This window comes from Rhineura floridana, chromosome 6 (assembly GCF_030035675.1).
Source record: "Rhineura floridana isolate rRhiFlo1 chromosome 6, rRhiFlo1.hap2, whole genome shotgun sequence".
Lineage (NCBI taxonomy): Eukaryota > Metazoa > Chordata > Lepidosauria > Squamata > Rhineuridae > Rhineura > Rhineura floridana.
In genome coordinates, this window is record NC_084485.1 from 97,437,263 (window position 1) to 97,558,117 (window position 120,855).

A 120,855-nucleotide genomic window follows, 5' to 3' on the forward strand; every position below is an offset into this window, starting at 1 on the left:
TTATCCCAAGGTGAATCTTCCCTCTCCCTTGGACAGGAGGACCAGTAATTGGCACTGTAGGGCTAGGTAAGGAGCAAGCAAGATCAAGGTGGGAATACCTAGATGAGCACCTCTGCTTCAAATTGTTTCCCGATCCTACTTGGTGTGAAATTATTTATATATATTTTAATACTCTACAAAAATATTTGAGTGTTTTTTGTCTTCACCACTGGCTGAGTGCTAAGTATAAGGGGTCAAATCAGCTGAAGGAATCTAAGTCTGAATTGGAAATAAAGACTACACACATGTCCTAATCCCAGTCCCTCTTCTCTTATCCTCTATCAATACCGTCTGATTAACTTGCATTGTTCATATTCATCCATGTCCATAACGTGACCCTAGTTAGCATTCACATCTGACTGTTTTATTATTTTAATTCATAATTTCTCTTTCACATCATGCAATAATACTCTCCAGGCAGCTCATTTGAAAGTGATTACTGTACTCTATGGACTATAAAACCCACCTGGCCTTATTACACAACTGAAGGAATGCTGGGTTGGCAATTGCCCATAAATGCAATGCCCTATTGTGTCTAAACTCTTAATTATATTTTCTGTTTTAATGCTGTGGCTCAGGTAGCACAGAAAAACCATTCTCCCCAGGAACAGAATCTGAATTATTCCCCCCCCTCCCCACTTTTTGGCAAGTGCTTCTTTTCTAGCTTGTCAGCCAAATGTTCACTGACTTACTTGAAGAAAGGAAATTGCTAGATGCCACAGTGTAGGGCTAGTAGATATGTTCTTGTTTTGGTAGGAGACTTTTTGTCACTGTGCCAGTTTTTTTAAATGTTTGATCTGTACTACACAATTGCCAATATTTCATTTTATTTCAGTTCATAGCACCTGCAAAGCCGCAATATCAGGGTGAAGGGATCATTTCATATCACTGGATGAGGTGGAAAAATTTTGTAGCCTCAAATAAGTTGTAAAAGTTTAGCAAAACTGCACTAATTTAGGTTGCCTAGGAAAAAAATCAGGCTGCAAAAACTCCCTGATTTGGGAGCACAGTTGTTACATTCAATTCTGATGTATCGAAAGGTGAGATTGCTGCATGAAATCTAGATACTTGTCTGGCTCCATCACCACTGTGAAGTTACATACTGATACACACATGCATGTATTTTAATTGATGGTTGACAGCTGAATATGTAAACTACTTCCATTGATGGGGAAAGCATTAGTAGATCTGAATGCTCTGTCTGTGGAGTTTGGCCTGTGATACCTGTGTCGTTCATGTGGGTTACAACATGATGGTGCAGTCATCAAGTGATGAACACACATGTAAGATCCCATCTTAAGTTTTGCATCCTTACAATCATATCAGTATTCAACTAATTGTATTCAACTAAGTCCTACTCAAAGTAGATTCACTGAAATTAATGAACCAAAGTTAGTCATGTCCATTAACTTCAATGGGTCTACTCTGAGTAGGACTAGTCTTGGCTAATGTTGTCTTCTTTTTAATGATAATTTTGCCACTTCAGTAATGAAGATAAAGGTCATTAATCATTTAGTTTGTATCTTTAAAAAAATAGTAGCATTTTAATTACTAAAGTATTGATAGGTAACACAGGTTCACTTTATCATGCTTGTATCACACGACAGCCTGTGACACAATTCATCATTGTTTCCTTTGATAGATATGATACGCTACCAGATCATGCTCCAGTATCTCATTTTTTCATTTTTATCAAGAGCATTGAGACCCAGGACCAATATGCTACATCTGACTATATCCATTGATCGGTAGTTTGAATAGCAAAGAAATCGTGTCCAGTAGTTTGAACAGCAAAGAAATTGTGTCCACACAAGCTTTCACCACCCTTTAATTTCAGTCAAGCTTGCTGATAACAAAAGCCAGTCTCAGTACTGGTGGAAAACACTGACACACACAAAAACTGTACTTGAATCTAGTTCTAATACGTCCTCTGTTTGTGCCTTTGAGCAACCCACTGCAACCTTAATCTTCATCAAATTTATACATCAACTTGTACATCCAGTCTTCATGTGTAAAATGAGAAAACCAGCAACTTGCCTAATATGAAGGCAAACAAAGTGGGCTCAATATATCAATTCTATATCCATTTATCTGAGAGTAACCCTTGTTGAATTCAGTAGAACTTACATTTGAGTAGATACATATAGGCCTGTAAAGTCCTGCTGAAATCAATGGGACCTAAATTGATTATGACCCATTGGTCACAATGTCCCATTGATTTAATGGGAATTCAGCTTGACATTCTCTAGACTTCATTAATTAAGTTGGTTTATAAAACAAGCAACAAATGTCTTGCCAGAATGAAAGCACTATCCCCTACCTGGTCCTTTCGACGGTACTGCTAGTGGATAGGCAGGAGAGCAAAGGGTTAACAAATCTATACTTTGTTTTCTTTGGTCCATTTGTCATCCCAGTGTCAGCTTATACTCTGGTGTCTGTTTTCAAGCAAATGTAATTACAAAAGGAAAATAGGCTTGCCCATGTGAAGAATGGCACAACAAAGAAACAAATTAAGTTCCAGTAATTGTACTACATGATGATTTCAATGTGTTCATTCAGAAGCTAAATACCATAACTATAAAGCTGTATTTTTCATCTTCCCATGGCCATCAAAGATGATTTCTTCTTTAATGCCATTATTGTCTCTCTACCAAGCAGCTCCTTGGCACATGGTCATTACTTATTTATCTATATATCACCTTGTGCCACGTCAACACTCCATCAATATTCATAAGAATTATCCCAGGCTCCTTTTCTCTTCCCTTTGTTTGCAGATCTTCCTTGGGACAGAGATCCTATAATCTATATCTCCTCTGGTAGCTTTTCCACCATTGCCTGCATAATTGAAAAGTCAATAACACACAATTTAGAAACCCATTTCACTTAATCTACTAGAGGTTGGTGCTGGCAGATTGTGAATGTCACACACTAATGGTGAGAAAAGGATTTTGCATAATTGTGAGCTCCAAACTAAGCAACATATTCCAAGCTTCCAAGACCTAATATGTGGCATTTCTATGGTGCTTAAAACATCATTAATATATCCCTACCATTGCTAACTTCTTTCAAGACTCCTTATACAATTGAGCATCACCCTAACTGTTAGTAGTAACTAAGCTATAGCTTTTCTGGTACATAGGAGAGCAACACTATAATGAGTGGTATTGACACACAGTAGTGTATCAATAGAAGAGGACCTCTCTATACTCAACCAAAAAGGCATAAATTACCCCTAGTGATGCATTAGTGGTAACAGATGATGGCTTAATATTTCCATTGTTACCTTTATTGCCATTTATAAAGGTAAAAATTAACTACCCTACAAATTTTTCACAGCCAACAAGACACACTACCCATGTCTTTCCACACCAGTGTTTGGTCATAAACACAGTACTTTTATAAGAGCAAAGTATGTAAACATAGACAGGTATATTCTGGGCAAGCTGAAGAAGCAGATTAAAGCCTCAAGCCTAAATTTTGAGGAGTATCCAACTAGGGTAGGGAGAAAATTCAGTTTGGTTTGTGTTTAAATGAGAGCCTACCTTATTCGCTTTTTCCAAAATCACACATGAATCAAAGCACAGCTATCTTTCAAAATACATATTCTTTGAATTTCATAATGCAGTTCTCCATCCAAAATAAAATTCATATTCTGGGGTAAAGTGTGCATACAAATATATGTATTAGTGAAAATAACACAAAATACATTGCATTAGGGGACATTGCTTGTAGAAATGTGTATATTGGGCAAAAATGAATATATCAAGAGAAATATGCACTAAAATGCTGATAAATTTTTGTGAACACTTTTTAAAAAAATAATGCAAACTGATGCAGAAGTACACCAAATTGAACTTAAGATAGGAAAATGAGGAACTGAGAGAATTACAGATTCTTCCATCACTGTGTCCATTGACTATGTCAGCTGGGGCTAATGGGAGATGTAGGCTGGCTACCCCTGCTTTAAGACAATTCACTGCTTAATCCTGCTATAGTCAATGAGGTTGTGTCCATTGGTTTAAATCTGCTAAAGTTACAAGGATGATCTTGTGTGTAGGGAATGGAATCTACTATTCTAAGATAGGAATCCATTTGTAGTAGGGCCCCTGCCACACTCAGGTAATCCTGCTGGATCACATCCTATGGCTGAAATCGATTATGACTGCATGAATTCCAGAATTGTCTCAGAGACGTGAGATGCCCTTTTTCATTATGTGCCTTGACTCCTTAACAAGAGAAAATAACTTCAGTTGCCTTCCTCAGTGGAGTGCTTTCTTTCCCTGTATATGCATTATTTAATATGTAGTTGACCACTTCATAATTTCCTAGTCATATCTCAGATCAGCACTAAGAGAAGCATTAATGGTCACACACTTGCTGCTACTTTATCCCCCAAAGTTCTGGGTACTTACATTTTATAATCCAATTAATTATTTTAGTTTAGAGTAACTCCAATATTGCCCACGATGCTTCACCAGAAGAACAGGACAAATAAAATTCCCAATTACCCAGGACAATATAGCCCCTCTGTTTATATATCATTATATAATATAAATGCTAGATTTTCATTAACTAAAAGCCCATTTGTTCTTAATGAGCTGTTAAAGACCAAGAGCAACATTCTGTTTTGACTGGTACCAGCATCTTATTATCTAAGTGCCTGCAAAAATTACAGAAGAGCAAGAGATGAGAGCAGTACCAGCTCTCAAAGTTAGCACTTGTGTAGAGGTAGGATTGCCAGGTCCAGACCTTGTGTCCCTGTGCTCTTGGAAAACATAGAAGTTCTCACGGGATGTGTGCCTGGGAAGTACAAAAATGCTAAACACAGTATAAAAATGTAGCATCATTGTTAGTGCATGCATTGGTTTACACACCTTGCTGAGGTTAATACCACTGGCATCATAGTGTTGTTTCTTATCATTAAATTAAACCATTTTGTTGTGAACTTAAAGGAACATAGGAGACTATCTTACACTTGATCAGAGTATTTATGCATCAACAGCCTAGTATTGTTTAGTGCTGTGCCAAAAAGTACTTTTGTTTTTAACCATGCTGCTTCAATTAATGAGAAAATAAATTGCTTTGCAATTATCAAAGAAGACAGAAAAAATTAGTGAAATTCTCATTAGTGGGTCATGTTTTTGTTTTGATTTTTGCTATCAGAAATCACGGTGGCCAAGAGGTGATTGAGAGCATCCTTTCTTTTATTCCACAAATCATCAGTCTAGTAGCCTGCACTGCAGCTTTTCCAGGATGGCCACACTTTAAAAAACTATGACATCCTAGACTGGGCTTTCCTGTAAGTACAGGAAGGCTGCCTTCTGTGTGTCAGACAACTGTTCATTATTTTTTAAAAATGTTATTTTTAAAGAAAAAAATTCCAAAAATTTTATAGAATGGTAAAAAGAAGGATTTCCCATAAAAACAAGATCAGTGAGTACATTGATCTCAGGTGCTCAGCAGCCACCCTCCTTGGCTTCCCACACTTCATTTAAAACCATATTGAGCTCCCATGGTTTGTTTTCTGATTAGGAAGTACAAGCAGCCGGGGAGCCTGTCAGGAATTGTAGAAATGTTTAATGGAAGGAGGGGAAACACAGACAGTCACACACACAGCCACCTCACAACAATAAAGGGTGCCCAGTTCCATCCTCACTGAAATTCTAAAGCACCCTGCAAGAAGGTAAAAAATGGAATCCTCTTTTGCAGGTTAACTTCTGAGAAACTGGAGGACAGATTTTGGTACAGTGCTAGGTCTCATGGAGAGTTGGGAAGGTAGGGATAACATTTGAGAAAATGCCGACAATGTGTAAGTTCAACCTTTTGTTACACCTCAGGGCTCCAGTGTCTTCTTGCCATCTTTCCTCTTCCTTCCTTCCTGAATGGACAATTGGGGTAGTTTTATCCCTCCAATATCCTGCTGAAGATTAGCCATTGTGTCACTTTCACAAACAAAGCTAAACTCAGTCCTGCACTGAAGGTCTTCAGTTGGAGATAGCTGGTAAGGCTCCATGAAGTCCATGCTGTTCATCTGCCAGGACCATAGAAAGAGAGACTGCTGATTCCAGATTCAGCACATAAGAGAAGTTAATTCCCTATGTCCATGGTAGGACAACTTCATACGTTAGAACAAACTTTTCTGCAGTTAACTGCAATGCCATGTAGCAGCAGAGGGCTTAATGGAGCTGTGCTGCTCCCTTGACCTCCATTCAGCTGAGTCACTGCAGCATATCGAGACAGAGAGGGGGAGGGGTGTGGCGGCAGCGAGGTCGGTATGGTGCAAATACCCCCACAGAGTCAAGGCAGCACTTTTGCACCACAGCAACCTCATCACCGCCTCACCTCTCCCACTCTCCGTCCCAGTATGCTGCAGTGACTCTGCCAGATGTCTGGAGGTCAAATGAGCAGTGCAGCCCCACTGTGCCATCAAGCCGCTGACAGCAAGTTCTGCATCTTTGGTTATTCTGTCAAATTAGTGAAACTACAGCTGGCATGGTTTGATCCATGGGGATCATATTTCACTCCACATCTCCTTCTTTGGCCAAGTTACAACAGAGTCCTCTTATTCTATATTCAGTAGGTGGTGAAAGTTAACCATTCGCTGGGCTATTCTATTGTAGGCTTAATTCTTGTGACAAAGGTAGGGTGCATAGATGCTAGGTTAGATTTGTCCTTCTTATGACCTCTCCCCTCCAGAGTCCAAGGTACACAGAAGGCTAAGGATTCTCTTCAGGACCCAGGATACATCATAATTGTCCACCCTGACTAACAGTGGCTCTCTGGCTTGGCAAGAACAGGTCTTTCTTTGGAATATGGGAAGCTGCAAAGCTGCCTTATACTCCTATTGGTCTATCTAGCTCATTTTGTCTGCACTGACAGGCAGTGGTTCTCCCGCATTTTAGGCAGGAGGTCTTTTCAGCTGTACCTCGAGACACCAGAAATTGGACCTGGGACCTTTTGCAGGCAAAGCATGTGTTCCACTGCTGATCTACAGACCTTTCCAGTCACCTGTCACCTGGTTGATTTATCTGGAGACTGTTATCTCAGCCATAGAGCTGCACTCGGAAGGTCCTAAGGTCTGTCTCCAGAGTTTCTGCTTAAAAGGTTCAAGTAACAGGTGATGGGAAAGGCATTTGGCAAAGATCCTGGAGATCGCTGCCAGAGTTCCTATTGGGCTAGGCTGATAGGAAGACTTTGACCTGCTCTAAAGCTATGTTCCCTTGTCCAGGCCAAAAGTTCCACAGCATCAAGAACTTCTTTGCTCGGTTAATATTATTTGAAACCATACTTAGGTTCACTAATGTATTATTCTGCTCCTCAGGCCTATAGCTGAAGTTCAATCTCAAATGAGACCTCTAAAAGGATCGAGTGAGAATGTGTTGTGTGAGGGTGTGCATGTACACTGTTTGTATCCGGGGTAACTAACGTGATGCCTGTCAGATGTGGAATACATCTGCCATCAGCCCTAGCCAGTGGGACCAATGGGAAGAGACAATGGGATTTGTAATCCACAACATCTGGAGGGCACCATGTTGGCTACCTCTGGTTTATAGATATATTTCTATAGTTTATCATACCAAAAGCAATGCAGTAATATTAATAATACAGGAAGACCTTTCTAGAAGAAAGATGCAGACGGGAAACTAAGAAAGAATGTGTGTGCCCTACCCCCATTCATCTCTCCTATAACAACAAATCTAGGTGGCATCTGCTTTCCCTATTATTGTTCATGTTTGCCATCCTGACATGAAAAATAACAGAGTACATGCAAGGTTAGACACACATGTTATACTTCAGAAAATGTACCAGTAACCTTCTCTGCGCAGTAATTAGCTTTTTGTAACCTTTAACATTAGACAAAAATGCACATGTCTGGAGGGAAGGATAATCAAAGACACAGGACCCAAAGCAAAAAAGAATGAAGGCAGGCAGGCGAGTTTGTCTTAACACTCTTCAATCCTGATTCACACAGTAACAATTAATAATGATAATAAAATGTATCCAAGCAGAGCTTGTCAAATAATTCCACAGGGGACTTAAGCTATCAGATCCTGTTAAAAGCAGCATTAAACACTCACCTTTTCCAACACTGACTTAACAATTAAAGCTCCACAGTATGTATGTAACATGTAAGGCAATGCAAATAAACCAAGATACTTGCAAGTAGCCAAATATAAATAAATGGAGAGAGTAACCGGTTTAGTGGTGAATTGGAAAGCAGTCCAATCTGTCAATATATCTAGGATCAAAAGTTTCAGTTTAAGAGAAGAGTTAAAGCTCTCACTCTCAAAAAAGCACAGATATGGATATTCAAAACGGAAACAAAAACAGGCATATTTACTTCTCTCTGAGGAAGAAATTCAATTCAGCTCACATTTAAAGGCAAACCAAATTAATTTGTACTTTCCAAAACAATACACAAATCAGTGCAACTCTCCATCCCAATAATGTGTACATAAATGCATACTTTGGTGTGCATAAAAATGCATATATTAATGAAAATAACATACAAAATTGTTTTATATTAAGGGAAATGATTTGCAAAATAGTGTGTGCTAATCAAAACTGCATAGAAAATTGAATGCATTAGGAGAAATTTGCATTAAAATGCTGAAGAATTTGCATGAGAATTTTAAAAAAACCCTGCAAACTGATGCAAAAATGTGGGGAATAGAACTTAAGACTAGAAAAATGAGAAGCTGAGAGCAACTGAAGTTGACAGATTCACCCATCCTTACTTCACTTTGTCTATGCTACAATTCAATTTTCATCCCATTTTTTTGAAATTGGGACAGCTTGCAGACTTCACCTAAGAGATCTTCCACTCCAAATTTCATGTTAAGCGTGTGTGTTGGGAATGGGGAAGATCTAAGGTTTAGAAGCAAAATATTGCTTAACAGTCAAGGGATGAAAGACTGGTCCTCTTATCGATCAACAACTGCTTAAAGAACAGGAGGCAAAGATGTCAGAAGAGGAGTTCCCAAAGGATTGGTATTGGGACCTGTGCTTTTTAACTTGTTCATAAATGACCAGGATTTAGAGATAAACACTGAAGTGGTCATTTAGCAATGACACCAAATTATGTGCCATCACAAATGGTGGTAAAAACAAAGAGTTTGAAAAGAATCTCTACATATTGGGTGAATGGGCACTAAAATCACAATTAATGAGCTTTCACTAGAACTTAGGACCATTCAATGAAGCTGAATGGTGGAAGATTCAAGAAAGGCAAAAGAAAGTACTTCTTTACACAGCACATAGTACAGCTAGATACAGTAATTTGCTACTGTCCATTACAGCTCCACTGTTAGAGGTAGCATACCTCTGAATAGCAGTTACTGGAAATCACAGGTGGGAAAGAGCAGGGGTGTAGTAGTGCAGGGTCTCACAGGGTCTTAGACCCTTTAGTTTTTGGGGAACAGGGTCCCTTTGTCTCCAGTGTCCTACCAGGCAATCTGCATGAAAGGGGTGTGTGCTAGGCACTGAGAAGAGCCTTCTAACATGCTTCCTTGTCCTTTCCTGCTGGTTGGAGCCAACACTGTGAAAGGAGGTGAGTCAACCACTGAGAAGACTCTTCTCAGTAGCTAACAGTCTCCCCTTTCATGCTGATTGGCTCCTTGGGACATCTGTTATTGTGGGAGAAGGCAGTAACAAGGATCTCATTCTCAACCCAGCAGCAGAAAAAAAAGTGTGCCTGTAACTATCATGAAGGGGCCCTGCACTTCTGAATTTACCACTATACTGATGGGTAAGAGTGCTGTTGCACTCAGGTCCTGCAACCAGGCTTCCCATAGGAATCTATGAAAATAGGATGCTGGCCTTTGGCCTACTCCAGCAGGGTTCTTATGTTTTAAGAAAGAATGCCTTGTGCCTTCATTATATAGCTGTTCTTACATGGCTGGTTATTAAACTTATTTATTTGTTTGATTTATATCCCACCGTTCCTCCCAGTAGGAGCCCAGAACTAACTTAGGGTGCAGACCTATATTCCCCAATGTGTAACTTTCAAAAATGGGATATATATTTTTATTTATTAAACTTGTATACCGCCCCATAGCCGAAGCTCTCTGGGCGGTTTACAATAACTAAAAACAAATACAATTTAAAATAATTCTTTTAAAAAACAATTTAAAACACAATTTAAAAATTTAAAACAATATAACTGCCAATATCCTTGTCCCAGTTTGGCAGTCTTCTAAAATATAGTTATAATGCTCTGAATTTGACCTTAGGTGCTACGGTGTCACAGTAGTGTGTAGCTCATAGGAGAAACAATGAGCAAAAAAGTCTGTCCATCCATTTGCCACAGCAGAGAGAGCAAAACCATCTGAATTCAGTAAGAGCTTACCATGTTTAAACAAGCAAACTATATCAGTATGAAAAAAAATACTTTAGTTGGAGTGGTCGTGTGTTCTCTTTTGTTCTATAGTTGTCTATGTGTTCTGTAGTCCTCTCTTTGAAGGCATTCTCTATTGAAAGGGCTGTCCCGTCCACTTCTGGTTGAAAGATAATGACCTATAAATAAGAGAGAGCAGGGGCTTGAAGTTGTCCATCGGTAGTTAGCACCTGGACCACAGACTGAGCTGGCACGCAGGTCACCTGGTCAATGTCTTCCCCACTATGGGAAGATGTACTGTATTTATATTATCATAATTATTTCTAAAATTGTATCTATACATATAAGTTAGCATATACCATTTTTGGGGTTTTTTGCTGATTCATGAAGCAGCCATCCTAACTTTACTGCTTTGTGGGAAAACTTTTAAATCCTAACAGGAAGATCACATGAAGCACACACACAAAACCGAAAGCAAAAACCTGCTGTATTTATTTACATGGGGTTGTCTCAAGTCGCCACTGGCCTGACGCATAGGGCAGGGCACACCCTCGACTTGATTTTTGCTTCCGATGGAGGAAGGGGTGGTCTGGAGATGGGGGGATAGATGTCACCCCATTGTGACTTCCTGGTGAAGTTTAGACTTATGGCTCCGACCCTTCCCTGCAGGGGTAGTGGACAGATTAAGATGGTCTGCCCCTGAAGCCTAAGGGAATCCACTGGACTCCTGAATGCCCTGGGGGAGTTCCCAGTAGATAGAGCCAGGGCTGTGGAGTCGGTATGCCAGAACTTCGACTCCAACTCTGACTCCGACTCCTCTATTTTTCTACTGTCCGACTCCGACTCCTTCATAATTGGCAAATGTGTATTAACTAGTAATAACAAATTTCCTGTAGTAAAATGGCAGCACAAGGCATTTCATCACCACCACATGAATCCAGAGCTTGGAAAAGTTACTTTTTTGAACTACAACTCCCACGAGCCCAATCCCTGAGCCCAATCAGAGTCGGAATCGGAGTCAGAGTCAGTACATTTCTACCGACTCCGACTCCACCCAAAATTGCTCCTGACTCCGACTCCACGACTCGTACTCCATAGCCCTGGATAGAGCAGGTGACCCTGTTGATGCCCTTGTCACGCTGTGGAACACTGAGGTGCGTCGGGCTCTTGACACAGTTGCCCCTGAGCGCCTGTCCAGCATTGTGGAGCCCGGTCTGCACCTTGGTACACCAGTGAGCTAAGGGCAATGAAACAGGCTGGACGACAGCTACAGCGCAAGTGGAGAAAGATGTGTTGTGAGGCTGATCGGGCACGAGTAAAACATCATAACCGTGCCTACTGTGTTGCGGTGAGGGCAGCGAAGAAGGCTCACTTCTCTGCCTCCATCGCATCCTCAAGTAGCCGTCCGGTGGAGCTCTTCCATATTGTCAGGAGTCTGTTGACATCAGCTCCAGGAAATGGAGTCTTACACCCTTCAGAGGCCCACTGTGAATTGTTTGCAAGGCACTTTGAGGGTAAAGTTGCTCGCCTCCATAGCAGTCTTGATGCCCCCTCTACATCTACTGTAGTCCCCAATGAGGTGTCCAGTGCAACGTCTGCTGCAACTTCTTGGGAATGGTTTCAGTTGATGCAGCCTGATGACGTAGACAAGGTGCTTGTGATTATGCGGCCAGCAACATGTCCTCTCGACCCTTCCCCTTCTTGGCTTATTAAAGCTTGCTGAGGGGGTTTGACTGAGTGGATCCAGAGTGTGGTCAACGCATCATTGCAGGAGAGAGTGGTTCAAGGTGCCTTGAAAAAGGCAATGATCCGACTACTCCTGCAAAAGCCCACTCTGGACCTACTGGTTTGTGACAATTACTGCCCAGTCACAAATACCCCCTTTTTAGGGACGGTGATTGAGAGGGATGTGGTGCAGCAATTGCAAGTACTCTTGGATGAAACAGATTATCTTGACCCATCCCAGTCTGGGTTCAGGCCTGGTTATGGGACTGAATCCGCCTTGGTTGCCCTGATGGATGACCTTTATTGGGAGAAGGACATGGGGAGTGCAACCCTATTATTCTTACTTGATATCTCTGTGGCTTTTGATACCATTGACCATGGTATCCTTCTGGGCCAACTTGGTGAGATGGGTATTGGAGGAACTGTTTTACAGTGGTTCCGATCCTATCTCCAAGGTCGCTCTCAGAGAATAGCATTGGGTGACTGTCTTTCGGCCCCCTGGCAGTTGTGCTGTGGGGTACCGCAGGGTACCATCTTGTTTAACATCTATATGAAACCCTTGGGAGCTTCATCAGGAGCTGTTTAACATCTATATGAAGCCCTTGAGAGCAGTTGTCAGGAGATTTGGGGTCAGATGTCAGCAATATGCTGACGATGCCCAGCTCTGTTTCTCCATAACATCTGAATCAGGAGAGGCTGTGCAAGCCCTGGACTGCTGCCCGGACTTGGTGGCGGGCTGGATGAGGGCCAATAAACTGAGTCTGAATCCTAGCAAGATGGAGGCGCCGTGGGTTGGTGGTTCCCGAGTTTGGATAATTGGTCACTTGCCTGCTTTGGATGGAGTCGTACTCCCTCTGAAAGAGCAGATCCGTGGTCTGGGAGTGCTCCTGGATCCATCTTTGTCGCTAGAGGCCCAAGTGACCTCCATGGCTAGGAGTACCTTTTACCAGCTTCAGCTGATAACACAGCTGCGGCCGTTTCTGGACTGGGATAGCCTGACCACTGTTGTCCATGCACTGGTAACCTCCAGGCTGGATTACTGTAATGCGCTCTATGTGGGGCTGCCCTTGAGGTTGGTCCGGAAGCTGCAGCTGGTGCAAAATCCGGCAGCGAGACTGCTCCCTGGGGCAGGGTATCGCCAAAATGTTTTTTAATCATGTTTTTAACCCTTTTTTAAAGTTGTTTTTTCTTTTTTAAAAAAAGTTTTAATGCTGTTTTGTTTTAATGTATTTTAAGATCTGTTTTTATGATGTTTTAAAGTGTTTTAGTGCTTTGTTTGCCACCCTGGGCTCCTGCTGGGAGGAAGGGCAGGATACAAATTCATTAATTAAATAAATAAATGTCACCCCGCTGCTGAAAGAATTCCACTGGCTGCCCATTTGCTACCGGGCCAAGTTCAAGGTTCTAGTCTTGGTGTACAAAGCCCTATACAGCTCGGGACCAAGATACCTGAAAGACCGTCTTACCTCTTATATACCCAGTCAATCACTGCGCTCTGCAGTTGAGCGCCTCCTGCAGATACCATCTTATCAGGAGGTTCATTCTGCACAATATAGGAAACGGACCTTTAGTGTGGCGGCACCTACCCTGTGGAATTCCCTCCCTTTAAATACTAGGCAGGCGCCATCTCTGCTATCTTTTCAGCGCCTTTTGAAGACTTTCCTCTTTCAACAAGCCTTTTAAGTTGAGACCTATCCGAGTCTGCATCTGTGTTAGAATTGCTTTTAATATGTTTTCTTTAAAAATATGTTTTTAAAGCTTTTTTAAAGAATGTTTTTGAAGTTGTTTTGTTTTAATGTATTTTAAAGTATTTTTATGATGTTTTAAAGTGTTTTTAGCATTTCTGTTTGCCACCCTGGGCTCCTGCTGGGAGGAAGGGCGGGATATAAATCAAATAATAAATAAAATAAATAAATTTAGAAATTTACGTCACATCAATACCATACATTTAAGGGACATTTAAAGCACATGACTTCCCCCAAACAATCCTGGGAACTGTAGTTTTTAAGGGTGCTAAAAATAGTTGTTCTGTGAGAGGCAAATTATAGTTCCCATGATTCTTTGAGGGAAGCCATGTGTTTTAAATGTGTGGTATGGATGTGACCTTACATCCTTTGCCCCTGATTCTCAAGGCAGCTTACAAGAAATGAGGAGTCACCCCCCCATTTATTTTACCATTATCCTTCCAACTTGGCTGAAAAGCAAACACCAGAGATGACAAAGCTTTCAAATCACTTCATAGCTTCTATCCACACAGGATTCTAGCACAGTTACTTAACAAATGTTAAGAATAACCATTCAGGGCCCTATTATAGACAAGCAAGAGATTTATTTTATAAGAGGGAAATTCAAGTATCTAGCTTTAATTTATCTTGAGTTAGCACCCTACATTCACAGTACTCAATATTATTTCCTTTGACAAATACATATAAACTCGACATCCCTGGGGTGGGTTTAAAAAATCCTACTATTCTTGCATTATCCTGGAATTGCTCAGAAATATCTCTACATGAAAGTGGATTTATACATTTATGATGTGTGTTCTAATATTCTTCTCTGAAGCTTTTATCAGGCTGAAATGGAGACTCCATCTTACAGAATTTCATTTGCTTGCAGATGTGAAGCTGGACAATTGGAGACTATTTTTATCATTCAAATTATTATCAAAAGATCACAGAAGATCTTCTGTGCACTACATACAATCTGATCAAGACAGGCATTCCGAAGATCGTGCCTTTATTAAAGGTTCAATTCATTCTTATAAGAATGCTCATTAGAATATTAACAACACACTGCAAGACACAGTTGCAGGATCTTTTAATATTCGTTCAGTATATAATTATGAGAAATCCAATCCCTCTTTAGTCTGTATCAACTGTGCTGGAGAGTTTTAAAAATCACCATTGCACACTGAAAGCATAGCTATTCCCCTTAAACATAGTTTGGATGTGGGTGGAGAGATCCTTTTATCAGCACTTGAATAGCAAGAACAGATGTGTGATTACTACTGGATTAATGTAAGGTAAGCTGAATGGACATGCATACCTTTACATATTTATTATTCCATGCATTTACTTTTCAGGCCCTGAATCTCCTAGCTTACCTGGGATCTGAATTTGTGGCATAGCACTGATTATGATGGTGGTGGTGAGAAGAGGAACCCGTCTCTTCAGCCCTGTAGCCAGCCTTCATATTAGGTGGAGCAATCACATTTCTGGGTGGACCATTTGGGGAAGGAGAGGTGCATAGCACCAGCAAATCCCCCCTCCTCCACACTGGTGGAGAGGATGTGGGGGCCAGGCAAGGGGAAAGGAAAGGCAATGACAACATACATGCATGATGTTTAATCTGTTGAATTGTCTTACCCTTTTTTGACAGATGCCCAGGAATACCAGACTCTTTGAGATTCTTTACAATAAAGTGGTATATAAATGTTGTAATTAAAATACATAAATAAATTTTAGAGTCACGGTGGCCTTTGGGTCCCTTTCCATTTTTAGGAACAAAGGAATCTGCCTTATACCGACTCAGGCCATTTGGTGCCATCTAGCTGAGGACTGAGTCTTTTCTAGAAATTGAATTTTGGACCTTTGCATACAAAGCACATGCCCTACCACTGAGCTACAACCCTTCCCGTTTAAAACTGTTCTTTTCAATTCACTAATGAATGTACATCATACCAAGTGCAGATCCACATCATTCATTTAAAGCACATTCAACACATATTTGAAGAACATAAATCACACCACAGACTGTCTAAAGTGAAATAAAGGTCAGGTGTGCATGTGGTCCCCTGATTAGCCAAGCCCAGCAGCTGTGACTCTGGCTTTTAGAACACTGACAGTTGGTTCTTACTGAGCATGCCCGACATTATCATAGGATTCCAGCCAAAATTTCTTAAATTAATTAAAAACCAGCCAGCCATTTTTTAAACTCTTAAACTGCAGAAGATGAAGGTCAGAGTATGGGGCAACGTCAGTAACAGGATTACAGGTACTCTGTGAACATGGCTGATTTTTAATGAATTTCAACAGATTATGAGAACTCAGAGAAAAAAGTCCAAAAGGCATCTGAGTTTTCTCTCTCTCTCTCTCTTTAGACTTTGAACTTTCAATTCTTTCTGACTGTTTTGTGTATCGCCATGAAAATTGAGAGGGTTGTTAAGCAAGCGTTTCTGAGTTCAGGACTATACTTTTTTAAGGTTTTGTTTTGAAATGAGCTTATGGGATGCATCAGAATGGCATGGGGGTATTTTCAATTTAACATTGTGGAATGTGAAAAATCCATGCTGCCTATAATATACAGCCACTCTTGTGCCTGTATAATCACTGTTACTATTGACATTAGTATTTGACATTAAATAGGGTTCATGGCATGTCACAATTGCATTCCTCATGTCAATCACTATAGCAATGAAAACAAGTAGCTCATATTTTCCACCAAATACAAATGTAGCACATGCTACCGTGGGAAAATGTGATCTTTTTGCAGTTGAAGTGCAACCTGAATGGACTCTGCCTAACAACTGTATATTTAATACATTAGAAACTGATCATTTGGAAAGGCCCCCAATTTTCTGCAAAGCAGCACAAAGTGGCATGTTCAGCCAACAAACTATCCCAATAACACAGCATTTTCAGATTTCAATTATGACTTGTGACATCGCTAAATTTTCAGGATAGTCAAGACTGTGCCGCTACTGAGATGTCACTGTATCAAAAGGAAATGAGACTATTTAAATGCAAGACTGTAGACACACTGGTAAAATCTGAAAATGAAACTAAGTCTATGCATCTCCACAGGGAACACCGTATGATGTGCAAGAGAAATAAAACAATGTAAATGTATGCTACACTGGACTTAAACAGCCCACCAAATCTGGTGTCTGAAGCCAAATTTGTGAGAGGTATAACATATACCCTTGAGGTACTGCATTTATTTCTACTTGATAGCTGTTAACTACAATTAGTACACACAAATTAGGGTTTCCAGGTCTCCGGTTTTTGGGGGTCCTCTCCGAGTCTCCGGATGAGTCACCTTAATCTCTAGACTCTTAGTTTTCATTTAAAATTAAAAGTTTATAAATGGTCTGGTTCAAAAGATATAAACCAAAATGTCAGGGGCCTCCCCTGCAACTTCTGTTGGTACTAGCTGCTCCAATCCCTCCCTTTCAGGTTTTTAGCCAATAAGTGAAGTCAGGGTTGTGATTGACAAGATTTGTTCACCCCTAGGCAATAGCTCATCCCCATTTCAAGTTCTAAAAACAGTTTCCTCTTCCTGCTTGTCTCACATCAGGAATTCAGTAAATGTATAGCTTTCAGCAGCAAAAAGAGTACTTCCTCTATGCAGGACTGTGACTTGCTTCTGAGCAAACATGCATAGGATTGCACTACAACAGAAGATCACAGCAAGATATTGGTAGGCATAAATAGTAAACAATTTTTGTTATAATTATAATAAAAGTGTGCATGCAGGAGTTTTTTAATTTCTTGCAAAAAATGGCATATTATCCATTTATCTTTCAAATAATTTTTGAACAGTGGCTTGCCTCCACTTTCAAAAACTGTATCAAATGTATCCCCACACTATTCAAATGTATGTATACCCAGCTCAAGTTGTGAGATAATAGTACACGAAAATTCTGAGTTAGACTGACAAACTCTTTTCCTACCACCTAAAACCCTGACTCTGCCCTCTATTAAAGAAACCAACTTTAACTTAACCTCAGAGGGCGAGTTCCCCCTTTATGAGAGGGAAATAAATGGGATTAAGAAATTTAATCAACTTAAAATTGTTTCTTGGAATGTTGCTGGCTGGGTATCCAAACTAAGTTGCCCAGAATGTGTAGAATTTCTGAGATAGCTAGACGTAATATGCATCCAAGAAACTTGGTGCTTAAACAACATAGCCCTGCATAGCTTTGAGACTGTAGAATTATCGGCTAAACCAGCACTAACCAGAGGTAGACCTAAGGCTGGATTAGCAATCTTGATCTCTTCTAAATTATATGTTAAAATTACAAAATTAAACTCCCGCGATGATTTCGCAATAGCGGCCCTATTAGAGACAAATACCCTATCGATCGTAATAATAAATATATACATTCCACCCTCCACTCTTAAGAACACCACAACCTCTATTTGGAACTATTTGGAAAACTATATCATAAATTTAGAACAAAAACATCCAAAGGCCCATTTATTAATCATGGGAGATCTGAATGCAAGAATAGGTCCAAACAATGATATTCTGGCCTTATCCCCCTTATGGGGCGACATTGACAATGATGATCTAAAGCCACAATATAACAGAAGTTCCAAGGATCAGAAGATTAATTATGCTGGGATATGTCTAACTGGCAGCGCGACTAAACCTTGAGATACTTAACGGACGTGAGGGGGTAGATAATTTTGCAGAATATACTTTTATTTCCGGATGCGGAAGTAGTGTGGTCGATTACATGCTGACACCTCCTACTTTATTACCATACATTAACAACTTTTCAGCGGGGGATAGGCTAGAAAGTGATCACCTCCCCCTATTACTCAATCTTTCTTTAACTGACAAGCATAATCTCCTTGCAAAATCTCCTAGAGAAAATCTAGCTTCTCCAATATATTATAGGAGAGCATATTGGAATCCCAGTACTAGCAATAAAATTGAGAGATTCCTAGTCTCCTCACAAGCTTCTACACTAAGGAACCGTATAATGGAATCAAATACAATCTCAGAAAGTTTAAGAGATTATTCTTCATTATCCTTAGCCCTAGAAAATCTTTTGAAGGTGTCTAATCAACTGCGCCAACCAATCTCTGTAAAATACCCCAGTTGGTTTGATAAAGAGTGTAAAGATGCCAAGCAGATTTTAAGAGGAATATATTACATCTACAGAGAGGCAGATGGTAAGACACTCCCTCCTGAATACTACTCCGCAAAAAGAAATTATAAAAGGGTAATCGCTCTTAAAAAGAGACTGGCACAACAGGATAATTGGAAGGCGCTAATAAATGCGTTGTTAAATAATGACTCTAAGCTGTTTTGGGCCCTAGTCACCAATGCCCTAGGGTCAAATGTGCCCTCACAATGTAATATTTCTCCTGAATTATGGGAGCACCACTTTTCTACACAGTTTTCAAATTATAAAAACAAGTCCCACAGTTCTACTTTCATAGTGGACATTTGAACTTTACCAGATTGGCCTCCGGTCGAACAAGATGAAATAGTCCTTTTGATCAATAATCTTAAAAAAGGAAAAGCCCCGGGAATTGATGCAATCCTCCCAGAAATGTTAATAAAAAATATTCAATGGTGGGCCCCATTACTCACATCCCTTTTTACACAAATAAATTCGACAGGAAAAATTCCATCAAATTGGCTTGAAGCAGTGATTATACCAATATACAAAAAAGGGGACAGGGATGATCCTGCGAATTATAGACCCATTAGTCTCCTTTCTGTTGTGGGCAAGGTATATGCCAGCCTTTTAAATGTAAGACTCCAATCCTGGTTAGAGGAGGAACACATTTTAGGCAGAGAACAAGCAGGTTTTTGCAAAAATAGATCTACCATTGACCACTGCCTAATCTTAAGCTTTTTGGCAGAAAAATACATGCATGGCACAAATAGGGGCCTAAATGTTGCTTACATGGACCTTAGGATGGCCTTTGACTCAGTCCCAAGAGATCTACTTTGGGCAAAACTAAATGTGACCTCAATGGATAAAAGACTGCTACTCCTGATAAGACAACTATATAATTGTACTTCATTAAGGGTGAGATATGGAATAAACGGAAATCTAACTAAATCTATTCCTGTAAACATAGGGGTTCGCCAAGGCTGTGTTTTGGCTCCCTCTTTATTCAATCTCTTCTTCAATGATTTAAGTAATGAATGCCATAATGAAAACCTGCATTCTCCTAAAATAGCAGGAGTGAGTTGCCCCATGCTTTTCTATGCAGACAACATGGTACTGATGTCTTTTTCCGAAATCGGTCTCAAGCGCCTCCTCCGAATTTTTATAAATTATTGTGAAAAAAATTATCTCTCTATTAACTTTAACAAATCTAAGGTAATGGTTTTCTCCAAAAAGAGAGCGAATACACAATGGAAAATAAAGGACAAAATGTTTGAACAGGTCAAAAAGTATAAATACCTTGGAATTATATTTTGCTCTACACTTTCCTGGACCTCCCATATCCGGGCTGCAATACAAGCTGCTTATAACACCATTAGAGTTACAATCAGATTTTTTCATACCAAAGGTGGCCGTTTTATTCCCGCTGCACTAACAATTTTTAAAACCAAAATCCTCTCACAATTGTTATATGGTATCCCAATTTGGATTTTAAATTTCCACAATAAAATAGAAACATTACTCTCAAGCTTCCTCCGTTCTATTTTTGGACTTCCAAAATGTGCCTCTCCTGCTGGCCTTCGCCTAGAGGCCGGAATCTCCTCAATAGAATGTACAGCCTGGATACAGGCCTATAGGTTTTGGCTTAAAATAGCTTATTCTGAGCCCCATTTAGGGCTCTTGCACCTAATTTGGAAAGATCCCTTCGAAAGTACATGGACCAAAACCTTTAGTGGGAAGCTAAAATACCTAGGCCTGTCTCTTGAACTATTATCATCTTGGAACCTAGCGAAGGCTAAGTCTACCATCATCCAACGATTAAAGGATATTGACCAACAATATCTAATCTCAAAGGCGCACACATCGTGCTCCCCAGTGCACTTTAATTTAAGTTTCCGTTTTCCGTCTTCAGCAATATATCTGGAAGAGTTAACCTCCTCACACTATAGATTTCTGTTCTCTCGTGCCAGATTCAACTGTCTACCATCAGCTCTCTTAACGGGTCGTTATCAAGGTATCCCGCTAGAAAGACGCTACTGTATTTGTAATCAGAATTTACCTGAAACCCTGGAACATGTCCTACTTAACTGTGAGATATACAATGTGCCAAGAGTTAAATTAATTCTACCATCCATTTCTACCTTTTCTGATAGAACACCAGAATGGATTGTTCACTTTCTTTTGTCCGATAAAGACAAAACTCTAACAAAACTAGTTGCCAAATTTCTCTATGTATCACAATCCATACGTAAAAACCAGGTTCGAATTATGCACTCTTGATTTAATGACTTATTTTAATTCTCTGTTCTTGACAAATTGCTAGATGAAGAATTTTGCCTATTAGCTTAAAACTGAACTTTGGCTTATTTCTATCTTGTTTTACTTTTAATTCTATTACTGTTAAATGTACTTACCTGTATATTTAAATTGTATATAACCAGCTCGGGTCTATGACCGTAATAAATAAATAAATAAAAATGTTTTTTGAACAGAAATTTTAAAAAGTATACATGCTGCACTGTTATACTTTTCTAATTAAGGAGTCAAACAAATTTAAATTTTACTGGACTGTTGTAGGGGGCAGTTTGTCTTATTCATACCCTGTTTCAAAAACCTTCCCAGTCTGACGCTTTTCTGGGAGTAAAGCTGAGCGCTAATTCCACATACCTGGGAGCTAACCCCATTGAATTCAGTAGAACTTTTGAGTAGACATGGTTAGGATTGTGCTGAAAATCAATGGGACTTTTAAGTGAACATAGAAAAGGATTGTGTTGTAAATCTTTCTCTCCCCCTTTGATCCTTTTTTTAAGCAGTTAGGCAGGGCTTATTTGGTGTCACTGCTTTTATTTAGCAGGAAACTAATACTTCTAAAAAGTGTTCTGCAATGGCCAGCTTGTTTTGAACATAAACTATTATATGGGGTATATGTATTTTTAAATCTCCAGTGAGTGTCTATGTGCAACATTTCCAACAACCCTGTAAGGTAGGGTTGGAAACCAAGACAGCCAACAACAAGAAATAAAGCCATTTAAAATCCAGTAACCATAAAACAAATACAAAAGTTGCAAAACAGCTTAAAGCGGCATGTGTCTGAATTTTGAGTTAGGTGAGTGACGTTCCTTACTATTTAAGGTTGCAGTCCTGTGCTCGTGTCCATGTTTGAGTAAGCCCCACATTGGGACTTGCTTCTGAGTAAATATGCATGGGATTGCACTGCAAATATCTCTACATGTTGTGTAAATAATAAACATCTTTGATATGCATGCTTATATAAACATTTCTTCATACTATGTCCCTATAAGTATCTGATTTCAGACTATGGTTTGACATTATTATTTCCTCTACATTTTAAGTGTACCCTTCATCCTTGGGGTGGTCATGGTCCTCTTCTGTTGTTTTCACCCTGAGGGGAAGATTAGGCTGAGAGATGGTGAGCAACCCATGGTCACCCAGTGAACTTTGTCGCTGATTTCCATTTTAAAAACTTAATTAAAATGATTTACATGTAGGCAAAATGTATGAAGTAGATCCACACAATACATTTAAAGCACATCCAGTTCTCACATTTAAAGCACATGACTTCCCCCAAACAATCCTGGGAAGTGTAGTTTCCCCCTCACAGTTATAGTTCCCACCACCCTTAACAAACTACAGTTCCTATGATTCTGTGGTGGGATATATGTTCTTCAAATGTGTGCTGAATGTGGTTTAAATGAATGGTGTGGATCTGCCCTAGGTATGCTGTATATTCATTAGTGAATTGAAAAGAAAACATTTCAAAGAGACTTTTTTAAACGGGGAAGGGCTGTAGCTCAATGGTAGGGCACATGATTTACATGCAAAAGTCCAAAAGTCCATCTCTGTAAGAGACTATTGCCTGGAATCCTGGAATGCCAATGCTAGTCCATGTCATCAGTACTAAGCTAGTACTAGAACAAGTACTATGCGGTACCCGTACCATGGACAGCACACCTTCAACTTTGTCTGGTAGCAAATCAGCAACCAGTGCAGATTTCAGCGCAGAGGTATTACGTGCTGACAGGGTCTCACTCATGTCAGTGATTGTGCTGCAGCATTCTGCACTAACTGCAGCCCCCAGGTCAGGTTGTGCAGTATGGGGATTTCTGTAACTTGGCTGACTGGCTGCCAGGATTCTTTTAGTTTTGGTTACGAAGCCTGACCTGTTGTGGGATGCTGCATTTTCTGTCTTACTCACAGGTCTCTTGTGGTTGGTATGGTATTGCATTTAGGAAATCATCACTGTCTTTTGTTTTTTTTTCTATTTGCATTTCATTTACCTCTGACCTTACACTCTTACATCCATAGAAGCAACAACAGTGGTTCCATGTGGTCAGCTCAACTCCCTTCAACCCACTGATGATGCACTTTGTTGGCTGCATGATGGTTTGTTTCTTGCCAATAACGGTAAAAGAGAATTCACATACTGGGAAGTGTGGCTTCAATCACTGTTGCTCCCAAGCTGCTTCCTCTGAAGATAGACCAAACCATGCATGTTTTCTCTCTGTCAGTTATTATTTACTAGAATTGGGTTGGCTGTCAAAGTGAGTTAATAGCAGCCCACAGAGTAGGCAGGAAAGGGTAGAGAATCTTTCTAACTCTTACTCATTTCTCAAACCTCCCTCTGCAGTGAAGGGTCAAGTCTGCAAAGAAGTTTGGAGCAGCCACATTAAAAAGAAGGCAGGGGGTTGCCAACCCTGCTTTCATATAGATATCGTTGCAGATGATCCCTAGTCAAGCCTTACCAACAGCACAATCCTAACAATATCTACTCAGAAGTAAGTCCTTTTGAGTTCTGTGGGGCTTAGTAATTGTGTTTAGAATTGCAGCTTTCAGGGCCATCACCTTTACTCCTGAGTGCTCCCATCTAACACCTCCACAACACTAGGCTCCCTTCTTCCTACAATGGCCTTCTAGTGATTGGCCTGGCCTGAGGGCATTTAAATCCTTCTTGCTAGAAGCAAGTAAAATAGATTAAATGTTCCCTACCCAGGCTCCCTAAGCAAGTGAGAAGGAATGATCCCGTAATTTTAGCTGGACCTGGAAATACCCTCATTTACCTAAGATGTCTCTTAATTTTCGATCAGAGAATTTTTTTTTCTTTGAGTGGTATGCTCCAAGCAACTGTGGTTGATGCTTAATTTATCATGCTTAATGACATCACTACCATGAAAACCCTATTCATAGGGTCGCCATAAGTTGGGATCGACTTGAAGGCAGTCCATCTCCATTTTTAATTACATCACTAGGGCCCGCCCCATGCCATCACTAGGGCACACCCCAATGACATCAGTAGGGCCTGCCCCTGAAATCTCAGGGTTCGAGATGCTTCTGATCTGGCAACCCTAACACAAATGTATGTTAGTGGATCATTTAGAATTTGAAAAAGGCAAGGTATTCAGGGTTGATGCAGATAGACTGTTACCAATACTGGAACACAGGAAGCTGACCCTAGTATGAAACCAAGAAGTGCTGCTGCCAGTAAGAGTAAACAATACTGAGCTAGATGGACTAGTAGTCTGACTTTGTATGTCTACACTGACTGGTAGCAACTCTCCTTGGTTTCAGACTAGGATGTTTTGCAGTCCTTCTTGGTGATGCCAGTTACTGTACCTGGGATCTTCTGCATGAAAAGCAGATACTCTATCACTGTGCTATAGCCCTTGCCTATATGGATTTATAATCCATACATTTTGGTTTATGCATTCTGGAGGTTCCATTGTTTGGGATATAGTCTTCATGTCCCTCTCTCCTGGACTTCACCTTAATTTTGGGAATTGGTGCTGTCCAGCAGACAGATGTTCAGGCTATTGCATGTACATATGATAAACTGCATTTAACAAAGAATGATGGGAGCAGAGGCTCTTTTGCCTCAGAAACACGTTTCTGCTGTCACAGAAAGATGTTAGAAGTGGACTGGGAATTCAGACAAGAACAGAAGCAGAACTATTAATGAGCCGAAAGGGTTGACATGAGGGAAGATAACAAGTGGCGCTGGAGTGCGTGATAACCACCTCTCATGTGCTAGAGGGGCACCAGGGAAGAGCTGGTTTGTTTAAGAAGAATCTAATTAGGAGCACTAAGATGAAAACGGAAGAGTATAATTAGCCATTTTGTGGGGGGAAACATAGGAACAGCTTTATATTTATCAAACTGTGATATGGTTGCAAAGCAGGGGATATATAGTCTTTGTGAAATGCTTCAAGCTAGGTTAGTAAAATCCTGCATAGATGTCAGGCAGCAATATTGGATTAGAGTGGTGTTTATACTGGATAATGCTGCTTAATTATTTACCTAGGAGCCCAATAAAAGACAGCAACATTGTAATTTGCTGAATAAAGCTAGACCTTTGGTTTAACTCATTTGTCAGATTTTTTTCACCAACTCCCACCCCCACAGAGATCTTCTCCTTGGAGACTGAAATCAGCCTAACTAGACATGGCATTCACACATGAATGCATATAACAGGTTCAGCTTTTTCCTTCTAAGTAACAGCCGGGAGGGGGGGGAGAGAGAGAGAGAGATTAGACTCGGAGCACTAGAGTGTGGGGGAGGGATTTAACCCTTTCCCATTGTACTATGCTCCCTTGAGCTGCTTTTAGCCTCCGGTTGGAGTCTCTAGAGTCACCAATTGAAGCTTTTCTCTTTGGCTAATAACAGATTCAAGGGGAGATTTCCATTGGGACTTTAGCATAGGGGAAAACAGTGTACTTTTCCCCCATGCACCATAGTCCTGATCTCCCACCATCCACCACTCCTGCCACCTTACTGCTGTTATTCAGAAGAAAAAACTGTATGTGTTAAATTCAATCATACACTTTACATGATGTTCAGTTATAATATCATGTCAAGTGTCAAATATCAGAAAGTTTGCATCTATTTGTCAATGAATACCATGGGTGGATAACCTGTGGCCCTCCAGATGTTGTTGGACTCCAGGTCCCATCAGCCTCAGCCAGCACAGCCAGTCGTCAGGAATGATGGGGAACTGTAGCCAAAAAACATCTGGAGGATCACAGCATTAGCCACCTTGGTCATGTAAGTCTCAAGTTTGAACAGCAGTTCAACATCCATACTCAACTTCGTGGGTGGGTGGGAGACAGGACTTGTCCTTACAGAAGTCATGCTGATTCAGCAAGACTATTTCTTCTACATGCTTGGTAATTCTGTTAACAATGCTTTCCACTAGTTTTCCTGAAACAGATGTTAAGCTAACTGGCCTATAGTTTCCAGAAATATCCCCCCCCCACATTACTTTTTTAAAAATTGGTGTTATATTGGCCACTTGCCAGTACTCAGGGATGGAAGCTGATCTTGGGGACAAGTTACATATTTGTGTTAGAAGATCATCATTTTCAGATTTGAGTTATCTGAGAATTCTCGGGTGGATACCATCTGAATCCAGAGATTTGTCAGGTTTTATTTGTTCAGTAAGGCCAAGAACTTCATCTCTTGTCACCATTATTTGCCTCAGTTCCCCAGATTCCCTTCCTGTGAAAGTTAGTTCAGGTGCAGGGATCTGCCCTATATCTTCTGCTGTGAAGACAGATACACAAAAATTATTCAGCTTTTCTGCAATCTCCTCATCCTCTTTTAAGACACTTCTGACTCCCTCAGCATGCAAAGTCCAACTGCCTTCCTAGCCAGTCTCCTGCTCCTAATGTATTTTCTTTACATTTTGTTTTTCAGCTTTATGTTGTTAGCAAAGGGCTCCTAAAATTCTTTTTAGCATCCTTTACTGCCTGCATCTCTCTTGCCAAAGTTTGTGCTTCTGGTTTAGGAAATACTGATGGTTAAGGGACATGCATTGGTAAGAATTGCCTTTCTGGGATCAGGTCTGTTGCTCAGTTTCATTGCTTTTGTATGTTTAAGATGTAGGTTATAACATTCATTGCTATTGCTTTTCAAATGGGCGGTTACACCTGTACTTCTATAATTATATTCCATGGTTTTATTATTATGTTGTACATTGCTCTGAGTATATTTAGAGTAAGAACAAGGACAGAAATATATTATTTATTATTATTCCAGTCCTGTATACTTTTCTAACAGTAGCCAGTCAGATGCTGTAGGAACCCATCAGCTGGGCATAAAAGTAAAAACCCTTCCTGTGTAGTTTGGTTCTAGGGGAAGGGACATAGCTCAGTGATAGAGTATCTGCTTTGCATGTAAAAGGTTCCAAATTCAGCCCCTAGAATCTCCAGGTAGGGTTGGGAGAGAACCCTGTCTGAAATCCTGGAGAGCCACTACCAATCAGTGTAGACGGTACTGAGATAGATGGACCAATGGTCTGACTCAGTATGAGGTAGCTTCCTGTGTTCCTATAGTAGCATCTACCTTTGCATATGGAGGTTTCCTACAGCCATCCTTGATCATGCAAATACTATGTGAATGCATCCTTAAAAACAGCACATATATAGCATGTGCTAACCCCAGCCAATTGGCCCACACAATCAGGTTACCGGGTCTCCAGGTGTGTCACCTCAATCTCCAGACTCTCAGCTTTCACTGAAAAAGGAAAAATTAAGTTTCTAGGTGGTCTGGTTCAAGAGATATACACCAAATTGTCAGCTGGCCCCCGCACAACTTCTGTTAAATAAGCTTGTAGCTGGCTGCTCTAACCCCACCCTTTCAGGTTTATAGCCAATAAGTGAAGTCAGGGTTGTGAATGACAAGGCAATAGCTAGAACCCATTGCAAGGCCAGAAAACTGCTGTATTTTCCTGCTTGCCTGAAAATCTCATAAACTGAGCAAGCTAAAGTTTTTTCCCCTCTCTTGTGTGCAGGAGATCTCAATGCCATTACAATGTGTTGTGCTTTTCTAATTATGAGCAGTCAAACAAGCTTAAGTTTTCCTGGGCTGTTGAAGAGGGCAGTTCATTTGTCTAAATCATAAACCTGTTTTGAAAAACTTCCAAATACAAAGCTTTAATCCTGTATTCACTTTTGTGGTAGTAACAATATAATGCTAATCCCACATACCGGGAGTAAACCCCATTGAATTCAATAAGATTTACATTTGAGTAGATATGGTTAGGACTGTGCTATAAACTGACTTCCCGGAAGGAGTGCTGGCTGGTGGTTGTCTCTGAGGGAGCTCTGCCTCAGAGGAAGCTTTTTTCAGGTTAAAAGCCAGCCAAGAGGAATCTTGGACTGGCTTAAATGTTCTCCAAGGTATAGGAGAACCGATCAGATTTTCCACAAGACTTCGTTGAGCTGTCGGCGGCTGGAATTGATCAGGAAATCCCTGAGATAAGAAGGCATGCTGATCGGCTGAAGACGGAGTCAGGATTTCCACGCAAGCTGTACTGGAAAAAAGCGAAGCGTTCTTTTTTTCTTCTTAAAAAAAAACGTTCTTAACCAGCGAGCCTACTTCTGTCTAAATCTTATCATTTGCCTTAAATTACTACAATAAAAGGGATTTGTTTACGAATCAGCAACTGAGAAACCTGGGTGAGTCATACTTTTTCTCTTTTAAATATAATTAAGGAAGAAAGAAAATGTAAACAACTTATATACTTTTTTTACGACAAAAAGCTGGCCTGAATTTGGAGTTTTAAAGTTTAAAAACGGATGAGAGGTAATTATTATATTTTGGACTATTTTTCTCTTTGGACTATTTCTTTTTGGACGAATCTGCTGCTCGTATATGTTACTAATTGTTTGGTGTTGGGAACCAGAATTGTTTTACATTCTTGGATGTAGATAAGAACTGTGCTGTGCTGGCTGGACTTCAATAACAGGCCTGGAATATTAACTCTTTTGTTGGTGGAGGGGAAAAAAAAGAAATAGACTGCCTCTAGGTTTTGGAACAGTGATTGATATCAGAAATTAAAGGCTTTTCTTGAAAATGACAACTAAAAAAGCAACTAAGACCCAGGAGAGAAGAAGAAGTTCTACTGATCCACAGGAAGGGATTATACCCCCAGATATGTTTCAAAAAATAATGGAAGGGATTAATGATATAAAACAGGAAATGAAAACTGAATTGACAGATATAAAAGACTATATTAAAACACAAGTGGATGAGATTAAAGGGACAATTGGGCAAATAAAGGAGGATGCAAAAAACACTAAAGAAAAGGTACAAATCTTGGAGAATAGAACAGATATATTAAATCTGGAATTAGAAAAAAACTTGGACTATATGGCTGTGACTGAAATGAGAAATAAAGAACATTGTTTGAGATTCCGTGCAATTCCTGAGGAAACAGGTGAAGACATCAGAGATAAAATTGTTAATGCTCTAGTAAAATTTCTGGATTTGAATGAAGATCGGATGGAATTTGAAATAGACAAAGTGTATAGAATTAATTCCAGATATGCAACAATGAATAAAATTCCAAGAGATGTGCTTGTTCATTTTATAAAGAAGACGACCAGAGATATGGTATTACAGCAACACTTTAAAAATACCTTTAAAATTGATGGTAAGGAAATACTGGTGATGAAAGAAATTCCTATTAGACTTTTACCTAAGAGAAAAGAATATGCTTTCCTTACAGAGAAACTTAAGCAACGCAAAATTCAATTTAGATGGGATGTTCCAGAAGGAGTGATCTTTACATTCAGACAACAGAAATATAGATTGAATACTGTTCAAAAAGCAAGGGATTTCTTGAGAAAAGCTTCAAAAGATATGGATGAAGATAAACTCAAAGATATGGATATAATTCCTGGGGAACAAAGTCAACAAAGATATGCAGAGGAAGGAAAGGAAGATGATGGATTAAAAGGAGCATCAGGCACATTTTAAAATACACGCTTAAAGATGGATTACAAATATCTAACTTGGAATATAAATGGAGCTAATACGGCACAGAAGAGAAAGAAAGTGTTTCACTATTTGAAAAAATTAAAATTGGATATAATTTGTTTACAAGAAACTCATATTAAGAAGAAAGATTCCAAATATTTGATTTGTAAAAATTTGGGTGAAGAATTTATTTCGGCTGGACCAAAAAAAAAAAATGGAGTTGTTCTCTACATTAACCCACAATTGCTTCCTAAATTGGTATTACTGGATGATAGTGGTAGATTTGTGGGGGTTGAAATTACTCTACAGGGTACAAACATTTTGATAGTGGGTATCTATGCCCCCAATGAAGATAAAACAAGGTTTTACACAGGACTTATGGAAAAATTGTCAGAGTTTTCATATGACCATTGGTGCGTTATGGGTGATTGGAATGGGGTAATCTCACCAAAAATTGATAGGCTTTCTGAAAAAAATATCAAAGAGACACAGGGTAAATTACCGAAGATTTGCTTTGAACTGATGGAACATTTAGAATTGGTGGATACCTGGAGATATATAAATGATAATGCAAAGGAATTTACTTATTTTTCAGAAAGACACAAAACATTCTCGAGGATTGATATGATCTGGATGTCTAAAATTTTAGCGAAGGACACTTCTAAAATGGATATATTACCAAAAACTTTTTCGGATCATAACCGTGATATTAACTTTAAAAAAGAAAAATCTTGGATTTAGATGGAGACTAAATGAATCTTTATTACAGAATGACAAAGTAGTACAAGAATGTAAGAAGAAATTAAAAGAGTTTTTTGAACATAATTTACATAAAGGAACAAGTGAAAATATCGTTTGGGATACAAGTAAGGCATTTATGAGGGGATATCTTATTAAATGTAACTCTGAATTAAAAAAAAAGAAACAACAGAAAATGCAATTAATTTTGGAAGAAATAAAACAAAAAGAGGAAGAATTGAAAAAGAATCCAGCTAAAGTTTCTATTGTAAATCAAATCAAAATGTTACAGAAGCAAGTATCAATGCTGACAGTTAGAGAAATTGAAAGAAAACTAAATTTTGCTAAACAAAGGACTTTTGAATTTGCAAATAAACCTGGGAAATGGTTAGCATATAAATTAAGAAAAGAACGTCAAAAAAATATCATTTTAAAGATACAAGAAGGAGATGCGACGTTGACAGATAATGTAAAAATTAAAAAGATTTTTCATCAATATTATTCAACATTATACAAATGTCAGGAAATTCCATCTGAAAAAATAGAAGAGTATATATCTAAACAGAATTTGCCTAAAATTACAGACTTTCAGAGACAAGCTATTAATGGCCCTATTACGTTAAGAGAGATATCTGAAGCTATAAACAAAATTAAATTAGGAAAGGCACCAGGACCAGATGGGTTATCTGCAATGTATTATAAATGTTTGGAGGAAGAACTCTTACTACCTTTACAGTCTACAATGAATCTTATTCTGCAAGAGGGAAAGATACCGGATAGTTGGAAAAATGCTAATATAACATTAATACCTAAAGAGGAGCAAGATTTAACTAAAACAAAAAATTATCGACCAATATCTCTATTGAATAATGACTATAAAATTTTTACAATGATCTTGGCAGAAAGATTAAAAATAATATTGCAACAATTTATTCAGGAAGATCAATCAGGGTTTTTACCTAAAAGACAATTACGTGACAACGTCAGGAATGTCTTGAATGTCTTGGAATATTTAGAACAACGAAATGATAAACAAGCAGCTTTGATTTTTTTAGATGCTGAAAAAGCATTTGATAATTTGAATTGGAAATTTATGTTTCAGGTTTTGGAGCAAATGGATTTTGGAGACAATTTTATAAAATGGATTAGATCGATTTATACATCTCAGAAGGCTCAGATAATTGTTAACGGAGATTTAACGGATTCATGTGAAATACAAAAGGGTACAAGACAGGGATGTCCTTTATCTCCTCTTTTATTTATTCTGGTCTTAGAAGTGCTGCTTAGAAATATAAGGCAAGATAAAAGAATTTCGGGATTAAAGATAAAAAAAGAAGAATATAAATTGAGAGCATTTGCTGATGATTTGATAATTGTACTAGAAAATCCTTTGGAAGGAATTAATGTATTGATGGACAAATTAAAAGAATTTGGACCGTTAGCAGGATTTAAGATCAACAATCAAAAAACAAAGATGTTGGTGAAAAATTTAACTTTAAGGGAACAGAAAGAGTTAATGGACAAGACAGATTTTACAATAGAGAAAAAGTTGAAATATTTAGGTATCATTATGACAAATAAAAATTCAAAGTTGTTTCATAATAATTATGAAAAATTATGGACAGAGATTAAGAAAGACTTGCTAAGATGGGATAAACTACAACTGTCATTAATGGGTAGAATATCTGTGATAAAAATGAATGTATTACCGAGAATGATGTTTTTGTTTCAAACAATACCTGTAATATCCTCTGATTTACCTTTTAAACAATGGCAAAAAGATATCTCTAAATTTGTATGGCAAGGAAAAAAACCAAGAGTCAAATTTAAATTACTACAAGATGCCAAAGAAAGAGGAGGACTGGGATTACCAAATCTGAGACTTTATTTTGCTGCCTGCTGTCTAGTCTGGATAAAGGAATGGATCTTATGGAGGAATAAAAGACTATTGGATTTGGAGGGCCATAATTTGAAGTGGGGATGGCATGGATATCTATGGTATGACAAAGTAAAAGTAAATGTAGACTTTAACAATCATTTTATAAGACGTCCTCTGTTGAAAATATGGAATAGATATAAACCAAGGTTTTATTCGAAAATACCATTATGTGTCTCAAGTCAAGAAGCGTTTTATAGAAGAGAAATGGCTGGAAAAGAGAAATGGTTAACTTATCAAGAACTATTAGAAAATGTACATGGAGAATATACAATGAAAGAGAGAGAACAACTGACAAAGGAAGGATATAGTTTTCAATGGTTTGCCTATTTACAATTGTTAGAAAGATATAAAATGGACAAGAAAATGTATGGGTTTGAAATAAGTAAATCTGATTTTGAAATAGGACTGTGTACAAATGATGAAAATATAATTGCGAAAATGTATAAACTCTTATTGAAAATGGATATGGAGGAAGAACAAGTAAAAGAGTGTATGGTAGTGGGCAAAAAATTTTGGTTATAATATACAAATGGATCAATGGGAAAATATGTGGAAAAAAGGTTTGAAATTTACACTATGCTATAATCTTAAAGAAATTTTTTATAAAATGATGTACCGTTGGTACATGACTCCAGAAAAGTTGTCAAAAATGTATAGTAATGTTTCTACTGGTTGTTGGAAATGTGAACAACAAGAAGGATCATTTTATCATATGTGGTGGTTATGTAAAAAGGCAAAATCATTTTGGGCACAGATAGGTAGGAAGATGCAAAAAATTCTAAAGATAAATATTCAGTCAAAACCAGAATTTTTTTTATTGGGTTTTATGGATAAACAAATAGAAAAGAAATATGGAAGAATAATATTATATATGATTACGGCAGCAAGATTATTATATGCACAAAAGTGGAAAATGGAATCAACACCAACAATGGAAGAATGGCTATTGAAATTAATGGACTTAGTAGAAATGGATAAATTGACATGTTTACTTAGAGAAAAATCGACAGATACATTTCTTAAGGAATGGAAGCCTCTCTTAGACTTTTTGTTGAAAGATCAAAATAAAATGATGATACTGGGATTTGACGATTAATTAAGACAGCCCATGGAGAAAAGGGATTCTGTATGTATATATTAAGGGACAGGTTTGATGTATATTATATACTTATAGCTGATCTGTGACAAATCGGAAGTCAACTATTTTATTTTCATTTTTTGTTGTTGTATTGTTATGTTTTTTTGACTTTGTTTTGTTTGTTTTTGGAAAAATTTGAATAAAAATTATAAAATAAAAAAAAGGACTGTGCTATAAACTAATGGGGCTTTTGAATGAACATAGCAAAGGATTGCATTTGTATTGTAAGTCTTTCTCCTCCCATCCCAATCCTATTTTTAAAGCAATTAGAGAGGGCTTACCTAGGTGTCACTGCTTTTATTTGGTAGGAAACTAATACTGATTTTATTTTAAAAAAAAAGTTCAGCAGTGACCAACTGGTTTTGACAACAAATTATATGGAGGTGTATGTATTTTACATCTCCAGTGTGTGTGTATATATATGGAGTCTTTCTAACATCTCTGTGTGATAGGGTTGCCAATTAGAAACCAAGGCAGGTCACAACAAGAAATAAATCCCTTTAAAATCCAGTAACCATAAAAACAACTATAAAACAGTTGCAAAACAGCTTAAAGTGGCATGATTCTGAATTTTGGGTTGGATGAGTGAAATTATTTATCACTTGATATTGCAGTCCTGTGCACACTTCCCTGTTTGAATAGGCCCCATTGAATACATTGGGACTTGCTTCTGAGTAAATATGCATAGGATTGCACTATAAATATCTTTACAGGTTGTGTAAATAATAAACTTCTTGGCAGTCATGCTTATATAAATTTTTGTTCATACTATGTCCCTATGAGTATCTGATTTCAAACAATGGTTGTACATTATTATTTCCTCTACATTTTAAGTGTGCCCTTCTTCCTTGGGGTGGTCATGGTCCCCTTCTGTTGCTTTCACCCTGAGGGGAAGATTAGGCTGAGAGATGGTGAGTAGCCCATGGTCACCCAGGAAACTTTGTCACAGATTTCCATTTTAAAAACTTAAATAAAATGATCTACTTGTAGGCAAAGTTTATGAAGTAGATCCACACAATACATTTAAAGCACATCAAACTCATATTTAATGCACAAGACCTCCCATTAAGAATCCTGGGAAGTGTAGTTTTCCCCTCAGTTATAGTGCCCACCACCCTTAACAAACTACAGTTCCTATGATTCTGTGGGAAAGACTATTGCCTAGAAGCCTAGAGAGCCATTGCTAGTCCATGTCATCAGTACTGAGCTAGATGGTACCAAATGGCCTGCGTCACTATAAGGCAAATTCCCCTGCACCTAAAAGTAGAAACAGACTCAAGGGCCACAGCAACTCTGAAACTTATTTATGTGTTTTTACAACATTTATATACCACTTTATTGTAAAAAAACTCAAAATGAATAACAGAAGGAATTAAAACAATAAAGCTATTGGCAAAAACAGACAGGTATTTTTAAAAATTCAAAAAAATACAACCAACAATGAGTTAAAAACAGATAAAAACCATACTAGAGTCTACGTGCCTGGGTAGACTTACCTAAAGAAAAATGTTTTTAGCAGGTGCTGAGAAGAGTACAATGAAGGAGTCTGCCTAATGTTAATAGGCAGGGATTTCCAAAGTGTAGGTGCCGCTATACTTAAGGATTCATTTCTTACAAGAGCAGAACAAGTACTATGTGGCCCCTTTAACACGGAAACCATGCCTTGAACTTGGTCTAGTAGCAAATCGGCATACAGTACAGATTTCAAAACAGAAATATTATGTGCTGACAGGGTCTCACTCATGTCAACAATTGTGCTGCAGCATTCTGCACTAACTATAGCCCCCAGGTCGGGTTGTGCTGCATGGGGATTTCTGTAACTTGGCTGACTGGCTGCCAGGATTTTTTTTAGTTTTGGTTACGAAGCTGACTGGTTGTGGGATGCTGAGTTTTCTACCTTAGTCATAGGAATCTTGTTGTGGTTGATATGGTGTTGCACTTTGGAAATAATCACTATCTTTTTTCTTTTTCTATTTGCATTTCATTTACCTCTGACCTCACTCCCTTGCATCCATAGAAGCAACAACAGTGGTTCCATGTGGTCAGCTCAACTCCCTTCAACCCACTGATGATGTACCTTGTAGGTTGCATGATGGTTTGTTTCTTGCCCAATAGCGGTAGAAGAGAATTCACATACTGGGAAGTGTGGCTTCAATCGCTGTTGTTCCCAAGCTGCTTCCTCTGAAGGTAGACCAAACCATGCATGTTTTCTCTGTCAATTATTATTCACTAGAATTGGGTTGGCTGTCAAAGTGAGTTAATAGCAGCCCACAGAGTAGGCAGGAAAGGACAGAGAATCTTCCTAACTCTTACTCATTTCTCAAACCTCTCTCTGCAGTGCAGGGTCAAGTTTGTAAAGATGTTTGGAGAAGCCACATTAAAAGGCAGGCAGGGCATTCTAGGCAGGGGGTTGCCAACTCTGCTTGGATATCAATATCGTTGCAGAGGATCCCTAGTCAAGCCTTACCAACAGCACAATCCTAACAATATCTACTCTGAAGTAAGCCCTGTTGAGCTCTATGGTACATAGTCCTTTAGTAAGTGTGTTTAGAATTGCAGCCTTCAGGGGCATCCATCTTTACTCCTGAGTGCTCCTATCTCCACAACACTAGGCTCCCTTTTTCCTACAATGGCCTTCTAGTGATTGGCCTGGCCTGAGGGCATTTAAATCCTTCTTGCTAGAAGCAAGTAAGCTAGATTAAATGTTCCCTACCCAGGCTCCCTAAGCAAGCAAGAAGGAATGATCCCGTAATTTTAGCTGGACCTGGAAATACCCTCATTTACCTAAGATGTCTATCTTAATTTTCGATCAGAGAATTTTTTTTTCTTTGAGTGGTATGCTCCAAGCAACTGTGGTTAATGCTTAATGTATCATGCTGAATGACATAACTAGGACCCCACCCCGTGACATCACTGGGGCCCACTTCTGAAATCTCAGGGTTTGGGATGCTTCCAACCTGGCAACACTACCGCACAGGGTTCCAAACGAATAGGATAACATCTGAGTGTCTCGTGTGGCAGAAGGCACAGAATTGAATACTGGCGCCTAATGGAGACATTGCTTTTCCTATAGGATGAATATAATGCATCATTGCATTGATGGGATGCAGGGACTCCAAAAGGAATATTCCCAGCATTAGTGATCTCTTAAGGTATATTGATAAATTCAAGCAACTATCAATGTATGCTTAAAGAGCTCTCCATCTGCATAACCAGCCTAAATAGAAAATCCCCAATAGTTTGGGAGTGCATTGGCCTCTTGCTGGGTGAACACTCTTCAATAAGCAGAGTTGGTCAGTTCTCCTTCCCCATGCAGAAATCTTTTAGAAAGAGAAAATAAAGCTCAAAAAGGTAAGTGAAGTGGTTTAGGTGTGCCTCAGAGCACATTACCCTGGAACATCAAGAAAGCGTATTTCAAGCAAGGGTGATGGTCTGAGAAGTCTGGTAATCAAAGATGATTTGCCAATCATTAGTTCACTGCATGGGAGAGGGGGGGAAACCAGGCAAGTGCAGGCTACACTATTTGAACAATCCAAACTCTGATGTCAGGTTATCCTGAACCACATTTGCACTTTTCTAAATATCTTCAGTTCAAATGTTCCTATTTATCTGATGACAGAGGAAGGTTGCAAGGGAAGCAAAATGCTTTCCTATCTCTTTTTTCTGTTACGCAGGGGGACTTCAGTGATAATTATGTGTTTCAACACCTCTTTACTTGAGGTGCATATGTTTCCACACAAACCTCTTTTCAAATCAAAAAGGAATGCCATGTGGTCATAAGGAGAAGTACATAGTCAGCTGCTTTATATAGTATATACAGAGAGAGGGGGGCACTTTAAAAACAAAATAGAGGATTGTCTCTTCAGCAGAGAGAACGGCTACACTGAAAACCACAAACAAAACTTCTAAGATTTTAGCTGGCCTAGATGTCCCTAACTCTGTGTTGGATTGTAACCTTTTGCAAATGAACTGTTTTCTGCACATATGAAGTTCCACATAATTGACCACATCCACAAAAGCAGGAAAAAATAATCTTTCACAAAACCTAAACAAACCACCTGGGGAAAGACGGCAGTGATGAAAACAGTCAAGAACAGATAGGCAAATCATTGTTGAAGTTAAGACTATAACATAGCATCTTAGAAAAGCAATAATTAAAATGTAATGTTCAAAGTCACTAGAAAAGACAATAATGCTGGGAAAAACAGAAGGAAGTAGAAAAAGAGGAAGGCCAAACAAGCGATGGATTGATTCCATAAAGGAAACCACAGACCTGAACTTACAAGATCTGAACAGGGTGGCTCATGACACATGCTCTTGGAGATCACTGATTCATAGGGTCGCCATAAGTCATAATCGACTTGAAGGCACATAACAACAACAATGTTCAAAGAGAATATATTTGAAACCATGGCTGCTAAAAATCACAGATACTCAAACAACTGAATACTGACTACTATAATGCACTATATGTGGTGCTTACCCTTGGACAGTTTGGAAACTTGAACTTGACCAAAATACAGCACCTCAAATTCTATTTAGAGCTAGTTCTTGAGTACACACAACACGAATTCCTTGTGAACTTCACTGGCAGCCAGTTTGTTTCTGGGCCATGTTCAAGTTTCTGGTTCAGGGCTTTTCTATCAAGCTTTTTGTGACTCTGGAGTTCACCAATTTTAATACATTGCTACTGTTTAAGAATTGTATTAGATTTCTTTCTAATGTGACCTTGTCTTATTCTGCAATAAATCACTTTGGGGCACATATGGTATATAGAGATCTGCATGATTAAATCAATATATAAATTAGAATTTCAATCTAGAATTCTAGCAAAACTTGAAATGCACTTCTAACAATGGATATCCAAAAAAATGAAGATACACATATTAGTGTCATGAAATTGTAACATTGTTCAAAATGCTTCATTGTAACATGGCTCAGATGCAGATAATTGTGGGGATTTCATCTTGGGAGGAGATGGGCCTCTGTGTGAGTGGAAAACTTAAGTTTCGTTTCTCAGCTGCCACTAATTAAGAGCTGGAGAAGCAGCACCTGGTTATCTCTGTTATCTCTTGAAAGCCTGGTACTCAAGGTCAAGGGGGCCTGAGAAGAGTTGAGATCAGGAAGGGAGGGGGGCCTGCTAAGGCGCAAAAAGTTAAGAAGTTTGGGGAAAATTGCTTCATTAGAGAGCCCCCTGATTGGCTGAATCACTGTGAACCGTTGCTGGGGGGGGTTCTTAAGTATAGGGGGTGAGACCCATAGTCTTTGTTCCCCTGGGTTCCATCTAGATGGGTGGTTACCTGAGTGGGGTTCCACTGCCTTCACTACCCTACTTATGTCTCTCTGAGGAGAGATGAGATTTACAACTACCACCTCTTAAAGTAAGTAGAATAGGTCAGTTAGTTTTGTTAAGTTTTGGTTGTGTCTGAACTCTCTTGTATGTCTTACCTAAATCCCTAGTTGGATGTGGGTTTTGAGGAATTGTTTTGCTGCTATTAACTGTGCACTTATATTTTATTAATAAAGCTACTTCTATTTACCTTTGTGTGTTCATTGAGTGAGAACAATTTGGTTCTGTATCCAGCACCTTGACCACTGCCCACAAACTACCAAGAGTGTGTTTTCCCTTTACCAGAGGCTTCTGGACAAGGAGTGCCTGTTTGGCTCTTGTTCTTAGGAATCCTTGGTTTATCTATGTCTGGGCTCTGGGTTTCTCCTAGCTCAGAGTGTGAACCAGTAGAAGGGGTGGCGGCAGCCTATCTTCTACCTTGTAGGGTTGGTGTTGGTTGCACAGCCTTGGCAAGGGGAAAAATTGGGTTCCGGATCAATTACCGAGGGTGGGGAATTGGGTCCGAAGCATGCACCTGGCACCCGTGGGGTTTAGGGCATGACAATTAGTACTAACAAAGGGGCAGTTCAAAGAGTTACATTTTCCTCCAAATGATGCATCCCAATTATCTCAAGGAACATATTCATAAGGTAAGCCAACAAACTGCATGACCCCTCCATAGATCCAGACATAGCCTCCCAGAAGCAACTTTCATTTCAGCCACTGTGATTACAGGTCATTCAATCACAGAAGTCTAATTCTGGGAGTCAAAACCTGTATCTATTGAAATGTTAGCAATACGTTAGGTTTTCCATTTAAAGGAATTTCCAGAACCAGCCAGGATGCATTATGCAGAGTGAGTTTTAAATGACAGAATAAGTTGCAAAACTAAAATCAAATCAAGCGTATCCAGCCCTGTTTCTGGCCTGAATCCTGCAGGCTTTCAGGCCGTGCACTTCCTATTCTCATGCACAAGGTTTCCCCAGCCATTCTATTTCCAAGCCATCAAAGGATAAGAGCTCTAGGAAGATTCTGTTCTCTGGGTATCTGACAGTAATAAATGATATGCGTAGCTTCTATGACAGGCTGCTCGCTTGATAACTGATGAGCTGGGGTCATGGGAGAGCTGAGCCCATGTATTTAGCAAATGACAAACCAGCTATGGTGATCGAATCTGTATGGATAAAAAGGGAAGCATGTATAGGTTTTTACACTAAATGCGTATGATGGATAGATTCATCTTACTGTGTGCTACTCAAACATGCATTCATTCAGAATACTTTTATAATTTGAGGGGTTTTCCTCGGAGATTGTTCCTTAAAATAGTCAGTCAGATATCATCCCCCCTTTGCAGAAAAAAACGGGGATTGTAACTCGGTGAGGGGAACAGCGTGCCTCCTCTCAGCACCCTTCACAAACTACACTTCCCAGGATTCTTTGGGAGAAGCCATGACTGTTTAAAGTGGGAGAAAGGCACATCCACACGAGACATTTATTTCAACATTACTCCCTTCACTATAATTCCCAGAATTCTCTGGGAAGAGGGGCTGATTGTTAAGCCACTCTGGCCACTGGAGCTCTGTCAAAGGAATAAGAGTCTCCTAATAACATTTGGCACCCTCAACATACTACACTTTCCAGGATTCTTTTGGGGAAGCCATGACTGTGTAACTTGGAATAAATGTCTAGCATGGGTTTGGCTTAAATGTCTGGCATGAATGTGACCAGGGACAGCTTTGGTTTAAATGTGGGGGGGACTACATGTGACTACTGTAGAATAAAAAGGTGGGCAGACTCCCCCCCCAAATAATGATACTGTTAAAAATGTTTTCCTTTTGAAAAGGGACTTCCTCTGCCCAGTGCCCACCCATTCACCTAATCTCCTCTCCTCCCCCCCCCTTTCCCTTCCCTGCTCCTTCCCCAGGTCAGTTTCACCCATATTAAGCATGGTTGCAAGGAGTAAATCCCACTGAACTCAATAAGCATGCAAATGATCAAATCTGCCCTCTCCTTCCTCCTCCCCTGTGGTCAGTTTCACCTATCCTATTCTGCATGCCAAAAAGTGCTCTGACATTCGTTAATGTCCCACTACTTAAGAGAATAGGAGTCCATAACTATGGAGCAACCATCAAGAATGTCTCTGTGCCCTTTAGCGTTTAACATGGTATACACTTTGTGAAAATATCCACACCAAAAAGAGCAGATCTTAAACATCCCCAGTACATGGCATGGTTTTGTAGGCCCTACATCATATAAGGCAGGGACAGGAATCCTGTGGACCTCCAGATGTTGTTGGACCATTAATTCCCATCATCCATGACCATTGGCTGTGCTGGCTAGGGCCGATGGGAGATTTATTTATTTATTACATTTATACCCCACCTTTCTTTCCCTGATTGAAACCCAAGGAGGCTTACATATGGTTCCCAAGCTGTCTCCCATCCAGGCAATGACCAGACCTGACCCTGCTTTGCTTCAGCAGGGAGCTGGCCTTGTGCCTTCAGACCACAGCCTGGGAACTGAGATGAGTCCAACAGTATTTGAAGGTCACAGGTTGCCTGGGCCTGACATAGCATATGTCACATAAGGCTTCATTGGCTTATGCAAGCATCCTTGAGCATGCCTAGAAAGTCTCTGTATATTGTATAGATTTAGAATTTGAAAGTTGTCAAAAGCCAGGCTCTTCTACAATTCTCGCTATAGCATCTTTGGCCCCTAATTTCTCATTCTTTTTGTGCAACTCCACAAAATTCTGCGCACCCAGATCATCTTCAGGAATTTCACAGTTGACAAAAGATTATCTGAAAGGTTCCTAGAAATATAGAAGCCATCAAAAAGATACTATATCCCAAACAATACATCCCCAAGAAGCCCTCTGTTTGAACATGGGAGTCTTAATGCCAGAAGCCAAGTCTCACTTTTAAAACCATTTAAAAGCCCCAAAGGAAGATGTTCATGACCACTTACCAAAGCCAAACTAGAAACTAAAGCTGCTTCAACGCATCAGTTAAAAGAGTCTAGCCAAGACAGTCAAACTGCCATGTCATGGTTAACAAATCTTTCTGCTATGACTTCAGTACATTACTCCTTCTTCATTTATTTCATGCACGTAGGGAATAAATCTGAGGGCAAGATATTCCAGGCAGGAATAAAGAGCTTTTGATTCTCTGGAGCCTAAATATCCAATATAGATCAATGTTGCTAGAGGGAAAAAGAGAAATTTAATTACCTCAAGCTTTAAACTGAATGCAGAAGACAGTGAGAGGGGAAGTGTTTGAGCAAGGCTAAAGGCCACCTAAGTGCTACATTGTTCGCTGCAACTATCTGATAATGGGGTAAACAGGCTACAATGCAACATGAGTAGGAAAGAATTATTTGGAGGGGGGGACTCGCAGAAGGACCATACTGGAAGTCAGAAAGCTGAATGGAATCTGACAAGAGATGTCCCAGAAATTAAGTAATCAAGGGCACAAATACTATGTGACCAACTTTCATTTGATATTTGGGATGGAAATCATGACTTTCTGTGGGCTTCTGTGGCTGCCTCTTGACATTTTAAAAACACAAGGCTAAAAGATACACCAGGCTGCCTCCTGAAATGGATGCCTGTTGGAGATCTTTCAGGTTTGTCAAGCACACAGCACATTTAACAATTGCCAGTTGCTCTTGCTGCTATCATATGGTGCTTGAATCTTTGCTTCTCATTGTGTCCTCACCTTGCAGAAAACTGGTGTTTCTCATGGGATTGTAGAGGGAAAGTGATACATATGGCTGTTTTGGGAAAACAGGACACAGATAAAATCCTCACTCTGTGTAAGTCACTATGCTGTTTGGATCCAAACCTTTATCTATACTTGAGCCTTTCCTCATCTTACATGAGCTCCCCCCACTCCTGTGCTCTTGCTCCCTACACATTCCCATTATAACCTACAGCTGATTGCGTGATCAGCTGTAGCGTGGGGAGCTCCAGCCACCGTGCTCCAGCTGACAGCGATCAGCGGTAGTCCGCGATCAGCGGTGACACAGATCAGCTGGAGCATGTGATTAGCTGTAGTGCGGGGAGCCCACACACTCCAGCTGATCCCTGTCAGCTGTGGCATGTAATCAGCTGGAGCACAGGGAGCTCACATGCTCCCGCTGGTAACTGTCAGCTGGAGCATGGTGGCTGGAGCTCCCCACACTACAGCTGATCACCCCGCTGGCACCGCCATATTAGCAGAACACCAACAAGTGGGACGCCAACAAGCAGGGCCCTACTGTGTCAGATTGTTGGCAAAGACTGGTAAATTACAGCACATTATTCTGGCACTGTTCATGGGTTACCTGTTTTCAAAGCTCCCTTGCTAAGGTTCTGGTTCTTACCTTTAAAACTGTAAATAGTTTGGGGCCCAGGCACCTTAAGGATTGCCTCCTCTTCTGTAAGTACCTCCCCACACAATTATTTTCAACAACTGAGTTTCTGATCCTTATGTCCCCCACTAAATGAGGTTTGGCAGGTCCCACAGTAGGAACAGGGCATTCTTGGTAGTGCCACCAACTCACTGGGATGTTGAGTGCCTTTAAAAAACAAGTAAAAATGTTGCCCTTTTAGGAAAGCCTTTGGGTTCAGTTGCCTTTTGTGCTTGACAGCCATTTACTTGTAACATGAAGTCTGCCCTCAGTGATATATAAGTTGTACAATCTGGGGGAAGGGGAAACTATCACAGTGTATCCTATTTACTTTGTGTGACAGTGTCCAAGTAACATTTCTGAGCTTTACTGCTTAAAAACAAACACCGCCTGTCACTACCCATAAAAATAATAAAGTGACAGGAAATTGTAAAGGTGAGCTTTTATCCGTTGCCAGTGGTTTGCATACTGATCTATAAATAGCTTGGGAATTATATGCACAGAATCAGATCTAGCAATCAGAAGCAGAGCTAACCTTGAAAATACCTCCTCCAAATAAAGATAAGATAGGCACTATTCAGTAGGTTCACGTTCTTCAACTGAAGTCAGACAAACTGCAACTTAAAAACTTGTTAGTTCACTCTGTCCACAGTCAATACCGGATGCCTTCTTTCAGTGAAATCAAAACAAAGAGGCAGTTTAAAAGTGAAAATATGGGGCTGGTCTGTTTCACAAGACAAGATAGTTCTGCCCTTAAACAAGGGGATTGCTTCAGTTTCCATCTCTATTTTATGCCTAACAAAATGCTGCAGTCTTTTTGGTTCTGTGATTAGAGGCATCATGAATTATCATTTTGATTATTTTAAATTTTATTTCCTAGATTAGTATATGAAAGATCCATAGCTGCCAGTTCTGAATTTTACTTTTGAGCTCTAGACTTAGAAAACTGGAAGGTTTGCATTAATTAAAAGAATTAACTCTTTCAGTTTGTTTCTTGAGTATGGGTTGAACCCAACGTAACAAGCTTGCAATCCTGTGTTTACTCAGAAGTCAGGGCTATTGAATTCTGTAGGGCTTACTTCCAGGACTGTGGATTTAGTTCTGTTCATTGATTTCAGCAGACAGAACTAAGGATGCAATCCTAGTCCAGTGTACACTGAATTCAACAGGACTTACACATCTGAGTAGACATAATTAGGATTCTGCTGTTACTTAAGTCCATTGATTTCAATGGGTCTATGAAACTGAGGTTATCATACTTTGGACACATAACGAGAAGACATGATTCACTAGAAAAGACAATCATGCTGGGAAAAACAGAAGGGAGTAGAAAAAGAAGGCGGCTAAACGAGAGATGGATTGAAGTCACAGACTTGAACTTACAAGTTCTGAACAGGCTGTTTCATGACAGATGCTATTGGAGGTCACTGATTCATAGGGTCGCCTATTGTTGTAATTGACTTGAAGGCACATAACAACAAACTGTATGACTTAGTTGTGTGCGTACATGTGTGTACTTTCAAGTATTCATCATTTCTTGGTTTACTTCATGTAGGAGATGATAGAATTTGAGTTAAGTGAGGAGTCAAGACTAACGTGTGGAAGACTCCTAGCTTGGCAAAGAAACTGAAGATCTTTTGTATTCCGCAACTTTTGAAAATATTTTTCCAATATCAAGTTCTTGTCTAATAATCCAGCCACGCACAGTAGCAATGTTATCATTGCTTAAAATTAGTGTCTTTGAATCTTGGGAATTTTGTAGCAGTGTAATTAGTTATAGTAACATTATCTTTGAAACACTACTTTAAAAAAGTATTTCAATCATTCTTAAAGAGTGAATATTGTGCAAGAAGGGTTTTTCCCCCCACTGGGCTCCTACTGGGAGGAAGGGAGAGAGATAAATCAAATAAATATTTCCCCAGGTTGTGATATCTTTAGTAAGGATACACAATATTAGCAGTCTGCACTCAATAGAAAGGTCAGGACAGAATGAAGTATGCCAGCGTTTAGGAAACAGCATAATGCCCTCTGGCAACCAAGACAGACTCGGGCTGCAGACATATTCATTCAGAAGAACATGTACATGTGGTAAAAATCAGAAACTCTACAAGGGCAACAAGGGGCAACGGAATATTAGGCTCCAGTAAGAGACACTGATAAACTAATACCTTAAAGCATGTACTTTAGACTCCAGAGCAACATCACTGTATATGGACTATGTGGTTTGAGTGGCACAGCCCATGCCTTGCTGCTTTTTAAATGGCTAGTGGGCACCTCACAGCACATCATCCAACTCCAGCAAGTTTCCTTGAGCATCAATCACTGGGTTTTCAAGCACTGATCTAGCCAGAACACAGTCTACTGTAACTAATTTAACCTTTCAAGTGGTATCTTATTTACTTAAGAGACACTGGCAAACAATTTATCACACTCCTTAGTGCTATATGTCAGATGTTATCCAGCAAAATTTCGCCTTGAGCCATACAAATATTGTTACATTGAAAGGTTAACTGCACAGTCCTTTGGGATTGTTTTAAAGTGAAGTGTTAATTCAATCTGTCTTTTAAGAAGTACAAAGAAGTGAATCCCAAGAGCAGGTCAAGCTATTAGGTGACATTCTGATTAGCCTATTGGTCACTTTATTGCATCTTGCTTCTTGTAAAAGGCAGTGAATTATCATTATTTTCTAAATAAAGTTGAACAGAGCTAACTGAACTTATAGCAGACTCAAACTGATAACACAGGTAAGGGAGACTATTTCATTCTCTGCAAAGAAGAGACGGATCTACATCCAGCATGAGCCTAGGAATACAACTGAAAACCACACTGCAAGAACTGCCCATATATAGAAAATTAAACAGAAGCAATGTTTTAATCTCTCTCTCTCCCCCCCTCCCCTCTCCCTCTCTCCCTCCCCCCCCCCTCTCTCTCTCACACACACACCCAATAATACTTAACTGGAAGTCCCTCTGGAAACAAAGGCAGAGATTATAACATGATTGGGAAAAGACACATTTGTTGCTGGATCAATTCTGACAATCAGACCATCATGTCTGCATACAAGAGGATTTGCTGTCACAGCCTGTCTATACATGCAGTGTGTATGAGGCATCGCCGAACATCCCATGCAGACAACAGTTTGCTTTTCTCTTCCAGGAAGGCAACTGTTCCTCATATGCAGGTGTGTTTCCCATTGTGTATATGAAGCATTCTTCTGCAAGTCCATTCAGGAGTTGAGTTCCGGATGGGCATCATTGACACAAGATTGTGGTCATGGTTAATAGCCATCTATCAGTTCAGCCATTTCAAAATTCCTAAATAGGTTTCAGAAAATCATAGCACCATGTAATGGACATTTGAGTAAAATTAATTCAAGGGGTATTTCTGCCTTCACCTGGACAGTTCTTTTTCAACTACAGTGTGTACAGGCATCTTCTCCTTTTTAATGAAAGGAAGATTCACCTTTGCTTTGTGAATACCATTATGAGTGACATTTGGTCCTTCATCATCTTTGGACGCTTGTAGAAAATGCTGCACGCTCAGTTTGAAAATAAGGCGTGGATCCTTTCCAGGCAAAGCTGGGCAATTGCAATGCTCCCTAATTTTAATTGCCTGTAACAAAAAGAAAGAAAGAGTTGTTATATGGGGGATTGGGCAGACAAAACAATCTTCCAAAACTGAATACATTTCTTCCCAGGAGTATTGCAATACAAATGTTTAATGAAATAAAGTATTTTAATGAGAAGTCAGGGCTTGTGAACTTTGGAGCTCACTGGATCATTTTGGCTACATAAAATTTAATACTGGATCCTAAAACATGCTGCCTCTGTTAGATTTTGGGGGAGCTCTCCTTCCTGCCCACCCACCCAATTCAGCAGGATCCCTAACCCTCAGGGGAGGTTTTCTGGAGAGCTAGGGTGCTTCTGGGGAAAAGAGGGAGCAGCAAGGTCAACTAACATCTCCTTATTCCACACAGAAACAGAGGCCTTGTAGGAATAGAATTAAGTCATTAATATAATTATCACATTATGGACTGAAAACACTTTTCTTAACTAGAATACCTGTCCAATGCTAGGTAAGTGTCAAAAATGTAGATAGCTTTAATAATTCATATTTATCTAATTTAAGAAATATAAAATGTGCACATACATATATAGTAGAATATTGTAAGGTGTGTGACAAGCCCCTGTCACTCAATATGAACAAGCCCCAGCCCTGTTCCTGGGCACAGAGTTCAAGTAATTATTTTTCTTACACATCAAATCATATTGAAAAACATATTGAAAGTATATTTTTAAAAGAAAAATGAAAAGAAGTTGATTCTATGAAATTCGAGATGGTCATGAAACCCATACCACAAAATTTCATTTTGTTCTAAGTAGAATTCACATGATGGATAGATTGGACATATTCAAAGTGGCATGCTGTGAGCCAAGTACATCTGTGTAGAGTTCAAAATAAGTTCATGGAGCAATACTTTTCATCATGTGCTCAAGCATCAAACCATATTTGTATCACTGCAATGTTACTCAAAATAGATTCAGTAATGGTGGTGCAAAAGTGGTTTGAATGAAAACACGCTAATTTATTTTAAACATTATTTTACCCATTTTCAGCCATTTCAGGGTAGGTTACAACTAAAACAGTTTAAAATTCATAATTCAATTACTAAAAACAAGGCAACTAAAAACCATTAACATTGGCATCAGATTCGACTGAAAGCCTAAGCGAATAACCAGATTTTCAGCTGGCATCGAAGTAGGCACCAGCTATATTACAGAGAAGAGGAAATTCCAAAACTGGGGTGCCTATATCAAATAGATGCCATGAAGATCAACTCACACCACCGTCTCATTAGGCCACTTCATGGTCAGTTGGCTCATACACAGCTTCCACTGGCATTTCACAGAAACCCTTACTATAGGTTTAGGCATTACCTATTTATGAAAGCAAATCATGCTTTTAATTAAAAATGCCACAACTTTATCTCCAGCTAGCTTGGCTGGTGGGTCAAAGCAATTTTTTTTTAGTTTAAATTTGAATTCTTTTCATGTGTTTTTCCACCTGATACAGAAAAAAGCTTCTTTCACACAGCGGGGGGGGGAGGGGGCAGGAGAAACAACCCTTACAACCTAAATTCAAAGAATTTTGAAGCCGCATTTCTCCAAAACAAATGTACAAAAATAATACTATTTCCTAGAACTAGGCTAGAAACAAGCCATTTCCAGCTTCTGGAACAAATTCCAGCCAAACATCAAAAAAAAATTCATCTGCACAATGCAATTGCAGATACAAAATATATGACTCATCACTGAAGCCACTCTGAGTTAAGGTCCTCACACACCCCTCTGATGCAATTTATTTATTTTTATTATGCTTCCATTTTTTTTTCCTGCTACCAGTACATTTTTTTATTTTGTAGATGGTCATTTCAATATTGGTTCAAAGAAATTCACAGCCATTTCCACTTCAGTAACCAATCAATTCCTTAGCAGATATTTATGACAGTTTTCTCCTGTTCTCCTTGCTAAACATAAGCCACTGCAAGACTGCATTAACGTCAAACAGCATTATTCAAGCCAAGTAGAAATATAAAGATTTAGGTTGTATCTTGAAAAGGGCAATGTAATCTGCTTTTAAACTAATTTAGCATTTTTAAATCTCCAGGCTTTAAATAAAAACCTATATAGTGCCTATCTTTCCTTTCTCTTCTGTGACTTATCTAAAATACTGGTGCATAAAAAAAAGAAAAAACTCAAGAGCCATAAGACAATTCAAATGAAAACATTCTTACCCTGTGAGGGTTTTTTGCTTTTTTATTCCGTATCAAGCAGTTTGAGGGGTCAAAGGTAGCTGATTAAACACATGCCACCCTGATTTGTATGCCATTAAACACAAGATGAAGACTACAAGCATAGCAGAGGGAGGGGTTGTGCGCAGCATGGCCAGTCAAAGTGATCTTCGCAGCAATTTCCCCCGTTATGGAAGTTACTCTCACTTAAGAGTGCCCTCCTTCTCCAGTTTATTGCTGTTTTATTTGACCAGTAATAGTCTTTCACCTGGTTCTAAAACACAACTTCCAAAAGGTGCCTACCTGGTTAATTGCCCAACTTTTTTTCTGATACCAAATATAAACCACTTCTCTAGTAGTTAAGAAGTTCTGACAAGTGTAGCATTTGAACAGGAGGTTTGTACAACACTGACAACAGAATTTAGGCATATGGTATCTATCCAGGCACTGACCAGACCCAGATGTGCCTTTAGACCATACCCTGGGACAAAATGTGTTTGGTTTTTGAATGTAATTCTTTAGTGAGATACACCAGCCAGGGGAGCTCAGAGTTAGGGTTTATTCATGCAGCTTGATTTACTACTATGTGATGGTGAACTTTTCCTCTAACTCATGTAAAATGACATCTTTTCTCCTCAGGCAAAGGTGGATGTTATTTACAAAATATAACTGGATGAGTTATGCACGGCAATATATTTAGGATTCATGGGAAATCATCTGAGTATTTGCTCTATCATATGTCATATTCACAGAGAGAAAGCACCTGAGGGAAGGAAACCCACAAAACCCTGCGCAAAATGTGAATTTTGTCCTCAAAGTAATATACTCTGCCAGATTTTTTTTAAAAAAAGAAAAAACTGCATAAACAGAAGGTGCTTTAAAATTCTGCAGACTGAGATAGTTGAGATATTTTAGAAGTAGAAATAAAAGTGACCTCATTCTCTTCTAGCATGCTTCCTGAAGATATTCTCACAAATGCATTATTATATTTGTTTTATTGTTTTTTATTTTATTTTATCTATTTGTTAGTAGACAGAAGTACAAATGTTCCCTCCCCCCCGTTCTGAAAAATGTTAGGTTTTCTAGCCTTATGTAGCTTCAAGGCTAATTCAACCATACCAGCTAGTAAAATATTTACCTTGTGTTTCTCTGTGTCGCAAGCAACATGAAATCTAGACTGAAAATGAGTCACGTTTGTATAGAGCTAGCAGCTTCTCCATATATCTAAAACCTGAAGAATACTTTATAGCCAATGCTGTGCTTCAGAACACTGGACAATTATACTGTTTTGTTTTGTTTTAAGATTACTTTTAAATACTACTTTTAGTCAAACAGGAATAGTCTATTTACATTGCTGGCCCCAAAAAGTACATGAGAAGTGCCTTTGCATTTAATGTGCAGGTTTCTTTCAAAAGCAAATAGCATTGGGCTGTGTGTGGGGGGGGGACTGATAATTTCAAGGATCACACAGATATATAGAAGGCATTTAACCCTTGCCTCCCATGCTGTGGTCCAGAGCAAGGATAACCACAACTGAGGGAGGGTGCGTGGGTGGGTAAGTCAACAATACCAAGTGCATCTCTACACCCCAGGGTGGCTTCCAGAGATTGAGCATGGGTACGGAGAGAGAAAGTCTTCTCCTGCAGGCTGCATCCCCAGGAGAAGCTAGCTTGTGCTGCCCATTAGCTCCTGGGATCCCAGGGTGGCCTGAGATATGGCACATAAACACAGGCGAGAGCCAGCAGAGAGCCCCCCAATACACACACACACAGCTTGCTGAGAGGTGGCGATCTGGTCCTTCATACCACTCAGCTTCATTGGATGACCCTGGGTTCTAGTATTATGAAAGAGAAAAAACTTCTCTATACACTTTCCCCCAAATCGTGCATAATTTTAAAACCACTATCATATACCCCCCCCATCTATTTTCCTAAACTAAAAAGCCCCAAGGTGGAAATCTTTCCTGGTACAGGGATTGTTCCAGTCCCCTGACCATTTGGGCTATATTTTTCTGCCCCAACAATTAACATTTGTGCTCTGAACATCCTGTCCAATAGCATGTGATATTGTGTAGCATGACCCTCATAACTTGCAGAGATATTGAAGAACTATTTTGTTTGTTTTGAACCTGCTATATGTTGAATTACCCACTGGGTAATTTCTTGTTCCATGACAACTACATAGACCCTATTCAGTCACAGCTCCCTCCTATTTGTGTCTTTCAGTTTCTTATATGCAAGGCATTTCATAACACTGATCTTTTTTATTGTATTTCTATACAGCTTCTCCAGTGTTATTATAGCCTTTTCAAGGTGGGATGGTAAGAATTGCATAAAGGTGAGATCATGGCAGTGATTTAATTCAAACATTAGAGTACCTTCTGCATTACTTTACACATACAATTTCCCCAGCCATTTTGGTGCCTAATATGTACATACTAAAGAGACTTCTGTAGCTATTCAAGGTCTACTTGGCTTTAAGTCTCTTTACATTTGGTATAACCTGCAAATTCTTTACCTTTTAATTTACATCCTTTGTTGTTAAGGATCTTGAGAACTCTCATCTTCAGATTCACACTATTTGTATTGTTCGTACACATACTTCTGCTCACTGATTTATCATAATGCAAAATAAGTTGCTGAGCAGGATTTTGTTCCATGTGGAATCTGGGGCAGCATTCCTATGTGAGATGTTTGTAATACAGGATTTCCCACCTGGGGCCTACTGGGCTTGGAACACCTGTGTTAAAAAAGGCAGACAAAAGATAAAGATACCATGGTGGGAAAAGCTGCCCTAGTTGAACTTCTTCCAATCCTGGCACTGTCCAAGGAGCCATGCCAGAAAAAGTGTCAGCCTAGAAAAGAACAATTCAGAGGACAGCAACAGGTCCCTTGACACAAGATAGAGAAGCCATAGCCATGTTCCCAGTGGCAGAATAATCAACAAGTAGCTTGGAAATTAGATCAGGCTGTACTGTTTGACAGAACACACAATATTGTTTGTGACACAGAGGATTTAAGGGGAAAGACGTGACTAGACTGAGGCAGGCTCTGTATGTCTTCGTTTCTGCCTCTGTAACAAAACCACAATATGGTTCAGCGCAGAACCTTCTTGACCTTTAATCTGGCTGGACATGCAAAGGGACACAGGAATGCAATTTACCTGAAATGCCTAGAACTATCCTGAAACAAGGGTTAGCAATTACTGGGCAGATCAGTGTTTTGTTATGGGCCAGACAGCAATTTCTTTCCCACTGGTATGATCCCTCCCCCCCCCCCAGAGCACAGTTCTGAGCAATAGGAGCTCTGGCATTTGAGAGAACTCCTAAAAAACAAATGCAAGACCTATCATGTAAATCATGACTAAGGAAAGTTCAGCTGTCTAGTATCTAATGGCACAGCCCCTCAGAATCGGTATATTATATGACCCCCCACCCCAATGCAGATGCCACAACTGGATTAATTAGGCATATAGAAAAAAAGTCCCCACCTCTACTTTGGGATTTGGTAACCAGAAAGTACAATTATCTTTTAAAAGGCCAGCTTGTGAATGAAACCCAAGGGACAAGTTTTCCTAGGCAACTACAATGCTTGCCATAGCAACATTCAGTGGCATGTAAATGACACTTTGTTTTTGAAAATCTTTCCCCAAACATTGAACATTTAATTTAAAATGGAATACAGTAAGTGACATCAAAAGAACAAGAACAGTAAATAACACAGTATTTCCTGGGTTTCAGTATTAACTCCAACAGCTTTCAACTTTCCACTCATCATAATATACTATAATCCATGGTTTGGAGAACCTACATATTACCACTGAGACATACAAAATTGTTTATGATCTTCATACAGAGGGAGGGGTGTGTGTGTATGTGTGTGCGCCTGTCCCCCCTCTCCCTCCCTCCCCCCCACACACAAACACACACACAAATGTGACAGCACCCATGGCCTAAACAGTATCCTAGGTTCAGGGATGGGATCCATTAACTTGACAGAATGCTTTTAAAGCAGCACCAGCTAACAGGCAGTATCAATTTTCAAGTTCATTCTCTGTCCGCTATCAACTGCTTTTACCAGACCAATTTTCCCCTCTCCCAAAATATTGATATTAATATTGATATCTTCTTTCAAAGGTATTTTGAAAGGAAATTTTAATAAATGAAAGAAAATAGCAATATTTTGAAATAAAATATTGATAAAGGAAAGCAGTTTCACTGCCTCCACCTCCTTTGCTGTGACTGAGTGTCAGGCCCAGGATGCGACTCAGGAACCAGACCAGAGGTTGTAGTTAATTCGTGTTTTATTAGAGTAATGTCCAACAAAGACTGCGCTTTCTCGTGAAGCAATACAGGGATACAGGTCCTGCGACATTGGGAGAAAGTTGACAGAGCAAGGGGCTGCTTCCCGCCTGTTCTTTAAGAAGGGGCTAAACGGGCGCGCAACCTTTCGCTCCTCCTTAACTCCCCCTCAGGTACTGCCCGCCTTCCCCCCCTTCTCTCCTGTCTTTTCAGTTGTCTGCGTGTGCGCGGTGAGGGGGGAAGCATCACCCCCTCCTCTTCTGAAGTGTCCGATTCCCCTATGGGTGATAAAGGAGGAGCTGAGGGTAAACCATCTCTCCGCCTTTCTGCTGTGATCAGCCCTCCCTCTTGCTCTGAGCTGCGGAGAAGGGAGGGCCTGGGAATGTCTGGGGGGGATTCTAAAACTTCAAGGCTCTCAGGCTCCCCGTTGCTAGGCGACCCTATCTCTGGCATGTCCTCTGTTTCGGCTTCGCTCCACAGAGGGTAAGTTCCTCCCTCCTCCCTCTGCCAGCCATTTGAATCCTCTTCTGACAACCCCCCAGGAGCCCAGCTCATCCTCCCGACACCATCCCCCTTCTCAAGCTGTGCCCCCCTCCCCCTGTCTGGCTTGGGGTGGTGAGGAAAACGTTGATGGAAAAGTTTTCCTAACTCTGGAGCATGCACATCATCTGCATTTTCCCATGATCTGTCAGCCACTCCATAGCCCTTCCACTGAATCAAATACTGCAGCTTGTGGCGTCTGATCCTGGAATCCAAGATTTCCTCAACTTCAAACTCAAGCTGCTCATTTATCAGGAGTGGGGACCCAGGAGGCTCCTCCGGCCGCAACTCACTGGGAGGAGCAGCTTTCGTCAAGAGGGATCAATGAAACACAGGATGTATTTTAAACGTGTCAGGTAGCTTCAGCCGGTACGCCACGGGATTAATTTGAGTTTCTATTTCAAAAGGACCCACCCTTTTGTCTTGTCATTTTCTACATTTGCCCGGCATCTGGAGGAAACGGGTGGACAGCCATACCTGGTCTCCTGGTTGAAGGGGGGGGCCCTCCTTCCTGTGCAGGTCAGCAACTCGCTTGTACTCTGTTTTGGCTTCGTTTAACTGCTGTTTCAGTGTTTGTTGCGCCGCTTGCAATTCCTTAAGGAAGTCCTCAGCTGCCGGTATCAGCATTCCTTCTGAGCTGCTTGGAAAGACTTTAGGATGGAATCCATAATTCGCAAAGAATGGGGTTTGTTGAGTGCTGGAGTGTAGAGAATTGTTGTAGGCGAACTCTGCAAAATGCAAATATGATACCCAGTCAGTCTGTTGATAGGACACATAACTTCTTAAATATCTTTCCAAAACGGCGTTCAAGCGTTCCGTTTGCCCATCTGTCTGGGGGTGATGGGCGGAGGAGAGTTTTAATTCCGTCTGCAACCATTTCCTCATTGCTCTCCAAAATTTGGCTGTGAACTGAGTTCCTCGGTCTGAGACTACACTGTTTGGCAACCCATGCAGTCGGTAGACTTCTTTGATGAATAACTTGGCCGTTTCCTTAGCCTCTAAGGCCCCTGCACAAGGGAGGAAATGCGCCATTTTGGTGAGTAGATCTACCACGACTAAAACGGCTGTCATTCCTTGGGATTTGGGTAGATCAGTTATAAAATCCATGGAGAGATCCTTCCAGGGTTCATGTGGGACAGGTAGCGGTTGTAACAGTCCTGCTGGTGTCCCTGTTTGTGTTTTTGTCCGCAGACAGACAGAACAGGACTTTACATAGCTTTCAATATCCCTACGCATTTTAGGCCACCAGAAGTCCTTGGCCACGTTCTGAATGGTCTTGTAAATCCCAAAGTGTCCCGCTGTGATGGAATCATGGCACTGGCGTAGGATTCTGAGCCTTAATTCTCCTTCTGGCACATATCTGGCTGTTTTGAACCATAATAGTCCATTCCTCCAGTGAAAGGTTACTTCTGAGTCTTGACTTTGTCCCGTCTCCTGCCCATATTTTAGTACGTCTGCATCTTCTTGTTGTGCCTTTTTGAGTTCCTCTTCCCACGAAGACTGGCATGATCCCAACATTAATTTCTCTGGCGGGATCACGTACTGAGGCTGGTCCTCGGATTCACTTTCTTTGTACTGTGGCTGTCTGGATAAGGCATCAGCTCTCTGGTTTTTGGCTTGGGCTTCGTAAGTGATCTTGAAGTTAAACCTGGTGAAGAACTGGGACCATCTTATTTGTCTCTGGTTCAGCTTTCTGGTAGTTTGGAGGCTTTCCAGGTTCTTGTGGTCGGAGCGCACTTCGATCTGATGACGGGCCCCCTCTAGGTATTGTCTCCAGTTTTCAAAAGAGTCCTTGATGGCCAGCAGCTCCTTCTCCCAAACTGTGTAATTCTTCTCTGCAGGCTTTAACTTCCGAGAGAAGTACACACAGGGGTGCAGCTCCTTTCCTTCTTGGTCTAATTGCAGAAGGACCCCCCCCCCCGATAGCAAAATCTGAAGCATCTGCTTCCACGATGAAAGGGCGGGTCGGGTCAGCAAAGTGCAGAATGGGCTCGGAAGCGAACCTTCTCTTCAGCTCCTCAAAGGCCTGGGTGGCATTCTCTGTCCATTGAAACTTCTTCTTTCCCCTTAAACAGTCAGTCAGAGGAGCTGTCAATTTGGAAAACCCTGGAATGAACTTTCTGTAATAATTGGCAAACCCCAAAAACCGTTGTACATCCTTTTTGGTGACAGGTTGGCCCCAGTCCAATATACAGCTTACTTTCCCTGGGTCCATCTCCACGCCTTCCGCTGAGATTCGATATCCAAAGAAGTCTAGAGACTTGAGGTCAAATCCACATTTCTCTAATTTAGCATACAGGTGATTTTCTCTCAGTCTCTGCAACACCGTCTTCACATGCTGGTCGTGGTCTTCCTGGTTCTTTGAGAACACCAGGATATCATCTAAGTAACAGATTATGTATGTGTCCAACAAGTCTCTAAACACGTCGTTCATGAATTTTTGAAAAATTCCTGGACTTCCACAAAGTCCGAACGGCATGACCAGGTATTCATACTGTCCGTAAGCGGTCAAGAACCCTGTTTTCCATTCATCTCCCTGCTTCATCCTGATCAGATTGTACGCTCCTCTCAAATCCAACTTCGTGAAGATTTTGCAGAGCGCAGTCGGTCCAACAACTCTGAGATCAGGGGCAGCGGGTAGCTGTTGGGGATGGTGATCTGGTTCAATGCGCGATAGTCGTTACAGGGTCTGAGTTCCCCCCCTTCTTTTTCACAAACAATAGTGGCGCTCCAGCAGGGGATTGTGAGGGGCGTATGAATCCTCGTCTCAGGTTTTTATCCAGGAATTCCTTCAGGGCCTCCCTCTCAATCTCTGTGAGAGAGTAGATTCTCCCTGATGGGATGCTGGCTCCTGGCACTAGATCAATCGCACAGTCGTAAGGGCGGTGGGGGGATAAAGTCTCTGCCTCCTTTTCATCAAACACATCTTTGAATTCTTCATACTTTGGCGGCAGGGTCACTTGCTCGATCTCTTGCACTGCCCCCGCTAAGGTGTTCTTGATTCCTTCAGGTTGACAGTTCTCCTGGCAATACTGTGAGGTGAACCACACCACCGCCTCCTTCCAACTTATTGTGGGTTCATGCTTTGCTAGCCAGGCATTCCCAGAATCACCTCAAAGTTCGAGAGATCTGACACGTATAGCGAAATGAACTCTTCGTGCCCAGGGATTTGAAGTTTCACTTCCTCCGTGGCTTGTGTCACCCCTCCTGACTTCAGGGGTCTCCCATCGATAGTCTCCACAGCTAGGGGAGCGTTCAGTTTCCACCGGGAAATTCCATGACACTTGACTAACTTTGCATCAATAAAATTTGTGGAGGCTCCACTGTCAATTAAGGCAGTGGAATTAAACACCACTCCTCTGGAAGTTGTAATCCGAATAGGCAAGACCAACACCCCCTTTGAGGAAGGTTGGATCGTTGGGGGGCCTTTATACAACGCTGCCCCCAGTCCACCGGCCTGCACGTGGACTGAGTGTTCTAGTTTCCCGACGGCTCAGCTTTCCCCCCTTTTAGTCCACAGTCTCTGGCCACGTGGCCCGGCTTTGAACAATAAAAGCATAAACGTTCTCGGCGGCGTCTTTCCTTTTCTTCTTCCGACAGTCTTGGCCTAGCCCCTCCCTGTCCCTCAGCTGCATTACCTGCCATTCCTGCAGAGGGAAGGGTCTTGCTGCGAGATGCCGAGGCTGAGTATCTCGGGACCTCCTGCTTCCTTTCCAGGCGCCTTCCTTCCATCCGGTGATCTATCTGTAGGCATAGCCGGATGAGCCCTGGTAGGTCAGCGGGGGGGGAGGTCCTGGCCAACTCATCCAGGATTTCAGCATTTAATCCACTCCGGTACATAAACATCAGGGCGGCGTCATTGTAACCAGTTTCCTGGGACAGAATTTTAAAAGCGTTAGTGTACTCGGAAACAGTCCCTTTAGCTTGCTTCAGAGCGCCTAGTTGCCGCGCTACTGTTTCAGCTCTTTGCGGGTCTTGGAACATCTCGGTCATCTCCTGTATAAATCCTCTGTACCTTCTTAAGACAGTATCTTTTCTCACGAGATACGGAGTCACCCATTTTGCAGCTTCTCCCTCCAGGAGGCTAATCACGAAGGCCACTTTAGCCCCATCATCTGGAAACTCCATGTGCCTGACATCCAGATATAACTCACATTGAGCCACGAAAGTTGCCAACTGATCACTTTGTCCCGCGTATTTTGGGGGCAATCCAATGGGAACCTTTACTGCGGCAGCTGGAGGGGCTGTTTGCATCTGGTCTATCGTGGCCTTCAAGGTTTGATTATCCGTCTTCAGCGCCTTGACTGCTGCTAGCAGGGCTTGGACATCCGTCTGCAATTCAGCTACCTTAGTCCTCAAGAGTTTCACTTCTTCCGTCTCAGAAGTGGGGTTCGTCCCCCCCGCTGCTCCCTTTGACATCTTGTCCCAGTCAAGTAAAGAGAGCGTTGAGGGTGATTTAGGTGGCTCTGTCAAGCTGTCAGGCCCAGGATGCGACTCAGGAACCAGACCAGAGGTTGTAGTTAATTCGTGTTTTATTAGAGTAATGTCCAACAAAGACTGCGCTTTCTCATGAAGCAATACAGGGATACAGGTCCTGCGACATTGGGAGAAAGTTGACAGAGCAAGGGGCTGCTTCCCGCCTGTTCTTTAAGAAGGGGCTAAACGGGCGCGCAACCTTTCGCTCCTCCTTAACTCCCCCTCAGGTACTGCCCACCTTCCCCCCCTTCTCTCCTGTCTTTTCAACCGTCTGCGTGTGCGTGGTGAGGGGGGAGGCATCACCTCCTCCTCTTCTGAAGTGTCCGATTCCCCTATGGGTGATAAAGGAGGAGCTGAGGGTAAACCATCTCTCTGCCTTTCTGCTGTGATCAGCCCTCCCTCTTGCTCTGAGCTACGGAGAAGGGAGGGCCTGGGAATGTCTGGGGGGGATTCTAAAACTTCAAGGCTCTCAGGCTCCCCGTTGCTAGGCGACCCTATCTCTGGCATGTCCTCTGTTTCGGCTTCGCTCCACAGAGGGTAAGTTCCTCCCTCCTCCCTCTGCCAGCCATTTGAATCCTCTTCTGACAACCCCCCAGGAGCCCAGCTCATCCTCCCGACACTGAGGCTAGTCAGTTTTTACATTAGCAAGCAGAAACTGGCTGTTTCCCTTTTGGAAAGGAAAAGAGGATAGCAACTTCCAGTGCCCTGCCCCACACCCTCCTCGGCAAGCCTAGAGTCCACTTGGATGAGACTTGCCTTGCTTCCTTCCACTTGGAGATTGGATTATTTGGGGGGCAGCAGAGAGAGAAAAAGAGAGACAGACACCTGTACTGCTGTGTGGAGTAAAATGATAAAAGAACAATATATTCAAGAGAATATTAAAGGGGAAAACATGGTGTGGGGAAAAGCCACTGAAATAAGGAGCAAACAGGATCACTCTGCAAACATGGAGAATACGAGGACTAATGAAAAATCTGGTGCTGAATCTGAATTCAGCAGAGTTCTCACCTATCCCTACCTAGGTTATATATGCCCAGAATACACCTCCTGAATTTACAATTTTTAAAATGACATCATCCGTTTAAATCTCTCATTGCTAACTCTAATGAGGAAATGGACACACACAAAATACACACACATAAGGTTTGCCTCAAAGCAGTAGTGATATGAACTATGTGATATACAACATTTGGACAAATATGAAGTTAATGCAATAAATGACTGATAAATATTTTAATAGGAAAAAAAACCCAATGCCATTAATGTTAACTCCTTAACCTGGCCTTTTTACTCATGGGTATGATGCCAACCCAAGGTCATACAAAAAAGACATTAAAATTATTGGTTCTCTGCATTTTCTACCTTTGATTATCCATGTGTTAAATTTCCCATGTGACTTTCTTCTTATCCTAAATCTCTAAAACCTTACCTTACATTTTAAATACCTCCCCAACCATCCTAAAAACAGATGTCCCTTCTTTCTTATGCCAAATTTAAAATCTCTTTCCACTTCCTTGCTTCAAAACTCACAGTAGGCCAGCAGTGACTTTTCTCTACATAAATGTATTGGTGCTTTAAAAAACTACCATGTGGCAGTGTTGCAGGATTAGAAACAGGAAGAATGAATTGTATGGCTTTTCATTCTTCCTGTTTCTAATCCTGCAACACTTTTCGGACTTCCGGGAAGGGTGACTTCACTTGTGCCTGCTTTTGGGACGGGCTCCCGCCTCAAAAGAAGCTTATTCAGATATAAATCAGTCAGAACATTTTTTTTTTTGACTGATGAAATTTCTCCCGGGCAGGGAGAAACGTAGAGATCAACCTCAAAAGCCTGTTTTTGTTGGGAGGACTGGATTTCATTAATTTATGAGATAAGGTCCAGCCAACAATGCCGGACGGACTTCCGAACAAGCTCTATCTGTTTAAGCGATACGTTTATCTTTTCTTTAAAGAGAGAACGGACTAACAGGCAAGCACCCTTCTTTCTATTATTTTTTTTATTTGGTTTAAATTGTTGCAGCAAAAGGAGATTTGTCAGATTGATCGGCTTTGGACAACTTCTGGGTGAGCTATAACTCTTCTCTGTTATTCACGAAATTAACAGCTTATCTCTGTTTCTGTCGCAAAAAGCTGTCCTGGAAGTGCATCCTAAAGATATAAACAGAAGAGGGATTTCTATTCCTGATTTCTATTCCGAGGAATATTATATTGTCTGGGACTATTCTCTTTTTGGTCTATTTTATTTTGACGAATCTGCTTCTCCACGACGCCACTAACTGTTTTGATGCTGGGAACTAAATTTGTTTTGCATTCTTGAACATAGAGAGATAAGGCAGGCTGCTCTGTTTATACTGTGATGTCATCAAGCCTGGAATATTAACCCAATTGTTGCTGAAATAAGAAGTGGTTCTTCTTTATTTTTGTTTTGCTTTGTTTTCGTGGTTTTAAAAATGGCAATCAAGAAAGTGGCTGAGAATCTGGAAGTAACTATGTTTCAGAAAATAATGGATGAGATTGAGATAACGAAACAAACCCTGCGACAGGGTAGTAAGGAGCTGAAAATTGAACTGAGCAAAATGACGCAGGAGCTTAAAGAAATAGGGGATCCTGTGAGAGAGGAGAATGAGATCAGAGATGAGAAAAGAAAAAATAAAGGGAAGATACAAGCCCTGGAGATTGGAACAAATGTGGAATTGGAAAAAGATCTGGAGTTTATGGATTTTAGAAATAAAATCTACAGTTTGGAATTTAACGTTATCTCTGAAGAAATTAATGAAGATATTAGAGATAAAGTTATCAATTGCTTGGATAATCTTTTGGACTGGAATGACGTGATGGAGTTTGATATAGAGAAAATCTATGGAATTAACTGCAGCCATGTGACAATGGAAAAACTCTCAAGAGATGAGCCAGTGCATTTTGTAAAAAAGAAGAACACAGATATGACTTTACAACAGTATTTCAGCAACTTATTCAGAATGGATGGCAAGAAAATATTTGGGATAGAGGAAATTCCCATCAGACTCTTATTATATGACTATGGCTACGACAGCAAGATTATTATGGAATACTGATAATGGAAGATTGGACACTGAAATTACTGGACTTAACAGGACTATTGAAGATGGAAGATGGAACTAATAGGGATAATGGAATAATGGCTATTGAAATTATTGAACCTAACAGATTTTGATGAGATGGATTAATCGAAATGTTTATTTGGACTATGGTTATGACAATAAGATTATTATAATTATTAACGAGATGGATTAATCGACATGTTTATTTGGAGAAAAATTGATAGATATATTTCTTAAAGAATTGAAACCTCTCTTTGACTTTTTGTGGAAAGAATAAAGTAATGTTTATGAGATTTGATGATTAATTAAGATAACTACTGGAGGAAAGTGATTTTATAATATGATTTAAGAGACAGGATTGTTATATATTGTAGACCTATAACTGATTTGATCTGTGACAAATGGGAAGTCAATATTTTATTTTTTTTGTTTAATTATTTTTGTTTTGTTTTGTTTTTTGTCTTTGAATGTTTTATGATTTTGTTTTGTATGTTTTATGAAAATTTGAATAAAAATTATTGTAAAAAAAAAAAGAATTGTATGGCTTTTCAATAAGAGTCACCACTCGCTTTTAATCCTGGAAGGCTCCAATACCACAGGCTTCAAAACAGCTGGGAGTTTTTCCTCAGATACAGAGGGAAAAAACATATTTTAGGACTTTTTTTTTTAGGGAATTCAATATTTTTTCTTCTTCCCATGCCATATAGTTAGATTAGTAGATTTGTAAAAAGAAGGCACCATATTTTGGTGATGAAGGTATCACATGCATTGTGGTAACAAAACAAGGAGATGCATAATATAAGTTACAATATGGTGGCACTCACACATCAGGGAAAATGGGTTACCTTGAACATTTTTTATTTATTTTTATTTATTTTATTACATTTTTAGACCGCCCTATAGCAATAAGCTCCCAGGGCGGTGTACAGCATAATAAAACAGGTTAAAATACAAGTAAATATATTAAATACAATGTAAATACAATACACAATAAAACATAATTAAAAATTTTCAATTTTAAATTCAAATTTTAAAAATTTTAAAATGCCTGGGCGAAGAGGTAGGTCTTTACCTGGCGCCGAAAAGATAACAAAGAAGGCGCCAGGCGTATCTCATCAGGGAGGGCGTTCCATAGTTCGGGGGCCACCACTGAGAAGGCCCTAGCTCTAGTTATCGTTCTCCGTGCCTCCCTATGCGTTGGGACACGGAGAAGGGCCTTCGACGTCGAGCGCAGCGACCGGGTAGGTACATAGCGGGAGAGGCGTTCCGCCAGGTATTGCGGTCCGATGCCGTTAAGGGCTTTATAGGTAAGAACCAACATGCATAGGTAAGAACCAACATGCAGATCACTCCTGCTTTAAACCTCTTTGCTTGTATGTGGGAGCAACAAACCAAAAACTTCAGTTTGGTCGTAATACAAAGCCAAGGATGGTGGTTTGTTTCTTCCATTTGCTAGCAGGGAGGGATGAAGCAACAGCAATTTGCATGTTCACGGGAAACCATTAACCATGGCTCACCATAATGTGCATATGCAGCAACTGTGGTCCTATAATAAATATATATGCTTTTATATTTTATATTTATTTATTTATTATTTGGTTTATATCCTGCCCTTCCTCGCAGCAGGAGCCCGGGGCGGCAAACAGAAGCACTTTAAAATACAGTATCATAAAAACAGACCTTAAAATACATTAAAACAAAACTACTTTAAAAACACTTTTTTAAAAAAGCTTTAAAAACTTCTTAAATAAAAAGGGTTAAAAAACATTGTTTAGGGGGAAAAGGTTTTTAAAAATATATTAAAAAGCAATTCCAACACATACTAGATATTTCATATTCCTTTCTTCCTCCCCCTTCACACACCCCACAGTCCTCACACTTAACATAAAATAATGACTGTGGCCTAAAATTAAAACAAGAGTTGCTGTTTTTAAAAAAAATCACTTAGAAAACAATATCAAAGAGAGGACGATTAGCAACCATTTAAAGCCTGGCAGAATAAAAAAGTTTTTGCTTGGTTAAAAACCATCAAAGGCAGGACTAGTTGAACAACCAGGAGAGAGTCTCACAACCAGGGTATCGAAAAAGGCCTGTCTTGTGTCACCGACAAGTGCGCCTCCCTTTGCAACAGAGTACAGAGCACGGTATTTGATGACAACCGCAACTGATTGGCAAGTTCATGTGGGAAAAGGAGGTACTTCAGGTATCCTAGCCCCAAGCCATTTAGGGCTTTATGGGCAATAACCAACATTTTGCATTGGCCCCAGAAACAAACAGGAAGCTAGTGCAGATGGAACAGAACAGCCTCCTTGGCATTAAATGCCAGACTTAACACTCAGTATACTACAGTAGAAACATAACAGATGTGCAAGCAATGCATATATCCACCGTCACTTGTCATAACTCGTGAAGAGCTTTATTTGCTGAACAAAGCATAATTAAAGCAAGTCATGACTTAGCATCACAAGCACACACAGCCTATGTACATCTATATGTATACAAGCAACTTTTTAGAACAAAACAAAGCAATTTACAGAGTACAACCTCCAGTTTAACTAACTTTTCAGTTTAACTAACTTTTCAATAAAAAGCACAACATATCCTTCAGTTCCCAAAGAGAATATGCAAACTTCAACTCTTCCTAGATCCAACTGCAGTGGTTGAGTAATATGAACTTTCAAGACACCAATGGACAGGGGGGTGAGCAGATTAAGAAGAGCCTTGATTTACACATGTAGTGATCCACATTCCTCTCACAGAAACATTTGACTGGAGAGAAGACTAGAAGGTAACTAATATAAATTATCTTCTTGCCCTCTAAGATTATGTCTGTTCTGGCCAATTGGTGCACACATTTGCTTAATCATATATGACTATTTTGCAGATCCTGCATCTAAAATGTATATTTGCAATTTGCACTCTAGTTTCATATTTGGTGATGGTTCTCATTAACAAAAGAAAAACACAAAGCATGAAGACTGATGCCTTGCAAAACAGCATACTGAACATAAAAAGGAGTACACAACTTGCTCTGTATAAATTGGTTTTTATCCCATCCCTAAACAGTAAACCAAATGGTGATGGGGAAAACCCCTATTACAGAACAAACAGGATTCATGAAACACATGCTGCAAGGGAATGAGGACCAAAGCATTAAGAAAAAGTATGTATGCAATACAGGTGCACTGGTATGGACTTAACCCAAGAGGACCACAAAAACAAAATATGAAGAGAAGCTATTACTCCTAAATAGCAGGATCTCTCTAATGTTATTACAAAGAAAACTATTACTGGAAATCAACAGTTCTTCTGGGAAACAGAGCCCATCTTCTACATTGAGCTGGTTCACACACAACATTAAACCATAGCTTTGTGTTTGTTTTTTTAAAAAAGCTATTATTTAATGCAAATGTGCTGGCACATGCAGCTAATACAGTGCTTGCTTTACTCCTCCCCCACCTCTGCTGCACTAACCCATGTTATGCCTGGACCCAGGCTCCTTTCAAGCCTCCTTGGAGCCTGGGTCCAGGCATAACATGGCTAGAGCCTGACTCTAGCTTGTTTCCTAGCAGCACAGCAGCAGTAGAAACAGAGGAGTGAAGCAAGCACTGCAGTAGCTGTGTACACCAGCATGCTCTGCATAAAACCATAGTTTGTTTTAAACTAAGGTTTAGTGTATGTGACCCAGTTATTAGCTAGTGCTTGTGGCCCAAGAGACAGGCAGTTGCACTCGAGTTCAAATCCCATGAAGCGGTAGATTTGATAGCGGGAAAACTGAAGCCTAGGAAAACAGTTTGCTCAGAATCACACTTGGACTAGCATCCACTGCTACAGGTCCAAAAGAATTGTGACTAAGGCCACATTAAAACTTACAGACTTGCATATCTAGGTAAATTACATATGACAAAGAAAGCAATCTGTTACAATAAACAGTTAGCCTGGATTTAAGAGGTCTGGCTTCAAACATCTCTGCCACAGGATCATTTGAGGGCAAAGATTACAGACCAGTTTTGCAAGTGTATAAATTATAAAGAGTAAATAGGAACAGTACAGGAGTTATTGAAGAGGGTCGCACACTTGTTCCCATGAGACAGCTGAAGGTTTGCAGCCCAAGGGACAAAGATGGATTTCATTAAATTGAAGCAATAGGCAGGAAGTACTTATAAAGGTATCTTTGCCTAAGGAAATTACCAGCTAAGAAATCAGCCCATATTGAGCACCGCATTGGGGGTGGGGGGAATGAAATCAATCCTATGTATACTGCCCTGAGCAACTTAAGGATGGGATAAACTTTGAAAAATGATACCCTGTTTAAACACACCAAAATTCTCAAATATCCTCACCTCTGGAATAAGTCTGTCCAAATGCTCAGCTCGATTCTCATGGGAAGGGTGTGTAGAAAGCCATTCTGGTAATCTTGGTTGTCCCTTAATAGTTTCAGCTAGTTCCATTTGCTGCCAGAATACAGAACTTGCTCTTATATCCATACAAGCCTAGAAGCAAAGAGAAGGAGATATGCAAGACATTGCTGAATAATGTGTTAGAAACATACAGCAGGGTAAGCTTAGGACTCTTGTAAATATCACTGGTTGTTTCCTTCAAGTAGAGAAAAAGCAGGTACAAAGTAAGGTTCTATATATCTTCAGTGTTCTGGAAATCATGAAAGCTACAAGTATAGCTTTATGAAATAAAACCAAACTGTTAAATTCAGGACTCAGCAAAAATGCTTCACTGATGCAACTTAAACAACAGTCTTGTTATTACAATGAGCCTACCCTCCCTCTCTGCTTCCATACTCCTCCTTTCCTCAGCTCAGTCATAAGGAGGTGTTTGAAAACTTTCAATTCTATATATGATTACTGTTATGACATCCAAACTGCAGCTAATGTTAAGTGTGGCTAGAAGAAACAAGCCAACTGCAAACCATAAAGATGGCTCGTTTCTGCAAACTATAGTCAGGGTTTGGATTACGGTTAAACTAAAATGGAAGTGGAAAATTTCAATCTTCTCTTTGTGTCCATGACGGAGGAGGAGAGTGGGGAGTACACAAGCTCAGGAGAAGGTAGGTTCATTCTTGTAATTGTAAAAAAACGTTTACCATTAGGCCCAAACACGTAAAGGAATCTGTACTATGTCAGGTCCCTTTACAAGCTGGTCCTTTACAAGCTTTACAAGATAGTAAGCACAAGTTAACAGTTATCAAGTTACATTAGAGATGCCTTGAGATTCAAGCCCTCTTTTGATATTGCAAAGTAGTGTTCTGAAAACACCTGAGGGGGCAGCAGGTAGAAACATGCTCGCTAAGTTCCCTCCAGGTCATTTCAGTCGGCTTCAATTTGTGGAAGGTGACCTTAGAAAACAGGAAGCTCCTATATCTGTGGACACTCCTCATTGTTATAGAACCCTGGAATAATCAAAGTTTTAAAATGTGTGAAGAGCCTCCACGAATACAGGAGGCTTCCTGCTTCATACATTCTCCCTTCAGGAGAAGAGGGTGACTGAGATGACCTGGCAAGGGGCCCAACTAGCGTACTTGTACCTGCTGCCTCCCTCACAAGCTTTCAAAACACTGCTTGTTAACACATGAAGAGCACTACAACTAAAGCCAGTCAACACAACTCAGAGCAGTAGGGCAATAAGGGAACTTTGGATACAAGATATTTAATATGGAGACAGAAAAAAGAATGAGGATTTAACCATGCATTGAAAAGGTAGGAAAAACTACATTGTTAATGTAGCACATATCTCTCTCGGTCCTTTTATGTTCAAAGCTTTTGACACCCGGACTTATCCTGGAGAGTTGGGGACCTCAGAACATCCCATCCTAGAAGGCAAGTTACTTGGACACCAAGTCAAAGCAAGGAGTCCTGAATTGCAGCTGCAATGGGGTAGTCCAGGGATGGAGAAACTGTGGCCCTGCCGGTGTTGTTGGCTCCAGCTCCCATTAGCCACAGTCAGCAGCCCCCGTGGTCAAGGATGATAGGAAACAATAGTTCAACAACATCTGGTCCCATCTCTGGGTCAGACGATTCCTGGAATATCAGCTTGGGACATTATTTTGGCAGAAGCTGAGACTTTCCCAGTGGTGGCTTGTGCCCATTGGGAACAGTATGGCAGAAGGTAGGGAGACCAACAGTGGGTGCAGACAATGCTAATGATAGACTGTGCTACCTAATTCTAGCTCTGCCTCCATCCTCCACCCTGCTGAGTTCTGCAAGGGCAACACTGAGATGCAGGAGAAGGCATCTCACAGGAAGTACTGCCCCCTAGAATGGTTGTAACTAAGAAGGCAGGCACGTGGGGATTGGGTGAGGGTAGACCAAGGTTGCTGCAGCAGCACCCCATTTGCCCTAATACAGCAGCTTCCACTGAACTTTCCTTTCCACCTCTTCTTCTCTGTTGTCTTAAACTCATCCATACAAGTAGAATTCAGCCATAAACCAAGGCTTATGAGAAAGTTGTTCGGCCCTTTGCTGCTACGCCACTTCATACCTTCTGTCTGAATCTTGGCAGTGCTTGGAGGAAGCTATCTTATTGACTAGCTGGGATGGAGACAGACTATACCATGTAGCCTGATGTTTATCAGAAAAAGGGTGAGGCACTTGTTCATTAGGTAGTTAGTACATTCTGCCCAAATCTGGAGTTCCAGCCTGCAGTGCAGCATAATTTACATTCTGCCACACATCTCTGGTGGGGAGGGAAAACAGCTAGGCAACTGCCTTGGGCCTCTGTGGTGTCACTTATGGATATAGTCGTGACAGGAAAGCCATATCACTTCTATAAAGTACACTTGAATCAGCTCTATTGGTAATGAGGAAAACAAGATGTTCACTTCTAGAAGAAGCAGTGTCACTCAGGTTTTATTTTCCAAAACCTATTGTTCTTCCCATGATTTATGACAACCAACCCAACTCCAGAAATTAAAATACTCTCCAGTATCAATAATCAAAGACAAGCTGCTTTACTCCTATGGTTACAAAGATAACCATGGGAGAAAGTAAAAATAAATGAGCATTTTCATCAAATGAAGGGCTGAAGCTTGCTAATGGTAATTGCCGAGCCGGCATATACTAAAACTGTAGAACTACCAGGTTCTAATTTCTTGAATAATACGCTTGAAGGAAGGAACTGTTTAGCATTAGCAAATTAACACTGGGAAAGTGTGCTTTTAAAAAATCTATATTGATTTTTTAAATAAAACTTTATGAGACAGGAACTGAAGTCATGAGAAAACCACACTATGCCTGCAAATGCAAACAACTCTCAGAATGGAGCAGGTGGCATTTGTGTCCATATGCCAAAGTAAGAGGAGGAGATACCAATTATGCTAATAGAAGCAAAACCATCTGGGTTAAGATCTTGACCTTTACAAGCAAAGAAGGAACTGCTGTAGCAACGTGGAAGAAATGGAAACAGACTTGTAAAGTGTGCTAGACAAATAAACACGCCACTGAAGAAAGGAGGGAAAGATCTTAAATACATAAAAACATCTTCATTTGGCTTAAAACTCAATAGTTCTCTGAACTAAAGCATACACACAAATAGCTTTAAAGCAAGACTCTCAGTTAACAAGCAAAGCATTTGTAGCACACTGATTCTACAGATTTAGGTCCAATTCACATGTCATCTATGGTAAAAAGCTTCTTGATAATAAAAAATGTATGAAGAACATTCATTACATAGTTGCAGCAATTTTTGGCATGCAACTGTAAAGTCCTGAAAAAGAGGGTTTGCAAGAAAGCAGTAAAGGAATGACTGCAACCACATGTGGAGCTGCTTCACACAAATCTCTTGGAGTGTGGAGTGACCTCCACGTTTTGAGTTTCATATGGCTAACACATTGCATATATGAAGAGTAGAGAGAGCACATGATTTTATTTTAAAATACTGGCTACACTTGCATATAACGCTAAGACAAACATGCTAACTCCTGGAGAGGATATTACAGCCACTTTGATCCTCCCTCATCATTTTGCATAGCGTGTTGTCTAAACTCAGGATCATGGTTAAACTCTCTTGTGTGCGAATTATTTATTATTATTATTATTTATTACATTTGTATACCGCCCCATAGCTGAAGCTCTCTGGGCGGTTTACAACTATTAAAAACATTAAAAACAAATATACAGATATACAAATTTAAAAACACTTTTTAAAAAAAACAATTTAAAAACACATGCTAAAATGCCTGGGAGAAGAGGAAAGTCTTGACCTGGCGCCGAAAAGATAACAGTGTTGGTGCCAGGCGCACCTCGTCAGGCAGATCATTTGGGGGCTACCACTGAGAAAGCCCTCTCCCTTGTTGCCAGCCTCTGAGCTTCCCTCGGAGTAGGCACCCGGAGAAGGTTCGTGTCGGGAGTGGCGTTCCATCAAGTATTGTGGTCCCAAGCCATGTAAGACTTTATAGGTTAAAACCAACACTTTGAATCGAGCTCGGAAACATACAGGCAGCCAATGCAAGCGGGCCAGAATCAGTTTTACATGTTTAAACCGTCTGGTCCCTGTTACCAATCTGGCCGCTGTATTTTGCACAAGCTGAGCTTCCGAAATGTCTTCAAAGGCAGCCCCACATAGAGTGCATTGCAGTAATCTAACTTGGAGGTTACCACAGAATGGACAACTGAAGCCAGGTTATCCCTGTCCAGATAGGGGCACAGCTGGGCCACCAACCAAAGTTGGTAGAAGGCACTCTGTGCCACCAAGCCTACCTGAGCCTCAAGTGACAGAGATGGTTCTAGGAGAACCCTCAAGCTACGAACCTGCTCCTTCAAGGGGGAGTGCAACCCCGTCCAGGACAGGTTGGACATCCACCATCCGGTCAGAAGAACCACCCACTAGCAGCATCTCAGTCTTGTCTGGATTGAGACTCAGTTTATTAGCCCTCATCCAGTCCACTGGTTCAGACACTGGTTCAGCACATTGACAGCCTCACCTGAAGAAAATGAAAAGGAGAAATAGAGCTGCGTGTCATCAGCATACTGATGGCAGCACACTCCAGAGCTCCAGATGACCACACCCAACGGTTTCATGTAGATGTTGAACAGCATGGGGGACAGACCTGGCCCCTGAGGAACCCCATACTGGAGAGTCCAGGGTGCCGAGCAATGCTCCCCAAGCACCACCTTCTGGAGGCGACCCGCCAAGTAGGAGCAGAACCACCGCCAAGCATTGCCTTCTGCTCCCAGATCAGCGAATCTCCCCAGAAGGATACCATGGTCGACGGTATCAAAAGCTGCTGAGAGATCAAGGAGAATCAGCAGAGTCACACTCCCCCTGTCTCTCTCCTGACAGAGGTCATCATATAGGGCGACCAAGGCTATTTCCGTGCCAAAACCAGGCCTGAAACCCAACTGAAATGTGAAGCAGGCTATTCTGTTTAGTGGATATTGTTACAGGTTTAAACCAATAGCTACATAACAGGCCCCAAAGCTTTTACCTCCTTTCCCTTTCAAACAAATATTATGGCTACAAGGCATCAACAGAATGATTTCTCAAAGAATTCACTTCAAGTTACATTTCTTCTCAAATATTTTTACCAACAGTATCACTTCTCCATCTCTCTTGCATTGGCTTAATGCCCAAGCAGCTTGCTTTCTAGGCTGTGATCTGAAGCCCCCAACTCTCCAGGGCAATGCCAGGTCTCCAAAGCATTGAACACAGAAGGACTAAGAGGTATGCATGCCATATTAAAGGCGTTTCTGTTTGTCCAGGCGATTGGTTCAGAAATTCTTGTGTGCCAGGTGTGTGGTTCTTTAGTTAATTATGCTGATGCTCTGCTGTATGTATTGTAATAAAGTAATTTTTCTATTTTTGTTTTATGCTTTATTGAAGATGGTTGTTTTAATGATTTATTATCTGAAGCTGCCCTGTGTTCCCAAATGAAAGTGGGATATAAAAAACAAGCAAATATTAACAAGGCAGTTTTCCCCCATGCAACCACCCTTTCAGTGCATGTTTAATTGTAATTCTCTCCTTCTGTCTTTCTTTTCACATAAACACTACCTATTTTTCTGTATCCTAAAAGGTAGAACATAAATAATCGTAACAAACAATGAAAGCCCTGGAAAGAAATCTGAAGATTTTTTTACCCAAAGAAATAAAAGTTAGTTATTGTGAATGGTACTGTTTATAAAATCTCTAAAATGCCTATGAATGTAAGCCACCAGTTAAGCTAGTCCCTCTCTGCGTGTTCTAATAATAACTTCTAATAAAAATGCACAACTTTCTTATATTAACACTAGGTGGCAGTGGTGCACAACTCTTGCAAAAATGAAACCGAATACATTTTTGGTATTTTGATGAGCCTTGTACTAAAATTCCAAATTGAAAGGCATTACAACTATGAATAGAGAACTATTTGTGAGGAAAAAAACACTCCACTTAAAATGAAGCAAAAGGAACCTTTGCTATCCTATTGCCAAAAACTGGTATTACCTTAGCAGCAAACTGAAGTCCAACTTTGTCAGCTTCTGCTTCTAATGTCCTGCTGTATGGCCTATCGAACAGCAACTAGAAGGACAGGGGAAGAAAAAAAACCAAAACTTTACTCTGAAATTAAAGTTAAGCATTTACAACTTACATGCAAAAACCAAGTTATAGTTGAAGGTTCCTTCTACCAACTCTTCTGCTAAGAATTTAGAGAAGAAACTGTAGTGGCTGTGCATTTCCTAGGGATTAAAACAGTTTCAACAGCAACTGCCTTAGCAGCATGACTCAGCAGCTAAACTCTGTGGTGCTCTATAGCTTGGTTCTAACTGCTACTGTGCTTCCCTAATTCTGAAAAAAAGGTTAATAGGTTTTGGGATTGTGGGGCAGAAGTAATTATCTAAAAAGCTGTTAAGTACTAGCAATACTTTGCATCTCTCTGGTCTACAACAGGCAGAATTATGGGATCTGCTCCAGCATTTTATATGTTAAAATAGGGACACTGTTGTGTATTAGTCGGTGGAGTTAAGAGAGGAGCTCTTCAGCATGGCCTGGCAAACAATGACATGGCCAGTACCAGCCACAAGTGAAAGAGGAAAATTCATGCAATCAGATGGGGTTAGAAGGCCACAGACTACAAATGCACATAAAGATACATCTGTGTACTATATAGCATTTGTACCATTTAGATGTCATTGGTCCCATTTCGCAGATGAGGAACACTGAGGCACAGCAATTCATGCCTACCTCAAGATGTCAGTGAATCCATGACAGAAAATTCTTAAGCAGAAATAATAAGAGTACCTCTGAGCATATGCAGAATGCTTTCCCCCTTGCATGTTAAAATTTTGTAATGCACAATGCAATACAAATATCAACAAATTATATCATCATGTAAAATAAAGTTTTCTTTATAACAGTGGAGCATGGGGATTAGAGTCAAGAGGGCAGTCAGGAGGGCAGAGAATAACTATAAAAACAAATGATTGTGAAAGAGAGATGCTCTCTTACCCCAAACACTAAAAGTCCTGCCCAACTGTAATCCACCTGCCACCCAGTTCCCAAAACATCATGAGAAACTGCCCACACATTTAGGCTTTGTACTACAATTTGAAAGATTGAAAAAAGTGGATAATAGGTTTTCTGTGCAGTTGCCCAATCAAAAGGAAGTTGTGGAAATGAAAGATACACACACACACACCTGGTTACTCCCTTCCATTGTACCCAAGTCTATTCAGTTTCCACCTTTCTCCTTTTTTCTTTTTACAAATTTGATCTTTCTCTTTGCTTCTTAACAATACTACCAAGGGGTTTTTTTTAACCCTACAGGGGTGGGGAACCTGTGACCCTCCATATTTTCTTGGGAACAACTCCCATCAGCCTCGTTGTGGCACCAGAAAAAAATTCAGGGGGGCACAGAAGGGGCAAAGTATATTTCTAGGTGGGTGAAATAGCGAGCTCCTTGTTGGGGGGGCCTTGTTCCACTGGCGTCCACACTGCATCAGCCCCAGTCTTAATGATCAGTGGTCAAGAATGATGGGTGCTGTAGTCCAACAACATCTGGAGGGCCACAGGATCCCCCATCCCTGATTTAGTTCTATAACTGAGCAAAGCCCTTTTGAATCAATTTCATATTTCCAATGGTATTTGAAGTTCATCATATTTTGCATGATTTCATAAACTTGTTCCCCTTTCTGTTTCAATGACACTGACAATAGTGACATTTGGACATTTTTAATCAACTCCTTTCACAATGTATTAATCTTGCAACAACACCTTCTTACCTGTTCATTAAAAACTTACATGTCACATGGCTATTCCCATGCACCAATGATCTTTTACTGTTATTTTATTGCACTAGTTTTATTTTGTAAAGCACCTTGTTATTTTTCACAATGAAAGGTGGTCTATAAATAATTTTAAATAAAATAAAAAATAAATTTGAGAACAATCTTTTGAGAGAGCTTCTGCAAATGGTCCGGCTCAGTAACTGTGGGTCATCAGAGATCACATTTAGTTATGTGGCTCCTTTAATTTTGAGTGTCACACTGGTAATAAAGACTAATGAAAGTCAATAATATGTTCTCCAAAATGTGAGAATGGAGTCACACAGTTAAATTTGTTTGGAACCACAGAGTAGTCATACAGACTTACAGCCTTTGCTTGAGAGGTTGCTAAGGAATATTTATTTAGTACAAATGACTTGCTAAAAGGAACAGCATCATACCCAGCCCAGGCAGCTGAAGAAACCAGGAAACAGCAATGGTAAGATCACTAGGTTTCTGCAACCCCAGAGGTTTTCCTGGTACGTCCCTTTTAAAGAAGAAAAGAAAAAGTGCTGCCACAGATATTTTCTGATTCTGAAACATGAATGAAAAGAAACTGCCAAATGTGACAAGCAGCAAAGAACTGGGTTTGGCAACTTGTGTACTATAAAGGAAGCCTGGTGCTGAAGTATCATTGATCATCCTGACAGTTCTCTCAGACATTTTAGGTTAGGTTACTGAACTGCCTTTTCCTACATCTCTGATTTTATTCCTGACTGGCAGGAAGTTCAAGAATAATAAGAAACTTCACAGGAAGAGCAGGACCATTTATTTTCTTCTCTGTTTCTGGTTAATGAGCCTTGTAGCACAGAGCCAAAAAAATAGCCACGTGGAAGGATCTCAGGGCATTCAAGATTTGGGATTGTTTGGGGAGATCTGTGGGTTTTGGAATGTTAAAATAGCACAATACTGGCTGCATAGATGTACAAAGAACAATACTGCATTTTAAACTGTTTTCTGGGTGATCAAGTGAACCTTCAAAAATTTGAAAGCAAAAAAGGAGAAGAAAGTTCTATAGCAAAATGCACACCATCCTCTAGAGAGTAAACATTGCAGGTGATGAATGCTACAGCAGAATTTAAATTATTGATTCTAGGTAAGTATGCTCCACTCAGTAGTATGCCTAGGGCCAGGAGAATGAGTTTATAAGGAAAATGTTTACTGGCTCATAGCAGCAGCTAGGGAAATAACATAGTACTCAATTTCCTAACATTCACTCCCAGCTTGCAACAGGCTGAAGTTTAGAAGCTAGCAGACAATATTTGTATCCTTCATGAATCAGTCCAATAGAGTTTTTTTAAGCTACTGGCCAATGCCTTATCTATGGCAGTATACATAACACACCCACACACTGACCTACCTCTGTTGTAACTTTGTCTTATTTTTAAACAAAGAGATCAAAATCTTCTTAATCACTCCCCATGGGGGAAAAGGCATGCCAAGGCTTGTAATTAGCTACTCATCCAGGCTGAACCACAGTTTCTTTCAGCATGTTAGATCCAGCGCTCAAGCTGACTTAAGGCAAGTATTCTGCCAGATAAGGTCCAGAGTCTATTAAATGCAGCATCCCATTTCTTACAGTGACCAGCATGCTTTGACACACAAAGACGCCTCACCCCCACCACAAAAGAAATCCCTTGATGCTGGAACTAGAATAAAATGCTCTGCAGGACTTGATTATCTTACCTCCTGAAACCTGGCCTGGATCCACTGGCCTATAATTGCTAGACTGTCTCTAGGACAGACAGCCCAAATCATTATGAGAAGAATGAGCGCCAGAAAATCCAAGAAATGTGCCAAGCTTGCCTTTTCTGCCTTAAAACAAGAAAAATGATATTTTTAAAACTATGTATTTATGTCCTAATCTCACATAAAGATATATAAGGTTTTCTATATTCAAAACAATCAGTTAATAACTTAACAAGACTCTTGCTGGGTCAGAGAAAAGGCCCATCTAGTCCAGGATCCTGTTCTTACAGTGACCTACCAGTTGCCAATGGGAAGCTATAAGCATTCTCCCCACTTACCGTTCCCAGCAACTGGTATTCAGAGGCATACTGCTTCCAACACCAGAGGTACAACACAGCCATCATTACTAGCAGCCACTGACAGCCTTATCCTCCATGAATTTGTCTAATCCTCTTTTAAAGACATCCAAGTTGATAACTACCATCATTACATCTTGTGGGAACAAATTCCATAGCTTAGCTATGCACTGTGTGAAGTAGCACTTTTTTCTGTCTGTCCTGAATCTTCCAACATTTAGCTTCATTGGATGACCCCAAGTTCTAGTTTTATGAGGGAGAAAAACTTGACTATCCACTTTCTCCACACCATGCATCATTTTACACACCTCTAACATATTTCCTCTAAGATGTTCTAAATGTTGCAATTTTTCCTTACAGAGATATTGCTCCAACCCCTTGATTATTTTGGTTGCCCTTTTCCGACCTTTACCAGCACCACAATATCCTTTGGGAGGCAAGGTGACCAGAACTGCACACAGCATTCCAAGTGTGGTGCATCATAGATTTATGAAACTGCATTATCATATTGGCAGTTCTATTTTCAATCTTTTTCCTAATGATCTTTTTCACAACCCCAAGGTTTCAATCCTGGTCAATCACTGGCAGTTCAGACCCCATTAGCATATATGCAAAATTAGAATTTTTTACACCATTGTGCATCACTTTTACACTTGCTTACACTGAATTACAACTGCCATTTTACTGCCCATTTACCCAGTCTGGAGAGAGCCTTTTGAAAATCCCCACAATCCTTTTTTGTTTTAAACACTCTGAACAATTTGGTACCAACAGCAAACCTGGCTACCTCACTGCTCATACCTATTCCAGATCTGCAGTTCAACTGCTAAAAGCATTCTTTGCCTCATATGCAAGCTACTGCATTTTTTGCAAATAAAGGACATACTGTCCAGTTCAAAACATTAGATTTATCTAGCCTTGTGAAAACAAATGGACTAAGGGAGCATATACAAACCCCTTTGTACCTAGTGTATGATCATGATATTATCATTACCAAAGGTAGTACACAAGTGCTGGCTACTGGCCCATTTTACAATAAGAGAAAACACAGAAAGTTATTACTGTAGCCACAAAACTGCTCCACCTTGTGATCTCATACAGTATTTGCAGCAATAGCAGTAGAGGCCAACTGGATCTTTCTGACAGCGAATCTTGGAGCGATTTAACAGAAGCATTTGCTGTCACAGCATTGGCAACAAAAGTAGCCTATGAACTTTGCTGAATAACTGCACTCAAATGTGGTGGTCTCCATGATGTTTGACTGTGACCGTAAACAAAAATTTAACTTCACAAGGGAAAACAAGAGTCAGTATTTAAAATGGAGAATACTTACAGCATGACCCAGCACAGCATGAGCAATTTCATGTCCCAAAATGAAAGACAGCTGATTGATATCTGACACTGCAGTTAGCATACCAGTGAAAACAAACACGTGTCCATTCTGCAGGAAAAAAAGGAAAAATATACCACAAATAAGCTGTTTCATGGAGTAATTCGAAGGTGACACCTGAACCCAAGGCAAGCTATTTGCTTACTGTTGCTATGTGCCTTCAAGTCGATTACAACTTATGGCAACCCTATGAATCAGTGACCTCCAAGAGCATCTGTCATGAACCACCCTGTTCAGATCCTGTAAGTTCAGGTCTGTGGCTCCCTTTATGGAATCAATTCATCTCTTGCTTGGTCTTCCTCTTTTTCTACTCCCTTCTGTTTTTCCCAGCATTATTGTCTTTTCTAGTGAATCAGGTCTTCTCATGATGTATCCAAAATATGATAACCTCAGTTTCATCATTTTAGCTTCTAGTGACAGTTCTGGTTTAATTTGTTCTAACACCCAATTATTTGCCTTTTTTGCAGTCCATGGTATGCACAAAGCTCTCCTCCAACACCATATTTCAAATGAGTTGATTTTTCTCTTATCCGCTTTTTTCACTGTCCAACTTTCACATCCATACACAGAGGTTGGGAATACCATGGTCTGAATGATCCTGACCACGTGTTCAGTGACACAGTGAACCCAAGGGAAGGGGGCTGCCAAATCCAAAGTTTCATCAGGCCAGCATTGGCAGAACAAGAGTGGGGGGGGCAGGAGAACAAAAAGAAAGGAAGCGTTTCTCCTTTTTTCCTCCATTTCTTCAGTACACTTTTTTGGGTGGCAGGGGAGGATTTTTCTTTCTGTTGATCCCCATGGGAGAGCAAATCAGTATGCCGACTTAAGGCTGGCATATTTTTTCCATGAATCCAGGTGTGCGTTGCATCCACTGGATCCAAAGCCTCCCCCAATCTTTTTGCTCTCTCAACTGCAACAGAAGAAATGGTGGAGAAAGGACAGTCACAGAGATTTCTGCAACAAGAGGGCCTCCATGGGCAGACCTTTTTCTCTACCCCAGAGAGGGAGATCCACAAAATTCTACGCCCCTGGGACACCATCTCCAGGGGCCATAGGATTGCGCTCTCAATAGCTTCTTTCCAAGTTATTATATCTTATATTTTGTTTTCATTTTTTACTTACTGGAAACACAAAAGCATTAATGTCTGGTCCTTCCACCACATGGATAGTCCATTTGAACTCAGAGACTTCTGGAACATCCTTGTTGCTGTCTGCTAGGTGAATAACAGCTTTTTTGACCACCTGGTAACGGGGGTCTCTTTCAGGTAACATTCTACTTTTAAATTCTTCTACCCACTGGAAGAAAAAGGGGAAGAAAAAGAGGACATAGCATACTGACTTCCTCAACACAATTAAAATTGCAATTAGATACAATATCCATGAATATCCATTGGAGAGAGGTTTTTGATACTATGAGGCAGTCTAATTCGGAGATGGAGGAGAAGATACACACGATGCTATATCTTGCTCAAGACAACGAATATTCTGTGGAATACAAATGTAAACATCTGCTTAAACAAAATGTTTAGCTTGTGAAAGGTGAACTAATTACAAGGAATACGTCAGTATTTTTTTATTTACTAACAAGCAATATTCATCTTTTTTGCGTAACAGGCATAAATCAAAGATTGAGCAGATAATCTCACACTAGTAACACTCTTTAAATACCCTTAAGAAAACTATCCTTAAATCTCAACTAGATGAGAAGGCCAAGTAAAACTGAACTTTTGCTTTGTATAAATCCCCATCTTCAATTACCAGCATCTTGAGTTAATAAGGGTCTGAAGTAACAAAGCTGAAGACAGTGAACTGTTACTACAAGTCAGATCAGATACTGCTGAGCAGGGGAGGAGAATTGTGTTTTTGTTTGCTTGTTTCAACAGCTACCTACCATGTTATACTCGATCTGGGACAATTCAGCAAACTGTTCTTTCCCAAACACCAGAAGTCGAGCACGTCCAGTGATTGGTGTCTCCTCCAAATGAGTAAAATAAAACAGGATAAATATAACTCCTAAACTACACAGACCCAGGGCTATCTTCCATTTATTTCTTCTTGTAGCTTCTTTAAATAGCTCCTTCTTGTCTGGAGGAAGTGCCTTCCACCATTTTCTTATGCTCCTGTAAGGCACAAATATTACAATGTTCAAGCAAGCCACAGCAAATAGCATCTGCCCTCTACTAGTGCACCCTCATCAGTGCTACCAGCATGGTGCTATCAAATGTAACAGCACAAGCAAAAATGCCCATAACAGGTAGGCTTGCCTATACAGCCACAGTACCAGCCCCCTGGCTGTGAAACAGGAGAGTACAAAACCACTGCATTTGAAATCATACTTGCCAAACTGAAGCTGTAAGATGCATTCTGGACAGGCTAAAGTACTATGTAAAAGCACCTTGGCCCAGTTCATACATCACATTAAACCACAGTTATAAACAAAGTACAGATTAATGTGAATGAGCAGTGTGTTAAAGGACAATATTCAAGCATTCTTACTCCTGATGTGCCACCGGGAAACAAGCCACAGTCCAAACATGGGCTTGTGGTTTGTTTCTTCCAAATAAACCATAAGCAGCAAGCAAAGAACAAACGTTGGTTACCACTTAAGGTTTGTTTGGAGAGAAACAAATCATGAGCCTGGGTCTGGACGTAATGACAAGTCAGACTGGCTTGTCTTCCAACAGCACAGCAACAGCAGGAACAGGGGAGGAGCAGAGTGACAACTTTTCAGCAGCATGCACTAGTATGTTGGATGTTCACATTAAACTATAATTTGTCCTTAATTATGATTTAATGGGACATGTGAACCAGGCCATTACTACAACAAGCATTGAGACTGCAGCAATGTATATTTTGACAAATCACTCCCTAAAATAGTGAAACAGATATGCTGCATGCTCTTGCACTACCTATAAGCATGGGAGAAATGGGGAATTAGGGAGACACTGTAGGTTTGCTGAAAAACCTTGGTTGGGTTGGGGAACCCTCATGTCTCAATAAAGCCTTCCCAAAATAGGAAAGTTGATTAGTTATGCATTACAAGGACTCAGAAATTAGGAATGGCAGCTGAGGGCTGTGCATAAATACAACAAGAAATAGAGCAGATGTAGGAAAGGGGTAGGCTGAATGGAAAATGAGAAAAGTAATCTGTTGAACCAGAATATAAGGAAGGTGTGGTAAGCAACGAGGATGAAACCACAGTCACTGTCCATAGCAAATACATGACCAGCTTAATGTTTGATATCTACAATGCTCTGCACATATCCACAACTGGATAGGAAACCGTAAAACCAGGTGAACAGGATACATTTGTGCAAGCAGCTGCCCACTGAGCTAGGGGTTTGCAGAGTCTTTCTTCGGAACATAATAAACCCATAGCTGGATCAGTGGGCTTTTAAGGTGTTCAGCTTAGCAAAACAGCTATTAATGCAATACAATCAAGTAAAAAAAATTAAAAGACAAACTATATGATTATTTTGCTAAACAGGGAGACGGACAGAACCTATGTAGCACACACATTTGTACAGAAAGAACTTCCATTTCAAATGAAGAAAAAGCAAAACAGAGGTACTGTATCAATGGCTGCTGGTTGCTTCAGCACCTTGGACAACTCTTTGAAAGTTTGGACTAAAACCCAGAGTGGATTCCAATGCCTCACTGACATGGAGCCACCACTGATTATAGTGACAGGCAAGGGACAACTTGACAAAACGTGGGGAGGGCTGCTAAACTGAAATTTTAGAAACCAAAGGGTAGGTTAAATAATCAAAAGCTACTCTCCTTTTTAACTTTTTGTTTAAGTTAACTTTTACAGATTTAAAACCTGGCTTCAATAAAACTTATTTGAGAATAGAAAAGGAGAGCAAAAAGGAAAGTCAAAACAAAAATTGAATACATATTAAAAGGTTGAGAAAACGTTAACTGTTACAGTTCATAAAAAGCATGTTCTGCTCTTGAGAATAAGAAAAACCACAAGTTTTACAGCACTGAAAATTATTTACAATAAAAAATGTATATTTTATAACCAAGAAAAAGGTTACAAATGGGGTGGGATTTACCACAGACACCATTTTCCATGGGGCCTAATTGGTATATACGATTTAAATCCAATAGATGGCTCCTCAAGCAGCAATAAAAAACCATATGGTAAAAGTACCAACATTGCACCATTTGTTGTTTGGCCTGCATAGTGAATATATAAAGCTTGTAGTCAGAATCCAGAGCTGTAAAACTAGTTCCAGGCACCAAGAGGACCTTATATCTGTTTTTCTCAAACAGCAGCTCTTTCTCTACGCCACAAGGCAAACTATTTTCAAAACTGGGAAAGAGTTCTAAAAGCAATTTGTTACATGGAACGGGGGAGAAAGGGAGTCAGCTTTTCAAGGTAAAAACAATCCACTGGGCTAGTGCAAGCCGCAACTTTCTAGATCGTGATCTATATTTACTAGAAAACTGTATTCATACTTGGTGATCAACATATTCTTCTTAAGACCATTTACGCAATCTCCAATCCAGAAAAACTGCTTAGAAGGTGAAGCAGCAGATGCACGCCCTTACCACTACTTGTAAAATGAAATGCAATGCAGCCATATATTTATGCCCTAGATTCTGAAATCCTTCTACTTCTTTCAAGAGATGGAAGATCTCAGGAACTGTGCAAAGGTGTGGCTTCATGGTTGTGCCACATGAGAATACATGCATAAGGGGGTGCTGCTGCCTGCCTATGAGCACATTGTATCTAAACTGGAGATTAACAGCCAAATTTAAAAGAAAAATGACTGGAGATATCATGTGTTCCTAATATTACAGTACAATACCAAAATTCAGTTTTTAACCAGTTGATTTCACAGAAGGGAAGGTCTGCAAAGCAAGCTCTATGAGCTAGGAAGGAAACTCAATGCATTGAGCCACTGTTAAAAACTTGAGAGAGGCAATTACTTCATTAGTGAAAATTACATAACAAGGTGTGTCTCAACAACAGAGTTAAATAAATTGTAAGTTTTATCTTATTATAAATAGGATACATATTTAAAAGACAATGTGTCTTACTACTGATATGTTTAAGAGAAAGATGCACTGTTCTGACAGTACACAACTAAAACCACAGGAAGAGCACTCTACATCAAAGCCACAAACTGGGTTGCCATTTCAGGCTAATCATATTTAGAGTACATTTATTTCTTCTGTGTTTCTCTCCACTGCCCTCCCCGAAAAGTGACTAATAATGTAATGTCCATTGAGAACTTCATAAATTTCAAACTGAGGAAGCGGCTGGCCCTTCAAGTAATCCAAACTTGATTAAGGTGTATGAAAATCCATTAAAAATGGCCAAAAAGCAGGGTCTGGTTTCAAGTTTTACAGACCTGGAACACACTTTTTTCCTGGGCCAAGAGGTGTCTGATCCCAGGCACTAGATGAATGGGCAGCATTCACTCTCTCCTGCTGCCCATCCTCTTTCAAGGAATAACAAGCCGTACTATCAGCCTAGTGTCAGTCTGCCTCTTCAGCCAGGAGATATTGCCCTTCAGGACCAGGGGCAGGGAAGGAGAAAGTACTACAATGCTATCCTTTGCTGGAGGAGACAGGTGAGATATTAATGTAGTGCTTTTTCCGCATAGGAAATGTACTTTAACATTTTTAATTGAAGCCAAGGAGAGCACCACATGCTATCCCAAGCTATCTCACCAGGCTTTAAAATAGTTGGGAGAAGCAACAGAGCTGAGACAGAAAAGAAATGGTCATTCTGACAAGCAGTCATTCTGACAGTCAGTTTTCACTGACTATCTGCAAGCCTCTTTAGCAATGTCATAAGTATGCCACAAACTTTACAGTATCATATAAAGCTTGTAAGATATCCTGTTATGCTTATATGTAAATCCCTACAACACTGCCTTGTACATTATAGCCTGTTTGCCCAGAACAATAACAATATTTACCTCCCAAGTATGATAGCAAGAAGTTTCTGAGCTGGCTTCAAGATTATCCACAAAATTGGAGCTGGAGCAGCCTTCAGTGCTGAAGATCCATGAAAAGGCCTGGAGATCTGGACCTCTGGAACAGTTCCAAATACCTCCTCTCCTCTTGCCCTTTGCTGAGAAAGAATGCAAAGCCTCCTAGAATAGCTGTGCGTGACTTTGCAAATTTCTGCATTCTTAGGATTCAAAAACCACCCTGGACTTTTATTGATGAAGTTTCTGTAAACATTGGAACTTTCAGTCATTAAGTACTGTCTTTTACTTTTCTTCCATGATGGGCACTTAACCATTTGATGCTGGTGTCCATTCAAGGCTTCACTGGAAAACTTGTAAGGATTAATGCACTTTCTCCAACTAGCCAAAGATGTCAGTCGAATTAACACACATTTCCTTGAGCCACCAAGTGAAGCCATCTCTCTCTCATGTGCTCAACTTGGGTATCTAAAGATTATCAGAATACATACAAAATTATTGCAATAGTAAATGATAGATACATGCAACAATGCTCTTTTTTAAAAAAATAAAAAAACAGAAACCAATACTGAGGAGAAAGTACTGGAAACACTTCAGCATGGGTCTACAAAGGTGCCAGGAGCAGTTGTTGAGGACAATGGTCCAGTTCAAACAATCATAGTTTATTAAACTGGGACCAAGCATCAGGGCCATGTACCTCGATTCTACAGTGTTGCTTCATTTCTGTCTTATATTAAGCCACTGTTCCCTGCTATGTCCCAAATTGGATAAATCTGTCAATGACAGTTAACAAGTCAGGATCATACCTGACAATAAGCCAGAGTTCTCCAGTTCAGACATAACGGGGAACTCAGACTTAATGAAATGCCAGAAATGAAGTGCCAAACAAACGTGGTAGAGGAGCAGAAGGTTAAAGGAGGTAGTGGTTTCCCTTCCCCCAATGCTAGTTCCCAACTGCATAAACCATTAAGAAACATTTCCTCCATTTTGGACAAAACCATGGCTTATGGAGACCAAAACCATAATCCAAACCAGGCCAATGTGTTGCACAGGACCTTTACATCAATGTGCTGCTTCACTCATACTCAGTTAGTGTACATTGTAGTGTGTCAGAGTGAGCCCTGCACTCTTTCTCCCAACAGGGCATGCCGATATGGGTCGGTTCTACTTATACAATACACTCACCCCATTTTTTAGGTGAAAGAATTGCATGTAAACCTGTTTCACATGTAGTGGGAGAGAAAATGTATAACCTACACATCTGGCCTCTGTGGGACATCAAGGATTGGAACCAAAATATGCACCCTAATGAAAGCCATTAGCATTTATTTTCTACATGAGATGGCTCGACTTCCTTAACCAAAACTGAGAATGGACACAGTGAAGTGATTACAGAGATGAAAAATTAATCTGAGTGTTATATGCCACTGCAGCTAATGCAGATCACAGTTCTAATTTTTAGCTGAATATTTTTCTGGTTGGGTAGTTCAAATCACTATATGAAATTCAGCACACACACATCCAACTTCCTTAGCATCCCTAGTCCATGGCCCTCTGCCTACCCCATCTACCTTGTTGCCTGTTCAGTGCCAGCAGCAGACTCCTTTCCTTAGGCCATGTTTCAACCACTTTTTACTTAACTCTCTACTTTGACTTCCCTGCCGAAGCGTTCAAATATCACCTCTGTCATTAAATCACTAGGTGTCTTCAGCCAACCCACAATCTCTCATCTTCATCCCCCATTCTCCATCTGCATGACGGCAACAATAATATTGATCTACCTGGCAGAGTTGTTGAAAGGACTATTTAGATAACCTAAGTGAAATGCTCCGAGGACTTGAAAGTGCTATATAAGCAGTAAGCATACCGATAGCCATTAAAAAAATTCCTCCTGCTTTGTTTACCATTTAAACCAGCCTTCCTCAACCTGGTGCCCTCCAGAAGTTTTGGGCTGCAATGCCTATCAGCTGCAGCCAGCCCAATTGTGCTAGCTGAGGCAGGTAGGTGTTGTAGTACAAATCTGGAGGGCACCAGGCTGTTCTAGCCCAGTGAAATAGTTATGGAGAACTCAAAAGCTTGCACATTATTCTGTAATATTTTGGATGGCCTCTTAAAAAAATGTTGCTCAGTACAGATTAACAATAACCAATACACTCATGTTCGATGAAAAACATGAAAACTGATGAAATGTACTGACTGTACTACCTTGCACACCAGGAGCCTACTTCCTAGGAGGGAAAGTGACGTTCAGGCTGATGTCAGAGACAGCTGCATAGAAAAAATGACACAAATAGGTGTGTTTTTAATTAAGACTGCCAGATCCAAACATTAAAAAGGGACAGTACAGAGGAGCAGGCAGTTGTACAATTGTACTTTTTCCCCCAGAAGTTAAAAAGAGCTATTGCTGTTTTACTCATATAACAGATTTTCTTCACCTGAATTCCATGCTGAATTTCCATTGCTAATTAAAATTAGCGAAAAAGTATTAAAACTACAATCATGATTATTCACATTAATTCCCGCCCCCTTTTCAATGCTCAAGAACGGTTGAATTAGAGATGCCAAACCAGTGACGCGAATGCAGATTCGCCCATTAAATGAAGTGTAACCAAAGGCGGCACCGCCCCCTTCCCCGTATATTTCACCTAGAAATATATTTTGTCCTTTCTGTGCCCCTCTCCAAATGTTTTTGTGGTGCCGCTACTGACAGTAACCCCCATGGTTTAGTCCCACGAGGCGGACTCACAGAAAGCAGGCCCTAGAAAGCCCGAGAGACAAATTGTTATATTGGTCAGTCTGTCTAATCGTGGTTTCAGCGAAATAAGCTTTGGACACTTTATTAAGTTCTAAAATGTAGAACTATACAAGTTTTATTTCAACTAATCTCGCGAGACTCTCACAGGCTGAAGTTACAGAAGCTTCCACCTACACTTGTCTACCCAGGCCGTCAGAGTCCAGGCTCCGCCCTCTCCTCCATCGCGAGCTATACGAGCAGGACCCAAGTTTCCCTTCAGCCGGCGCGTTATCAGAGAAGCAAGCGCAGAGAGCGTGCGGACGCGTCACATCCCTGCGGGTCCCACAACGCGCGAAGCTATCCGTACCTTCGGCGCCTACTCCTCAAACGTCAAAGGAATCCCAAAGTATAATAAAAGAGAGAACGGCACGTTCGACAGAATCTGTGCGGAAGACAGGAGGTGTGAGGGGAACACCTTACAACTAATACACATCTGGCAATATGCTCCAGTTTGCAGCGGGACACACACAAGCAGAGGAACCGGGAGAGGGCTTGAGCCGCGCCCGCAAGGTTGGGCTCCCCCCCCCGCCATCTTATTGCTTCTCCTACCAGGAACGACAGAACTATGCCAACTATGAAGTTGCAAGCTAAAGGCAGAGAGGAGTTGGGGAAAGTAGCAGATTTCTTTGCCCCTCGAATCCTGTGAGAGGCCTTCTGCTCTGGCTCCCTCTAGCCAGTGGGAAAGGGCAGGAGTTTAGAAAGGCCTGAGCAGAGGAGAACGCTACTCTCTTACCACCCGCCTAACCCTGGAGAGAAGAGGCTTCCGCATAAGTCGCTGTGCGTAAAGACGCAAAAGCCACCTCGGGGACCCTCTTAGTACGAGGAGGCGGGCTTTCAGCCCCCTTTCTGTTTATTCCAGGCCTTTGAAAGCTACCTCTTTTTCCTGCGCTGGACGGCCGAAACGGCCGCGCCCCTTTCCTTCTCTTCCGGGGTGAGGATGAAGTCAATCAATGACGGAGTTTCCCTCTTTCGTAGCCGAAAGAAAAACTCGTCTCCTACGCTCACCCCTCGCGGCGCCGGCGGCACGTAATTGTTGGTTGGGCAAAGCAGTTGCTCCCCTGAGGCGGGCGAGGAGCAAAAACTCGTTTACCGTGTGAGCTTTCCCTATACACGTGCACAACAGTGAGGCGGTAAAATGGGCTGTATCATTTCAAGGTGTAGGCGAGAGATTTTTCCCGTGCATTTGTTGTTCAAAACCTGCCTGCATTTTTTAAAACTATCTCAAAAGGGTGAAATACATTTTTAAAAATAAAACAAATATTCCAGACTGGCATCCCGCACCTACATTCGTTTGCCTGCTGTGCATATTTTTCAGTTGCATCAAGTTTTTGAGGATAGTAGAGCATTCAAAAATGTGGTTCCCTTCTTCCTGTCCGAAGTGATGAGGTCTACCGCATTAGTAGAATCAGGTTTACTTGCTGCATGCAGGGCCACGTGTAGCTCTATTTGCATGATAGCGTTATTAACACACCAGCACTTTATGGTCCTGGCAGGTGTACTGCTGGTGCAATGCTGGTTGCAGTATGCGCAAATAGGCACCAGTGCACGTGGCATATGTATTTAAATGTGACCGGGGGAGGATGGAAAATGACCATGTGTAACAGCTTTCCCATGCCCCTGTACAGTATAAATCAGGCAGCCCTTTCAAAGAACCTGTCTTTGTAGGTCTGTTCTAAGTTTGTGGAGTCCAAAGACTCTGAAGACAAGTCCTACAGAACAATGGAACGGAAGACGTCTTTGGTTTGAACTCAGACTCATAAACAACCTATTTCTTGTTGCAAGAGAGGACAGACTTTTCTTGGCCTGGATATCAGGATTCTGAAATGAGGGGAAAGACAAATATGTGTTTTTAGGGTGACTAGGGTATGACCAAACTGCACCCCAATGGGCCATAGTGAAGAAAGTACAAAGTTGGGTACTTTTAGTGGCTGTGGTGTCCAGAGTATACCCTGATTAGCAGCATGACAGTTATCCCAAGACAAAGAAAAGTTGATATAATGAACTTTCTGCTGCTTGGTCTGTCATCTACCAATATAGAACCCAATTTTAGTTATGAGCAAAGAAGGAATTGCAGGAACCAACCAGCTGGAAAAGGTGTTTTGGAGCAGAGAAGCGCTAGACTCTCATCTCTTAGCTCAAGGGTGGGGTACTTCAGCCCCCAGGCCTCATTTGGCCCAGCATGGATCATGGTTTCACCTGTGAGGCCATTTTCTGCAGACGACACCCTCCTGCCTCACATCTGACATCACATGTGACATCATGTGGGGCAGGTGAAGATGCAGCTGCCATTGCACAATCAGGAACCTTACAGTAGACTCCCAATTGTGCATTGGCAAGGGATACTTGCTGTCACTGCCAATCAGCTGATTGGTATTGAGAGCAAGCCTGCTGGGAGCGACTGAGTTCCCCATGGAGATTTCAGTAGCACAGCCAACCCCTGGCTAAAGTGGGGCATGAGGACTTCAGCAGGCTTGAAGCTAATATCTGATCATTGTTAAGCCATGGCAAGGGTTATTGGGTTCCATTGGCCAATCTTAATGACCTTACAGGGCAACAGAGGGGAAGTTGATATTTCAGGTAACCTGGTCTAGACTTGTTTAGGACACCATATGTAAATAACAAGATCTTAAAGCTGGCCCTGTACCTAATAGGAAGCCAGTGCAGATCCCTGAACACTGATGTGACATGTGCCCAATAAGAAGTACCACCCATTATCCAGGCTCCAACATTCTGCACCAGCTGCAACCTATGGACTAACTGTCAGGTAAAGGTCACATAGTGTGCATTAAAGTAGTTTAGATGTGAGGTTACTAGCACATGGATAGTAACCTCATAAACTGAGTCTGAATCCTAGCAAGACAGAGGCACTGGGTTGGTGGTTCCCGAGTTTGGATAATTGGTCAGTTGCCTACTTTGAATGGGGTCATATTATTTATTTTATTTATTTTTATTATTTCGATTTATATACCACCCTTAGCAAAAGTAGCTCTCAGGGCGGTGAACAAAGAGCAGGTTCATAGTCTGGAGGTGGTCCTGGATCCATCTTTGTCGTTAGAAGCCCAGGTGACCTCAGTGGCTAGGAGTACCTTTTACCAGCTTCAGCTGGTAAGACAGCTGCGGCCGTTTCTGGACTGGGATAGCTTGACCACTGTTGTCCATGTACTGGTAACCTCCAGGCTGGATTACTGCAATGCGCTCTATGTGGGGCTGCCCTTGAGGTTGGTCCGGAAGCTGTAGCTGATGCAAAATGCAGTGGCGAGACTGTTCACTGGGGCAGGGTATCTCCAACATGTCATCCCGCTGCTGAAAGAATTGCACTGGCTGCCCATTTGCTACCAGGCCAAGTTCAAGGTTCTAGTCTTGATGTACAAAGCCCTATACAGCTTGGGACCAGGATACCTGAAAGATCATCTTACCCCTTATATACCCAGTCGATCACTGCACTCTGCAGGTGAGGGCCTCCTGCAGATACCATCTTATCAGGAGGTCCGTTCTACACAACATAGGAAACGGACCTTAATGTGGTGGCACCTACCCTGTGGAATTCCCTTCAATATTAGACAGGCACCATCTCTGTTATCTTTTTGGCACCTACTGAAGACTTTTCTCTTTCAACAAACCTTTTAAGTTGAGACCTATCCCAGTCTGCATCTGTGTTGGAATTGCTTTTTAGTATGTTCTTAAACTTTCTTTTTTAACATGTTTTTAATCTTAGAAGATGTTTTGATTGCTTTTTTAAAGTAACATTTTTGAAGATGTTTTGTTTTAATGTGTATTAAAGTTTGTTTTTATGATGTTTTAATGTTTTTAGTGCTTTTGTTGGCCGCCCTGGGCTCCTGCTGGGAGGAATATAAATCTAATAATAGTAATAATAATGTACCACAGTGGTCAAATGATCACTTTCCAGGAAAGGGCACAGTTGGCACACTAGCCAAAGCTGGTGATAGGCGCTCCTTGCCACAGGGACCACCAGGGCCTCCATGGATAAAGATGGTTCCAAGAGCACCCCAAACTGTATTCCTATAACTTCAGGGACAATCCATATAGAATTTGAAAATCCCTCCATTCTCAGACCTGAGAACCACACATCCATAGCATCTCTGTCTTAGCAGGATTCATCTTCAGTTTATTGGCCCTCATCCAGGCCACCCCTGTATCCAGGAACTGGTTCAGCTGGTGCACAACCTTTTCTGACTCAGATATAACAGAGAAATAGAGTTGAGTTTCATACTGATTAACACTGTGCCCTAGATCTCCTGATGACTGCTCTCAGTGGCTTCATATAGATCTTAAATAGATCAGAGACAAAATAGCGCCCAGTAGCACCCCACACCTACATTACTGGGCTGTTTACAGATGGTCTCTTAATGTTCTTCTCTGAGACAGACCCTACAGCTAGGAGTGGAATCACTGAAAAACAGTGCCTCGCACACCCACCCAACTCACACCTCTACACCTATTACTCTCCCACTGCAGTGTGATCTGTATCACAGAGTTTATGAAGGGCATGGCCAGATTATAATGGTGCAATTGGAGCAACTGGGCTGCTTCTGGGAGGAATGGAAGGATATAACATTCATTCATGCATGCATTAATAACAACAACAACTGCACCAGGGCCCATATCTGCAAAGGAGCCCAGCCTCTGAGCTTTCATTTAAAAAAAGCTTTCATTTTTTTAAAAAAGTCTCTAGAAAGAAAGTTATAAAACAAAATATAAAGGCAACTTTCTAAGCAATTTCTGTGGGGTAAGCTAACCTGGCAGCTCCCACCATTCAGTGTTTTTGCCCATCAGTGAAGTCAGAGTTCTGACCAATGAGTATGTTGTCCTAAACAGCAGATGTTTTCCCCTCCCCTTTAGCGCACTTTCCTTCCATACTTCTGCCTCATTTTCTAGTCCTTGGAATAGTTTGCCTTTTCTTCCTTTTTAGCAACCAAGATTTACCTTTTCTGTGGTGTGTTAATCTGAAATCAGGTACTCCCTACAAGTTATTTTGTGCAACTACTACTACACAATAAATGCAGGGGGGTATTAAAGAAACCCCACACACATATACATAAACACAATCCCATGGCAAATGCAAAATGTAAACACTTTGCAAAGAGGCCTAGGCATGTCTTCTGCTATGTAGGAGCTGAAGTCCAGGCACTCATTAAGAATTCATTGTATAGTTAATTTACAGTTGCAACGGTATACAGGTCTCCTCAGAATGAAGTCTGTTTGTGTTCAATTGTGTTCAGTGGGGCTTAATCCCAGGTAAGTGGGTACAGGACTGCAAAATCAAATAAAAACTTGAAAAGTACTTAAAAGATCACTCCTTATATATGCAGTTGATCACTGGTCTGCAGGTGAGGGCCTCCTGCAGATACTACCTTATCATGAAGTCCATTCCACACAACACTGGAAATGGATCTTTAGTGTTGTGGTACCTACCCTTTGGAATCCCCTCCTTAAATATTAGACAAGTGCCATCTCTTGTTATCTTTTTGGCACCTATTGAAGACTTTACTCTTTCAACAAGACTTTTAAGTAGAGACCTTATCCCAGTTTGAGTCTGTTTCGGAATTGTTTTTTAAGATTTTTTTTAAAGACGCTTTTATAATTTTTTTTAAAAGATATTTTGTTTTTAGATGTTTTGAAATGTTTTTAGCAGTTATCTCTTGTTTGCCACCCTGGGCTTTTTCCGGAAGGAAGGGCGGGATAGAAATTTAATTAACAACAACAATATATTTTTTGTAGTCTACAAAAGTTTATGCCATAATAAATTTGTTAGTCTTGAAGATGCCACAAGACTTATTTTGTGATACTTTAATATGTTCTTTTGGGGGGCAAAGGGGGGGCCTGTTTTGGCAACTGCACCATGGTGCCCAAGTTCATTAATCCAGCTGTGATGAAGAGACAGTTGAAGAGGGTGGGTGGAATTCTCCTGTGCCTTATTGTCATTCAGAAATAGGGAGCAGTAATAGTTACTCTAGATTACCTAGAGTAAAACAGCAAACACTGTGTCTGGCATCAAGTCTTGCTTGCATCCTTTCAGCCCTTCAACCAGAAGAATGGCATAACCTTACAAGTCATTAGTTCTTCTATTTAAAAAATGCTTATCTTTTATTATGTATTCATAAAATAATAAGAATGTTAAACCATTGTGAAATATAGAACAGTAAGGAACAGGTTTACTCTACAGATTTGTAGTTGAGATTTTGACTATTTAGAGATATTTTTATGCATCGCTTTGAAGACATTTGCAAACAAGAAAGGGGGCATTGCCCATGATCCTGAAATAAGTGGCTCTAGGATATGAGTTTTTAAAAAACAATTGTGGTATGAAATTATGAGGCTTGCAATAAAATATCAGCTATAGCTATCCAGCTGCAGTCCTGCCACTAAAGCTTCCTGGTTCATTTAGCATCCATGATTTAGCCTATAATCCTATACAAGCTTATCTGGCAAAAAGTCCCATTAAATTCAGTGGGATTTATTTTTGAGTAAACATGTACAGGATTGCACTGCACATCTTCACATTTGCAGAGTCATGACTGACTCTGGGCCAGGTCAGATAAGGAGTTCTCAAACTTTCTAATCCCTGGGCCCACTTGAGACTAGGGTTGGGGAGAACATTCACAATTTTCGGACTTGTTTCTAAAAATTGACACAATCTGCAAGTTTGTGGGGGTTTTGTACCAGCTCTGACTCCTTGTGATTGTTAGTGGCTTTAAGCAGCATGACCTTCAAAAAAAAAATTGGCAGCTATTCTTACTTTATTGGCTTTGTCATCAGCTTTCACACAGGAGCTTAACTTCAAATACGCACCTTTTGCCATCGTGATAGCTTTGGAAGGTTTACTCTCCCCAGCTTCCAATATGTTTTTTTTTACTTTCAATTCACATGGCGTTCCTCTGGAAAGGGTTACTGCCGCTGTTTCCTTGTGGCCCCGCCCCCAAATCTGCATGTTTACTCCCTCTGGAGTATTGCCAATAGAGAAGGGAGGGGTTTTTTTGTTTCTTGACAATTGGACACTGAAGTGGGAAGAGCGTGGGGGGGAACCACCCGTTTTCAAAGTATTTATGAAATTTTTAGTGGAAGTGTGTGTGTGCGTGCACAAGTGGGTGTGTGCCTTCTACAGCCTCAAGCAACTACCAAGTCCTTACTCAGAAGTAAGCCTCAACAGTGCTTATCCTTCTCTCTCGATTTTACTATTGAAGAAGGGAAGGGTTTTTTTTGTCAGTTTCATTGTTTCTTGTTAATTACATGAGTCTCTGCAGCCTGGGGGAATTGACATGAAAACTGGGAGGAGGGAGTGAAAGCAAAGTAGGGAAGTTTTTGCAGGCGGCAGAGAGACAGGGAGCCTTCTCCTTTCATTCCTGCTTCTGATAGTGAACTGGGGTATTCCTCTCACATCTGGGTCTTTTTTAAAATCTACTATTTTGCTATCAAACATAAAATCAAATGTTAAATGAATAATATTTCCACAACTGCAATTTTCCAATATTACACAAAGAAAGTTTAGAGGAGGTTTTTAACTGAGCTTCCTTGGGCTGAAAAGCCTCTTTTCCTGCCCAACAGCTGATGGGGATGGGAGGGGGAGCTAAAAATCTAGGAAGGTAAGGAAGGGGAAATCAGATTCTCTCTCTCTCTCTCTCTCTCTCTCTAGAGAGAGAGAGGCTAGAGCAGCAGAAGTGGCCAGCTAAGCAGACGGAAATGAAATTGAGTTGATGGGGAGTTTAGTGGGGGGAGAAGGGAGTATCTGCAAGCTACAATCCACCCCCCCTAGCAGGAAACATCGGAATAAGGGATGCAACAAAGCAGAGGTGGTTTTTTCCTTACTATTCAGATTTTCAGCAGATTGGTTTGATTTGCATTTAAAGGGAAATGCAGCTGCTTGCCTTCCCTTTCCAAAAAATGTCATGCGATCGCTGCAAATTAAAAGGGAATGCAGCCAGCCTCGGTGTCATATTAAATTGCCATGTGAATCAAGGAAGAATTAACAGCAGCCATTTACATCTATTGTTTCCTGCCTGCCTCCCTTTTTTTCTTGTTCACTGTTAGGCTAAATGGAGAATGATTGTCTATGCCCCCTTGCCCTTGTCCCCAGTTTATTCTTAAAAAGTTGTCTTCTCCCTCCTTGTAGCCTTCCAGTGGTCAGACTGTAAATATTTAAGATCTCAGATCTGTCTGCACCCATCAATAAATAGGGGATCTTAATGTAAATCTCATTTTGAGCATATAAAGAATGCCTGTTCCTCACTACTGGGTAAGCGCTGCCATCTTATTTGGAGGTTTAGGGCAAAGGCAGCTAGTGTCATTTCCAGGCAGATTTGAACATCCCAACCACAACCCCACTCCTTAATAAAGGGAGGCTGAAGTTCTAAGCAGATGTCTACTGAATCCATAGGATTTCCTTCTGAATAAATATGATTAGGATTGTACTGTAAGGATCATGCATGCAAAAATCTCACTAACCTTGGAAGGATATGAACTAACCACTGCTATCCATGTCTACTGAGAAGTTCAACAGCACTCCTAGGTAAGTGTGCAGAGGATTGCAGTCTAATTCTTTTTTTAAAAAATTGAGGGGGAATATAAGGAAAGCTATCATCTCCCTCCTTGTCACCCTTCACGGCTTATTTTCGGGGGGGGGAGGTAAAGGAGCCCATGTATAGTGAACTTGAAGGGCTGAATTGCCTTGGCTTCTTTGAATTTCAATAAATAGCTGTACTTCCAGACAAAGAATGATAACAGCAGCAGGAATAATGGAGACAATTATTTAATTATTTTAAATGATTAAAAAAGAGGGAGGATTGGAATTGGTAAAAAAAATTAAAAGAGGGGAAATTAATGTGGGGAGGATCTGACTGCCTCCCTCGCGGAATTGTAAGTGGGGAGGACGAAGGAGCAAACTGCATACCTACTTGAGACAGCTGAAAGTTACTGAGCCCCACCAAAAGAATGCTGTTGCACTTAGGTAGTGCTTTAGGCATCTGCAGGGCTGGCCCCAGACATGCTGGGGCCTTTGGGCACCAGCCTGCCCCAGGCCCTGGTGCTCCTGTTATTGCGGATTGCACACCCCGCCATTCCCTTGCTTAACCTACCTTTCTCAGCTATTCTGTGTTTGCACATGCAGCACTGCCCTTAACAAAGATGGCGACCGAGGTTACCCTAAGGGGCTGAAGCCTCTGCTGCCATCTTGGTTCATGGCAGGGATGTGCACACACAGCATGCATGCATGCCATCACCCAAGATGGCAGCAGAGGCTTCAGCCCCTTAGGGAAACCTTGGCTGCCATCTTTGTTAAGGACAGCGTTATGTGCTCAACCGCAGAACAAGGTAGGTTAAGCAAGGGAATAGTGGAGCCCCAAAGCTCTCGCCGTGTGATCCACAGCAGCGATCCTGCCGTGAATCGCGGAAGGGGAGCAGAGGGGCTACAGGGGCCCTCGGGCCAGTGTCCCACCTGGCCACCCTTTGGAACCGGCCCTGGGCATCTGACTGGCCACTGTGAGAATAGGATCCTGGACTTGATGTGCCATTGGCCTGATCCAGCAGATTCATCTTATGTTCTTAAAATGGTGCAGGAGCAGAGTCAGTCACAAAATGATGGCAGTTGGAAGCAGAGTTTGGCATAATCACCTGGCGATTACTAATATCATTTTGTATTGATATGTAATCCATCTTTGGAAATTGCTAAATTCTTTGCCACAGTGCATTCCTTATGGCAAGGAATTCTGCAGCTCAGCATTGGTGCAGACATTGGTTCTGCAGGCATTGTGACTAAGGCTGTAATCCAATTCACCAATAGGCAAAAAACCTTGTAGTTTAAGATTGTACCTATAGCCAACAGATATTTCTATCAAACTTTAAAAAGAGATACTGTCGCGCCCAGGCTGGGACTCAATGACCAGACTCGATGGTGTAAGAAATTCTTTCTTTATTAAGGAGATATCAACGTTATATTTGCTGCGCTTCATACAAACCTCTATTCTAAATCACTAACTTCCCTAACTACCTGATCCTGCAGCACTGAAAGAAAGTTGACAGAGCAAGGTTTTCCCGTCTCTACGACCCTTATGAAGGAGGGAGGCAGGCGCATAACCTCGCGCTTCTCCTGAGAGTTCCCCCTCCTTCCCCCCTTTTCTGCTCATCCCGCCTTTGCCTACGCCGGGCTCGAGGAGACGGGGGATCCTTGGGCCCCTCCCCTTCCGAAGTGCTGACTTCCCTATCCAGCACGTGGGGGGCAGGGGATGGAGAGCTGGGCTGCGGCTTCTTCCCAGGACTGCTGGGTTGAGGTGGGGTTAGGAATCCTCCTTCCTCCGACTCCTCCTCCCACCCCCCTCCCTGCGGCGTGAAGGGAGGCGTGAGAACTGGCAGGGATGAATCTTCAGCCGTTGGAATTCCAAGGTCTCTAACTGTCGGCATCTCTTTCCCGTCCCCTTCCTCTTCGCTCCCCATCTGCAATTCCTGGAATCCCAAATCCCCCTCCCCACTCTCTCCTACTGCACTTTCAGGATTCCAATCTGAAATCCCAACAGATACCTCTCTGAGATGTTCTTCCAAGCTACACAGGAAGTGGATTGGACTGTGAAAGACCAACCCAAATTGTGTTTGCATTTTGACAAATTTGTAGGGCAGCACTATATCTCAGAGAGAAGGTCTCCTGCTCCCCTGGTGCATTCACTATAGCTGCCAATCTCCCTGCTTTTTAAAGTTTGATAGAAATAGCTGTTGGCTATAGGTATGTTCTTACACTGCAAAAAAATTTGCCTATTAGTGAATTTCTCTGCTTTTTAATCCAGTAAGAAATGGGATCCTGTGCAAGTTTGCTGAGCATGGATTGATCATCTGCATGTTTATTGAGTTCAGTGGGATTTACTCTCCTGCAATCATGGTTAGGATAGGTGAAACTGACCACAAGGGATGGGGAGGGGATGAGGGGGAGGGGAGCAGGCAGGAAAGGGAGGAGGAGGTCAGGTTTGAGGCCTGGAGTGGGCAGCGGAGGAGGAAGAAGGAAGAGGGGAGGAGAAGAAGAACGGAAGGAGGGGAAAGGGAGGTCTGCATGCTTATTGAGTGGGATTTACTCCTGTGCAATCATGGCTAGGATAGGTAAAACTGACCATGGGGGAGGAGGAGGGGAGGTGAGAATAGAGTGAAGGAGGAAGGGGGAGAAAGGAGCAGAAAGAGGGAATTGGAAGGGTAGGGGGTGAAGGAACAGGGAGGGAAGGGGCAAAAGGTAGGTGATGGGAGGGAAGACAAGGGGAGGGGAGGTTTGATCATTTGATCATGGCTAGGATAGATAAAACTGACCATGGGGAGGAGGAGGGGGAGGGGAAAGAAGAGGAAGGGGGAGAAGGGAACAGAAGGGGGAATGAGGGGGTTAGAAGGGGGTGAGGAATGAAGGAATGGGGAGAGAAGGGACAAAAGGGAGGTGATGGGAGGGAGGAAGAGAGGGCAGGTTTGATCATTTGCATGCTTATTGAGTTCAATGGGATTTACTCCCATGCAATCATGCTTAGGATAGATGACACTGACCATGGGGGAGGAGGAGGGGAGGAAGGGGAAAGAGTGGATGGGGAGGAGAAGGGAGGGGTGAAGGAAGAGGGAGGGATGGGGCAAGAGGGAGAGGATAGGAGGGAGGAGGAGGGTAGGGTAGGTTTGATCATTTGCATGCTTATTGGGATCAATGGGATTTACCCCCATGCAATCATGTTTAGGATAGATAAAACTGACCATGGGGGAGGAGGAGGAGAGGAAGGGGAAAGAGGGGATGGGGAGGAGAAGGGAGGGGTGAAGGAAGAGTGAGGGAAGGGGCAAGAGGGCGAGAATAGGAGGGAGGAGGAGGGGAGGGCAGGTTTGATCATTTGCATGCTTTTTGAGTTTAGTGGGATTTAGTCCTGTGCAATCATGCTTAGGATAGGTGAAACTGACCTGGGGGAGGGGGAGGGAGGGGAGAAGGGGGTTGAACTCGATGGCCTTGTAGGCCCCTTCCAACCCTACTATTCTATTATTCTAAGGGGGCAGGAAGGAGAGGGAGGAAGGGGGAGGGGAAGGAAGGAGATTGGATGGGCACTGGGCAGAGGGGAAGCCCCTTTCCTTTCCAAAAGGAAAACACTGTGAACAGTATCATTCTTTTTCAGGGTTTCCTCTATGTTTTTATTGTAGAGCAGGCACATGTAGCCTCCCACTCAAATTTAAACCAAAGCTTTCCCTGGCCACATCCACACCAGATCTTTATTTCACTTTAGACAGTCATAGCTTCTCCCAAAGAGTCCTGGGAACAGTAGTTAGTGAAGGGTGCTGAGAGTTGCTAGGAGATGCCCTGTTCCCCTCACAGACCTTCAATCAGAGCAGCTGACTGTTAAACCACTCTGGCCACTGGAGCTCTGTTAGAGGAATAGAAGTCTCCTCTCAGCACCATTCACAAACTACACTTCCCAGGATTCTTTGGTGGAGGACATGACTGTCTCAAGTGAAATCAAAGTCTGGTGTGGGTGTGGCCCCAATTAGGCAAGCCCAGCAGCTGTGAGTCTGGCTTTTAGAACACTGACAATTGGTTCTTACTGAGCATGCCCAGGCTTATCATTGAGTTCAATGCTAATTTTTTTAAATTAATTAAAAATCAGCCAGGCTTTTTTTTTTAACCTTTAAACTGCAGAAGATGAAGGTCAGAGTATGGGGCAAGGTAAGTAATAGGATTACAGGTACTCTGTGAACATGGCTGATTTTTAATGAATTTCAACAGATTATGAGAACTCTGACAGAAAAAAATCCAAGTGGGGTCTGGGTTTTTCTCTCTCTGTTTTTACACTTTGAACTCTCGATTATCTCTGTTTTGTGTATCACCATGAAAATTGAGAGGGTTGTTAAGTAAGCATTTCTGAATTCAGGACTATCAGGGCCTGTCCAAACTCACCCAGATAATCCACATTTTCCCTATTCGCTTTGTGCTTGGATAGTCCCCACTTCTGCTGTTTGATCACTTTTTTCAAGGTAAAGAAATCTGCTGTTTTTGCGCCCACACATTAAAAACATTATTTTCGGTTTTCCCCAAAGCCCCATCCCACTCCGCCCCTGTGAGGCAGTTGGTCCACAAAATATGACATGTGGTCTCTCCCCTTGCACCAAAGCACCAAAGCACACTAACAAGCAGGCGCTTGGATGCAAGAGTGCGTTGCCTTCACCCCCCTCCTTCTCCCTTTCCTTCCCGTGGCCCTTTGCAAAGCACCAGGCTCTTGCTTTTCTCTGCCGTGTGTGCCTGTGCGTGTCTCGAGAGAGGAGGAAAGAGCAAAGCGAGCTCCCTGCACCAACCAGCCGCACTTAAGTGAGACCAGCCAGGAAAAGGGAGGCTTTACAAACAACCGCAATTGCAGAGCAGCTGTCCAGTTCACAGGCTGGCTAAAAATAAACGGCTGTAGCTGCTTCTGTGCAAATGCACATTTTTGCATCTGCGCAGTAGAAGTTGCAGAGCCCCCCCAACACCACCCCATTGCTCTGATTGGTTCCGTTTTCCCAGGCTTTCCCCGGACAGTCGCGCACATGCGCAAAAGTGGAAATACGTTATTGGCTGGGAATGAGGGAAGGGGTATGGGGAAACGCCCATGGACCGCCCACAGCTCTAAAGTCCGCGGAATTGCATCCGAGCGCCTTAAGGTACAACGGATGATTCCCAATTTAAAAAAGCATATCGCATTTTTCGCAGTACTGCAAATGCGGATTTAACCACGCAAAAATGCGCAAAAACAGACAACGTCATATGGACCACCTAAAATTAATGAATACACAAAGCGATCATATCGCACATTATACAGTTGTTTGGATGAGCCCTAAATTTTGTAAGGGTTTATCTTGAAATGAGCTTATGGGAAGCATCAGAATGGCATGGGGGGTATGTTCAATTTAGCATTGTGGAATGTGGAAAATCCATGCTGACTATAGTATACAGCCACTCTTATGGTTGTATAATCACATTTACGTGGGAGTAAGTCCCATTGAACCCAACAAGGGTTGCCTCTGAGTAGACATATATTGAATTGCAGCCTTGTCTTATTCTGCATCTTAGTCAAAATATGCTGATTCAGAGCTGAGGAGGCTGGCCCATTAGGACGAATGGGGCACTACCCCCCCCACCTCAGTCTGCCCTCAACCAGCCCTCACCTGCCTGCCTTCTTTTTCACAAGCAGTCCAGGGGATGGCATTGCTTGTCAGCTTCTTTCTCCTTAGTCTCATTGACACAAAAATATTTGGCATTACAGTGTGGGGAGGTACTCTGGGACCGGTCAGTAAAAAATAAATATATAAACATTATTACTTTTAAATGGTCAAATTTTAAAAACATTTTTTAAAAACTGGACAAAATTTGGAGGGGGCACAAAACAACTTTTGGCATCATGGCATCTCAGTGGGGGACTGATAGGAGCAGTCAAAGTATTTTTTCTTCGTATGGAAGGGTACAAAAAAACCCTTTGTATGGCTAAATGTGGGTCACAGGCTAGCCACCCCTGCTCTAAGTGGAAGAGATTGTTTGTGTTTTTCCCTTCCTGTCCCCACATACCACAAATATTTGTTCCTATTTCCTTTTTCTCTCATTCTCATTTCACACCTAACTTGTACTTTAGGCTACAATCCAATACATGTCTACTCAGATGTAAGCTCCTTTGGGTTCAATGTGACTTACTCCCAGGTAAGTTTGTACTGGATTGCAGCCTTAGTTTCTGTCCCCCAAACTGCCAATTTCTTTCAGTTGTACTCTACAGTCCCTTTCAGGGCTGTGGAGTCAGAGTGGTGGAGTCGGAGTCGGGAGCAATTTTGGGTGGAGTCGAAGTCAGTAGAAATGTACCGACTCCGGCTTCAAAATAAATTTTGATTGACAATTTTTTTAAAAATATAAATTCAAAATGTCAAAGAAGCTTCCCATGAAGTCAGCTGTAGTTGAGCATTCCACCATAACTCAAGATGGAAAACATTTTGTGTGTCGGTGTATGACACAGGACCCAGATGAAGACAAATGCAGTGATGCCAAGATCAGCGCATATTCAGGCAGCGATAAAAATGCTCCTACAAGAGCTTCCAATTTAAAAAGACATTTACAGCACTTTCCAGGGCTGTGGAATCGGAAGCAATTTTGGATGGAGTTGGAGTCGGACAGTAGAAAAATAGAGGAGTTGGAGTCGGAGTCAAAGGTTTGGAGTACCAACTCCACAGCCCTGGTCCCTTTGCATTCACTTCTTTCTATAACAGCTTTAATCTCTTATCCCCTTTCTTTCTATTCCTAGTTTATTAATTAAAAATAACACAATTTTATCTCACTTTCTGATTTCCTTCAACAACTCCTCTGGCCCTTTTCTCTCAGAGGACAAAGACCTCCCTTCCCTCCCACACACCTTGAACTTTTCTGTCTCCCAGCCACCTTTATTCAGCATGCAAGAAGTTGCTGGTGCTGGCATCCGTCCAATCAGAAGACTATGGCATGTCTAAGAGGTGGGGCAAGCAAGGGAGGAGGGACTGGGCAGGCTGTGCCACTGAGGCCTGCCTTAAAGTGGCTTGAGCCCACCATATGAGAAACACTGTGTTAACCACAGTTTAGCATAATGAGAACAAGCTGCAGTAAGCCTCAGAGCTCCTCCTCTCTCCTCCCACTAGGGTGTGAGAAGTTTGGAAACTTTCACATCCATTTTTGTTTAACCACAACTTCTCATATTGTCAGAAATGACAACTGTATTTGCTGTTAATAATGGCTTATTTGGAACAAGCCACCTTAAAACCACAGGTTATGCTGTTGGCTTGTTTAATGAAACCACAGTTAATGTTAACAACAGTTCAGGGTTTGGAAGACACGCCAAACCATGATTAATGGAAACTATATGTGAACGGTTTTGAACCACTGCAGCCATGTCAGAGACTCAGCTTGCTGCAACTCATTCTCGTCACACTAAACTATGGTTTAGCCTGACATCCGAAAGCAGCTGCTGCAGAGATACTGTGTTAACTGTGGGCACATGAAGCATACATTATGGGACTAAATTCACATTATGCACTCTGCTTTCGTTAAAACACCCTTGACTGGCAATCCTGCATATTAATATTCCAAAGTCATCATCAAATATAGAATGGGTAATTATAGGATATCTCTATTGAAATCCAACAGTGAATATCTCTTAATATGGAAATGTGGCGTGTATAGTCATACAATTAGAAATGTATAAGTGCTGGTTTTCTTTAAATAGACAGTCAGATCAAAAGACATAAGTAGTCATTACAGGCTGTGGCTGTTCTTGAATTTCAGTGAAGACACAGCACCTTTTATTTTGAGGAGAGGAACTAAAAGGACTTTTTAATGAAGTCCTGAAAATTCTCTGAACCTTAGGTCCATCTTAGGACATCAGGTAAAATTACTTTCTATACATAACACCAGGCACCTATGATGTGCATAGATGTTGGGTCCTACACACTTTCTACTGGATTTTACCAAGGGCAAGCTCTGAGATATATCTAAGAATATAGCATCCCTTTAAAATATGCTCCCAGCATTTTGCCACTGAGATAAAAAGAAAAACACCATCTGCATTTCATTAATGGGAGGCCTGCTTTGCCTACCAAACACTGTGTCTAGAGGTTCTAAAGCAAAAAAAACAAAAAGGAGCAGGCTGGGTTGAAATGCTATTCTGCTGAAATGTGGAGTAATTCCAAGATTAAAATTTTGTAGGATTAATTCATGTCAATGTCTGGATTTTTAGTGAAAAACACAGAGAGACACATTCCAATAAATAACATGTCACCTTCGTATCTTGCACACTCTACTTTTGTAATGCAAGCCTGAATGGAATTTATGTTACCTCAGAGGAGTGCTATTCATACAATTATATAACCAATCTTAAAATCCAAACTTTTCCTGGCTGCCAGGTTCCTCAGTATGATAGCTTACTAAAAAGAAAATGATGAAATCCTGTTGTTTTTTCTCTACCTTTCTGGTGTCTGCAGATAGTTTTTTAAAAATAACCCTTTGCATTAAAAATTTTTAGCCAGTCTTGTACGAAGTAACTATGTCTGTGTGAATATTTGGGGGGGGGGGATTTGAACTAGGAAATTTTCCACCCTTGGTGCATCCAGAACTTCATTCAAATAGGGAATTTACTAGAAAAGTCCAATTATTATACCATTGTTCAGCATTTTTCTTCTGCTGAAAGAAGACTATATATATTACACACGCACACTCTTAAGTCTAGTGGGGACAGACGTTTATTCCATTTTAAAATTGCCTGAGAAATAATGGGAGCAAATGTCACTACTCCTTTTGGGGTCCATCTCTAAAACCTCAGAGGATAATTACAAATCCATTCTCATTCTGCCTTTCATTTAGATAACAACCATGTGCCTCTCCATAATTGTTTCCCTAGGTTGTAAAGTGTGCTGGAGTTGGATTCTAAGTGTATTGTCCCTCAGGGAGCAAAGACCTTCATGAAAATAAAATGAGGATCTTGTCAGGTTATTCAGTGTGTGCAAAATTTTAACGAGGCAAAACTGTGACATAAGGAATAGTGCTCTGGCTGCAAATATATGTGTGTGTAGAAAAAAAACCTGGGAAAGTAAAATCTTCCTGTCCTGATAGGCAATTGTAACATCTCAAGATTAATTTTAGCATTAAAATGAAGTAATTGCGGCACTTAGAAATTTATCAAAACCCTGAGGCAGATCAATAGGAAGGCTTTGAAAAGGGTAATTGTACCTGCATGGGGAAGATTATTGCTGTAATAGTATTAACCATCCCAATTATGGAATAGGGAATTGAGGAGCAATTTGTTAATATTATAGCCATTCTCTGAAGAAGTGGTTAAACCCTAAGATATAAATTATTTTGTGTTTATCGCTATTGTATCACAATTATTTAATTACTTAAACTATTCTGTCATATCTCGTTTTTTATAAAGTACTTGTGATTTGACATGTCTATATATTTCCTATGCATATCAAAGGAAAAGAAATCAATTTCCAATATAGTAAGATCGCTTTGTACTATTTACAGTATGATTATGTTAAAACAGCAAATATTTCAACATCTAAGAAAATTATAATCGCATGAGCTTTTATGGTCCAGAGTTCATTTCATCAGATGTATGAAGGTGAAAGGGGCCCTGATCCATGACAGCTTATGCTACAATAATGCTGTTCGTCTTTTGAAGACCCTATGCTTTATCTTTCTTGCAGTAGTGGCCTAACATGGATACCCATTTGGAATATGATTATGATATAATATGATTTTAAATCAACCCCCCCCCAAAAAAGAACAGCAGCAGATAAGAGTGATTCTTCTTCATTGTACAGGCAATTTCCCCCCCTCTCTCACACACACAGAGTTCCTTTGCTGACTATATTGCAAAGTGTCAGAACATGAATCTGTGTTTCCATTCCAGAGATTACCAGTGTGTCTTTCTCAGGGCCCACTTTATTTTCTAGAGATAAGGCAGATAAACAAAAGTATTTTGATGCACAACCTGACCTACTGATGGGCGCTCAGGCTCTGTAGTAAGATTGGTACCACCTAACAGTAAGGTTTTCATGGAACATGCCAGTTGTGCATAGTAAAGGCACTGAATAAAAAGGGGTATGTGTGGTATTTTTTCTCAAAATGAAATGTGGTACAGCGAAAGCTTGTCATAACAACAGACAAAGTATGCACCGGCTTTATAGCAGAGCTTGGAAAAGTTACTTTTTTGAACTACAACTCCCATCAGCCCCAGCCAGCATGGCCACTGGATTGGGCTGATGGGAGTTGTAGTTCAAAAAAGTAACTTTTCCAAGCTCTGCCAGGGGTTCTGTGTTATAATGAAAATTGCTGAACTGTATACGTTATTTTACTCAGGAACATTGTCCTACCTGTGGTATATCCAAATCTGCAGTTCAGTGAGACATATAACAAGCTTCCACAGGATATAACTGTGGTGGGGTGTGTGTGTGTGTGTGTGTGAGTGAGTGAGTGAGAGAGAGAGAGAGAGAGAGAGGTAACATTGAATGTCACTCCTCTTCCACAGATACAACATTTTAATAACAATTTATTTTTCTTACAATTAAAACTAGGCAAAACTTTTTACTATGCCTTGATTAAAATTTGGTAGCACAACTAAAAGTCAGTTTATTTTTGTTTTAGGCCTAGTTACAAATGAATCATATTTAATGAAGTCATAATTTGACTGTTCATATTCTGAGAAAAAATGAATGTTGCCCATTGGGTAAGCATGGACAAAGTAGCTTTAGGGTGACATAGAACAAAGAAATAAGTGACTGTATGCCTATTCACATGACCTACTGGAGGTACAGTAGCCACAGGAAAAGCATGCCATCTCCCAGCCAGTGATCAGCCAGTTAATAAGAACATAAGAACATAAGAAGAGCCTGCTGGATCAGGCCAGTGGCCCATCTAGTCCAGCATCCTGTTCTCACAGTGGCCAACCAGGTGCCTGGGGGAAGCCCGCAAGCAGGACCCGAGTGCAAGAACACTCTCCCCTCCTGAGGCTTCCGGCAACTGGTTTTCAGAAGCATGCTGCCTCTGACTAGGGTGGCACAGCACAGCCATCATGGCTAGTAGCCATTGATAGCCCTGTCCTCCATGAATTTGTCTAATCTTCTTTTAAAGCCGTCCAAGCTGGTGGCCATTACTGCATCTTGTGGGAGCAAATTCCATAGTTTAACTATGCGCTGAGTAAAGAAGTACTTCCTTTTGTCTGTCCTGAATCTTCCAACATTCAGCTTCTTTGAATGTCCACGGGTTCTAGTATTATGAGAGAGTTGTGTGAATCCACTGCCAAGCACCAAGTTCAGTATAGTAGGGCCCCACTCATACAGCGGGTTACATTCCGGACCCCCGCTGTAAAGCGAAAACCGCTGTAAAGCAGAACCCATTGACTAACATTGACCAAAATGGTGCCCGACGGCAAAAAAACGCTGTAAAAGCAGGGCCTTTCTACAATCGACAACCGCTGCATTAGCGGAATGCTGTAAAGCGAAGCACTGTAAAGTGGGGCCCTACTGTACAGCCAATGCTCAAAAGGCAAGTGGTACACCAAAAGCTAAATTTACCCAGCTGACTACTGGCCACAGGTTAGAAGCTGTCACACACAGAAGTCCCTTCAGTGATGGCTGGTGCCTATTGGCATTGCCAGGAGGCCAACAGAAGATGGAGCCAGAGCCAACTAATTCTAGTTTTGTCCCCATTCTTCACCCTGTTGAGTTCCATAGGGGCAAAATCCAGACTAAAGAAGAGGAAGCTGACAGGCAGAGCACCCCATGGACTGGTTGTAGGTAAGAAGACAGGCAGGTGAAACTTAAGTTAGCTAACGGCAGACTGAGGTTGATACAACAGTGCCTCATTCATCCTAATAAACCAGCCTCCACTGAGTTTCTTGCAAAAGCTGGTCCCACTCACACAAATGACTACAACAGATTACAGTAGAAACAGACGTAAGAGGATATAGTCAAGAATTCAGTGCAAAAGAATAAACAATTTCAAGAAGTGTGATCTGTGGTCAGCTATTAAAATAAGAGCTGCCGGGGCACAAAATGTTGTTTAGGGTAAAGAGTGAGGAGAAATTGTAGTATTCTGTAGTGTTATTTGTAGTTTTGTAGTCCAATACAATAAAATAAAAGTGTTTGCCCCCGTCCCAACCCCCAGTCAGCCCTTTCAACTATCCATCAGCATGCCTGCCACCGTAAATCATTTGGCTTCTCCAAGGCCTATTATTGATTATCTTATCAGACAGCAACTCATAGGTTGATTCCATTGCACACTGTGATAAAGGGGGTTGTCTTGACAATGTGCCCACATTCCTAGTCAATCTCTAGTAAACTTGATTTCGGTGTGTGGATTATATAACTCAATATCAAATGCAATAACAGGCATATGCAGGTAAAGGAGGAAAGAGCTGGAGTTGTGGGAAGATTGAAACAGCAGGAAAGTAACACAACCTGATTCAGAAAGTACATGGAGTTTGTAAAAGTCATCTTCTTCATGCATCTTTTACCCCAGCTAGAATGACATATGGCCAGAGATATTCTCTGTGCTTCCTGCTGCAATTAATCTTTCTGTTCTTTTGATTAATTGCTGACATATACTGTATCCCTCCCCATTTATGACCTCTGAGCTTTCTCTATCCCTTAGCAGCATACACTACTGGTTCTTGATGACATACATAGAAATACCAAGGCCCAACCATTTTCAGATGAGGTTAATTAATTATAGTCACTTTGATACTAGTCTTTGGCCTAGTCGACTCTCACACACAAAAGTCTTTTCCTCCTAACCCCTCAATTATCAATATTTTTTTCTATTTTCTTTTGTGAAACAATTTTGATTGCTTGCACTTGTTTTCTTACTCATTATCCATTGGCTACATTTACACAGCATGACAAGTAATGGCTAATAGTTTATCATCAAAAATTCAGATTGCTCCTACTTCATTTTCCCCCCACTAGCAAGCAGGAACAACAAACCACAATGCTTGGCTTAGTGTTACATCTGAACCAGGGATTGTGGCTTGTTTATGTGGGCTTTTTATTGATTTTATCTGTAGAAACTTACAAAGAACATAATTTAAAACATAAATAAAATTCTGAACATGACTTGGAAGCCACAAGTGGTAGGCCAAGAACAAGTGTTGGCTTCAGATCATGGTTTGTTTGTAGTGAAATAAACTACAGTCCCTAATTTGGACACAACACTTAAGCCAGGATCATGGTTTGTTGCTTCCACTTGATAGCAGGGGTAGCCAAGTGGAAGCAATCTGCACATTCACAGTAAACCATTAACCATGTCTTACCCTGATGTATGAATGTACCCATTTTTTCTCTTTTCTGCTGTAGCTGGAAAACACAACCACAGCAGCTGAATCAGAAAAAAACAGTACATTTTATTCCTGACTAAACATGTCAGGAATAAAACATACTGTTTTTTCTGATTTACACTCCTTTTTAAGGGAAATTGTCTTTACTGGTTTGTAAAGCAGTTAGATCTGGTCAGCCATGGACAAAAAAAGTCTTAATCTCTCTAAAGATAAAGCAATACACCGGCTCAGTTTGGTTTTTTTTTCAAAAATTGTGACTGCCTGAAATATTTAATAAATAAAGACAGGGTGAGTAGAAATTACTGCTATAATTGTTTATACATACAATTTCCCAAAATAATTTTACTTGAAATGCAAGAGAAATAAAAACATTTGCTTTTCCTTTATAGCCATTGTTGTTTTCCTAAATATTTTTGTAGCTGTTTAAATCCTTCTTATATCCAAAGTTTAGAAATATGCCTAGCTATGACTACTTATGTTCTTGAAAAGAAGAGTTTAACTTTCTAGTGCAGTATCTGATGGAATGACCGAAGTTCTGAGAATCTTAGCTTCCATTACAAAACACATAAGCAAAATAGTAAGGTTCTAGCACTCGTTGCTGCTGTTGTTGCTATGTGTCTTCAAGCCGATTAAGACTTATGGCATCCCTATGAATTAGTGACCTCCAAGAGCATCTGTCATGAAGCACCCTGTTCAGATCTTGTAAGTTCAGGTCTGTGGCTTCCTTTATGGAATCAATCCATCGCTTGTTCGGCCTTCTTCTTTTTCTACTCCCTTCTGTTTTTCCCAGCATTGTTGTCTTTTCTAGTGAATCACGTCTTCTCATTATGTGTCCAAAGTATGATAACCTCAGTTTCATCATTTTACTTTCTAGTGACAGTTCTGGTTTAATTTGTTCTAACACCCAATTATTTGTCTTTTTCGCAGTCCATGGTATGCACAAAGCTCTCCTCCAACATCACATTTCAAATGAGTTGATTTTTCTCCTATCCGCTTTATTCATTGTCCAACTTTCACATCCATACATAGAGATTGGGAATACCATGATCTGAATTATCCTGATTTTAGTGTTCAGTGATACATCTTTGCATTTAAGGACCTTTTCTAGTTCTCTCATAGCTGTCCTCCCCAGTCCTAGCCATTTTCTGATTTCTTGACTATTGTCTCCATTTTGGTTAATGACTGTGCTGAAGTATTGATAATCCAGCACTCATTGCTACAGGATGAAAATCTTAAAACACGCAGGCAATGTACAAATAAAGCACATTTGAATTCTATAAAACACCTCAAGTCACCTGATTACACCACTATGGAAATAAAAGTTATGTTTGTCACTATTCTCTGCCAAAACACTTGAGAAAGCAATATTAAAAGCAATGTAAATATAAAAAGAGCCCTGCTGGATCAGACAAAAGGGTCTATTTAGTCAAGCATCCTGTTCCCCACAGTGACCAACCAGATATCTATAGTAAATTTTTTAAAATGTACTGCCTTCAAGTCGATTCCAACTTATGGCGACCCTATGAATAGGGTTTTCATGAGACTGAGAGGCAGTGACTGACCCAAAGTCACCCAGTGAGCTTCATGGCTGTGTGAGGATTCGAACCCTGGTCTCCCAGGTCATAGTCTAACACCTTAACCACTACACCACACTGGCTCTTGTGATATCTATAGTAAGCTTACCAAAAAAAGACATCAGGTCAATAGCCCTCAGTCCTGTTGTTCGCCAGCAAGTGGTCTTCAGAAGCATGGTGCCTCTGATCCTGGAGGTATCATGTAATCACATGACTAGCAACCACTGAAAGCCTTATCCTCCATTGTTACTTGTTGCAATGCTGCTCAGTCTTGCTTTTGTTTAAATGGCAAGTGTGCTAGTGCACATATGGAAATTCATGTGCTTTGTGTTGCATGATTAATAATAGTGCCAATCATGATTAAAAGTCATCTAAGTCCTTTTTAAGTTAAATCTTGCTCATGTTAATCATGGCTTATTTGAAACATTTAAATATTCTTTTTATCCTTTAACCGTGGAAATGGATGAGAACCATCTGAACATTGGGCTTAGATATATCAGGCCCAACCGGTTTAGAAACATCTACGTTAAAATCACCACCCTGGGTTGTGCTCTGAAAGCTATAAAGAGTCAGCACAGAGGTGAAGCTACTTCTGCAGAGCCATCCCCATCAGGAGATGGGTTACCGTGTTCTTTATCAGCTGAAGTTCCTGACCAGGGGAAGTTTCACGTAGAGTATATTTCCATAATCTTGTCTATAATAGTTACAGAAGCAACTATCACAACATCCAAATCTAAATAAAAGGATTGTCATCTTTTCTATGGATGGAAAACATTTTCTGGCTTCCAGTTCCAGGGCCAGTGATTGGTCCAACAACATCCAGACCCAATGCATTTGAGAGACTTCAGTGTTCTAGAAGGCAGGCAAGCAGTCAGTCAGTTTTGTCTTGAACAAGACTGAACTGCTTCCAACTTCCCTATAGTCTTGTAACTGCAGTTTAGGACTGAATTAGAATCAATTGTGGTGAAGTGATTAAGAGTGCTGGACTAGAAACTGGGAGAACAGGATTCAAATCCCCACTCAGCTCTGAAGCTCACTGGGTGACCTTGGGTCAGTCGCCATCTCTTCGCCGAACCTATCTCACGGGGTTGCTGTGAGGATAAAGTGGGAAGGAGGAAAACTATGTATGCCACCTAGGAGGAAAGGTGGGATATACATGAGATAGCAAATAAATAAAATCACAGAAGAACTTAATGCAGCTATTCTTAAATATTTTTCCATGCACCTAATGAAAGTTGCTAGGGGTCATGACAAACTACTTAATAATTTTTTAAATAATGTACAAAACCACTGTATTGTGAACATCATGAGTGGGGCCATAGGGCAGACCACTGAGAAAAGCCTACTTAACTGGTAACTTTTAAGGGGACAATTAGTAGATTGAAGCAGTGCCATCCATGTTATAAAAAACTATATGCCATAGTAAACATAGGTAGTCTATTTCAGGTGTGGGGAACCTTTGGCCATCCAGATGTTCCTGAACTACAACTCCCATCATCCCCGGTCGTTGGCCATGCTTGCTGTAGCTTATGGAGGGCCAAAGGTTCGTTACACATGGCCTATTTGATAAATCCAATCCTGGTCAAAATGACCTTGATCTCTGGTTGTGAGGGGGGGAAATCAAGTGCAGGAGCAAGAATAGACATTTTCAACAAGATTGTGCAATCTTTCCACAGAACACCTGAATGAAGCTTTCACATCACTTGAGAACCCTGACTTTGAAAAGGGGAAAGTTTCTGCTCACTGGGTTGCAAAAGCAAAACATATTCTCAGTTTCTGCTCCCCGGGTTGCAAAGGCAAATCATACTCTACAACTGATGAACATCATACCCATCAAGCATGCGGCACGTGGCTATACTAGAGCAGTCCTTGTACAACGGGAGCATCTTATTCAGTAGCAGTGGTTAAGGATTATTTTGCCTAAACTTTATTTCCAATATTTTTATGTGAATATGTCATGGAGTTGATGGGGAGGGCAATGATTGTGTCAGCTTGTAGTGACTTACTGCTTTTGGGGAGAGGCTCTGTAGCTAAGGTAACCATTCTATACTGGGGCAATAATACCCAAATTCAGCTTGAATAATCTATTTTGCTTCATTAAGTTAATAGTTAACAAGAGGAAGTACACTTCACAGCATGTCCAGGCATGCTATGTTGAATAATTCCAGGGCTGTTAAACAGCTGAGGCAGGGGAGAGGTTGCCAGCTGTGACACAATTCACAAAATATTAGTTAGCCAGCAGTTACTACATACACCAGGATGCCTTTACTACAAACTGCTGCTGTCACCAGATAAAACATCCCACGAAATAGCAATAGCTTGATTAGGTCATCTGCTGTGGATGCTGGACAACTTACATCACATCATCCAGAACGTTACTGGAGCAAACTTTCCCAGAGCTATTCAGAAGATATTAAAGACCACAGCCAGTCTGATCTATGCTTGGAGGGGAAACTCCTTTAGAAACACAGCATGAAGCTTAGCAACAGTTTAAAGTTAAAAAAAAATTATTTCAGGGAAAATTATATTACAAACACAGACAGACACCAATTCCACGGGAAATGCTCTGCTGGCATTCATTCATATAAGGTATTATTACGTCTTAAAAATACATCTTAGATTAGGGACAAAAATAATCATGTTTAAATGGAAGAAGGGAAACCTTTCAACAAATCAGCGGTTTTGTCAAAGGTAACGTTTTTAATAATAGAAAGTCAGTCTTAAATGTACAGACAGAACACACACACTGTAGCAACATGGAACAAAAAGTACTGGAGAAGGAAAAACAGCTACACATATACACACACAAAACAGGTATAGAAATGCAGTCAATATAAATTAAGCTGTGTAGCTATGGAACATTGTTTTCTTTTTAAAAAAAACTAACTATGAAACTAGAAAAGTTCAGGAGTGAGTATAGTACAAGGATTTTGTCCTTGAGACATTGATACTCATCTCAATTTAATTTCATCACATAGTATACTATAATTAAAGGAAAATGCTAACTATATCCCTATCACTTTTCCAATCTGCAATTGTAGACGTTTTGATAGAACTGTTGCTCTTAAAGCAAGCACCCTCCCCATCTTCAAAAGACGCGGTAGAAATCTTGCCATCTTCTTTCCATTGTATCAATGTCAAAATCTTAGTCCTACAGTCAAATTAAGGCACCTATGAATTTTGTCTTCTTCGCATTTCTCCCATCTCCTTAATCTCAACCTTCTCATACGAGCCAGTCCTTCGCCTCCCGGTAATCACAAGCACAGTTATCCCAATAACAATGGCCAAGACTACCACCACCACCACTGCAATAACACCTGCTGTCAGGCGCTTCATAGAGAACTCTGGTGGTTTTTCATCAACATAGTAGATTAGGATTTCTTCAATGTCTAGAGGTTCTCCATTGACAGAGAGATTAAATGCATTACTAGGCAGGAAAAGGGAGTCACCCTTGACGTCTTTTTCAAAGTAGTAAGCTACATCTGCAATATCAACATCTCTGAAAGACTTCTCTGAAGCATTCTGCTTCAAGTCGATATGGATGAATGGGTAGTCGTACACAACATCTGTGATGAACCTTGGATGGAGCATGTACCGGTTCTGAATGAGCTGTTGAAGATTGTTTTTCACTTCAGATTTGAGGAAGGGAGATTTTCGCACTTGGTGCTTTAGCCCAATAGAGATCCTGTTTGTTCTGATAAGTTCACTGCACCTCATATTGAGATCACCCTTGTCAGTTCTTCTTACCCCAGCACTGTTCACACACCAACAAGTCTCTGTCTGATTACACTGCCTGGCTTTGAAGAAGCCCCTGGCATCACAGTCTGGGTCATAAAGTCCATCATTGTCCACAAAGCCATGTTTGGGCTTTTTAAAGGTCCTGGGTTGTATGCGGTTCATTTCTGCCTTCATCAGCAGACATTTTGAAGTCAGCATTGAACAGTCCAGTCTCTGATTCGAACCGATCGCTGTGCAGATGCAGCTACCAGAGTCCGTCCTGCACTGTGCCCGTTTATTTGTTGGACACATGCAATCATTCTGGGCTGCTGATGCAGACACAAGCATCAAAATGAGTGCAGCCCCAAAAGCAGACTCCATGGATTTGGAGGAGATGAGCAGAAAAGTTCTTTAGGAAGAGGCAGATGAATATAGCAGCCTGAAGACAAGACCCATCCACCACAAGAGCCTCCCGGTTTCTGTGTGACAGGGCAGGACAGCTCCCTCTCTTTCTAAACTAACATCAGACCTGCCCAACCAGTCTGGCTGGTGCCTGTCAAACAAATCAGGTTTATGGTGACATAGAAAACGCACAGAAATCAAGAGAGCTGCACCTTCTTCAGTAGGGAGTGGTGGCAACTCTCTGCCTTCTCATACTTCCCACCCCTCCGCTTCCTGGTAATCACAAGTGCCTTCATTCCAGTAATAATGGCCAAGGCTTCCACCACCACCACCTGTCTTTCCTTCCATGAAGGAGGAAGCATGACATGCTAGAAACACAGAAACCAATACTACATTAAGCTCTTTGCAGATAGAAACGTGCCTGCCTCATAGGCCAAACTATACATAAGTGCTGGGTTAGAAGCTACAGTGAGGCCAAGCCCTGTCAACCTTCTTTCCGGTCAGCCACCTGCACACATGCACAGCCACATGAGAAAGCCCAAGATGCCTGCTAAATAGGGAACACAAACACTAGCTCCAGTGGTCAGTATACATAACAGCCAGGAGCAGTAGTGTAGTGGCAAATTCACAAGTGCAGGGTCCCTTCATGACAGTCACAGCCACACCCCTCCCTATTTTATTTTTGCTGCTGGTTGAGAATGAGATCCTAGTTAATGCCTTCTCCCACAGCTACATCTGTCCCTAGGAGCAAATAAACATGAAAGAGGAGAGTGTTAGCTACTGCAAAGAATCTTCTCAGTGGCTAACACACCTCCTTTAACTCTGGTTGGCTCCAATAAGCAGGAAAGGACAAGGAAGCATGCAAGAAGACTCTTCCCAGTGGGTCACTGATTCATAAGGTCTCCATAAGTCGTAATCGACTGGAAGGCACATAACAATAACAACAAAAACACACTCCCTTTTCATGCTGATTGGTTCCTAGGATGCTGGAGACATAGGGACCCTGCTGGGACCCTGCTCCCAAAAAAGTAAGGGGTCTAAGACCCCCCGAGACCCTGGACGACTACACCACTGGCCTGTAGGGAAGGACAAAGAGACCAGAGCAGCCAGAACAACTTTTTTTTTTTTTTGAGAATTCCCATTATGGGTCAAGGTGAAATGCTGAGCCATTTCATGCTGGGTGGGCACAATAGGCCAATTGTACAAGCACTATTATGCCTAAAAGCTGAAGGTGCCCAAAGCAGCCTACCCCAATCTGATACCCTCCAGATGTTGTGGACCACAGCTCCCGTCATCCCTGATTATTAGCCATGCTGGCTGGTGCTGATGGGAGCTGGAGTTCAACAACATCTGAAGGGCACCAGGTTGGGGAAGGCTGTCCTAACAGCTGGTCACACCCAACAGTCACGCTTACTGCCTTCCTCTAATGTGGACTTCATGGCCTGTCACATTTGATCAGGGACCCTTTACACATTACATTGCTAACTGTATATCTAACCTGGTTTAATCATACACCAAAGAAAAAGAAAAGTGTGGGTTGTTAAACACACTCAAGGGGTAGCTGTGTTTGGCCGTAGCACCCTATTTTAGGGTACCTTGAGAGTCAAATTGGGTTTTCCCTCTATGTAATGTGTGAAGTGGCCCTCACTGTGAAGTACTGTATTAACTAACACTTGGGGTAATGCTGCTCCCAGAAGCATTGATCTCTAATGCCTGGTCCCTCTTGGATCAGTGCTATCCTGTCATGGAAATACATCTAGTGGGAATTAAGACTTAAAAAAAAAAAACCACTATGATTTCAGGGATGGATATTCAGCCTTTACTGACCAGGTATCCTCCAGATGGTTTTGGCCTACAACCCCCATCATCTTCAGGCAGTACGATTGTGCTGGTTGGGGCTGATGGGAGTTGTGGTCTCTAACATCTGGAGGACACCAGATTGGCACAGGCAGTTTTAACATAACAAGGGAATACCCATTACAGTTTCCTCTTCTGTTAAGTTTCAGGATTTCTTACATTGTCCTCTGTTATGGCTATCCAAACCTGCACCCTGCACAGAAAGCACAATTATTTTGGTGGCCTATAGATCCCCGTTTTGTAGCCCCTGCTCTGGGTCAAACCACTATACATATAGCGGTAGGTTTCTTTTTATTCTCTTCCAATGCAGTCTTCAAAAGATATGCCATTTCATGCCATTGATGGTTTGACTATTCATCCCATTTAAAAACATATTTCTATTTATTGTGGATGGTCAACACCACATAAACCGCTCCCTTGAGATGTTCCAAGTTTAGCCTCAGTCAATAAAAGATGCAATAACTTTCACATGGGCTTTGCAAACTTAGACACAATGATTAATATCATGGAAGTTTCAGGAGGTATTTTGCAATCAAAACTCTGAGTCATTATAAGTGGCTTTCTAGCAGGGTGGTTAAGAGCCAAACAGTAGGCATGTCTGAACTACAGACTGGCTTAATAGTCATTCCCTTTCCCCAGCGAATCATGGAGACAGTATCTGAGGGTGTGCGTGTGGGAAGTCTAGAGAGCTCAAAATAGTTAAAAATGATAAAAAGTGCTACAAAACTCTCCACACCACTATCTCTGTATGTACTGTGCCGCTTGCTGGGCCCTCAAATGTGGGACAGGATTAAGACAGCTGCTTATGGAGCTCCACACATGCACTGAGGTTTCTGAGGAGCTCCTTCCCCCTTCAACTCTTCAGGGCCCTGCAAAGCTGATCCAGAATGTCAGGGAAGTTGCTGCCTTTGAATTGGTCCCCAGTGAGCTTTCAATAGGGCTGGCCAATCAGGGTTTGCATTTGCACAGAAGAGCCCCACCCACATGCATCTGTATACTCATATGCCCCCTTTTAGACTAATGCCAAATTCATAGCCACGAGAACAGAGCTGGAGAACTCTGACAGATCTTGATCTTTCCTACCCCCTATAAGCCAAATCTGACAAGTGGCTGGGGCTGCCTACCTGCCAGTCAGCCAATGTCACAATGAAATCAAGTGACAAAGGGCTTTGAAGCCTTGACAATAAGGTTGCTGGGAACCCTGTGCTGTGCTTTGAAGTCCCAGCTACTTTTTTATCTGCCCGCACTGATACTATGTATGATGTTAGGGAATTGGTAGGCAGGCATGGCTTGGCCAAAAATGGCCTGGTGGGCCTAATTAGACCTGTAGGCCAGAGGTTTCCCACCCCTAGTGGAATAACCAGTAGGTGCACTGGTTTCAGGGGGTGTGGCTAGTGGATCCGCCCTCATGCCCCCTGCATATGCTTACTGAATGGATGGAGAAATATGCTTCTGCTATGCTTCCTGATCATGAGGATCATGTTCCATTTTCAGAACTTCAGCTTTTAGTGTGTGGTTGGGACCAGTGGTGCTCTCTCAGTCCCACCTGTATGTACACTAGGGGTATAGGGAGGAAGTGGTCTGAAAGAGGTTCATTTGGTCTTTGACTGTGGGGGCTTCCCCACAGCAGTTTATTGTGCACTCGGTGCTGCTCATGCAATATGTTGTGCAGTGTCCACACAATGTTGCCATCATCAGATTGTTTCCACATTTGAAATATTTACTTATATTCAGAAGCAGTAGATCCAGAGTAATGGAAAATGACACTCAATTACATCTGGGAGTCTTTGAGGAAACAATGAGTTAAAATGATTGAAAGCTGTTACAGGCTGATTATTTGGATAATCAGTATCTTCAGTAAAATACACTGAAGGTATTTTATTTATTTGGGTATTTCATATCTTCAATACAAAACATTCCCAAAGTGGTCCCTGTGAGGATCCCACCTCAGACCACCACCTGTCAGGTGCCTCCAGTCAGGATCCTGGTTTTTATTTGTTCTCTCACCAGCTCGAGCACAGATCTTGCAAGATCCCACAGCTAGCCAGCACCACCAGCCACTCCCTATTTCACAATATTGCCTGGGGACTTTGCCTTAGTCTCCTTCTGGCTTATTGTTACTTAGTGTCTGGGTCTACTTGCAGGCCACAACCCCCCTGTATCTTTGTGCCAATGAAGCACATAGCCCTGGGTTGCCCTGGATACTTGATGATACACTATCTCTTCACCGCTGCCACCACTGATACTGTTTCTGCACCTTGGTAATTACCCTGCCCACCCTTCTGGTCTGTGAAAGCCCCAGCCAAGGATCAGGCTTTTGGTAAACCAAGAATAATATTTATTTATAAAAACCAGGAAATAACAAGACTACTTTAGGTATATTTAACAAGTGTATGGTTTCATACAGTGTCACTCTTTATGTTTCCAGTCACATATAATCTGCCTTAATACCAGCCAAATATAATCCAACCCACAACCAACTCCAACTCCCAAAACTCTACAACCAACCGACCTCCCAACAGAACTGTCATCCTCTCATTTATACCTTCAGCCACTCAAACGCTCAGCCAATCATCATATAGCATTCTAGCCCATGTACTCCCCCCTCTCACTCAATCCACTTACCATGTATACTTTAATAAACCTGCACTTACCATATTTACAGTTATCAAAATACAGGGACATCACAGTCCCGTATGTGTACACATGCATACCCTTTAAGTTTGCAGTCCTATTTACTTGGGAGTAATCCCACTGAATTCAGTGGGACTTTGATTTCCAAGTAAATTTACACTGTAAGAAAACCAAGTTGCCACTGTTACTATACATACCCACGACTTGAGTTAACCCAACCTCTGCAGAGGTAGATGTAGGCTAAAGGTTGCTCTGACCGCCTGAGACATGCTTTCTAATGTATACTGAGAATGCTCTAAGGAAAGATTCTGCCCCAGCCCCTTTCTCTCTTTTTTTAAGGGTCAGGATACAACACTTATCCAGGTAATTCCTTGGATTGGGTCTGGCATATATTGGTGTGGGTCAAAATGAATAAAAAAACAGCTCTTTAATATCCTCTAATTCAGCCTTCAAAAACTTCGTACCCGCCCGTTGTTTGGGACTACAACTCCCAGCAGCCAGCATGTGTAGTCAAAACTTCTGGAGGGCACCAGGTTGGCAAGGGTTAGAGCACATAAACATTCCCACAGATGACAATTCTTACTATTACCATGTTGGCTGTGTTTATGTCACAGATGCCAGCATGCTTAGAAAAGCAGGTAGAAAATTGGGGTGTAGCCAGGAAAACACAAAACAAACTTGTTAGGTTCTGCAGAGGAAAGGTGTCTAGGGAGTGACCATTGGAAGGAGAAATAACTGGAAACAGCAGTCACAGAGCTGAGAAGGAGGCTAATAGGCTCATTTCAACCTTGATCACAGATTGGTGCCATCTCAATGAGCCTGGACACAGGCCTAGTGTACTCACATGGCATGATAAAGTGGCAGAGTGCTAAGAAGGTAGCATGGACTGTACCAGTGCAAGCAAAGGTTCCTCTGTGTGCGTATGTGTGTGTTGTAAAACACCCTGCAAGCAGAATCCTAGCAGGTAATGAAGAAAGATTCTATTTCGGCCCTTTGCCTACACTGCTGGTTTTCTGTTTTGCATGAGCCCACTCTTCCCTCCCCCAAAACACAGAAAGCATTCAGAAGTCACATATATCCCACTGGAGGTGTGAAGAGGTTCTCCCGCTTCAGCACTATATTAATACTTAAGAGACTGAATCAAGTCCCTGGTTTGAATTTCACCTCTGCCATGAACTCAAGAGATGAAGCCACTCACTCTCAACCTCAGTTCCCTCCTCTGCAGAGTATGAGGAAATAATAATACTGACTTACCTTTCAGGTTTGTTTCAAGGATTACAACTTTACCTCAACATGGTTTTCTTTTATCCAATATGTTAACAATAAAGAGCACAATCAAAATCCACCATCTTATGCTAAAATTTGGAGCGACTAACATTAAACAAATTTAGAAATGTATATTTTGCTCACCTACTTTATCCACCATTATTCCCCCCCTTTCCTCCTTTGTGTTCCTTTTTCCCCACATCCCCTTATTCCTTAAGTAATGCCACCTGGTTGGGGGGGGTGTTTGAGGGGCTTATAATTAGCTGTTTTGAAGTTGACATTTGTATAAAAGATGTATGCTCTCAGTTAATTATAATGTGTGTATTACCCTCTTAGAAGAAACAACAAAAACTTGTTACATCGCATTGTGAATTTTATTTGGAAAATCAATAAAACATTATACAGTATACAAAAAAAAGAATGTCAATATATTAACTGCTAAGAGTGGAAGCGTCAGCAGGAGGTTGTTGGTAGGCAGTGCAGGTTCTGGGAAAAGGTGAGAACTTTCTTTAGAAGGGTACAAAGCCTAAGTCCAGTTGCAATTCTTGGATTGAGTTTCTGTTTCCTTAGCATTTTACACCCTCAGTTGCCTCCAGGCAAACTCTATATGCATCTTTTTGTCAGCTCCAAAACGGCCTCACTACAACCTGGGGTTTGGTTTGCACTCTGCCATAGCATTCTCCATGGTTTTAGTTTACAAAGACAGGTAGATATCTCCAAATTTGTTTGGTGGAATGTGAGAGTGCTTATCAAGCCGCCGCCTAACGATGGCCACTGACACATACATGCTGGGGGTGGCTACATGACCGGAAGAGTATGGGCTTATTCACATGGGAGCATAACTTTGTGCTGAAAACGCTGTTTTTACCTCCGTTTTGTTTGCACCGTCTACTCTACAATAAGAGATCAATGCCAGCTGCAAACAGTGTTTTCTAGTCACACTTGAGGGGAAGCATCAATCATGCAGTTTCCTAAAGACCACACCCTCTAATTTAACATTTCCACTCCCTCTGTTTACCTGGCAACCGAGCATGCTGTTTGTTTTACCAGGAAGTTTCATTCAAGAAAACAACAACCCAGAAGTGTAATTATTTGTATTTTCACTGGTACAGTACAGATGAAATACAACTATTTGTTTGAGCAGTCTTATGCTTTTGTGAACAAGTTAGGGAGGGGAGAAAATAAAGGCAGCGTTTGCAGCAACATAAAAAAAGCTTGCAGAACGGGAGAGAAATAGAAGTTTCTCTTCAGCCCACAGGAAATGAAATGAAAGAACGGAGGAGGAGGGAGTGGGCGTGGAGAGGTGAATGACTGACACACCCACCTAAAAGCATCCAAGCAAAGCATCTGCAAGCCCTAGAGATATGAAGACATTTTTTCCTTCCCTGTTTGGATTATCACAGGATTGGGTTAGTACGGATTCACTGAGAGGAAACTGTGTGATGGCTTCTGTTTGCCAGTAATATCATGTGAACCATGCAAATTAAAAGGGGATGCAAATAGCACCAGACACACAGTAAAACCTTGTGTAGATGAGCCCTGTATCTACTCAGAAGGATGTGCCACTGAGGACAAAAGGATTTCTGGTCTCAACCAGAAGTCAGGCATTTAACGTTGTTTGATCCCATGCTGTAGAACACTCTTCCAGCAGAAATTCAGCAGGCATCCTCGCTTTTGACTTTCAGGCATCTCAACTTTTTTTTGTCATGACAG

The 120,855-nt window shown here is 41.1% G+C and overlaps 2 protein-coding genes and 1 long non-coding RNA gene across 10 annotated transcripts; all 3 read right to left on the minus strand.

The window, feature by feature from the left end:
* Positions 1 to 5,662: 5,662 nt before the first annotated feature.
* LOC133387752 (uncharacterized) lies at positions 5,663 to 42,820 on the minus strand. Its single transcript, XR_009763546.1, has 3 exons — positions 41,838 to 42,820; positions 10,388 to 10,554; positions 5,663 to 6,070 (listed from the first exon to the last, which is right to left on the minus strand). It is a non-coding gene; the product is annotated as an uncharacterized LOC133387752 (long non-coding RNA).
* Positions 42,821 to 46,554: 3,734 nt separating this feature from the next.
* Positions 46,555 to 87,243, minus strand: OMA1 (OMA1 zinc metallopeptidase). Of its 8 annotated transcripts, none has more exons than XM_061633189.1 (11): positions 86,749 to 86,974; positions 86,182 to 86,256; positions 85,286 to 85,348; positions 83,069 to 83,548; positions 79,024 to 79,252; positions 78,255 to 78,428; positions 77,076 to 77,183; positions 75,384 to 75,512; positions 71,881 to 71,955; positions 65,790 to 65,939; positions 46,555 to 46,871 (listed from the first exon to the last, which is right to left on the minus strand). In XM_061633189.1, the coding sequence occupies exons 4-11, from the start codon at positions 83,518 to 83,520 to the stop codon at positions 46,650 to 46,652; spliced, it is 1,539 nt and encodes a 512-aa protein (XP_061489173.1). In that variant the 5' UTR covers positions 83,521 to 83,548; positions 85,286 to 85,348; positions 86,182 to 86,256; positions 86,749 to 86,974; the 3' UTR covers positions 46,555 to 46,649. The 8 variants fall into 8 exon arrangements, with proteins under 8 accessions (XP_061489173.1, XP_061489171.1, XP_061489172.1 ...); XM_061633187.1 differs by having other exon boundaries at positions 86,010 to 86,256; XM_061633188.1 differs by having other exon boundaries at positions 86,010 to 86,256; positions 86,608 to 86,974.
* A 24,702-nt stretch (positions 87,244 to 111,945) lies between these two features.
* Positions 111,946 to 113,488, minus strand: TACSTD2 (tumor associated calcium signal transducer 2). The gene has a single exon (XM_061630490.1). The coding sequence runs from the start codon at positions 113,362 to 113,364 to the stop codon at positions 112,438 to 112,440; it is 927 nt and encodes a 308-aa protein (XP_061486474.1). The 5' UTR covers positions 113,365 to 113,488; the 3' UTR covers positions 111,946 to 112,437.
* Between the last annotated feature and the right edge of the window lie 7,367 nt (positions 113,489 to 120,855).

Coding starts and splice junctions, on each gene's coding strand:
- TACSTD2 (XM_061630490.1), bottom strand. CDS start 113,364: ATGGAGTCTGCTTTTGGGGCTGCACTCATTTTGATGCTTGTGTCTGCA.
- OMA1 (XM_061633194.1), bottom strand. CDS start 83,520: ATGGCTTCACTTGGTGGCTCAAGGAAATGTGTGTTAATTCGACTGACA. Junction 77,184..78,254: donor TTAATGCTTTTGTGTTTCCA/GTAAGTAAAAAA, acceptor TTTTTCCTGCAG/AATGGACACGTGTTTGTTTT. Junction 46,872..65,789: donor TGGACAGACTTATTCCAGAG/GTGAGGATATTT, acceptor TTTTTGTTACAG/GCAATTAAAATTAGGGAGCA.